Source organism: Tachypleus tridentatus, chromosome 13 (genome assembly GCF_004210375.1).
Source record: "Tachypleus tridentatus isolate NWPU-2018 chromosome 13, ASM421037v1, whole genome shotgun sequence".
NCBI lineage: Eukaryota > Metazoa > Arthropoda > Merostomata > Xiphosura > Limulidae > Tachypleus > Tachypleus tridentatus.
The window spans coordinates 50,857,840-50,979,870 of record NC_134837.1 but is presented as its reverse complement, the minus strand read 5'-3'; the positions used below and the strand labels follow the sequence as shown (position 1 = coordinate 50,979,870).

Sequence of the window (122,031 nt, the reverse complement as noted above, 5' to 3'; positions counted from 1 at the left end):
AAAGCTACACGTGATCACATACGATTATATGCACAAACCCGTCCTGAGTTTCGAAGTCAAAAGGAAGCCAGCCATTCAACACCATCTAAAGTAATTTCTTGGATTATTATTTGCTGATTTAATAGCTGGATTTGACTGTCACTCTTATAATCTACCCACTGTTCCAAGGTGCTAAAAATGCTTTAATCTTTCTAATAATTGCTTGCTATTAAACACACAGCTACACACTGGACTATCTATTTTATGTCCATCGTGAGCATCGAAACTAGATATTTAGTGCTATAAGGTCTTAGACGTGCTGCCAAGCCACCAAGGCCGGGAGGCAATTATTTAAATAACCTATGAACAAACATTTTTGTTATCAATGAAAACGTACATGTCAGCTTCATGTAGTTATGGTAAATCACTGCAGTTTGTACACAATTTTTAATTACTATTTTTGGTATTTATTTCAAGACCTTCTTGTATTCCAAGTGCTGCGCAGTTACATTATCGACATTTTGACAATCAAAAATGTCACCGGGAGTTTTACTGAATCGTTTAACAATGTTCATTATGCCAGTCAAGTTTCGCATCTCAGATATTTTTTGATGGTGATAAGAAGGAATGCCAACAACAATATAATTTTAAAATAAGTTACAAAATAAAATTAAATGTAACGTCAAATAATATAGAGGTCAAAAGAAAGTAAAGGCCAAATTATTTCAAACCTTCACACAATTTCCAGATTTTTCGAGGGCTAAACAAATAGGCGGTTGAGCTGAAAATCATGACTAGGTGTCAACTAATAATAATAATATTTCAATTCATAAAATAACATAATTTATGTTGAAAAGAAATATAAATTCTGACAACGAGACCGGTAGATAGTTTTGCTTTAACCAAAACAATTATTAAGGTATAAAGTACTTCAATTAAAAACATCTGTTATTACACTCGTGAAGGAAGTAACACAAGTAAACATGTTTTGAATTTAAATTATTAAAAGTTTCCTTCCACGTTTTTTGTTTTTTTTACAAACATTTTGCCACTGCTAAACTGCATGGTTTTTGATCAACAAGTGAATTTTAATCCACAGATGGAACGTGGTGCATCAACAGCGTAGCCTAGAAATAATAGTGTATGGCAGATGTTTTTTTTTTTTCAACAGTTAGACAACAGTCACGTGGTCATATGTTTCGTGTTCTATTCGGTAGGGGCGACCTTATGGTAAATGACAAAACCATGAAGGATATATTATTGTTTCGTGTACATTGGGTTGGGCCCGTTTTTGCACAAGGTTTCTCGCAAAGACGATAATTAACTCTTGTTTTTCGTATCGTATCCGTCGATTCTGTGACCTCAGCTTCCATATTGTTTTTAAGAGGTCTGGTCGTCATGTAGCCAAGGATTTATGTAAATGTGTACTGATTTTCAAATGGAATTTCAAATAAGAAAGAGACTGAGTGTGATTCTTCCAACTTGCTTTTCTTGGAAGTTTTTCTTTTTTTAATATATAACTTCAAATATATTGTCAATCACATTTAATAACCTATCAATATAACAGGACTTTAACAGAGTTTAGTAGAAAATTATAACAGCATTCTATGGGAGTTAGCGTATATAGTAGCAGTCTACAAGTGTGTGTTTTTTTTTCTTATAGCAAAGCCACATCGGGCTATCTGCTGAGTCCAACGAGGGGAATCGAACCCGTAAATTATTACATTGTTATAATAGTTGTATAAGATAATCGTTCCACAGTTGAAACAATAATATAGAGAAAATGTTGTTTTTACACTTGTCTACGGAATTCATTTTTGTTTAGTAACTTACCTGTCGTATCAACAATCTATGAAGATTAATCTACAGTCACTGTTAATTTATAACGACCATTGTTACCAGTATGTGAAGATTGTGTGACCAGAAGTCTAGGGTATTGAGTTTTACTTGATATATTACGAAGTATTTATTCTGAATATTCAGTAAAAATTATAACTTTATAAAATACAATTATTTGAATGTTAGGTAACTAGTTTTATTTATTTTTAAAAATTCTAATTCGTATTTTATGATTATAGCAGATCGGGGCTGTGCATTGTAGTGACCCATCCTTTATGCTCTACAATTCTTCTTAAGGAGTAACTTTTTATATTAAAATGTGCTATGTGTTATCTACTTGCTATCTAAAAATAACGCTTAACGGTATATACTGTCGTTATTAGTACATCTAATCTTAGAATCGTTAATTTGTTTGAGTTATCCTAAAAATAAATCTATTGCTAACATTGTAAAAAAAAACGTGATGGAAAATCCATTCAAATTCAGTTTAGAAATGCTGAAAAATTCTATATTAAATGTTCCAAAATATGTTATGCACACATATTTTGAGTGAATATAAACATTTAGACATATTACATATTATCTCTTTTAATGTTGTTACTTGTCTTTTTTATTTTGATTTCTCAGTTTTGGCATTATTTACAATATTATAATGTTCAAAAACAGAACTGTTAAGACTTGAAATCAAACAAAATAATATTTTATTTAAATCTTTAACATGCTAGTAGGAGTTTTTGCTCTAGATAAAGTAAATAGTTTAGACTTCTTACACTTTAATGACTACGTTGAAACAGATAAAATTACAATTATTATACAATGTCAAACAAAAAAGCAGTTAATAATATTTAAATCGACAGCAAGGCAAATATTTGTTTAGTATATGTGTTTTGTTATAGCAAAGCTACATCTGGCTATCTGCTGAGTCCACCGAGGGGAATCCAACCCCTTATTTCAGGGTTGCAAATCCGAAGAGTTACCTCTGTCCCAACAGATGACACAGATGATTAAAAACAGTCACTTTAATTTTTCTGATGTTTAAATCAATGGGAAAAACAATATGCTTGTTAGACAAGAGAAGTCATTTGTTTTTACCATTCTCACAACAATAAGATAGTGTGTTGTCTGTCTGTCAGTCAGTAGACACTAAAATAACGTCACGTAAGGGACGTTTAACGTTGCAATTTGCGCTGTCATGAAGTGCAACTTGCGCATGACACGAATCACAAGAAGAATTATGCACTCTGCATGCTGCAACACAGCATGATATATGTACTTTAAAAGCAAGAAATAAAAATATTTATTATTTTAATTTTGGTTTTATTTATTTCTGAAACAGAACACATTAGGGGACACTGCGTATATATATATAACTGCGTGGCTGTATTTTGCGAGCGCAGTTTTCTGTTCATTTAACACGCTTTACATCTAAGTCAGAAGTATAAATGCATTTCAGGTTTTAAGATCAAAGTGGTACTTATTTTAGCATCTCTGATTCACGTCTGAAATGCTAGTGTATTTTTGAAACAGAAATAATTTATAAACGACACTTTTTTGTACAATTTCATTTCGAAGTGATAAAAGGGACCAAAGACAAAGAATGAAGTTCACTCTGTTAAATGTTAGAACTGAGGTTTTCCCAGTCATCTTTTTTTATTCATGAATCTCTTTTTCAGAATAACACCTGATTAAGTTGAGCAGTTTTAGTTGTTAAGTGTTTATTTGGGTATTTTCTATACTTTCTCGATGTGTCTTGTTTATTTTGCCTTATTCTGTAAGAACCACGATCTGGTGGCTAGGACACCCGACTAATTCTTTGGATCGCGGGTTTGAATACTGTAACAAAACATGTTCTCTCTTTCAACCGTGAGGTCGTTATAAGTGACGGGCAATCTAATTATTCGTTGGTAAATGCTGGATGGTGTTGACTAGCTTTCTAGAGTATTACTTCAAACTTAAAAACTTCTAGCGTTTATAGCAGTCGAATAGTGTCCCTCCAGTGACACAGTGGGGTGTGCGGACTCACATCACCAGAAATCAAGTTTCGATACCCGTGGTGGAGAGAGCACAGACATTGTACTTAATTTTAAACATCACCTTTGAGAAGTTTTATGCGAAAATTGATAAATAAAACCTATAAGCTTACATATTTTAATTTGTAATTAAGCTCCACAGTGGGGTAAAGGTAACTTCACGGAATTACAAGACTGAAAATGAAGGGTCCAATTCTCGTGGCGGGCAGAGTGCAGGTAATCTATTGTACAAATTTGTACACAGCCAAAAAAAAATTGTTTTCATGTTAGTTATTTTCGAATATTCGCGCAAAATTAAGGGTTGCCTGCACTAATTGTCCCTAACTTTGTATTCTCAAGATGGCTGGTATAGGTATTAAAACTTTAATTAAAATAAAATACAAAACAACGTTTCGACCTGAAGATGATCTAAGAAGACCAAAACTTTATTCTGTAGTTTGTTTTAATTAAAGTTTTAATACCCATACCAGCTGTCTTGAGAATACGTTTCTACTTCAAGTGGGTTTGTCGTTATCACGAATTACTGTCCCTAAATTGAAATTATGGGATAAAAGAAAATCAGTTAATCAACAGCATCCACTGCAACTCTTGAGCAACTCTCATCTGATTGAATGTGGAGTGAAATTTATATTAAATATTTTGCAGGAAAATGACGTGAAATGTGAACTCGCAGATTCGCAGTCGGGCAGGCTAACCATTGGGCCACGTTCAATCTAATTATTTTGAATTTAAAACTAAATGAGTGATCATACTGAGGTGTGAAAAGTATCGTTTTAAATTCACATTGCCATATAACGTTAAATATTAACTTCACTGCTTTACCAGCAGAAATAGGGCGGAATTATTAAGAATATGAAGTTTTCATTTCATTTGTGTTTTAAAGTGCAAAACTGCCCAACGACAGTATGCTGTGACCGATGCAAGGATCGAACTCCAATTTTCTGTGTTATAATTCCTCCAGCTATTACCTGTTAATTGTTAAGCTTTACGAGACTTATGTTAAGAAAATGGGGGTGACAGCACCCCGCTAGTACAGCGGTATGTCTACGGATTTACAACACTAAAATTAGGGGTTAGATTCCCCTCGGTGGGCTCAGCGGATAGCCCAACGTGGCTTTGCTATAAGAAAACACACGCAGGCGACATTATTTTTAAAGAGTTTATATAAATGTAATAGTGCTTATTTGTTGTATGTCTAATTTTATAATTATATAAACTTTGTAGTTTATATAAATGTAATAGTGCTTATTTGTTGTATGTCTAATTAATCTATTCGCAGTGTGAATAGATATTCCTCAAATTTATTATGGACGTTTATTGAGTCTCTGCTGAGGTATAAACAAACTTTCAATTTTGCGTTTTACTGTGTTTTCGTTTTTATTACCACTACTACGGAGTTCTGTTGGATTCATGCAGATATACCTGCAAATTTGCGTTTCACATTTTTGGGTTTTGCAGTTTTTATGGGTTATTTTACGTTTAATATCATTACTTTGTCTCTGTTGATAGATCGTCTCCAAATTTGGCATAATGGTTTGGTGTGTTCATGCAAAGATACTTGCAGATTTGCGGTTTACATGTTGTTTGTTTTTTTGACAATTACATATAAGGGGACCATCTTTTCATATCCTAAGATAACCTTTCATGAATTATAAATCTGCATAACTTTCGTCCAGTTTAACGGTACGCCACCTATTCTTTGATAGATTGTTTAGGCAAAGTATTCATGATGAAACTTTGTAGAATGGACGGCAACTGCCTGTTGTAGAGAAATAAGTGTAGGGGACGATATTTAGAAAGACAGAAGGCTTTGGAAACATTGTCTTCTGCACTCGTTTTTCCACAACAGTTGCCGTCCATTCTACAAAGGTACGCCACCTAGTTGTTAATAAAGAATGTAGCAAGTATACAAACAACATATTGAATATATTTCGGTTTTTACTTTATTAGTAATTGTTATACACTCTTATTGTATCAATTTTTCTTTCAATTTAGAGAATATTAATTAATGGTTTTTAAAAATGTACATTTTTAAACCACGACTCACAAACGTTTTTGGATAAATGCAAAATGTACAAATAATTCATTTGTTTGTTTTTGGAATTTCGCTGAAAGCTACACGAGGGTTATCTGCGCAAGCCGTCCCTAATTTAGCAATGTAAGACTAGAGGGAAGGCAGCTAGTCATCACACCCACCACCAACTGTGGGGCTACTTTTTTACAAAATAGTGAGATTGACACTCACATTATAACGTCTCTACGGCTGAAAGAGCGAAAATGTTTGGTGTGACGGGGATCCGAAAGTTCATTTGAATACTGACTCGTTTCCAAGATATTCATCACCAACGAAGCATCATTTTTCCAAAACTATGTGCATGAAAGTAATTTACCTGTGTTCATTTATATAACTTAAAGGTAAAGGTTTAGATTTCACTGTTCATTACCAGATGGTTAGGGCGTTTAACTCATAATCTGAGAGTCGCGGGTTCGCATCCCGGTCGCGCCAAACATGCTCGCCCTTTCAGCCGTGGGGGCGTTATAATGTTACGGTCAATCCCACTATTCGTTGGTAAAAGAGTAGCCCAAGAGTTGGCGGTGGGTGGTGATGACTAGCTGCCTTCCCTCTAGTCTTACATTACTAAATTAGGGAGGGCTAGCACTGATGATGTAGATGCTGAAAAAAAACAAAAAACAAACTAGATTAACAGAAACTGTTTTAGCAAAACAACGAAATCTTTGAACAAAATGTTACAGATGTCTAATCTTTGATTAAAAATATTCTGTAATAATTTCCATTTCATCAAAGCTAACCAAGCAACGGGTGTTAATAACCATTATCACAGTAATTAAATTGATTCTTTTTGTCTCCAAATAATAGATCAGTCCGATACTAATTCACTTTACACAATTATATTGCCGTTCTTGAAATAAATTCAGTTATACCAAATAGTTGTAATTGGATTGCTGATTAACCACAATGTAACGTGTAAAATAACATTTGCGAGTTTTAAGTTATTGAAATTAATTACCTGAACGTACTTAAAAAAAACAAAAAAACAGACACTACAGGGAAACCATCCAGTCAGCAGGGCCCGCTACTGACAGTGTTTTTTATGTGTGTTTGAAAATAATAACTGTATTCACACTCCCACAGTATGGAGCTTGTTTAGTGGAATTTTCAAACTTAGATCTTTCGATTTCACATCTCGTGACACTAACGTTTAGGCCATGACAGACTCACAATGTATTACATAAACTATAAGGATATTTAAAATTATCTTACCGATTTTATGTGTCAGACTTCTGTCAATCAAATTCTTCCGCTTCGTAATATCGGTAACTTTACTTGCTCTGGGTTTCATTATAAGTATCTCTGCTGTTTGAACAAGGGAATACCCACCGTTGTACCACAGGTTTCTTTTTGTATTCAGGAAGGTAACTATATATTCTTGTAGTTGACTGTTTATTGGTACAACAGTGGCTGATTGAGTTGTAGAAATACTAAATTGCAAAATATTTTTCATGTTTTCTACTTCAGTATAGCTGCACTCTAATTCAGAGTGCGTTGTATAGAAAGCTGAAACGTGATGATTTGATTTCTCACAACCGTACGATTCTTCGACTTGATGGATTTCAGCTTTTGTTTCAAATGTAAATGATCTTTCATAAATTGAAGAGACACTGTTACGCCACAAGCTTTTTAAATAAAAGTAGAATTCTGTTGTCATAGTAATACCGAATTGTAATACTGTTACAACAATATCTTACAGTGACGCTTAAACAAACCCTTAACAATGTTGTTTATTTAGTAACGGATAATCGAATGCACATATTTAAAAACTTTAAACAATACTTTCTTCTTGGTGTACGTAGTATCTTCATCTGGGTAGATTTAAGTAAGAATTATATCTTTCACGTGCTACAATATCACAATGATGTAACTGAAATCAACAATATTTAAGTGAGAAGAGCAAAAATAAGAATAAATATAAACACACACTTGCATATTTGTTAATGTAAGGTTTTTGTTTTTTGATAAAGATTGTTTATTTTTTTGAATTTCGCACAAAGCTACTCGAGGGCTGGGTATCTGCGCTAGCCGTCCATAATTTAGTAATGTAAGATTAGAGGGAAGGCAGCTAGTTATCACCACCCACCGCCAACTCTTTTACCAACGAATAGTGGGATTGATCGCACATTATAACGCCCCCACGGCTGAAAGGGCGAGCATGTTTGGCGCGCCGGAGATGCGAACCCGCGACCATCAGATTACGAGTCGCACGCCTTAACACGCTTAGTCTTGCCGGGCCTTTTTGATAAAGAAAATTTTATACGATTTATATTGTTTTGCCAGTTATTTCTACTCTATGAGGGCCCGGCATGGCCAAGCGAGTTAAGGCGTGCGACTCGCATCCCCGTCGCGCCAAACATGCTCGCCCTTTCAGCGTGGGGGCGTTATAATGTGACGGTCAATCCCACTATTCGTTGGCAAAAGAGTAGTCCAAGAGTTGGCGGTGGGTGGTGATGACTAGCTGCCTTCCCTCTAGTCTTACACTGGTAAATTAGGGACGGCTAGTGCAGATAGCCCTCGAGTAGCTTTGCGCGAAATAAGAAAAACAAACAAACAAACAATCTACTCTGAAAAATCAAAGAAGTGATTATGCTTAACCATGTGTTCAACTTATGTGAAAGAGCTTTGAAATGTTCTTTCAGTATTGTTGGAAAACGTCTGTTAGTTTCTCTGACACAAAATGTATTATTCTTTATATCGAATTTGTTAAACCGATCCAGCATTTTTGACGAGCACGCTATATCTGGTGTATTAGATAATCTACGCTTGTCATTAAACTGCATAGATTGGAAAACTCTAGTCATCAGTATTAGTTAGGCCTGTTGTAGTTTATAATACTATATTCTTTATTTAGTCCACCAGAGCTAACAAAAAATATGAAGTGTTTGATAGCATTTCAACCATTTGTTGTCCGTCACATCCATTGCCGACGGCAGATTTCTTGCTAAAAAGAACTTACTTATCAGAGCGGCCCGGCATGACTAGGTGGGTTAAGGCGTTTGACTCGTAATCCGTGGGTTGCGGGTTCGAATCCCGGTCGCACCGAACATGCTCGCCCTTTCAGCCATGGGGGCATTATAATGTGACGGTCAATCCCACTATTCGCTGGTAAAAGAGTTGGCGGTGGGTGGTAATGACTAGCTGCCTTTCCTCTAGTCTTACACTACTAAATTAGGGACGGCTAGCGCAGATATCCCTCGAGTAGCTTTGTGCGAAATACAAAACAAACATACAATTCGATGTCGTTTAGGCATATGAAGATACAGTGAAGGGAAACCTTACAATAACCAAATATTTTCTACATTGGCTAAGAATGTTGAAAACTACCATATCCTTTAAGTTCCATTAATGTAATATTAGATCTTCACGATTCTAATAACACAATATATCGAACCAGCTTTACTGCGTTATTCTTACATTATAGGAGTTGGAAAGTTATACTTCTTATTACAATTCTACCTTTCTCACCTTGGCCCGGCATGGCCAAGTGGATTAAGGCGTTCGATTAATAATCCGATTAATAAATTGTTTTTGAATTTCGCGCAAAGCTACTCGAGGGCTCTCTACGCTAGCCGTCCCTAATTTAGCAGTGTAAGATTAGAGGGAAGGAAACTAATCATCACCTCCCACCGCCAACTCTTGGGCTACTCTTTTACCAACGAATAAGGGGATTGACCGTCACATTATAACGCCCCCACGGCTGAAAAAGCGAGCATGTTTGGTACGACGGGGATGCGAACCCGCGACCCTCAGATTAGGAATTGCACTCCTTAATTCACCTAGCCATGCCGGGCTTCTAGGATTAGTACGCACATCTAACCCTATAACGCTATTACTCTAGTGAAGGGAGAGAGGGGGGGGACATCTACAACCTTCGAGACGATGGAGACGGCTACAGAAACGAAAAGTTGGCGATGATATAACTGACTAGCTGTTTCTTGTCTAGTCTACCCCTGGTAACTCAGCGATAAGTCAGTGAGCTTACAACGCTAACATAGGATTTCGATACCCGCAATAGGCAAAATACGGATAGCTCATTATGTAACTTTGTGCTTTGCAAACTCTCTAGTCTATCAGTTAAAAAACATAAAAGTCTAAGCGCAGATAGCTGTATAGCTTCGCGTAAAAATTATGAAGTGAACAAATACTGCACAATTTTGTAACTCAAGTTTACAGATAGGCGAATAGGAAATTAAGAGTAGTTCGAGTTACCCTTGACTTAAGTTTGTATTGTGTAAGAAACAAAACATGTATTTCATCACAGCAAAAACAACTATTTTCATAATAGCTGGTAATTAACATTAGATAATAATTATAAGAGATCGAGATATCTCCATAGAGTAACAACGAGTGTTAAAAATTTCTAGGTTGAATACATCTTTCTAAACACTGTTAAAATAGTGTTGTAAATTGTTTATTACCAAGATGAAGTTATTTCAATATTGTAGTTTTTGTATTCAGTAGAGTTTATCAGCCAGACTCTAATAGTATTGACTCAAATGCTATTATTAAAATAACATATTTTTATTATATTTGTTGTAGTTTTTGTTCTTAATTAATTTTTTTTACTATTATCATTACAATTTATTTTATCTTTTAGCATAACAATTATAATATTTCTTGCAATGTTTCTTGACCTTATAATATCATTTTTATTTTAACTTATTAGACTTCGAGTTTCTTTTTGTAAAGAAACTTAAGGAGTGTGTTCCTTTTTTTTTCGTTGTGGTTTATTAAACGTCTCACCTTTAGAAGGTTAAGGTAAGAGACGAAAGTTTGTGGATTAATTTAAAAACAAAAAACGTAATGATAGTCCAAATAAATTATTTAGTACAAACACGTTATATAGTGCTGATTATGTTACATTACAACTATTTTGAATATGCAAATCAAGTCATATGACAACCACAACCGAAATAATGTCCTTGTGGAACGGAATGTATCAGGACTACATTTTGACATTGTTTAGTGTTTCATAGGAAGTGTGACCCCAACAAAAACTGATCACTTTGACTCTCTATAACACTCTATGGTATTAATACACTTAGGTAACAAATGTGCTTTCAGATCGTAAGAGATTTAAAATTTCCGATACTCCTTTACTTAAAAGCATTGGAGAAAATAGGAATATGGATCAACCAGGGATTATCCAGAAAAAGACCTGCAACAAGTTGTACTGTAACCATGGTAATCAAAGTGCGATGTCATATAATAGGTAAAATCCATGAACATAAAGGTCAGCGTCAAAAGCCATTCATTTGTATGTAACCTACGCAAGATGAATCTCCGTCCGGGAAAACGATATAAGTGTGAACAAAAGATACTTCTATGACACATCCGTTCAATCGTCACAGATAGCTGTAGAATGAAACCAGTATCATGTTACATGACACATCCGTTCAATCGTCACAGATAGCTGTAGAATGAAACCAGTATCATGTTACATGACACATCCGTTCAATCGTCACAGATAGCTGTAGAATGAAACCAGTATCATGTTACATGACACATCCGTTCAATCGTCACAGATAGCTGTAGAATGAAACCAGTATCATGTTACTACATGTAAAGGTATACCGGTAAAGCCTCTGGTCTTAAAATATATGGATTTCTGTACGATCAGACTATTGAAATGAACGCTAGGTAACCGACATCCTTGCACAGTGGGTGGATTACGGAAAACAAGTATGAAGGGTCTGTGTTTTTTTGATGTGACATTCTTTCGAGGGAGTATTTTACAATACAAACTATGCTGTATGGCTGTTGTCAACCAACACTAGCATCAGATAGGTTGTGATCGTACGTGGCGACATGAATTATAACGATAAATCCTTTTCATATAACATGTCCGTCCTTCTCTATAGCTTTTAACTTATCATATCTGTAACATTCATTCAAGTGTTTTCCTTAAACGTTGTTAATGATGCTTCCACAACAAGAGCCATGCAAGTTTTTTCATTAATGTTCAATTGAACATAATATTTTGCAAACGTTTGGTAGAAGTGCAACATAAGGCTATTGAAAGTTGTTGGTGTTCTAGTTCAATGCTTCACAATGAACTACATTCACTCTCTTCACCACCGGCAAGCGATCCCTGGATTTAGGAGTCAGAAGTCCGTAAACTTACCGCTGACCAAAGCTTAATATCTGTTTTGTTTGCTTTGAATTTCGAGCAAAGCTACACGAGAGATATCTGTATAATTTGCAAAAGATGAAATAATTTATACATTGGGCAAACAGGCCGACGATTCGGTAACTGAGCACGAGAACATATAAATCATATTAAACTGTAGAACCAAGATACACCTATAGGTAAACATTTCACCATCAATAACCACTCAGTTGAGGACTTTTCGATTCTTTGACATATGAGTGCTCCAACAAACACTCACTAAAGAGAACGACTCGAAAGATGATTAATCTGTAAGCTGGGGACGCGACAACCATCTGATTTAAATTAACGCTTTTCTATTTTTCATTCTTTGTTAAAATTTTAATTGCTATAAACGTGTTTTTTTTTTTGTAAGGGTGTTACTACCCATACTAGTCGTTCTGAGATACAAAATTTTCAATGGTTCCCTATTAAAACCATAGGCCCTAGCAGGGGCGTTGCCAAGGGGGTTACCCCTCATGGACCTAAACTTTTTAGACAATTCAGTTGCCTTCTGTGAAGTTTCATAAAGATCCATGATTGCATGGCAGATAATTTCACACACAACAAATGGTCAAATGCAAATTTCTGATTGAACACTCTTTTAATACAACAAGTTTTGTCAGAACTAGAGAAATACAATCGAATATCTATGAAAGGTTCAAAGGCCTGTTCGTTCTTGCCAGGACATAGACAACACAGTTTAGTTTAACTTTAATATCACGGTGAATTCAATCGATCTTCAGTGGTGGTATTTCTCAAATACGTTTTGAGTCTTCTGAGAATTGAAAACGAACGCTCCACCGAGCTCGTTGACACAGGCAGTGTGGCAAATACTTTTAACAATCTAGAAATGACTGAGAACATTTCTGAATTGCACATTGCATATGCATCTATGACATTTTTTGGTCTGTTGTTTGCAAGTGATTTGTACCAAACCCTAAGTTCACCTACTGCAGCTAGTGAAGTGCTGTCAATGTCAGTCTTATATATATTGACCAACTCTTTAATTTGGTCACATTGTTCTGACCGTTCTGTGGTAGATCCTGATGGTAGTAGACACATGAAGTTTGTAAGGAGAGTTTAGTGACTGGACAGACGGTCACATATTTGTGAAAGAAAGTGATCAACAAATGGTACAAATACAACAATACAAAAGTACTCCTCAGAGCTAGTGGTTTGTGGGTTAGCAAGGCACATCTGTCTTTTAGCCTGCCTTGGCATTATAATGTCAATTTGAAGCTCACTACACAGAGTTTGGGCCTCACAGAAAATGTTGTTAAATTCATTCACAGTATTATTTCTAAGTAAACGGATTAAATATTCCACTATTTCTGCATGATGCATCGCAGCACCTAAATCAATGTTCTGTTGCTGCAGTAAGTTGCACAGAGGTAAACTAAAGGAAAACAATTTAGCAATGGTAAGTAGAGTGATGATGAATTCTGGCTGTGTTATAGAACACAACAGTTGATTAGCTAACGCGACAGAATCTCTGTCTTGCCAACCTGATATGGTCTCAAGGGCATCTGCAACTGCATGGATTAATTCTAGAAAGACAATGACTGAGTCATGCCTCTCAACCCACCGGGTGGGGCAGAGACCTTTCAAACTTTTTTTTTTTTTCAATTCAGTTGCTTTATTCTCCACATAAAGAGCCAAAACGTGCTTTCGTTTGGGTGTATTAAGAAAGTTTTCAGTGCTAGAAATTACTTCCATGCAATTTCGCACAGGAACTTCTTCACAAACATCAGAAGTTTAGGGAATGGGCACTGCAGTGTACATAGGGTGCAAGTTGGAATTTATCAGTTATGTGTCTCTGGACACCATTGAATTTCCCACTCATAGAGGCAGCACCGTCGTAACCTTGTCCTCGCAGGTAAGTCATGTCAATACCATATTTTGTCAAATTGGTTATGTTAACATCAGCCAAGTTTCTGCCTGTCACATCATAAACAGGTATAAATTGCAAAAAATCTTCCTTCATTGCAACAGAGTTGTCATTGGCATGCAAATATCTAACACACAGTGAAAACTGTTCAATGCCTGAAATATCTGTTGTTTCATCAGCTAATATTGAGAAACACTTTGCAGCATTAACCCTGTTGACCAAAGCATCAAGAACATGAGTATTACAGGCTTTGATGATTTCATTTTGAATTTGACAACTCAGATACGTAGCATTCCTCTTTGTACTCTTAAGGCTTGCTGAAAGCTTGATATCACCCTTTGCCTTGCAGCGCAAAATTGTTCGAAAATTCCCGTCATTATTGATGGGCTCCTCATCAGTTTCACCAACAAAAAAAAAAGAACCAGAATCATATTTTCTCCTCAAAGCTAAACCTTGTCTCCCACACAGCAATACAGTATCAATAATAGGCATTATATATTGCCGATTGTGTTCAATTTCTTGCTTGTAAGTTGCACCAAGCTGCAAGTGCACAGATGAACTTGTGTTTACGACCTGTAGAAAATTGTTCGCTTTTATTTGCTGTCTTGGTGGTGTTGTTTCAATTCATGTGCCTTGAAGTCAACAGCCTTCTTCCAGTTTGTGTATGGAAATTTCACTAGTTGCCCCAAATCCTAACTTCCAACACCAGCACCATCAGGAGCAAAAGGACAGCAGTACTTGCAGAATGCACCCTTTGCATGTTGACTGTAGAGTAGCCATCTCCACTGTGAAAGCCAACGATGTTGAAAACGCAGCTTTCTTGGACCACACTGGGGGAAAATATAATCACTCCCTGGCTTCCAAGCATTCTCAAGGAGGCATATTTTGGTTTCAGCGTTTATCTAAAAGAGACAGAAAGACATAGTTCTAATTAAGTTACTTTGCAAAAAGGAAAGTTTGTTATGAGAGTACAATAACTTCGAAGAGAAAGGCTTAGAATTGTACTTTACAGAGCAAGCCTAACATCCTGTGGCTGTTGGCCTACAATCACTAGCAGCAATGAATATTCAGTCTAAAACTCATCAGAGTGTTTGCATGATTTTCAATACAAAATTAATATAATGAGGAGTCGACTTACCTGTTTACCAATGCTGACATCATCTCAGATATGTAATTTCCAATGTACCAGACTGAACCTGAAATGGTAGTGGTAGCACTGGTAGAAGGCCACGGTGATGACTCTGACCATTCTGATTCAACCTGATTGGCTGCAGCAGATTGATCAGGTTCAGCCTCATGAATGGGTTTAAAGAATCCATGCAGTGTCCTTTGCTTTTTCAGGCTTGACATAGTGAATGATTGTATATTGCAACTTCTGTTTGTCAACGTCACATTCACAGTACCATTGGCGCCATCTATAGTGAAGCATTCACTATAGATGGCGCCAATGGTACAAGGTTAGTGCCATGGTGCTGCCAGCCTGTCACGGTGCCACCCACTGTTTATTTGTGAAGTTAATTCTTGAAATCCAGGGAATCTGAATATACACTGTCAATGATATTTGAATACAGATTATAGACACTATACATATATTTTGCACTCTCCTGAGTGACTCTATATTTTATATATTGATGACAGGACTGTAAGCCTACTTTGCTGGGCCTGATAGCTTTAAGTTATATATTATATATATAGGCCTATATGTTTATGTATGATTAAAAAATAAGACAAACACCTCAGTGTGCCATTCTGATATCTGTCAAAAAGGTGGTCTCAAAATGCATAATTCAGGATTTCTTTTATGTTTTTATTAAAACAATTTCCCGCGGGTCATGCCTCCGCACATCCCTAGCATGGCTTCGCGCCTGCGGCGCTTGCATCAAGCACTCAAACTAAACCCCCTCTAATGGTCATTTCTGACTACGCTCCCTGGGCCCTAGGGCTGAGCCCCCTTTAGCTCCTACCTAAACACGCCACTGCTTTTCATGACTTCTAACGTTTATGTAATAGATGTAATTTTGCCTATGAATTACACCGTCAACATTCCAAATACTACGCACGCAAGTTCTTTGAATTCTGTGCATGCGCCATTATTGTAAACTGTACGATCTGACGAAGAGTGCTAGCTCAAAACGTCATCCTTCTTTCAATAACAATACATATATATAATTGGCGACTTTTCAACCTGTTACTTTATTTTAATATATTTTTGTCAGTTATGCAGTTTTAATTATATTTGTCTTGCAAAGGGATCGCACCAATAGATAAGTCTATTCGTAGTCCTCACAATCGTTTACAACAGAATTAAACTTTCTCTAACAATTTAGGCTACTTAAACGTCTTGATCTAAGTTGTGATCTTAGACTTCGAATCTTTGGATGTATTTATTATGGTGTGCTTGCTTAGCATTCTTGCTTTGTTCTTTTTCCGACTGTTCGAAAAGGTGTTCTCTGTTTTATTAGTAAAAGTGTTAATACCCACACCAGCTGCCCTGAGATACAAATTGTTATTATATCCATGATGGAAGTTGTGAAAGCGGTTAATGTATTGTTTGTTTGTTTGTTTTTAAATTTCGCGCAAAGCTACAAGAGGTCTAACTGCGTTAGCCGTCCCTAAATAGCACTGTAAGACTAGAGGGAAAGCAGCTAGTCATCACCACCTACCGCCAACTCTTGGGCTACTCTTTTATCAACGAGTAGTTGGATTGGTTGTCACTATATAACGCCCACATGACTGAAAGGGCGAGCCTTTTTAGTGTGACAAGAATTCGAACATGCGACCTTCAGATTACGAGTCAAGTGTCTCGTGGCCATACCGATTGTTGAAAGTTGAACGTTTTTCTGTAAAACTGAATATGTTTTTTGTTTTTTGTCCTCTTTTGTAAAAACTGTGTTTGCTGACCTATCATTTGCTTCTTCCCTCTGGTTGGTGTTTATGTTTGCTTTTAATAAACAGTGTTTCACACATGTATAGTTAAACCTATACATGTAAAAGGACAGTCGCAACAACAACTTCATTTTAGTTAAACTGAACGACAAACTACATTTTGTTTGTTAGAAAAAAACATAATAAAATGTCAGCTAACTTTGAGGTAATTCAATGAACATAAAGCTACCAGATGTTGTTCTCATTAATGCTGAGTCTAACACAAAAGCTATCTCTGATTGAATAGTGAGTGTGTTTTTTATAACAAAGCCACATCGGGCTATCTGCTGAGCCCACCGAGGGGAATTGAATCCCTGATTTTAGTGTTGTAAATCAGTAGACATACCGCTGTACTAGCGGGAGGCCTTGAATGGTGAGACTTGGCAGTCACTGTTAACACGCATTCACAGCCACAAAATGCAGAACATGTTCTACAACCAAGGAACGGCGAACATAAATTAATACTCGCTAAAACAAGTTTAAAACACAACATCTTGTCTTACAGCATACACAAATATTATACATTATATAGATAAGGAACTAAAACCTTCCATTTCAGCCTCCCAGCGTTTAAAGTATTTTCTAATAAAAATAATCTTTGTTACAAACTTTAAATGTAAATAATCTGTAAATGTAGTTTTAAAAATTAAACTTTTATTCAAACTTAAAGTTTTCTCAACTATATATGATTTTAAATATACGTATTTAAATTGTTTAACATTTTTCTCCCATTACCCCTTTAATAATATCGTAGTTATACTAATGCTATGACCAAAATCTTGCTGTAGCTACGACAGTAGAAATCAGTATGAGTAGGCCTAACCGCTGCGAATGAATGTAGCTTGTTTATTGTTTTAACATTTTCGTTTGTGGAATATTCAGTATGCAGAATGATGTTGTGAGATATTTTGTTTATATTTCCTAGAGTAATAGTGTTTTGAACGTCTTAAACCGGTCCAAAATTAAGAGAGCAAGGGATAAAGGGAAGGACATGTTAACTTAACCTTTCACCTGCTAGTCTTGCTCACACTCTCAGTCGAGCCCGTTACAATTACTAATAAAATTGTCTTCAAGTCAAAGCGAAACCGTACAGAGCATGTCAGTGTTAAGTGTAAAAACAAAATGGTAGATTGTTCAGTCGATTCCCTAAAAAAGTTGTCAAAAATTGGTTGTGTGTGCATAATTTAAAAAAAAATGTAGTGAGAAAGAAAGAGACAGGTCAAAATATTTTCCAACTAATCCAGAAATATCACAGATGGGCACACGTGTAAAATATGATAAATACTGAAATATTGAAAACTGGCCTGGTTGTTTCGGAGTTTGATAGTGTTCATAACACACTTTGAAGCTATGTTTAAAGTATCCTCAAGGTGAGTTGAACAGTGCTACAAGTCACACTTCAGCTGACCAATGAAATGAGCGAAACGATTATTCATTACCTGGCTGTATTTATATTACCTTTTGATCATTTGATCACATTACCGTGAAACTTACATATTTTTATTCTCTAAATGGTTACTTTCAACTGTATACTTCTTTTAATGTTCACCTATGAACGTATAAATCTCAATCCAGATTGTAATGTTATAAAACATCTTATTCATTTGAAGTCAATTTATGAATTGAAAATATGGTTATTCTAAAAGTTGTGCTAATGACGTCTATTCATTGATCACAGCTCTAGCATAAAAAAGAAACTAATCAGAAGAACAGGTCAAAATTTAAGCGCGAAAATTCTCTTCTTAACTTATATGCGGAGTAGTCTGTGTTACTTTTACTGTAATTCACTTTGTGATGTAGCTTTTTATTTTATTTTCGTGTTACTTTTATGGGTGTTTTTTTTATTTCACGCAAAGCTACCGGAGGGCTATCTGCGCTAGCCGTCCGTAATTTAGCATTGTAAGACTAGAAGGAAGGCAGCTAGTCATCACCACCCACCGCCAACTCTTGGGTTGCTCTTTTACCAACGAATAGTGGGATTGATCGTCATATTATAACACCCTCACGGCTGAAAGGGGCGAGCATGTTTGGTGTAACGGGAATTCGAACCCACGACCCTCAGCTTACGAGTCGAGCACCTTAACCGCCGGGCCCTACTTTTATGGTTTATGTATATTTTTCTTTCTTTTATTTAGTTCCGTTATATTTGCATTTACTTTAAAAACACTGCCTTGCCTGCCTCCGAAAATATAACATGTATTAAATGAATCATTGTTATGTTGAAAAACCAACTCAAGATTCACCTAGTAGTGAAAGATGAATAATATGTTCATGTACAATTATACAAAATTAATTGTAAGTTGTAAGTTATGTGTTACCTACTCTTGTGACCTGGCAAAGAAATAAAATGCTTGTGATCTAGAGTTGAACGAGAGAAGTTAGATAAGAAATTCGTAAAATATAATTAATAAAGGAAAGGGCTTTTTGCAGATCCTCATAATACTTATGGGTAGTGATTAATATTGCTTTTCTCGTATTAATTTACGAATTTCCTTATTATTTTGTGTGATCTGATATTTACAGTCTTGTTATCTCTTCTTTGATCGTTTGAATTTTGCGCAAAGATACACAGGGAATATCTGCCGTAACCGTCCTTAATTTAACAGTAAATGCAGCTATTTATCATCCAGCCACCACTACCTTGTTTACCAATAAATAACGGGAGTCACTATCACGTTATAACATGGTTGATTGATACGTTAAAATAACAATAAATAAATAAACTAGGTTGATAAAATAACGCTCGACTTAACTTGCTGTGGCATTTCTCAAAATTATATTTAGACGAAATGACTAAAAAAATATATAACTAAAAGTGACTCAAACTTATAAGTGTCACATCCTGTTTTTAGTAAGAGTTTTAGATACTGGAGTGACATAATTGAGATGTTTTAATGAATAAGCTAATTTGAAAATACCAGTACGAAAATGTTTCAGTTTGAAGTAATTTGTAGTATCTGAAATAAAACCTAAGTGATTTTATTACAGAGAAGTACACTTGAAAGTGAGAAAAACGGTTTAGATGCATTATCTCATATTGATGCATTCTTTAATCTTGAGGGTACCCAATTGATAATAAATTATTTCTTGACATTTTCTAACTGTATAAATTTAAAACATAATTTTTTTCTAGTCTGAACTGTTTCCATTAATACAAGTGTTATTTTAACTCTTTGGTGTGATCCATATTGTCCGACATGGCCAGGTAGTTAAAGCACTCCACTCGTAATCCCACAGTTGCGGGTTCGAATACCCGCCACACCAAACATGCTAGCCCTTTCAGCCGTGGAGGCGTTATAATGTACGCCCAATCCCACTATTTGTTGGTAAAAGAGTAGCCCAAGATTTGGCGGTGGATGGTGATGACTAGCTGCCTTCCCTCTAGTCTTACATTGCTAAATTAGGGACGGCTAGCGTAGGTAGCCCTCGAGTAGCTTTGCGCGAAATTCAAAACAAACTCTCTAGTCTTAAATTGCTAAATTAGGGACGGCTAGCACAGATAACCCTCGTATAGCTTTGTTCGAATATTTAAAATAAACAAACAAAACATTTAAAAATTAATAAAACACTGAAAATTCACCTTCTAAAATTAGAATAAATACACATTTTATTTCAAGCTTAAATAATAGAATGATATTGAACAAACAACTAAATTGCCCTTAAAGTGTTAGATTCTGTAAGATACATATACTTATTATGGGTAACAATTAGATAAACTTGTTATTTTACTAAATGTTACTGGCGCAGATAGCCCTCGTGTAGCTTTGCGCGAAATTCAAAACAAACCAAACCAAACCAACCTGATCTATATAATTAACGTACGTTTCATCCAAAAGTTTTTATTAGTATATATCAAAAAATAAATAAAATGCGGACACAAGAAAGTAGGATTTGAACTTATTAATAAATCTTCAATCATTGTTTAAGTTTCAGAAATATGTGTACTTTAGAGCATATATGAAGGAAATAGTAGAAATACAAATAATATATTAGTCAGCGGTAAAAATCGCCAATCGTTGGATGTTTTGAAATGTTTTTGTTTTCCTTATTTATTTGGTTTTTAACTGAGTCAACAGATGGCACAGCAAACTAATGAGCGCATGCTCTAACTGTGAAGAACTTAACTGTATAAGTTTCTTTAAATAACTTTGAAAAAAGATGTAATTATTGTGCTTCTAAACTATCGTAATTAAATAAAATTTAAGTTACCGTAAGATCTCTTGTTCTGATTTAAGAATAATTCCCACAACTTGGAGCAATTTTCCCTACAAATGTATATAAGACTCTGTGAGAAACTGTAGGTAATTTCTTGTGTGTGGGGTAGATTTGCGCCCTCATCTGAATTCGCAGCAAAGCTTGTTGGGATTTATTTACTTTTTATTGTCTTGCAGTTAATATATTCATGAAATGGGTAAATTTTCTAGTCGGAGTAAGGTGAAATGCGAATTTTATGGTGTTCTAAGATTAAAGTATTCAATATGTATTGTTTCATAACATAAAATATTTGAAAGGTAATTGCTTCCGTGAGTGAATATTGAAGTTTCTAAATGAATTAATCGTATATTATTTTAAGTCATTAATTTCGTAAAGGTAAGTGTAAGATTTACGTTTCACTGTTACAGTAATTCTGGCGCTGTTTGTAGTGTTACTTAAGTTACGGTGATAGGGTTACCTGGCGTTTGTTTGTCCTATTGTCTAATTTTGAATTGTCCACGAATGTTTACTGTCTAAACAACGAGGCCTGTTTCTGGAGCACAGTTTCATTGTACAATGTTGGTAATGCCCTGTTTATCTCGTTCTGTATTTATGTTGTTGTTGTTTTTATAACGCTTCCAGCTGGTTTAAACGTTATTATTATCATCAGGAAAGTTAGTAACAATTTTGTAATATAAGATTACCAATTAAAATTTATGATAATTTTAACGTTACAGATTTAATATTAAACAGTATACTCAGTGACAGTGAAAATGATATTGTGATTCTTAGGTGATTTAACATTAAAGCATATAATCGGCAAATTAAAATTGAGAGGCTTACGTTTATGATTTATAGTTATTCTTAAATTTTAATTTTAGGCCTATCGTCTTGAACTTGCCATGTCTAATACCGATTATCTTGTGCGTATAAAAGAAGAGCCAAGTACTTCGAGGTCATCTGTATGTTTTGTGTGTGGTAAAGATGGAGTTGAGCATAGTCTTTATTCTAAACCAAGACAACAAGGACCTTTTTTCCCATTTCTTGAACACCATCCCCCTCCTCAAGGAGCCAGTCCAGTTGGACCTGATGGTATTGTGTCTGCTTGTTTGTTGTGTTATTCTTTTTTGACACAGCAGTGGGAAGCCTATGAAACAAATAGAATTTCAAATAGTAGAAGAATGTATTGGCTTAAAAGATTTGATAATGAACCATTTGCTGGTTTGGAACAAGACAAGCATGTAGAATATGCTGTAAACATTTTTGACCTTGGCTCAAAAACCCCACCCACAAATAGTTTGAAACTTGATCTTGCAGAACAGTTACCCAATATTATGTCTAATGTGACAGACAGTGTAACTGACAATAAAGTAAAAAGATCTGAAATAGATCATGGAATTATCTCGGAAGATAACAAAGCACTTGATCTCAGTGTCTCGGTTCAATCTTCCAGAAACTCTGAAGTCAGACTGTCAGCAGAAAATAGTAATGTTAATGTGTGTTTTGTCTGTGGAGATTGTTGTTCTAAGGGTAGTTTAATTGACATTTTTACTAAACCTATTTCAAATTGCCCATTTTTTCCTAGCTTAGCACAGCATAGAGCACCCTTGGGTGCAAAACCAGTAGATTCATCAGGAAAAATTGAAGTATGTAAAGTTTGTCACCAACACTTACTTCAACAGTGGGACTTGTATCAACGTTATAATGTTAATCATACTGAACAAAATCTCAAAGTAAAGGAAGCTACATTTTCTGGTAGTCGTGCTGTTTTACAGAAACCTGTTACTTCAAGAGATTCCTCTAATTCTTCTATGGACCAGCAAGAATTTACTTGCTTTCTTTGTGGTTTTCGTAATATATCAGAAGAGATTCAAGTTGTATTCTCATGTCCAACCAATAACAAAGAACCATATTTCACATTTCTTAGGAAGATCAGACCCGCTCTTGGTGCTTCTCCATTATCAAGTGATGGAGCAGCTCTTATTTGTTCCTGTTGTTACAGAAAGCTGTACTGTCAGTTTCAAGGCTATGAAAGGTCCAGAGTTCCAGAAGAGAAACGACTGTACAAGATTACGAGTGATGCTCCAGTCGAGTTGACTAGTGTTTTAAAACTTCATTTAACAGGAGCTTTTAAATCTGTTTCTATACCTTCTGTCTCAGGTTGTTATTTATGTGGAAAATCTATGCAAGCAGATAAACTAATATTTCTGAACACTAATCCTCAAAATGGAGCAATGTTTTTTTCATTTATTAAAGATTTGCCCAGACCAATTACAGCAAAACCTCTTGACTATGAAGGGAGAATTCTTGTGTGTGTTGAATGCCAAACTTTAATGAAAACCCAGTGGGAAACATTTGAAGCTGTTAGAATGCCAAATGAAAAAAGACAGTATAAAATACCTTTTACGAAAGCTGTAAAACTTGAAAGTTCATTAACATCATGTGGTTCACTTCATGATGCTTCACCACAGGTCTCTGTTCCCCAACTTCAGATTTCTCACTTGGATAAGCATGCCTGCAATAGAAATGCAAATGCAACCCAAAATGAAGTGTTGCTAACTACATTTAATCCTGTATCCACAACTCGCACACTACCACAGTTAACATATCAAGATGCAGGTTTTGGACCAAGTACCAGCTCTTTCATAAATAAGTCAAAATACAAGTTAGAGGATGCAGCAACATCAGATAAAACTCAACTGAGCAGAAGAATTGCTGACCCTTTAGAAGGTGGTTTTACTAAACATCCCCTTCACTTTGCTGCAGTGTGTTTTGTATGTGGAGAATATTCTTCAGCAACTCAAACCTATTCATTATGGGCACATCCAAATCAAGAAGAAACAGCTTTCTTCCCGTTTCTGTTCAAGCATATGCCTCCTAATGGAAGTGAGCCTCTTAAAGAAGATAGCAGCTGTTTTGTGTGTACTTTTTGTTACCACTCGTTGACAGCTCAGTGGATTGCTTATGAAACTTCACCTTATCCTGAAGATAGCAACCCCTGGCAACGTCAGTACAATACTTACCATTACGTGTGTTTTATATGTGGAATCACAACTTACAGGAAGCGCACACGCTCCATATCTGTGGAAGATTTCCCTTTTCTCATCGAGCATCCCAGACCAGCTGGTTCTCTAGCAATAAATAGAGGGGAGAGTGTTATCACCTGTCTGACATGCTTTGAGTCTTTAATGTTCCAGTGGAAAGACTTTGAACGCATGAAGGTCCCTGTTGAGCTTCGGAAGTATAATTGGATTGTTCTTCCTCCACCACCCGATGATGATATCTTCCAAGCTAGTCAAGAGACAGTAAGTTTTTCTGTATTAAAGATTAGAATATAATGTAGATTTAAATGTTTTTACCAGACTGATTTTGGTGTAGATGTGGATGACCATAGTTGAATAGCCTTTTGTTAATATTAGTAAGAATAAGTTAGTGGAATGTTGTTTGGTTCATTGATGATATCCAGCAGTCACCAAAGCAACAAAATTTTTTTTTAGAAGCAAGGTTTAACTAGAAAAGGCTGGAATAAAGTAGAAATGCTTCTTCAACAGTGCTTGCCTGCTGATTTGAAGATAATCTTTTTGAACTATCATCGTATGTCATCACAGTGCTTGACCTAGGCTAGTAAGTTCAAAATGTTTTCTATAACTTAACAGGCAAATACAGCTCATAAATATGATAAATCCAGCCAACTGAAATATCAAATGTCATGTTGATAATTAAGTTCCAATCAGAGAAAGTTACTGACTTTGAGCTAAACAAAAAGTTATCCTGGTAAGGATATAGCTTAAATGCTTAAAACAACCAAAACTAATTGCACATACCTGCTATTAAGCAAACCATTTCCAAATTTATTACTCTAACATAAAAAAGTCATTTTTGCAGCATGATCTGCTGCTAGGCTCTCATAGCTTGAACCTATTACTATGTAAATTAAAGCTTATACTTCCAGCCATTTCATTCCATCTTTAAACAGATTACCATAACATCATTAAATCTATAATAATTTTAATTACATAAATCATGCTCTACATATATCTAATCCTCCTATGTTCTTGTGGAAACAAGTCCACAATTTGGAGTCTCTCTTTTTGATAGGTTTTTCCTCCCTTTTCTTAGAAGACCAAAGTTTTAAGTGAAGTGTCAACAGAGCTTTAACCATTTTGCTGTTAAATTTATAACTACTGCTCATTTTGTTTGTTTTTATGACACTTCACAAGGAAATTACAGAGATTTGGATCTTGTATCACTCGGTGCCTAGGACACCAAATTTTACCATTATGGCTTTTTTTATTTTTTTATATTGTGTATTCTGCTGCTGAAAATTAGATTTGTAGGAAGATGTGCAAATTCTTGGAAATTCAGAACTGCAGGTATTTGGCATGTACCAGTCAATGAAAAATGTGCATCAGATCAAAACTATATATATTTAATTCACAAATCTTTAGTAATTCTCATGGAAACAAACATTTAAATTAATGCAAAACTATTATTACTTTTATCTACAGTTTGATTTTAAACTCTAGAAAGGATATACAAGTTGATAAGAAATACAAAAGTTTTAAATTGTTAAATATGTATGTTAAATGCCACTTTAGTTACATGGCAGAAATAAGGTAAACCATGATTTCTTTTATTAGTTTATTAGGTTCACATGAAAAACTTGGATGCAAAATATGGTATCATCTATTACCCAAAAACATATATCTGCCAACAGAATTTTAATAATTGTACTTGCTGTTAAAAATTACATTCTAGTTGTTTTGTGGAATGCAGAATGAATGTGTAGATTTTTTATTTTGGTCTTTGGGCAAGGTGTTTTTGTTTTTTATTCAAATTATAAACTCCTTCATTAAGGCATATCTCTAGAAATCATATCTGGCATTAGCACACAGGTAAGAAACTTATCTTTGGAAGAATAAAGCTAAATATTTTAGGGTGATTAAATTGTTTGTGTATATGTACAGTACTCTACAATTTGTAAATTATGTTTACATGCATACTACAATATAAGATAATATAATAGTATGAATACATGGGCATTGTTATTATTACTGATTAAAATTTTTACAAGGACAGTATCTTTTATTTTTATTGTAATTATCCAGAACAAGTATCATTTATATATTGGAAACACCAAAAAGCAGTACATAATTGTGGTAATTTTCAAAAACTAACTTTTTCCTCTTGTAATTATCAAAAATCCAGTACCTTTCTTTCTGTTTGAGATATCAAAAACTAGTGCATAACCTTCTGTTGGAACTGTCAAGATCCTTTCTTTCTTTTGGAGTTATTTGAAAGTGGTGAAAGGCATTTTCTCATGAGTAAGCCTGATCAGAAACCCTCAAATCATATTAAAACTCTGATGTTCTATCTACAGAGCTATACATACAGGAGTTTTTTTAGCCCAAGCTGACAACTCTATACCTTACTTATTATACCATATTTAAATACTAATGTAAAGCTACTTTGTGTTCAATAATCATGATAAATTAATTACCACTCTACTTCCCTTTTCATGATATATCAAAAAAGGAAGATATCTTCATGTTTGGAGGTGACATTTGTTCTCTTTGCAACATTTTAAATTACCAAGTATTTTTTGTGTACAGATGTATAGATTTTAAATGCTCTAAGTAAGACTATGTGTATGTGGGGATTGATTTGGTTTAGGGTGGTTATATTTAAAACACTAACCATCTTTGTGGACACATTCTTTTTTTTTTTCCTGTTTAATTTATTTCTATTAATGTTAAGCTGTACAGAAAAGTTTACAGTGGCAGCCTGGTGACTATATAATTGTTGCAATATATTATGTGGAGATGTTTTATTTCTTTAACATTCCTGTGTTAATACAAATTATAACTCAACATTTTTAATAAGCAGTCTTTGAACAGTGCAGTTGGCTAGTGGAATGTCTCTTCTGCTGGTAGATTTCTCTAGCACTAGCTCAACTAACCACTTCCTGGAAAAGTTAAAATAAACCCCTGCTTAAAAGTTAAAAATTTAAAGAAAACAAGAAAGAGTATAGTCAAGACAGATGTTTTTTGTTCTGTTAAAAAGACAATTGGTTTATGTAATGAGTTGCTATCAGTAGTAGTATTGGTTAGCACTTTACATATACATACATATAATTTAAGGGCAACATATGACTTGTTGGTTCATCTAGGCCATCAGATCTGCTAAACTCTAAGGTAAAAGTAAAACACTCAAAGCTAGTCTTTATCACTTTTCAAACCTTCCCTTAAACACATGTAAATTAACTGCATTTACATCTGAAGGCAACTCCCTTTTAAAAGCCAACAACCCTGTTAGAAAAATAAAACTGTATTAGCTGAACATCACTCCTATTTTGCCAAAATATGTTTTATATTCCCTGGTCTCTTTAATTATCAAATATGGAAAAAGATGATGCATCAACATTTAATTCTGTTTACAATCTTGAACACTCGAATTAGATCTCCTCTAAATTGTCTTTCCTCAAAAGAAAATTTCAATGATTTTAACCTGTTCTTATAGGACAACAGTTTCATCCAAGGTATCATCATACTAGTCCTTCTTTGAACCTTTTCCAGTAATTCAGTGTCCTCTCTATATTAAGGAACTTTAAACTAAACATTACTCCAGATGTGATCTCACTTATGCACCTGCACAATGGCATTATAACCTCTTTTGGCATGTATTCAATATTTCTGTAGGTAAAGCATGATATCCTATTTTCCCTATCACTAGTGACAGTATACTACTTGGATTGCTTGAGAGACTGGTTAATCTAAACATCAAAATCTTTTTCTGCTGCAACACAGTTGAGGCTATTCCCATCAAAATTATATACACTGATAATTCAGATTGTCAAAGCCCAAATACATTACCTTGCATTTATTATAATTAAAAGCCACCTGCCATCTATTCACTCAACTTATCAAATAAGCCAAATCATTTTCTAAAGCAACAGCAGTATTCTTGTTATAGCCAGTAGCACACCTTATTGAAGCTAAACACCACTTTGACCAGTATTCTTCTTATAACCAGTAGCACACCTTATTGAAGCTGAACACCACTTTGACAAGTATTCTTCTTATAGCCAGTAGCACACTTTATTGAAGCTAAACACCACTTTGACCAGTATTTTTCTTATAGCCAGTAGCACACCTTATTGAAGCTAAACACCACTTTGACCAATATTCTTCTTATAACCAGTAGCACACCTTATTGAAGCTAAACACCACTTTGACCATTATTCTTCTTATAGCCAGTAGCACACCTTATTGAAGCTAAACACCACTTTGACCAGTATTCTTCTTATAGCCAGTAGCACACCTTATTGAAGCTAAACACCACTTTGACCAGTATTCTTCTTATAGCCAGTAGCACACCTTATTGAAGCTAAACACCACTTTGACCAGTATTCTTCTTATAGACAGTAGCACACTTATTGATTGAAGCTAAACACCACTTTGACCAGTATTCTTCTTATAACCAGTAGCACACCTTATTGAAGCTAAACACCACTTTGACAAGTATTCTTCTTATAGACAGTAGCACACCTTATTGAAGCTAAACACCACTTTGACAAGTATTCTTCTTATAACCAGTAGCACACCTTATTGAAGCTAAACACCACTTTGACAAGTATTCTTCTTATAGCCAGTAGCACACTTTATTGAAGCTAAACACCACTTTGACCAATATTCTTCTTATAGCCAGTAGCACACCTTATTGAAGCTAAACACCACTTTGACCAGTATTCTTCTTATAGCCAGTAGCACACCTTATTGAAGCTAAACACCACTTTGACCAGTATTCTTCTTATAGCCAGTAGCACACCTTATTGAAGCTAAACACCACTTTGACCAATATTCTTCTTATAACCAGTAGCACACCTTATTGAAGCTAAACACCACTTTGACCAATATTCTTCTTATAGCCAGTAGCACACCTTATTGAAGCTAAACACCACTTTGACCAGTATTTTTCTTATAGCCAGTAGCACACCTTATTGAAGCTAAACACCACTTTGACCAATATTCTTCTTATAACCAGTAGCACACCTTATTGAAGCTAAACACCACTTTGATCAGGGAAAAAAAATAGCAAATTCTTGCATATCTGTGAAAAAGATTTAAAAAATATTAATAGCCTGGAAGTTTTAGAAATATATAGAAGTATCAAAAACAAATCCAGAAAAAGTTATAAATGACCAAACCAACTTAAGCTCCTCACCACTTGTCTCAAGGTGAATTTGAAGGCTATTTCCTGTTCTTTGGTTAAAATATATAAACCTGTTTACAAACCTTTTCAGTCTGAACCTGATGGTGAAACCATGGTCATTAATGAATAGAGTATTTGTGAAACATAGTTTTTTTTTTTCTCCTCAGTTCTTTAAGGCAGGGGGGCCCAGCATGCCAGCTGGTTAAAGCACTTGACTCGTAATCTGAGGGTCGTGGGTTTGAATCCACATCACACCAAACATGCTCGCCCTTTCAGCCATGGGGCATTATAAGTAACAGTTAATCTCACTATTTGTTGATAAAAGAGTAGTCTAAGAATTGGCAGTGTGTGGTGATGACTAGTTGCCTTTCCTCTAGTCTTATACTGCTAAATTAGGGATGGGTAGCACAAATAGCCCTTGTGTAGCTTTGTGTGAAATTCAAACAAACCTTTAAGGCCGTATATTCCCTTAATAAACCATGCTGATTTTCTTCAACAAAATTGTAAGCTCTATTAAATGACTCTGCAAGTAATCTCTTATCAAATTTGAAACAAATGTTCCTACTACTGATATAAGAATAATAGGTCTTTAATTACAGGGACAGTTTTCACTTCCTTTGAAAAGAGGAGTAATATTAGCTAACTTCTAATCTTTTGACACCTGCCTACTTTATGAGGAGTTAGAAAATAAAATAGTTCCACATGGTTTGCATAACCAATCCTTAAGCTCCTTCAACACCCTTGGGCAAATATTATTTGGCTCAGGTGATTTATTCTTTAAACTTCTCAATTTGTTGTGTTTTGTTTTTCACAACCTCAGAATTAATGTGATCATCTTGTTCATTTTTGTTTTCATCTAAAAGTTGTTCAGGATAAGGAACACTGCTTAAATCTTCATCAATGAAATTTGAAGAAAAAATAGAATCCAGGAACATAGCCATCCCATAACCATTGTTATCGTTTTGGTATTAGCCCTCATGGGTCCTATTCTTATTTTGACATTTTGTTTATCTTTAAGGTATTTAAAGAAATCTATGCTATTAATTTTCAAGTTTTCACCCAACCTTTTTTTCCATAGTTATTTTCATAATTTTCCATTTGACAACAATTCTCTTGATCTTTTTTTTAATTCTCTGAATCTCTCATTGTTCCAGTAAATTTAAGTTTCTTATTTTATCTTTTATAAAATTTACAAGTCATTCTGATTTGTTGATTGCAGCTCCATTTTTTATGAGAACATTCGTATATTGAATATTTAATAATTTTTTAATTATTAAATCAGCATCTCCAATTAATTTATTTTTACCCTATTCATAGCAGACAACTTTTGTCTAATCCCTTCAAAGTGTTTGAGAGAGCAGTTAATGCCCAATAGTGTGTAAGGCTTTTAAGGGTCAAGTGGTCTGTTTTTGTTTGTACATTATGTACTTAAACATACTGGATTTTATGTCATGAAGGGACCTTTAACACCAAAAATAGCAATGTACATTAGAACTGCCATTCCTGGTGCTACTGAAAAACTAAGATTAATAGGCACAAACAAATATTTTCATTTCTCAACCAGATATTATTTTGCAGAATAATAGTATTAATTTGAATTTAAATAGTCATTCTGGTAGTACAGGAATCATGATGTACAAGACATCTGTGAAAGTTGAGCTGCTTTACTAGTCCAGTCAACAAATAGCTAGAGCTTAGCAGTACTTAAGTTATAAGGGGAATTTCTCTTGTAAGCAAAAAGAATAAATGTGAAAATGTGTGATGATGAGAAACCCCCTTGAAATAAAAATGTATTTCAGGATGGCTGGTATGGGTATTAACATTTTAAAATAAAGTACAGAACAGCATTTTTGTTAACCTGAAGATGACCTAGGAAGATTGAAATATTGTTCTGTACTTTATTTTAATTACAGTTTTGATATCCATATCAGCTGTCTTGAGAATACTGTTTTCTGTGTTTACTATTAATTTTTGTATTGTGTAATAATTTCCAGTAACACTTTGTTTTTACAGTTTACTGTAAATGTTTGATTGTCATCAGTTTCCAATAACAGTTTTGTATGATAATAACCAATTTTCCATTAGTATGTTTTCCTGGTCTAATATATTAAAATTTATCAGTCATAAGCACAATCTAAGTCATGCAGTCATTTTATAGAATAGGAATGGAAAAACAGTTGATTAATTCAGCAACCTACTGTTATGTAACATTTCTTTTCTGCTACACTTGTGCAAAATTCATGGTATGGTAAATATATAAAAAAAAAAAAAAAACTTGCAGATGTTTATGTACCTAAACAATCAAGGCACACCATTTTCAAATTTATTTGAAATTGTCAGTTCTGAGAGAAAATTGTGTTTGGACTGTCTAGCTTTTGAGTTAACTCAGTCATTGAAATAATTTATTGTTTGAGTTTTTATCTGAAATAAGAAATGAAGCAAGAATAATGAGGAGTCTATAACATCACATGTTGAGAAACCTTTGTTACCATTATACTATAGATCAGGTTCCATTTTCCAAGGTAATTTTCCATATAAACCTTAATAAAAGATTCTCTTTCTCTCTCTCTCTTGTTTTTCTTATGTCAACTTAATCTGAAATTTTTCTGATCTTTTTAAAACCTCTTCCTCTTGTAGCTGAAATTTAAATAATGTGTATTTGAAGTATCAGGAATGTCTACAATATCCACAATGTTTAAAAACTTTCACTTCCTATTAATGTTCTCTATTAATCCTTAATAGCTTTTTAACTTTTCTTTACGTCTACATGTAATGTATATGCAATTACATGTATACTAGTAAACTTACTGTAAATGAATAAAATGCACTTTTGGTTGTATTTGTCAGCATAAGTAATATAGACCTTGGAGAGTGTCTCTATAGTAAATAGGAAGCATCTACAGAGATTTTACAATGAGTCAAATATATAATTTTTAACTTTAGATAAAAATCCATCTTCATGGTGAACCTGTTCTTTCTTTTTCTCCAGGAACATTTAATCAATGAACCATACAGGTTATCACTCACTATATGTCTATCCAAATAAAATATAAAAGGCTGCAAAATAAATCATGTGAATACATCATTAGTCAAATCCTTACATAACTTTATTCGAAGATAACTGAACAAAACAGTACCAACCAAAAAATTAAAGTACATTGTATATTATTGGTCCTTGAAGCTTTTAATCAGTTACTCTAATATTCAGTTTAATATTTTTAACTTATTATGTATTACAAGAGATGATCCAAAGACAGTCTATCCAAATCATTGTCAGTTAAACATCTGAATCGTTTATATTCCAGGAAAAAAAACAACTCGGAAAATCTGTCCAAATTATAGTCAGTTAAACATATGAATATTTTGTATTCCAAGAAACTAACAAAATCTGTGGAGATCCTTAACAGATGAGCATCTGAATCAATTTTATTCCAAAAACACCCCCTTGTTCCAAATAAAAGTTAAAATCTCTTTGTTCTTTTGTTATTAATTTACTCAAAAAGATAAACATTTTTAAAATTTATTTATAAAAACTATTCATTGTGCACAGTGCTAAAACGTTGTTAATAGTGATTAGCTACCTTTTGAAATATCACATTGAGGTATTTGTAAATGTATAGTATTAAGGCATTTATATATGTAGAATAGATTTCAGTTCTGCATGCTTATAAAAGTTAAATTCTTGTGTTTGTAAATCAGTCATTCACAAAATACAAAAATGAACTTATTTTTTGTTGAAAAGTAATTCCATTATGAAAGATATAGTTTAATTTTGAGACATTTTCGTGTTTGTATTTACAAAAAAAAAGTTTGAATATAATTTCATTTCATAAATTGATGTCCTGTAATAAACTGTTATTTTGTGTAACGAATAGTGAATTGAAAGAACATAATATACTAGTTTTGAAATGTGTGTTTATCGGATAAAAAGGTTATTGCACGTGACCGTGGAAGTGTCCCACATGGTCAAGGTTTGAAAATATTCCATGACGTCATTTAGGAATTGCGAATTTTCCGTGAGCTGTACTATGGTGTGAGGTAGAAATAAATATATTGTAGATAGTGAAAATATATTTAAAAAGCCCTGAAACAAAATAAAATTAGGCTTAACAAAGCAATGTACAATATAGCAATATAAAAATATCACGAGTGGGTAAATGCTGAAATTACATATGCATTGCGTATACAGTTAATTTTCACTCGGGAGCAAAGAACTGTATTTAATATATAGTGATGAAAACATGCATGTGACTTTACGATAGGCACTACATGATGTAACCACGTGTCGGCAGTACATATATTTATTTATTTATTTATTCAGACTTAATTTTTTTGCTGAACATACTGTTGTATTGTATCGTGGCTATATATTTTTTCATGGAAATATTTATGTAGTAAATAATTATTTTAAGATGTGAAGTAAAACTGTTTTAAGTATCAATCGCACGAAATACTGTATCTAATGGTTTTATGTGACCAATGTAATTATAATTTGACCAACGCTTTTTTTTTTTCTACATATTCTCACGGACAATGTTTTATATTGTGTAAGTTATGGAATTTTAACTGGATTTTTTAGTATTTTCAGGTAACTGAAAATAGAAGATTGACAAATCGCACTTTGTAAGTTTCAAAGTTCAGCAAAATCTTGCTGAAATAGTAACTTTCCCGGGAGTTGAAATATTTCAAATTAATCATAATTTCAGTTGTTTATTATACGATATGGAATGTTTCTTAATTTTAAAATCACTCAACATATCAGTGTTTTAGTTTTAAGGCATAAAAGCTGTTTTAATGTCGATTATTTTTATAGTCAACATAATATGTCTGTTTTTGTTTTATTTTTTATAGATGTAAGGTCATTAAAATGTCTTAGTTGAAGTCGTTCGTTTATTCATTGTGTATATATACTGTTATGCGTGTTCAAAATACTTTATTAATCTGGTGAAATGCCACGCGTTATCATTATTTCATGTTAATGTTTTGGTATAGTAGACGTAAAAAAACAGCATCGTTAATAAAGTATACATACTTTAGATAACTAAGAAACTCGCGAAGTCTGACTTACTACAATCTTAACATCACCCTAAAACACACACGTCTAACAGTTTAATCTGTCCCAATGTCACTCGTTTTTGGTTATATTTAACGTTCCAGGTATCTCATGACTGACTTGTGAAACTCAGTCAAAATCGGTTTAAAAGTAATATTTTATAGAATAACACAACGTACACAATGATATGTTTGTTTGTTCAGTTTTGTGTAAAGTTGCCCAAGGGCTATCTATGCTAGCCGCCCCTAATTTAGCAGTGATAAGACTAGAGGGAAAGTAGCTAGTCCGCACCACACCTCAAAAGCTCTTGGCCTACATTTTTCTTTTTTTAAAATTTTCGACTCGCATGTTAAGAATGAAGAGCGCTAACCACCAGACCATGCCAGATCATATACAGCGGTATGAACAACATGCAAACTGTACAACAGTATGAACAACACTCCAAAATAATGAATGGTAAAGCCGAGGTTGTCCTAGTTATTAGCGTGCGCGAACTATTTGTTAGGATTCCTGGTTTACATCCCAATTCTAAAGAACATATTCCACATTCTATGATAATGGAGAATACTATCTGGCGATCATACAAAAGTCCGATATTTGGCGTTGGGTGCTGTTGACTAGCTGTCTTCCCTTCAGTTTGTTATCTTCAAATCGAGGAAGTCTATGTGCGATAGTTGTTTCTATTTTTACATAGAATTATGGAACAAACACGAGAATGACGCACAAGTACTAAACGTCCATAACTTGGAGAATTTTGTCCATACTGTGATGATAAATGCTCGTTATTTAAGCATTGGCCTTTAAGCCCATCAGTTACGAAGGATAAAGACACATGATTTCACGTGTCCACCGATGAGAGTAGTGACCTCGGATAACCTTTCCCTGCTCGTCTTTTGTGTTCTGTGCCCAAGAAATCTGAGAACTCGAGAGATGTACTTACGGATATCACAGTTGAAGGAGCATAGAGTGACCTTACAGTTGTAAATTTGAACGCATTATAAATTTAAAAATACAGTGCTCACTTCAGTATAGTAGAGCCAACTTAACAATATTAGAAGAAAAACTATCGAAAGTGCCCATCACATGGTGCATCTTGAGTTGAACATAAACAAAGAATATATATATAATTTATGTAATTTAGGAGAAGATCATGTCTCTTGACCGTCAATCTGTACGAGTTCGATGTGACAGAAGGTGCACGTGCAACAGGGCGTGTCACACACAGCATGTTTCCCTTCTCTCCCCCTAATCATAAGTGTTAATCACCACATTGCCCTATTTCACTTGTGTTAAATAGTTTACATTGGACAGGTTGATTAAAGATCAAATTATCGACTTGTGTAAATAACAAAACACATCGATAAACACGTAAAAATAATTGAGAGATTGATCAACATCGTATAAATATCATATGACGTATTGATAAACGCTATTGTATGAAAATATGTAAAGTATTAATAAATACTTGTATAAGTAGTAAAAATAAATAAACAATTTTAAAATAAATTAGGAACCATTTGGTATTTTGGATAGCATTATGATCCATATAGCTAAATGAAGCAGTCTAAATCACAATACCATCCAAAGTATAGACTGAAAATCGTTTTAAAATATATCCAAGTCGTATCACTTTACTTATTACTATACTTTTTATTATGACATTTAATTTGTTTTGAATAGTTTTTACAGTAACTTTACCAATAACCAATGATACCTATTTTCCGTTAACTTTTAATTTTTTCCCATATATTTCAGTTTTTATGTCTATGCAACGAACACGATATAAATAAACTTTCAGAATAGCCATATCCACGATAGCTATAACTTTTACAATAATTAAAATCACAATCAGAACTATATACAATTTAATACTTACTTTGACCAGTAGATAAGTGTATAAAACTGTCACAGTAGGGATTAAGGTTTATAAATTTTGATTCTTATTTCCTTACTTTTGTAGCACGATCTCTACTGAACTTAAAATATATATATTCATAATATTCTTGCTTGTTTCCTTTTTATCTTCCAGGTGGGTTAAGGCGTTCGACTCGTAATCCGAGAGACGCGTGTTCGAATCCCTGTTGCGCTAAACATGCTCCCCCTTTCCCCCATGGGGGCGTTATAATGTGATGGTCAATCCCACTATACGTTGCTAAAAGAGTAGCTCAAGAGTTAGCGATGGGTGGTGATGACTAGCTGCCTTCCCTCTAATCTTACACTACTAAATTAGGGACGGCTAGTTCAGATAGCCCTCATGTAGCTTTGCGCGAAATTAAAAAAACAAACAAACCTTTTTGTTATTCTTGTATAAAGTATATACTTTACCTATAGAAATTGTATCTATCCACCGGTTCGTAGTGCCATCTGTTGGTTTAAATCGGGTTGAAAAGATATTTATGTATGTTCATGATATGCTAACTATTAATAAAATTTCTGTATATATTTATAGGAATATTAAAAGTAGATACCCACAGACCAGTCAAGTAAGCTGGATAAATCTTGTAACAATAGTCCAAACCCTCTGTCCCCAGTGGCTCAGCGGTATGTCTGCGAATTTAAACGCTAAAAACCGGGTTTCGATACCCGTGGTAGGCAGAGTACAGGTAGCCCATTGTGTAGCTTTGTGCTTAATTCAAAACAAGAACAAAAACAACCAAGCCCTTTAGGGGCGAGTTTCGTTGACATGATCGGGTAGGAAGTAGACGAAACACTGGTGTACCGTAAACCTTAGCGACCTTTTTATCTTATTATTAGTATATATGTATGACAGGTTTTCACTTAGGAATTCAATAGGATGGTTTTTCGGCGCATGAATTATTTGAAAACCTTGTCAGTCCCTTCTATTACTGTACTTAATAATAAATAAATGTACTGCCAAACTCTTAAAAAATAAATATTGTTAAACACTTGTATAAATCATCTTACTATGACGGTAGTAGCGCGTATGTCAGTATCTATGTATATAACCAAAACTCATGCGCTATATATTGAACGACACCACAAACAAAAATTCATACATTTTAAACTTTGGGTATTCAGAACTTAGACAATTAGAAAAGTAACTGTAGTATGTGTAACAACCATTTCTGTATAAGATAACACAGTTTTAAATAAAAAGTACTCGCCTTACAATGAAAACAGGCATGGAATGGATAGGTGGTTAAGGCACTAGACTCGTAATCTGAGGGTTACGGGTTCGGATCCCCGTCACACCAAACGTGCTTGCTATTTCAGCCGTGATGGCGTTATAACATTACCGTCAATCTCACTATTCGTTGGCAAAAGAGTAGTCCAAGAGTTGGCGGTGGGTGGTGATGGCTACTGCCTTCCCTTCTACTGCTAAATTAGGGATAGTTAACGCACATAGCTCTCGTGTAGTTTTGCGCTAAATTCAAAAATAAACACAACTTTCTCTCGGATTGCACGTGAATATTTGACTATATGTTTATTGATACAATTTTTAAATGTAGTACTGAGACTTCGTAGTTCTTATAAAATATCTTTCAATAAACGGTATCACCTTTCATATATGAGACCATTGCAGTTTATATTAGTAAAATATATAAAAATATTAAGCTTTGTACATTGAATCTTTTTAATGAAGTTACATATCACTAAAGAAACAATCCGAAAACGTCCCTTCCCTTGTATTACTTCCCAGAAAAAGAATACTTTTTGTTTAGAAAATGTCCACTATAATTTTTTAATGAAGTATTACTAGTAGAAACTGCGGCCGCATGGCGACGTTTTTTCTTGTAACTTATGTTGATAAACGTTTGTACAAATAACAATGTATTGATTAAACTGTTGTACAAGTAACAAGCTATGTATTGATAAACACTATTGTATGAGTGTGCATGAAAAATTAGTTCTGTTACATTCAAATAATTAACTTCGTTAGAAATTGTAGAGATAGCGTTAAAGAACCTAAACACGGTGTATTATGGGGAGGTGGATTCCCATGTCCACTGACTATTTAGTCCAAGATGCTTTTGCACAACATTCATAGAAATTATACATGCGTAAAGGAATATAAACATGGTGGATTTTTCAGTTTTTCGGGGGGGGGGTAATATAGGCAGATTTTGCACAGTATATGATATTCAAGTAGCTTCGTGACAAAAGTCAAAATAAAAAGCGTAAAAGCGATTGTGAGAAATAAACATAACCTTCACATTTGTAAGACCTAATGTACTGATATATTAAAAAACGTAATTATCGATTTATTTTTTTTACACGCATCTAGCTTTTGCCTTTATGTTAAGTGGTCTTTGTTTTGAATTGCCTTGAAGTGCGGCGTTGCATATTGTATTAAAAAGAAATGTTTATATGTATATATATATTTAGTAACATATTTTCTGCCCTTATATATATTTTTGCATAAGTATCATGGCAACCAAGGTTTATCTAAGCAGTCTCGCGTTCTAAAGCACGTGATGGTATTTTACTTTCACGTGTTGTTGTAAAACAAGTTTTTCTTAGAATTTGTTTGTTTGTGTTTTGAATTTCGCGCAAAGCTACACAAGGTTATCTACGCTAGCCGTCCCTAATTTAGCAGTGTAAGACTACAGGCAAGGCAGCTAGTCATCACAACACAAACCACCGCCAATTCTTGGGCTACTTTTTTACCAACGAATAGTGGGATTTACCTTCACATTATAACGCACCCACGTCTGAAAGGACGATCATATTTGGTGTAACGGGGATTCAAACCCGCGACCCTCGGATTACGAGTCGAGTGCCTTACCCACCTGGCCATGCCGGGCCAGTTTTCTTAGAAGGCCGTGTTCTTGCGAAGTTGTTAAGAGATCGAGAAAATTACAATTGCCTAAGCAGCTGCCACGTAAAAGCTGGTTTGCTGTATAATATCTATATAAATATAATAGTACTGTGCTATATGTCCATATACTTACTTCGCAGGGTTTTGATGGATCTTCAAAATTGATATGGAGGCTCATTAGGTCCATGCGGAGGAATAAGTGTTCAGTTTTGCGGTTTTTACCACTACTTCGTCCCCTATAGATGGATCTTTACCAAATTTGGTAAAGGGGTTCCTTGGGTCTATGGGAAAATATTTATAAATTTCCAGTTTTGCGGATTTTGTAAGGCTTTTTTGCGTTTTTTACCACTACCTCGCCCCCTGTTTACGAATATTTACTAAGTCTGGCAAGAAGGCTTGTCAGGTTCATACAGAAATACAATCTAATATGCAGTTTCACCTTTTATGTTTTGCAGTTTTTATGGGCGTTTTTGCAATTTTTACAATCGCATATAAGGAAAACAACTTTTCATGTTGCAAGATAACCTTTCATTAATCATGAATTTACATAATTTCTACCCAGAAAACGGGTACTCTAGCAAGGCTAATAATAAATTAAGCACAATGTCATAATATTGTTCACACACCTAAACCATTTTGGACTACTATATAATGAATTATAAAGATCTCAAGTTTTATATAACTCGAGCTATGTGGAGTCAAAAGGGGTTTGGCGTTTTCGGTACTGGATCCAAGGATTTACATGATAATTAGCACAAGTATTAGGGAGGAAAAAAAGTATTACTAAATGTAAGAGCTATATAGGGCTGCCTGGTGAACTTGAAAAATGTGATCAAAAAAGATAGGGTGAGAATTGACATATCACTTGATCCGCTTAGTATTTATATAGCAGACTCGGCAGTCTTGGCTTTACATGGAAAAAAAAATCCTTATATTACTGACTTTTCCGTTTTACCTATCGAAAGCTTAATGTTTTAATTTTTTTCATCATTATACTTTCCCTATAGTTAATTTTAGAATACTATTTCTATTTTTTAATATAGTAACATTTTACAATTTCTAAGTCTTGATTCTGTTTCTTTTATACTGAGGTCGTCAGTAATATAGGGATTTTATCCTCCATGTTATGTAGAGACAGCCTTATTATTTAGCAATAAATGTTTTTCCTAACACGTGTTTACTTTTTATAAGATGGTATACATTGGTTGCTTGCATTCTAGAGCTTTATAAATTTTGCATAGAATAATAATAAAACAGCTAGTTAAAGATCGTGAAAACTATTCTCTATCGGATGATGATTAAATTATAGTTTCTTCTAAAAGTAGTTAAGCGCTAGGCCTTATGAAGAAAGATAATAATGCTACGAAAACAAGAAATCTCGTTTATGGCTGTTCGTTGGTTTCCAACTTTGGGATGATCTGGATAGTTGAAAAGCGGCATGTACACCGAAGATAGAGCCACTATACCAGTGATTCCCAACCTTTTTTATGCCCCGCACCCCTAAAAAAATTAATATGTTCTCGCACCCCTCACAGTAATTGTTTATTTAAGAATTAGGTGAAAATGGCCAAAACAAATGTTATCTCGCACCCCTGGTTGGGAGCCACTGCACTATACCATGTGGCTCTTCGTGCTTAACTTCTGATGATCTATAGAGAAAAAATCTAGATTTCTTGTATTGCTTTAATACGGGCTTTATCTCCATTTCTACATAGTGTTAGTACATTTTCCGCTAGACGCTTAAGGGACCGCGCAAATTAAGTCCCCCTCCCCAGTGACAGAGGTATGTCTGCAGACCTACATCGCTTGAAACCGGGTTTCGATACCCGTGGTGGGCAGAGTACAGATAGTCAATTGTGAAGCTTTTTGCTTTATTCGAGACAAACAAATCAACTGCGTTTAGATTTTCGTTGTGTTTGTATAGAGGGATCTCTGGTTGTACTGCATGTATTTGCATGCAGATTGAGATTAAAGTGTACTGTAACTGATAGTACCAAGAAAGGAATACAGAGTTTTCTGTTTAATTATCTCTCGTATTTTCTGTAAATAATGGTTGCTGTACTAAATTATATTTGAGCCCGTTTTTAGGGTAGGAGCAAATAATACTCAGCCTGTAGTACAGATCCAGAGTTTTTAAACTGGTCAATGAAAATTTCTCGAAGTCCATCTTAGTTATGGCTCGGCATGGCCTAGCGCGTAAGGCGTGCGACTCGTAATCCGAGGGTCGCGGGTTCGCGCCCGCGTTGCGCTAAACATGCTCGCCTTCCCAGCCGTGGGGGTGTATAATGTTACGGTCAATCCCATTATTCGTTGGTAAAAGAGTAGCCCAAGAGTTGGCGGTGGGTGGTGATGACTAGCTGCCTTCCCTCTAGTCTTACACTGCTAAATTAGGGACGGCTAGCACAGATAGCCCACGAGTAGCTTTGTGCGAAATTCCCAAACAAATCTTAGTTGTATGACGAGTTCCTCTAGTCAGTGGGTAATAACTTATATAAAACTTCTCGTTTATTGTTTGTAAATCCTTTATCAACTTCCACTAGACGTAGTGGATATAAATGTGTTTAATATGGTTTGTCTGTTATGCTGGTTTCCACAGATTAGTTTTAAATTTGATATTTATTTGAACAGTGGGTTGAATTTACTGTTACCCTTTTCAAACAGTTTGGGAATTTCGGTTGTCACTTCAGTTCTTTGAAAAGTAATTGAAATATTAAATCCCATCTTCGTTATACATGCTTTGAACAGTTAAAATAGAGATTATACTATGTTTTGTTTTTTTTAACTTGTGGAATTCGTTTGACAAGCTTCTCCTTTTTTTTTTTTTTTTTTAAGGCCAGTTTACGTAGTGTGGCGTCATCTAGCGAGGAAGATACCAAAATTATTGACAACGTCCGAGATATCTCGGCCACTGAAGGTTAGTTTTGTTTTTTCACGTACGTATTTTAAAGTTATGAATAAAATACCAAAATAACGCTGTGGCTAAGTTTTATAATATAATTTAAATAGCAAGTTCTATAATTGAGTATTTACTCTGATGCTCTAATTCAACTGTTTGAACTTTTGCTTTATATGTTGGTTACTTATACCGTGTGAAGACTTGAAGTTTTTAACTGAAGAGAATAAAGTATTAAAACGTATAGTTTCTATACTGTTTTATTTAAAAATCGATATTTTAATTTATAGTAATCATAATATAGCTTTTCTACTAATTGCTAAAAGATGGCGCCATAGAGTATTACGTGTGTGTTTTTCTTTGTATTATTGTTAGTATTTTAATCTAAAGTAAGTGTGCATCTTAATTTGTTTTCGTTTGTATTCTGAACATTTTTAAATAAAATAGTTTCATATGTTCTTTCACTGCAGTGCAGACTGAGGAAAAAAGAAATAAAACATACCACGTAATTAATATATTTGATTTATAATCATATTAATAAATACCTCAAAACTTGTTCCTTTAGAACTCTCAATTATTATTATTATTGTTTGATTATATATTATTAATCTTCTTTATAATGGTTTATGATTAGATTTTAAACTACCTTATGTTTTTTTACTAGTTGAATTAACATTTTTATGGGATCTGTATGTACAATAATCAAGAAATAAAATCAACAAATAATGGCTGATGTATTGTTAGGAAAGGGGTTGTTTCAGTTTAGACACTTAATTGAAGCTTCCCTAGTTTTGAATAAAAGTGAGCTATTTCCAAGACTGATCAACTATTTTAAAGTTTAAAGAAGGTTATAAGAAGTGAAATAATTCAATATTTTAAATACTTTTAATAATATTGTTCTTGTAACTTTAAACAAACATCTGTTTGTATATAGTGTTGTTATTTTATTTGTATTTGCTTTAATGGAGAAAATGTTTTAAAGACCTTTTGAAATAACATACATCTTTTTAATTTTATTTTTAGAACTGACTCTGTAAAATTTATTCAGATGAAGTTGATATTTTAAAATTAATCTGTACAAAAAATATAGCATAACCTGTCTTTCTAAGCACACTCAATTAATCAAACAAAAAAACCTGAATTTTCATGTGCCTTTTCTCGAATTTCAGTTGTTCATCTACATTTTTAAAATGTTTAAAGATTAACAATACTTCTGCACCTTTAATCTTATGATATAAATAACAAAGTAATTCTTAGGCATTCCATATGTGATATTATATTTGTTAAATAATAAAGTGCACTTCATATAGATCAATAAACCTGGCATAGCACTGTAACTACCTGGAAATTAACTTTGTTCAAATTGCACTGAAATGAAAGTTCTTGTAGGTTATCTGTTGAATTAAAAGTTGTGATTTATTTTATTACTTATGTAACAAAACATCAAAGGAGTAAGACTAGATAATAAACCTCTGTGAAAGAACTCTACTGCAGGAGTTTTCTTTCGGAATATTTCCTTGAGGTGGGGGTTGACTAATGCATTGTGGATAATTTGAGGGCTAAAGGTGAAGTATATGTTTAAATATTGTCTTGTAAACCCCTAAGTTAAGTAGTACAGTTTTAAGGGTATATACCTTTCTCAAACCAAATATTACTGTCTAGAAATAAAAAACAACAACATATATTTGCCAAAATATATATATATATAAAATGTAGGTGGAAAGTTGAGTTTAGGGGAAAGTGTTCCCCCAACACTTCAGGAAAAAATAAAACCCTGGTATTGTATTACTCCTGATGGTTTATTTAATTTCATAATGAACAATTATGATTATTTGATAGTGTTTTATCCATGTAAAAATGAAGTAAAAGAAATATGAACAAAGTTTTGACAAGAATTTTCACCTCTTATTCAACATTCAAATGATATTACAACCACCCATCTTGTGAATAATTTGACTGATTATGTATGAACATATAGGTTGTAAGTTACTTGTTTACTCAGAATAAATTTTTCTTAAATGAAGAGTTGCTTATGCAAAACATAAAGATCTTTATTAGTTTCTTTAAAAGTTCTGTGCAAAACTTTTAAAAGATATTTTATGCTATGACTTGTAATGGTTTAAAGTATTTCAACTGTTTTATTAGGATAATTATGATTGTGAAAAAGGTTTCTTTTTTACTTCAAGTAGAAAATGTTTAAGGTAATTTAACCACTATATGTTAATAGCCTTTAGAATTGAATGTAAAACTCTTAACAAAAAGCACAAATTCTTAGTTTGTTTTCTATTTTTGAGAAATATTGAAATGTATCTGTGAGGAATGCCTACAAGGTTTCTGTGAGTTCTATATTTTAAAACATCCATTCATGTGTTAAGAAAAGCAAGTAAAAACCAACTGTTTATGAGGATGTTTTTGTGATCGTCACTGAGAGGACTCTTCATTACATATACTTTCCTGTCTAAAGTTTTTGTTGACATTATTTTTTTAGCCTTGTGTTGGGTTCTGCTTTAGAACATGTATGAACTGTATGTTGAGTTCTGGTTTCGAACATGTATGAACTGTACGTTGAGTTCTGGTTTCGAACATGTATGAACTGTACGTTGAGTTCTGGTTTTGAACATGTATGAACTGTACATTGAGTTCTGGTTTTGAACATGTATGAACTGTATGTTGAGTTCTGGTTTAGAACATGAGTGAATTGTGTGCTGGGTTCTGCTTTAGAACATGTATGAACTGTATGTTGAGTTCTGGTTTCGAACATGAGTGAATTGTGTGCTGGGTTCTGCTTTAGAACATGTATGAACTGTATGTTGAGTTCTTGTTTAGAACATGAGTGAATTGTGTGCTGGCTGCTTTAGAACATGTATGAACTGTATGTTGAGTTCTTGTTTTGATTGTTCTGGCTGCTTTAGAACATGTATGAACTGTATGTTGAGTTCTTGTTTAGAACATGTATGAACTGTATGTTGAGTTCTTGTTTAGAACATGAGTGAATTGTGTGCTGGCTGCTTTAGAACATGTATGAACTGTATGTTGAATTCTTGTTTAGAACATGAGTGAATTGTGTGCTGGGTTTTGCTTTAGAACATGTATGTATGAACTGTATGTTGAGTTCTTGTTTAGAACATGTATGAACTGTATGTTGAGTTCTTGTTTAGAACATGAGTGAATTGTGTGCTGGCTGCTTTAGAACATGTATGAACTGTATGTTGAATTCTTGTTTAGAACATGAGTGAATTGTGTGCTGAGTTCTGCTTTAGAACATGTATGAATTGTGTACTGTGTTTTCTTTTATAACGTGTCAATTCTGTGTTGGTTTATTCTTTAGAACACCAGTTGTTAAAAACAAATTCTCTCTGGGTATGTTTTTACTAAGCAAATATTTTCTATGCATTTGAGAAGTGTGTGCTGCTTCGTAGGTGATGCAAATATATGATGTGATAAGAAATGGATTATTAATTGTCATGCTGTATTTGTGGTTATATTAATTATCCACACACAGTCTTGTATGTATTCATTACTAATCAACTCGCTTATTGTGTACCACACAAATGATGACAGTTACAATACAGATCAAGATGATATTTTGCCTTCTATTTTCTCATTCTGTTTATTCTGTAGTAATGTGAACCAGTGTCATCAATGTAAAAACCAAGTTCAGGAATTACTTTGAAGTGGTATGCTGCGTATATGTGAAATTGTTTCACAATCATTTATGACAAGTGAGCTTTTCTGCTATAAGTCTTCCAAACAGTATATTCTGTATATTGAGCTTTTTTTTTGCTTTTTTCTTGTTTTTCTTGCTGAATATTTTCATTATAGCATAATGTATGTATTATAAAACCCTCTCCTTGAGAATGCTGTAAAGTATAATAACTTTTCAGGATGAAATCTGTATTATGAGTAACAAAATTAGCCAATAACTTTATTAAATAATTTCATTCTCATTTATAGCTGTATTCAAACTTACGTATATTATATACCTGCTGTTACATTATAAACTGTTGTTTCAAACTTTTTATACACGCTACTTTTGGTAACATGAACATTGGTGGTTTTTAATTCCGTAGAATGTTCCTTACTTTTAAGTCTGTTTAGTTTGACGCTTGCACATCGACTTTTCTTACATGACTTACTTGTATCACACGAAAGCACTGCTGAAAATAAACGTGGCGTTTAAAGCTGCATTATTTTGTACACACTTTCAAGATTTCTGTGAATCATCATATAGGTTTTGGTCGTATTTTCTTGCATTTCTATGTAAATAAAGTGATTGCAAACAATAAACGCATAACCCATTCTAAACGAACTTTATCACAACACTGTTCTGTTTTGTTACTCTTAACCTTGTAAGGTTTTCGTTATTCGACGTATCTAACAACAAGATATTTACTGTTTTCCAAAATATGAGTATTGTTAATTCATACTGTAGTCCTGTTCTCTTATATTATTACAAAAAAAAAAAAAAAACAACTCGTACATCAGCAGTTTGTGGCCCAGCATGGCCATGAGTGTTAAGACATTCGACTCGTAATGTTAAGGTCGCAGGTTTGCATCCCGGTCGCGCCAAACATGCTCGCCCTTTCAGCTGTGGGGGCGTTATAATGTGACGGTCAATCCCACTATTCGTTGGTAAAAGAGTAGCCCAAGAGTTGGCGGTGGGTGGTGATGACTAACTGCCTTCCCTCTAATCTTACACTGCTAAATTAGGGACGGCTAGCGCAGATAGTCTTTGTGTAGCTTTGCGCGAAATTAGAAAAAACAAACAGTAGTTTGTATAATAATCCTGCGTTTACATTGTTAAAAAGAAACCTCGTATAGCGGCAGCTCCTACAATAGTCCTGTTTTCTTGTGTTGTTACAAAAACCTATCGCATAAGATAGACTCCTGAACACAGTTATGACTTATTGTAAGTTACAGCTTTTACAGTAAATAGAGTAAATAAAAATATCATCCTCAAGCACACAGGTGATCGAAACGTCGTGACTGTTTTAAAACACAATATTCTTCCTAAGTGTAAAAGCTGTAACTTCTGATAAAATCATGACGTATCTTGTACGTGCACAAATATTGGATGTTATGGAAAGGTTTTGTTATTGAATGTTTATAGTTGGAAAAATATGAGCGTGAAGTTGTGTACATAACGCTGTTATCTGCAGGCAACACACCTGTTAAGCCATATATTATAAATGTGTGTTGTGTACTGTCAAAGCCACTCCCCTTATCACTTGTGTTTTACTGTTCTTTTAATGTAAATTATATGTAGTAAGTATGGGTACTGTATTCGTTTAGTCAGTGACAGCAGTGCTTAATGTTGCCTGTTTTAAAGCTTAGAGGCCACTCAGCACTGCTAAAGGTATTGTGAACGTTTCGTAAAATGAATTATACGCTGTAATTTCTTTAACAGTGGATGTATACTTGTCATTCCTTCAATAGCGGAAGTTTTTACTTATTGCTATAGTGAGTGATTACTAGCGACTCTACTTGCGCTTCAAATATTAGCAGTACTATCTGGTTGTGGATTTGGTCGGTTCACGTCAAAACGTTCTGGTACACATTGTTAACATGACAGTAACCAAGATAGCAATAATGGCTCGGAGGAAACCTCATCTCATCTGTTATGGGAGAACAAACTGAATAAAATGCGTCACGTGTGCATCTCCCGATCCAGGACAAACACGCAGAACATCTGAAGTGTTTTTGACGTGCGCGAGTTAACTACACAGCATGGCTGGGAAAACCGACATCTGGCTGTTTGCAGTGGGCAAGCTGAAACTATTCTCCAGTCCCTGACTCTTGTCAGTTCGCGTGCGAGGACGCCAGCAATATTGCTTGTGGCAGAGAATTAATGACAAAAATCAGCGAGTGTACTGACATGCACTGAGTTGTCGGTGGACTCGAGGGTTCGGCGTTGTTCTACCTTCGAGTGTCAGATCCTCACCCCCACATTCTTTCATCAACTCGCCTGCCTCATTGATTGTGGCTCGACGGCATTTATCATCACGGTGGTATAAGACAAACCATTGCTACAGTCTGCTAGCATTCACGGGCGTGTTGCTTTTAATTCTACACACAAAGCCAGTACTAATAGCAACCTTCCAGCTCTTAACTCGGGTGTGGCTTTCTTGTTGAGGGAGGGTTTGTTTGGTGAATGTTAAGAGCACCGCAGGTAAATGGCCCAGCTGGGGCTAGTGTTACCAATGGATGACGAATAACATCTTGTGTTCTGTGATTGACTTTGGTAAAGTTTACCACTGTGATATGTTATAGAGAAGAAATAACATTTACGTTGAGCTGGAAGTGGTTTGTGTGGTGTATATCAGCCATAAATACATTAGTATTTTCTACTTAGAAATATTTCCGTTACGTTGAGTTTCGAATCAGTTTCATTCTACAAGAAAACTTTATTTTCTTTTTGCTACTGTTGGAACGTGGGTTGTCCACAATTAAAACGACTAAAATATTTGTACCTGTGAGATTTATAAAAAGAGTTTTGTGGAGATAAAACGCCCCTGTGTGTCCACATGATGTCCCTCAATCTGAACTCTAGCTTCTTTAGTCGACGCTCGAATGGTTCTTTCTTCGTTCATCCTCTCGTGTTCTCCGACTACACGAGTTTTACAGGTAAGAATTGACGTGGTCTTGTGTTAGATCTAAGATATGGAAAACCACGTGGTAAAAGATTCCACTAGGTGAAGGAACAGCTTGGTTCACAGCTGTGAAACGTGTACCTAAAGAAAGTTAAATGTGAATTTCATGTGTCGAATTATTGTAATTTGTCATCATTGTTTCCATTAGAATTTAATTTAGGCGTAAAGCACACAGTAACTATTAACTACAGTATTTGTAGATCGTGAGTTTGGTTTTAAAATAACACGTATTCGGGGTATAAATTGACACGAAAAGTGCTTCTCGTACCTTTCTGTCTTGGCTTATAGATCACTTGTTTTTTTACAAAGAAAGAGACATGTGTCTATTAGTGTTTATACAAATTAAAAATGGAGAGAAATAATTAAAACGTGTAAAAATGGAGCTCCCCTCTTTCTAAATGTTAGCTTCATCACTGAGCACATTTTAAACTTTCAACTTAAATTGTACAATTGTTTGAGCTTGTTGTGAAAAGTGTAATCGAACATATTCGTCATTGAGGGCTTCGCAGTTCTATGTGATTGTGGTGATACAGGAATGAGGACTTCGCAGTTCTATGTGATTGTGGTGATACTTACAGGAATGAGGACTTCGCAGTTCTATGTGATTGTGGTGATACTTACAGGAATGAGGACTTCGCAGTTCTATGTGATTGTGGTGATACTTACAGGAATGAGGACTTCGAAGTTCTATGTGATTGTGGTGATACTTACAGGAACTTTTAGCCATAACACACTAACTGCAGCCTAAGTTTCTAGTGTATAAACATTTTGTTTTGCTTCACAACGCAACTCTGAATATTGCGTAGTGAAGGAAGTTCTTTGAAGCTTTAGCTGCGAACCTTAAGTCTAAAACACCAGTTACCATGAAATTGATGTATGCAGATCTTGAGTGTTTATTGGCCATTCGTTACTTTCCCAGTATGTTGAATAGCTTATGTGTAGAAATAACCGAAAAATTGCATGTTTCATCTTACAAGTTGGGTCTTCTGACAGAGAATCTCAAAGTTCGTTTGGTTGGAATACTTAAATCTGTTCATGAAATATATATATGCATGTTAATATGAAAGCCTTCGATTAGAAATTGGTTGTTACATATAATAGAAACTGATGAGCCAGGTTTAAGACTAATCTCGTAGCTCTATTTACTAAAAGTAAACCTAATCTTCGAATTAATGTGGTTGAAATTACAGGACGGCTCTTCTAACAGACAGTACTTACAGTGTACAGTATATTATCTGATAACCAGTGCTGTCAGAGTTGTAATTTGGTGTTTCTTATAATCAAGTACTCGTGTGGTCCTTGTACTACTGTACATAGCATGTTCAGCCATATGTTACATAATGTTTGTAGAGGTTTCATAGTACTATTGGAAAACAATCAACGGTCAATAGTTGTTAACCTGTAACCACAAACTTTTTTTAAATATATTAACAACATCTACATCAGGCTGTGATTACATGATTGAAGGCTGTTAATTAATTTTTAGGTTAATTCGCATCACATGAATACATTTCATTTAAATATTTTTGAACAATTAAGCTACGTCGTATTATCCGGATGTTTTTACAAGTTTGTTCTTTTTCTCTATCATCTTTACTGGATTCATTCCATACGAGTTAACATATATTATTGGAACATCATTTAAAGACATTTTCAAACAATTTTTGTTCAAAGTTAATAAGTTTTGTTATTCTAAAAGTCCTAATTTGTTTGGGTTTTAGTTTCAGTCATAGGCCTACATCAGGTATCAGTTAATTGAACTAAACTAGTGATTGTTAAAAATCTTAATTTGCGAGGGTCTTTTAGCAGTAAAGTTTATTCACTTTAAAGAAAGTTGTATGAAAACATCATCTGAAAATATTAGTCTACAGTTAGTCAAATAATATTGTTTAATTATTTATCGTAGGACTTTTTTTCTTCTGCTATTTCTAACTGTTCGATTGATGACAGTATTGTGTTTATTCTGAAAATAGAAAATACGTACTTGTGGTTCATAGTGCGCAAACTTTTGTATTTTTTTACAACGAAACGCTAAAACGTTACGTATTGTTGTACATCATCAAATGTGGTGAGTTAGTAATTCATTACGAACCTGTCATCATTGGACATGAACGTCACTGGAAGTACTTAACCTTTGCTAATGTCATGTAAACAACGTGTATTTGAATCAGTGCTGAAAGCAAGCTTCTCAGCTGATATGTGACGTCAGTACTAGTGAACGTACGCAACATTTTATGTAAGTTTTGAAACGAATTTTGTGATGTACAGTGTATATGAGGCAATAATGAACGTCGATCTGAGAAGGTTATTGGTTGTATTGATTAATTTCGTATAAACTTGTATAAAATAACTCGGATTTGACTTTTGATTTGCTATCGTTCCTGTAGTTTTGTTAAATCACATTTGGGTTACTCTTTGAACATTCCGTCACCAAACATGTTCATCTTTTCAGCCGTCTACCGTTGTAACGTGACGGTCAATCCCATTATTCGTTCATGAAAGAGTAGCTCAAGAGCTGCGGTGAGCAGTATTGAACCACTGCCTTCTTTCTAGTCTGTTATTTTAAAGTTAAGGACGGTTAGTGCAGATAGCCCTCTAGTATCTAGCTTTGGGCAAAATTCAGTAAACAAATTATCTGAATACTGATTTCATACGTTGTAAGAGTCACAAATATTTTATTATTTTCTACAAGAGCAAGTAAATACCCTTTCACCCCTTGATCGGTACATGTGGAAAGTAGTTTTTAAAACTCCATACTCACTTCATCTTGGACACCAACGCCCCTGTTGTTCGCATACTTATGTGCCTGTTTGTGGTAAGTTTCTCTCAAGTCCCGTATATGTGTGTACACTACTGTAAGTTTTTATATACTGCCTTGTGAATTATATGTAAATTAGCTTACGATAATTAGTCGATTATCGTGCCAACTTTTGTTCATATCGTTTTTCTATCTGCACTATCTAATCACACTGAATATTGTAAGTAACAGAAGAGATTAACCTTTGTTTAATGAGATGTGGTTTAGCGCATATATGTTTACCGTTTAACATCCGTCACTTACCTAGCTTTTAATTCTTAACTTTTGAGTCAGTATGTTTTAATGAGCTCACGTGTGAGTGTTTATATTGTAAAACATATTCAGTAAAATAGATAGGTGTTGTATACAAAACATCCTTTTGTAATAACCTGTACATTTTTTTGTTAGTTTTAATATACAAGCAACAGAAGGAATGGTTGTGTAAAAAATGCAGTATTTTTGTTGTTTTATTTTTCAAGAAGTGTTAGTATATCAGCATAGATATGTAGGTGGTGTAAGGACCATACCGTTTTTGGTTAGTAACGAAGTAGTTTCGTGTGTCTGTTCTTTTTTACATCAAGACTTTAGAAGGTATACAGACAACATCTCCTCGCAACATTCTTGTCCATAAAGTTTCATTATTGTTATTATTATTTACTATAAACAAGGAATACAAAAATTTGAAGCTGAATTTATGAACAAGGATAAGCTTATGTAAGATAAGTTATAAAAGTGGTTATTTCTATGTAACAATGTTCAAATTCCTTTTCTTGGCGGACAGCAAATACTGACTGAAATATTTATCAGCCTTGATACTTCTGATACTGTAATTCACAAAATAGGTAGGCATGTTGGGTTTTATTAGAGCTTGTAGATCAAAACGGGGACCATTGATTTTTCTTTCTGTGCTCATTATGTTCCTGTGTTTATTGTGCTCAACTGATTCTATTTCTGGCTGTAGCATCATCGTTTCTCAGAACATCACATCCATGGTAAATAACTTCTTAAAACCTTTATTTTATTTTTTGCATTTCTTGATGTTATGGAGGTGCTTGATTACCTTACAATAGATCATAGAGCAAGACAATCAATACATGAAGTATCATGTTTATTTTTTACAAGAGAGCGTTTAGAAAAAGAAACACTCCGCACGAGGGGTGTTCTTAGACTTTAAGGTTTTTTGTTATATGCGTGCTGTACTAGTAGATGCACCATGGACGCTTTCATGAATAAATTTTGATAGCCACTTGAAATACAGTGGTTTGAGTATTCTTATGATGTTGGGTAATACACTGTGAACGAGAACATCAACAGATTTTGATACACCAAACTAAGATATATTTCCCGGTATTGCTGTGGTGTTTCGTAAAAACAGTGTAGACGTTCTCATCAATAGGTTTTGCTACACAAAATCAGTTTCATTTATGAACTTGTGATTAGAGTAACCGCACAATGAATCCATGTACATATGGTTCGCGAACTGTCTCCCCCAAAAAGTGCTCCGCTCTTGGAGCCATTGGTTTTACTCCAAGATTCCATGATTAACAGTAAAATGTCTATATTCGATCAGACAGGAGTGGCCCAAAAGTTGGGTGTGGGTAAAGTTGTTTACTATTAGCTCAAACTTATTGACGGCTGTGTGCTGTTAGCCCTGATAGAAACTCGGTAACATTTCAACTATTGATAAACATCCATTAAAGGCGATTTCATTGTTTAGTCTGCTTGTAGTTCACACACACAATAAAACCAACTACTTTAACTTCAACATACTCTGGTCTGTTCGCGCTTTTACTTTCTTAATTTTCCAACATAGATGAGAATAGCAGTACTTTAATTTAAAATGCACACTACTAGATTGTCTGGTGCAGATTTTATTAACTTCGTGCGTGTCTTGTGGTTAAGTGTCACATTCATTACACATTGCTGACAGATTTACTGGTTTCAAAGGCAAAGTGACTGTAAATATTGATTTGTATATTCAACCATTATGTTTCCCGTGTGCGAAAAACGCAAAGAGCGCGTATGTATTCGTTAACGCCTGCGCTACAACTAGCTTAGTCTTTTGTAACTTTTGAAAGGATCGTTTGCGTGTTGGTGCTGTTTGTTTGTGATACATCAGGTATGAAGTGTTAAGTGGTGGTTAGCCAAAAGAGATAAAACTTCAAAAGTAATGTCGGCTGTGTAACGGTATTGTGTTTATTAAATCAGTTAACAAACACATGATCTAAGTTAATACTCGTGGAACAAGTTGGTCAACCTCAGCAAATGTGTGTTACCCATTTTTAACACAGATTTGAACAAAGTTAATATTTGGAGAAGCCAACTCAGAATTTAACAAGTTTTTGAACAGAATTCGAAGTCGAAACATCTTGACAACACTAATAACCAACAGAATAAAGTTGAAACATTTGGACAACGCTAACAAAGTATTCAAAGGTTCAGGACATGTAGACAACACTATTAAACCTTTGAACAGTGTTATACGATGTTAATAGATATGTCGATCCATTCTGACTATCCTTCTCATACGTATTCTCAGTGTTAACATCAATATTGAATTAACCGTATTAAAAGGCCTCGCTTAGAGTATGTTGAAACGAGATGAGCGTTTCTCTTACAATGAATGAAAAATATTACTTGCTCCATATATGATGCACGTGTAGGGTTACACGTGAGTTACATTCTGAACTCAGTTCAAGTGTAAAAGATTTAATACGTGATGTTCTTCGGTAATACTGTTAGGTATTTTATATACGTGTGTAAACGCACATACACGTGTGTGTGAGTGTAGTAAGTGGCTGGTTGTATGCAACAAAGGAATATGACAAGTCGCGTGCCATGTATGAACAGTAAACCAGTTGTGTCGTCACGTGAGAATAAAGTGAACATCTTAACGATACATGTATTTTGTGCAGCAAATATAGAAGTTTGGTTTGTAGCCTTATTTGTTCTCTTTCTGGTCTGTAATCTCACTTGGGATATTTCCCATATTGACCTCTGTATTAATGAACTAATAGTATCACTTTCATAATATATTTTGTACTTTTAAATCCTGTAGTAGGTGGATAGTATTTGTGTGTTTGTATACACAACTAACTATCAACAATAATCTATTAACTCGCATCTAACCCGGCATGGCCATGTGGTTAAGGCCCTTGACTCGTAGTCTTAGGGTCGCGTGTTCGAATCCCCGTCAGGTCAAACATGCTCGCCCTTTCAGCCGTGGGCACGGTATAATATATTACCACCGATCCCACTATTCATTGTTAAGAGTAGCTCAGGAATTGGCGGCGGGTGGTGATGACTAGTTGCCTTCCCTCTGGTCTTACATTGCTGAGTCAGGAACGGCTAGAGCAGGTTGTCCTCATGTAGCTTTGCGCGAAATTCTAAAATAAACAAACCACCTCATCATCGGTGTTTATAACGAAACAGAAAATATGTAGTGAATGGTGGTTAGTTATGCAATTGAAACTTAAATATTCTGCGAGATCCACTCTTTATAATTTTACAAGATTCTGCGTTATGTATTAAGCTGGGCCCGGCATGGCCAAGCGTGTTAAGGCGTGCGACTCGTAATCTGAGGGTCGCGGGTTCGCATCCCCGTCGCGCCAAACATGTTCGCCCTTTCAGCCGTGGGGGCGTTATAATGTTACGGTCAATCCCACTTCGTTGGTAAAAGAGTAGCCCAAGAGTTAGCGGTGGGTGGTGATGACAAGCTGCCTTCCCTCTAGTGTTACACTGCTAAACTAGGGACGGCTAGCACAGATAGCCCTCGAGTAGCTTTGTGCGAAATTTAAAAACAAAACAAACAAACAATGTATTAAGCCCTCTAGTGACTCTGCAATAAGCTTGAGGGTTTTCAGCACAAAAAAAATGGAGTGTTAGATACTGTAAAAGATCATTCTCTTGCAAAACAAAAATACACAGATAAATCATAAATTAATTACACCCAAACACAGACGTTTCCTATTATACTTTATTTTAGCCGCAATGAAACGTTTGGCTTGAATGGCATATATAAATGTATAACGCGAGTTTGTTATGTGTTGACTTTTTACACAACAAAGCCATTTTTAACAGCGTCGGACGTAAAAAAGGTTCCTTCTAATGTCACAGTGCTATGTCTACGGACCTATGTCTGCTAGAAACTGGGTTTCGATACTCGTGGAGGGAATAGCATAGATAACTCTTTGTGCACAATACCAAAACAAATATAAAAATATACATAAATTAGAGTACAAACTTGCGTGTGAGATAGCTACAGAATATAATCCAAATAGTTGTAGGTATACACACAAAAACAAGACTTAATCTATGTTCGTAAGCCTGACGCGTGAAAAACAACAAACTATACATATATTATAACTATTATAAAACTGAAGTGTGTCACCAAGCACCGAGACCGGAAAGTAAACTTTCTTGAAGATACTTCAGGCCCTATAACGCTCACATAGCTGTATGAACACCGTAAAGAAACGTAATAACTTGGTAGCTAAGTTATCGAGCACAATTATGAATATACGAGAGAGAGAGAGAGAAAGGTATTAAACCCATTATCACTTCAATCTCAACAAATGCGTAGAACATTTCCGCCAGAGAATTGCGTCATTTCCTTTTGACCCATCGTTATTTTTTATTTCATGATTTGTTAATGTGAAAAATGCGGCGACACTTTGTTTTGAAACCGGAATATTTACTATTTAAGTAGAAAAACTGCATATCGTTACTAACTTGTGATGATGTATATTGAATAGTTTGTGTGTATGTAGTGGTGAAAAAAAGAAAATTTGGAAGTTAGTTGCTTGGAAACTAGATTCTCCCCTGCGTCATGAGCCACACTTCTTACTCAGTGTACGTAAAAATAGGTATGTATTATTTTCACTGGAAAACGGTTTGGCTTCAGTTTCTCAGTACTGTTGGTGAATGCTGATAACCATTCTTCAACTAGCTGGCACGTGATCATCATAACACTGTATCCGGCGTGTTTCTTCGAGGTTGTTACTTTTAAACGAGCAAGGCTTAGATTAAAATGTAATGAGCTGAATGGAGTTCTAAGATCGTGATTAATTTTCTGTTGTGAAAACGCTTTTCGTTTCGTCAGAAACTCACTAAACTTATTGTTCTAATCTATTTCGGTATAAATTAGTTATAAAATACTGGGAACTGCAGTGGGGCTTCACTTCGTTCCAACAAGGTTTCATGACTGTTTTCATCTGTGTGTTAGTTCTTAACAACTGTATCTTACCATTTCAAACCATCAAATTATTAACAACTAACTAGAGTAGGTGCCACCTGGCGGAAGTTATGTAAATTCGTGTTTAATGAAAGGTTGGTTTTCTTATAACATGAAAAGTTGTTTGCCCTTATATGTAATTTTTAAAAACGTTCATGAAAACCGCAAAATGCAAAGTTGAAAATTTGTGTGTAGCCATGGACCTGACAAGCCTTCATACCATCCATCAACAGGGGGCGAAGTAGTGGTAAAAAAAAAAGGCGAAAATGCCTATAAAAAAAAACAACCCGCAAAACGCAAATCTGAAAATTTGTGCATTTCCCCATGGGCCCAATGAACCTCCATACCAAATTTGGTGAAGATCCATCTACATCCTGTGAAGTAATTACATGGATATACAACAAACGGTAGTATTATATTTATATAGATTGTATGAAAAGCTGCACTTGTCTGTAACATTACTCTGTATGGATGCAGACTTTACACATACATATTTTACGCTGTTATTTCCACTGTACATTAGCAACAAATTTCGCATTGTTACATTATTGCTTATCTTTCCACCACCATGTGGTATTTTTAGGAAAACTAAAGCTAAGAGTTTTATTACTATTTTAGTCGACACTAAATTCGATTGTAAGCTTAGGATTAAAGTGATAACAATACCCAATAATTTTTTTCTTTAAACAACCTAATTTTGTTGAACTTGTGTTGTTTTAATCTAAAAAAAACTATCTCTGATCCAGTGGGTGCCAGCGACTAATGTTAATTAGTTTTGGAACATACGCCTTTATTAACAGCGATCATAGGCCAGATGTTACCGAAGACTACAGAAAGCGTTCGGTTTTCTTCATTATATAACCGAAATCATGACTAACCAAGACAACAGTAAATATAAATATAAAACCTCTGACAGTACTTAGCGAAGAAAAGAGAAGTGAAAGTACTCTTTGAATCTTAAACCCACAGTAATAGCTAACGGCCGAAAGAAAACGTAAAGTACCTGTGAAACCCCATTCCACCAAACGTGATCGTCCTTTCAGCCGTGGGACGTTATATGTGATGGACGATCCCAATATTCGTTGGTTAAAGAGTAATCCAACAGTTGGCGGTGGGTGGTGATGAGATTTTGTTGTTGTTTTAATTTCGCGCCAAGCTATACGAGGGCTATCTCCGCAGATGATGATATATTCGGTATTAATAAATGTTTTTAATGTTTTCTAGGGTACTAGAAGAGTAAATATCATGAAAGGTTCGTAAGTAAAACATTGCAAATAGACAGTAAGATGTCTTACAGTGTTGACTGTGTATACTGTTGTTGAAGTTACTAGATCTCTTGGAAAGGTGTTTTATTTAATATGTATCTCTTGTAAAACGGCGTTGTTAACATAAGGTAACCCACTAAACAGCTTGTAATATAGTTTGTTTGGGGTTTCTTGGAGTAATTGAAGAATATAATGTTCATTTAATAGCAAATCTGAGAAATGTGAGACGTAATTTACCTTTCTGTTAGGCCTGACATGGGTCAGGGGTTAGGGCGCTCGATTTGCAACCTGCGGATCGCAGGCTCGAATCACCATCACTGAACATGCTCACTCTCAGTCGTGAGAACCTTATAATGTATTGGTTAATCACATTATCCTTTTTTAAAAGATAGCCTAAGATAGCGTAGTTGGACTTCGAGAAGCTTTGCGCTAAATTCAATATAAACAAACAAACCTATTTATTGTGATAGCTGCAGGCTTTAGGCTATTGCAACTGTTTTATAAAAATGGCTTTCCTTTTCACATTATAAGAGAATCAGCAATTGTACTTTAATTCATGTTATATAAGAAAATCTGAAGAAAGAGACTTTGGTTTCGCACATTTCAGTTTCTTAAGCTGACTAACTGTTTCATGTCAGCAAAGAAACGTAGTATAAACAGCGTTCGTTATGGAAACGTCATTAAACCTCGATTAAAATAAGTTATAGAAAAGTATAAGAAAGAACAACGTGTTCAAAGATTTGTTGGAATATGGTCTAAGTAAAAGGGCACATTTCCATTTTCCTGTAATTGGATATAGTGCAAGCGTATGAGTTTAGGAAAATAGTCAAATTCGTTTTACTTAGAATTTTTTGTACAAGTTTTATTAAACATAATAATAGTTTATATGTGTAAAGCGTTTACAGAGAGACGAAAAGTAAGCATTATCTCCATCAGTGAATATTGTAGCTTGAATTGTTATTCTGAAAATGTAGTGTACTCAGTGTGATGATGTTTAAGTTGACGATTCCTGTAAAAAGTACTTAGTGTCAACAAGTATTTTTAGAATCAGTATTTACAAGATGTTTTCTAAGAGTAAATAAAACCAAAATTATGAGTAACAAATAATTTTATTTCTTGCATTTAAAGTTCATATGTCATGCTGTGTTCTAGTCTATAGAGGGTATAATGATTCTTGTAAATCGTGACAGGTGTATGTTTTATTGGCGTCACGACAGTACAGATTACAGCGTTAGACGTCCATTATGAAACGGCCCGGCATGGCCAGGTGGTTAAGGCATTCGACTCCTAATCCGAGTGTCGCGGGTTCGAATCCTCGTCACACCAAACATGTTCGCCCTTTCAGCCGTGAGCGCGTTACATTGTGACGGTCAATTCCACTATTCGTTGGTAAAAGAGTAGCCCAAGAGTTGGCGGTGGGTAGTGATGACTAGTTGCCTTTCCTCTGGTTTTACACTGCTAAATTAGGACGACTAGCACAGATAGCCCTCGAGTAACTTTGCGCGAAATTCAAAACAAGCAAACAAACAGGAAACAAAACTAGGAATTGACCATATTTATCTTTGCAGTCTTTTTTAATTTTTTATATACAACCCACGTTACCAGAATAATTTATCAAAATTCTAAATGAATTTCATTTTCTAAATAAATTTACGTTGTATGACGTAATTAGATCGAGTAGAATATTCATAGAATTGTATAGTTGTATGCATGAACTGATTAAAAGAGTTTTAACTTTAGAGAAAGTCGCCCATACGTCAGACAAAATTGGGGGTTTTATGTAATTAACCTGCTCTGTTCATTATTTTCTGTCGCTTTAATTGGGCATCATACTAATTATGACATCTCTAGTGAATTAATTTGAGGTAGGTGATCAGGCGTTTTTGAAGGGCTGTCAGATGAATATATAATGACGTGTTCATTGTAGGATATTTTGTTAGTTATAACATTCTACTCAAGTCTGCGACAGCAGAGAACTGAATGGCTTTAATATTATCTTGGGTCAAAATAAAACTGACTAACATTGGAGCAAACTTAATTGTATGATGTTTTGAAGTACCGATTACAAGACCATGTTTTTGATTAATAACTAGGCATAAGATTGATAGTCGCCTTATAATTGCAGCTGTCTTCAGGTCTTTTAAACCCCTACTCTCACCTATCGCATTCTCGAATTTCCAGATAGCATCCAGCTACGCATGCGCGCCAGATGTTCGCTCATGGCCAACGCTAATCTTGCAACTAATCCACCTGTAGGCTGTTCAGTTACACTATTGATTTTTGTGGACCTGAAAAAAGGGCTTGTGACTCTCAATTTTTTTCCATGGTTTCTGATACTCTGGATCGTATTATATTAGAGATCGCCCTATAATCGGTCCACTACGGTAGTTGTAGCTTCCAACATTTATGGTGTATATTTTGTTTTTATTACAGTTTATAGTTGTACTATATACAGTAAAATTTAGTAATGTTCACATGTTTTTTCAACTGTAATACGTGTATAGTACAGTAAAATGATGAGTAACAGTAAAATTCCATAATTTAGCCTGTGTATTTTATTACATAGTCGTTCTGGAGATGTAAATTATATTCTGTCTTTTGCATTGTTATCTGTTCTATGTTTTTAAGATATAATTTTCTTATGTATGTAACAAATCATATTTAAGAATGTGGTCTTAATCATATTTGTGGTATTTCCAAGACAATCTAATGCTGAAAAATTTTCAAATTACTTATTAGGTTGGAACTGAATTAGAGATTGAAAGTAGCAAGTGTTCTATATATAAGAATCAAAAAACACAATGCACTTCCTGATTTCCGTGAAACTCGCGTTTTCTTTCGAGACAGCGTAATTGGAAATAAAACGTACTTTTGCGTTGAACAGTGAAAAATTCTTTTCATGTAGGTGTGTAACACTTCATCTGTTAGACCGTGATATGTATGATAAAGTCACTATTAGAAGTAGCGGCATTGAAAGGAAAGATATTTGCCTCATTAGACTTTCGAGTTCATCGTTCGGCTATCACAGCAATCATTTGTGGTAACAAGAGAGAGTCATAATGACCTACACATCGCGTGCTTCGTTCAACTTTGTAAAACCCACATTCTAGTGTGTGCACGTGCGTGCGTATGGTGCGTGGAAATTCTTGCGTCACTAACCGCTTTTATCGTGTCTTTGGCGCTTGTGTAATTTGCAGCAAGAGATGCGTGATCGGAAATGAAGAAAGTGAAACGGACACAATGTTAGTCAGTGCTTGAATCCTGATCGACCTGGTTCTTTCTGCAATCATACCAGATGGTTTAAGAGATTAATGGAAAATACCGTGATTAATAAGTGTTGTGTGACATGAATTCTCACTTTCTGGTAAAGTAGCTTAAAATATGTTATTTGTAACCTATATTTTATAATGCTCAACCTTACTGGTAGTTGCAGCAAATGTTTGAATTGTGTGGTTAATGCTTCTGAACTACACCGTTTCGTGTTTCAATAATCTGGGACGTGATATGATTGTAGTTAATGTATGGAAACGTTTAATTTGGTTTACAATTCCCGGTTTGATGTATGGTTCATGTATGGAAACGTTTAATTTTGGTTTACAATTCCCGGTTTGATGTATGGTTCATGTATGGAAACGTTTAATTTTGGTTTACAATTCCCGGTTTGATGTATGGTTCATGTATGGAAACGTTTGGTTTACAATTCCCGGTTTGGTATGGTTCATGTATGGAAACGTTTAATTTTGGTTTACAATTCCCGGTTTGATGTATATGGTTCATGTATGGAAACGTTTAATTTTGGTTTACAACGTTTGATGTATATGGTTCATTTGGAAACGTTTAATTTTGGTTTACAATTCCCGGTTTGATGTATATGGTTCATGTATGGAAACGTTTAATTTTGGTTTACAATTCCCGGTTTGATGTATATGGCTCATGTATGGAAACGTTTAATTTTGGTTTACAATTCCCGGTTTGATGTATATGGTTCATGTATGGAAACGTTTAATTTTGGTTTACATTTCCCGGTTTGATGTATATGGTTCATGTATGGAAACATTTACATTTCCCAGTTTGGTTAGTATGGTAACTGAGTAGAAGATTCTGTATTGTTCTCTCCACCTCGCAAATTAAACATCAGAGGTTAAAAAAGAGTCATGTTATAGTCGTGGAAATATTAAGTTACGATATTCAATAACGTGTTAGCTTTTGTTTATAGTATTATTTGTGGGATGATATAAAATAGACACTAGTTCCACCTTCCTTTCATCTTCCTCTGGTAGGTCCACCATAGCATTATTCTGCTCGACTGATATTCTGCTTAGCTGATACCTGTAATTTTTCACATGTTCATATAGAAATTAAAATGAAGCAGCACTAGCTGGAAAATGGAAAGATCGTTTGGCAAACAACAGCGTATATCACAGATACCGTTGTCATGGTGATACATTCTAGTACTAGGCGGTCATGATTACAGAATGTTTGTTAAAGAAGCGCCTTACCGTAAGTGGAGGTTTAGATGTATTGTCACGTATGCGCCCGAGCGTATATGACCCATACTTGTATGAAACTTAACGACAACTATAATTTTACGAATAAATGGTCTTTTTTGTTTGCTTGATAAAATCATTTCCACAGTCAAGCAAACAAAGATATTTAAAAAAAATCTGTTATTCATATCGTACCTACTGGCTGTCTCCTACATTTGTTTGAACAGATTGAAAAGACACAAAATGGTGAAAGTCATGTTTGTTGTGTAAAACCGTAGCATACATTCACAGAACTCAGAATATCAATAAAGCTCTTCCCATTAAGTAAGTTTACGGATATACAACGCTGAAATCTGTGGTTCGATTCCTCGCTGTAGACACAGAAAATAGCCCTATTTGGCTTTGCTTTAAAACCAAACAAACCAAATATTTTAAAGTAGTGAACGACATGATTCCAGAGAAATAAAGTATTTGAACTTTACTGAACAAGCCCAACACAATTTGTATTTTAGTTATTATTTAGGTGGGTTTTGGTTAGAGCACTCGACCACCAATATATATATATATGAGTCGCGGGAACAAAATTTGGCGCCAATCACGCTTACTCCTTCAGCCGTGTATATGTTACAATGTTACGGTCATTCCATAGTTCGTTGGCAAAGAGTACCTCAAGAGTTAGTGGTATGTGCTACCGGCTGTTTGCCTTCTATATAGTCGGCATTTCAAAATTATAAATGGCTGCAGGTTTCCGTATCAGCTTCGTCATAAATAAAGTTAAGATAATTTATTCTATTCTCTTGTAAACAGCATTCGTTATTTAAATGTGTAGAATTCAACGATGTTTAAAGAGTGTCGTTAAAAATTTGAAGCAACATCTCAATACGAATTAACATGAAATGTCTTCTTTGGTCGGACTTAACAACATAACTTCTCAATGCAAATTAACATGAAATGTCTTCTTTGGTCGGACTTAACAACATAACTTCTCAATGCGAATTAACATGAAACGTCTTCTTTGGTCGGACTTAACAACATAACTTCTCAATGCGAATTAACATGAAATGTCTTCTTTGGTCGGACTTAACAACATATTCAATTTGATAAAGAAATTAGACGTTTAGAGAAAAATCTCCCTTAAAAACTACGATTGTAATATGGTTACGTTTCGAGCAAATGTTGTCACGTAAATAAGATACTACCATAGTTCTTAATGGTGATTTTTCTCTAAATATCTAATTTCTTTATTCTATCACCTTCGCATTTGACTACTTATTTATCCAGTTTTATATACAAGTAAACTATGTAATAAGGGTTAGTAATTTATGCAATACGAAGAACATCGTTAAACTTAAAAGGTATGTAAAATATACAGTGAGTATAGATTGCTGTAATTCGACAGTTGAATACCCTCGTTATTAATGGTGTTTTCGGCTACAATTGAATAAGATCTCACGAGGTTGGTCACCTCAACGGATTTATGTTAAGCCTAAATATGTAAATCTTGTATATAGAGATAATTCGAGATGTTTTGTGAGTCATCGATTTTTTTAGAGAAGTTTAAATGTTCGTAGCATGTAATATTGTGTAACTAATTTGGTTAAAGTGACAAACTTGAAGAGTGACCGTGTGCTAAGAAACACGAGAAGCTTGTTCTTGCTAGTGGTCACTATTCTCGGACTGTATTAATGATCCTTTGTTACAAAACATGCGCCGCACTTTGTGACCGTGTTTGCGCTCTAAGACTTATAGTCAGAACTCACCATTCGGTCAGACAGAGGTGGCCCAATAATTAGCGGTGGGTGCTGTTGACCAGCTCAATGCCTTCCCTCTGTTTTCTAAGTTGAAAATTAAAGCCAGTTGCGGGAGGACATGTAACTTGTGGCGAAATTCTGAAACAAACAAGGGACTCCCCCCCTCCATCTGTAATTCAAAATTTTTAGGCGGTATGTGACAAAACAAAACAAAGTTTGTCATAATTATCTTTAGTCCTAGAAAGCTTGTATCTCTTCCAACAGCCTAATAGTAGTGGTGGTATTAAAGTAAGTGAACTGGTTCTCTGAAGTCTTGAAGTCGCTGAGACTAACAAGTTGATAAGAAATTTCTAATACTTGCCTCTCGTACAACGTGGATTCAGGTTTTACATAGATGCTTTACTGAGCCCACCAGTCTGTGGACTTGTACTGCTGAAAACCAGGTGTCAATACCCGTGGTGGTCAGAGTACAGGTAGCTTTTTGTGTAGCTTTATGCGTAACAACAACAACAATAATACTTTCCTGGATGTGAACGCAGTGACACCTATTGATTAAACTTTTGTATTTCTGACAGTAAGAACTGTGTGTGTATTCAGGAACGTTTCTTTCTCTCTCCCTTTTTTGTTTTTACTTTGCAACTGCTCATAATGTATGTGTGTAAGCCATATTTTGCTTACATATAACTGCATGTGTCTCACATGTACAATCTAGATATCTAGTTTCAATAAAATTCGTGATGTGTGTGTGTGTGTGTGTGTAAATATAAGTGTGTACATACATGTGTATATTAGTGTTTCACTTGGATATTACTCTGTATTTTATAATTTATATATGTATAAAAGACACTCATATTCCGTGTTTTAATAACGTACACACACGCTGCAGTATAAATAATATATATAGCCGTTCCCTGGAATAACAACGATTAGATATTGATTTTCACTAAGATTCATTGTATATTTTGTTAGAAGACAAGATCAGCCCATTTCTCTATGGGTTTGTGGATGATTTCTCGGTTTATGTAACTATAATTGGTCACAGTTAGAAAGACCCAGACGTAGGCACTTATGTTGTACATCTTACCCGGGAATGTAGAAATTATCGTCAGCTTACGTGAACGTGTTTGTTTAAATAATAATGTATGTGGAAACGACCATCGTATCAAAAGTTGAGTTTTATAAACTAGTTTTTGTTTGTTTGTTTCTCTCTCTCTCTTTTTATTCCACAATTTTCCACTAGACAAATGATTTTCAATGCTATATTTGTTTTAATATTTGCGAAAACATATGCAATAGTTTTTAGTCCTTACAGTTTTAAAAACAAAACAGAAAAAAAAATCTTGTAGCGTATATTCTGCCATTATGATTTAATTTTATATTTTTTTTAATCCATGATTTTCTGCTAGACGGAGTGTTTTGAAATATTTATTTTGTATTCATCTCTCCAGGTGGGTACTTGCAATGATCGGTTGTTCTTGCAGATAGGGTCCAGCATAGTCAGATGGTTAAGGCACTCGACTCGTAATCCGAGGGTCACGGGTTTGAATCCTCGTCACACCAAACATGCTTGCCCTTTCAGCTGTGGGTACATTATAATGTAACGGTCAATCCCACTGTTCGTTGGCGGTGATAACTAGCTTTCTTTCCTCCAGTCTTACACTGCCAAATTAGGGACAACTAGTGGAGATAGCCCTCGTGCAGCTTTGTGCGAAATTAAAACAAACCTTGCAGATAGAAAAATTAAAATGTATTTTTACCATTACGGTCTTGTATGTTTGTTTGTTTTTTTAATTTGGTATCTTACACAGCACAGAGGATTTGTTAAAAGTTGTATTCTCTATTAAAATCCTGGGACAATACTTGTAGCGATTATTTGTTCAAATATACTTAGAATAATTAAAAGTTTATTAAGGCGTGTGTTTTTCCATTACTGTCTTGTTTAACAGAGAGTTTAAGATGTATCATATTTGAGTCATTTATATTTTGATTTTTAAAAACCTGCCAATGCTACTGCTTTGTCTTCGGTGAACTTAGATTTTGTACAACTTCCTTAAAGTGCTGTATGATGTAATTATAAAATTTTGGTGTAATTAAAAGGTTGCACTAGTGAATAAATGCGCAAGACATTTTAGTGGTTGAATGAAGTGTAACCGCAAGCGTAGGTGCTTTGTTTACATGATTTGGCGTAATTTGATTTTTGTCAATGAGTATAGGTGTTTACGTATGGAATTATAAGCACATAATGCTGAAACTGCGTATTTAAAAGATGTGAGTAAATGCTTACAATGTGTGTGTAACGTTAAGCACACAGTGTGTGAAGGTGCTTAATTCACAAGGCTGTATGTAACAGCGATGGTATTGTGAAGATGGTTGATTCATAAGACCCTATATAAGTTGATGATTGTAGCGGTATATTTGTTATTGTTTTTTGTTGTGGAAATATAAGCCCAGTGTCTGAAAGATGCTTGATTCACAAGGCCGTGTGTAAAGTAACTTAGTCTTCACAGCGATGTAGGTGTGTGTGTTTTTCTTATAACAAAGCCACATCGGGCTGTCTTATGTGTCCATTGAGGGGAATCGAACCCCTTATTTCACCATTGTAAATCCACAGACTTACCGTTATCTCAGCAGAGGACGTGTTTGTTTTTTTTGTAAGTAAACACGGAGTCTGACGGTGCTTGATTCACTTGTATTTACAACGATATAGGTGTGTGTGTGTGTGTGTGACTTTAAAACACACGAAGACGCTTCGTTTACAAAATTGTGTGTACATGTTTCGTAGCTCCACAACCACTAAATCACTTCTTTACGTGTTAATGCACGTTGTTTAAATGCCAAGTAGTGAAATAATCAGCCGGTCGTATCGAACCGGTACAGCAAACACCTATAGAAATCTATACGAACATCAACTCCTCGTTCTTGGTCCGCACTACTATAATCACCCTTAATGTTATTTTAATTGTTGACTGACGAATGAAATAATATGGACCACACACTCCGAGAACCTAACCGTTTTCTACATGCAGGTCACCCTCGTAGAGATGTATATGGAATATGCTATTTTACGGTGTAATTGAACATGTCTTGCATCACGTGTCAGTTTGTATAACTGTACTACGTATCAAATATTTATAGAATTTTTTTTCTCTCTCTCACTCTCTCTTGGAAGAATAACCATGGTGTCAGGTTCAATGTGTTGGATGAAACGTATACAGTGTTATCTTTCTAATCCTAATAACCGCGAAACAAAACGAAGATAGCAATCAGTCTCGAGAACTGATCATGTTGTAAAACTGAGATGTTCATTGTCTTTCTTGGTGATTCCCTAGGAGTGAGATTAGCTTTATTTTTGTTTGTTTCACTTATCGTCAGGTGCGGAGTGTACCATTGGTACTGAATGTGCTTTTATAATTCATTTTATTTTTTGCCATTTTCTTGTCATGCCCTCCAGTGGCTCAGCGGTATGTCTGCGGACTTACAACGCTAAAAAGCGGGTTTCGATACCCGTGGTGGGCAGAGAACAGATGGCCCATTGAGTAGCTTTGTGCTTAATTCAAAAACAACAACTTGTCGTTATATTCTAATTTCTAAGAATCACTTGTATGTTTTTTGGATGTAAATAAATCTTGGTGGTCAAATATCAAATTCATTTCATACAGTCACTGTAAATTTTGGTGGTCAAATATCAAAATCGTGTCATACAGTCGCCGTGAATCTTGATGGTTAGATATCAAAATCGTGTCATACAGTCGCCGTGAATCTTGATGGTTAGATATTAAAATCGTGTCATACAGTCGCCGTGAATCTTGATGGTTAGATATTAAAATCGTGTCATACAGTCACCGTGAATCTTGATGGTTAGATACTAAAATCGTATCATACAGTCACAGTGAATCTTGATGGTCACATATCAAAATCATGTCGTCACATCGACGCAATAACACATCGTGATGAAACAAAAGAATAATGTCAGCATTGTCGAATATTTTGCTTTTAATATGTGCGTTTACATATTTCTTTAACACGATTTTTACGTTTACATTTTAGTATCTCATCATCTGTCATATTACCCATTTTCTGCCATATACGAGCTTAAGAATTTTTTATTTAACATAAAAAGGGAAATTGGGATGATTTATTTTGTTTTATCCGCTCGTGAGTTTTGTGTTTGTCTGTTGTCCACTTCTAAGTAGCGTTTTGTTATTAAGAAACCAAAGTGTGGGTTTATGTTTGTTTTTCTATTTTTCTTGCAGTTACTCTAATGTGTTCCATATTGTATAAAGTAGTAGAAAGTTCCAAGTGTATAAACTCGAAAAACTTACAGTTCAGTAGTGACGTTTTTGTACTAGTGAGTAGTTTTGATATTAAAATTATTCATATATCTTTATAACTGCTGTATGAAAATAGAGAGGATGGCCATGGAGTTTCTGATGTTAGGATTTGCCGCTGAGAAGTCATACTTTCAGTTGAATAATTAAAATACGAAGAAGTAAATCGTGTAGCACTAGGCTCGTGTTTAGGTCTTGATTTAGTAAATTGTTTCATGTATCATTATGTTTCTTTTATTTGTTTTGTTTTATTTAGTGTAAAGTTACACAAGGACTATCTGCGCAAGCAGTCTCTGATTTAGCAGTGGTAGACTAGAGGGGAGGCAGCTAATCAACGCTACCCACCGCCAACTCTTGAGCTACTCTTTTGCCAAAGAATAGTGGGACTGACCGTAACATTATAATGCCTCCACAGCTGAAAGGGTGAGCATGCTTAGTTACAGAGATTCGAGCTCTCGGACTGCAGATTGAGAATCGAGCGCCCTAACAACCAACCCTTTCCAGACCGTGTTATTATGGGGGAGAGATTTCTTTTTGCAAGATTTTAAAACATCTATAATATTGAATAAGGTGTTAGGTAAATATATAACACTGTATGAAGTAAGCTATATAAATGATAAATCTACTATTGCAAAACACTAAATTTATATAGATACTTGTATGGAAAGGCCTGGCATGGTCAAGTGGTTAGTACACTCCGACTTGTAATCTGAGGTTCGCGGGCTTGAATCCCCGTCACACCAAAGATGCTTGCCCTTTCAGCTGTGGAAGCATTATTATGTTACGATCAATCCCATTATTCATTAGTAAAAGAGTAGCCTAATTGTTGGCAATGAGTGGTGTTGACTAGCTGCCTTTCCTGTAGTTTTACACTGCTAAATTAGGGACGGCTTGCGCAGATAGCTTTCGTGTAGCTTTGCGCGAAATAAATAACAAACGAACAAACTTGTACGGACAGTTTCACGTGTACTCTTCAGTCCAACGTAGAAGAGAAAGTATTTTTAATGTAATTTCTTTATGTATGAGCGCATACCATTGTACAGGATGTCGCCATGGATATAATTTTATGTAACGCATTTTCTCTACAGTCTTTAAAAAAAAGGCGGATGAATTCAGTTCCACATCTCTTTGAGCACGCAATTCTGCAATAACTCTCCTTCCCCCCTCTTTTATCTATGATACTGGCTAGACCCGCCCTTTAAGTCTGTTTTTGTTTTGGAAGGGGTACTCTCTCCGGAAATAACAGCAGTGTAGTGTTTTCGAATAGTAACTGTATGTATCAGTTATGCATGCGTTGTGCAGTTCACGTGCACATTTGTAATCTCGACACAAGCCGAATTACTTCTATACCCTCAAATCGTTGAAATTACGACTTTTCGGTTTTGTTTTGTTTTTTATCCTTTTAACCGAGTTGTGGTTAACGGTGACATCAATGGCAAGGGCACATTCATTTATGAATTTACATGGTCGAGCTTATTCATCGATAAGGGCTGCTCTCGACAGTTTAATTCGGTTAAGGAATCCGTTCCTTGATCAACATCTGTACCACGAAACCTATGGAATGTGCGTAGTATTGCGAATTCATTGTATGAACAAATGTAACTATAAAAACATCAGTACACTATTACATGTACACAGCAGCACTATATATCAGGTCATCCCTTGAGGAATGAATGTCCGAATTTAGGTTCAGAAAAATAGAAAGGATTTCAAACGCTTTTAATGTTATATAATCATTAACGTATGTTCCATTATTGTTAATTACTTCCTGCCAACGATTCAGAAGCTTCTGAATGCCACTTCTATAAAATTCTTGGGGTTTGGAGGAAGAGAATTAGAGAGGATAGTTTTGATATCTTCATGTATTCCAAGCTCTTTTCCATCAAGATAGTTCTGCAAACTTCAAAATAGACGATAATCGGATGGGGTTAGGGTCTGGAGAATAAAGAGTATGTGGAAGTTTTTCCCAGTCTAGCTCTTCAATTTTACAGATGTAATCATTGCTGTATGGGGCCATGCATTATGCTGGTGTAATACAACAACTTTATAATAGTAAAAGCAAGCCTCTTTACTTTCAGTGCAACATTCAAGTGCTCTAAGTGCTGACAGTAGAAGTCTGATGTAATCATTATATTGAGTGACAGCAACTTAAAGTGGATCACACCAACAATATCCACCAAAGGCTTAACAAGACTTTCCTAGGGTGGAGGTCCATTCTGGGCTGTTCTTTAGCCAGTTTACCTTCGCTTAACATTTTTATAAAATATCCATTTTTTATCTCCAGTCACTAACTTGTCCAAAAAAGGTGTTACGTTCACGAGATGCAAAGAAGTGCAAATGTCCACTCTTGCTCTAAGGTTGGCTTGTGTCTAATCATGGGAGACCCATTTTCCAAGTTTTGACACCTTTCAAAGCTGTTGCAGATGATGGTGAACTGTTGAATTAAGCTTCTGTGCTAGTTCTTCAACTGTTACAGCACAATCTTCATCAAGTGCATCCAGCAGCAAGTCATCATTAAACTCAACAGGATGACCTGAACATGGCGCATCACTTAAGCTGTAGTCATCTGATCTGAACTTCTGAAACCACTTTTGACATTTACTTTAATTGAGAGACTCTGCATCATAAACACCTTGAATGTTTCATGTAGTTTCTACTGCACTGTTGTCTTTTTTAAACTCGTAAAGCATTATATACCTTGTGTGCTCCTCAGACACATGCATCTTCATAAGGGTTTATTTGATTAATGATTTGAATAGGTGGAGTTAGGTTAGCATCTTTTATTTTTCTGAACGTTTTTATACGTGCCCTGCTACTATGTAGCATTATTTAGTCATTAATGCCTTTTAGAAAGACAGAAACGAATGCACTTTCTGTATTAAATTTTCGGACTTAACTTCTGGGATGACCTGATATTCCAGATATCATGTGTGAGAGAGAATTAGAGATAGAGACAAAACTGAGACTAATTATACTCTGACATTCTCACAAATGCAAGCCATTAGACAGCTCATCTTTATACTGTTTTATTACATATTTCAGTTACAGTGTTTACCTTTGTGAAATTTATACATTTAGTACGAGGAAGTCGGTCACGATGCTCTTGCCGTGTCAGTTTGCTGTATTTTACAATTTAATTACATTATTTTTTAACTTTGTCCAAGATAAATGTACTGCTTTGTTGTGTAACACCAGTCCTTGTGTGTTTAAGGAAACCTTGACACTTTTCTAATTGTTAAGTGACCCTAACAAAGACCTCAGAGTTACTTTGTTTTAACGCGTGTGTGTTTATCTCAAAAGAATATCGCGCGTAAAGTTGTCGGTAATATGTTCAGTAGATGTACTGTGTTTTTCCGATAATAAGATCTACCCATAAACTAAGACCTAGTGTGATTTTTGGGGATAGTTTTAATATAAGCCCTACCCTTAAAATAAGCCCTAGTTAAGAGTGGCAGGAAGAGGAAAGAAATAAAAAATAATAATTTATTAATTAGTTTAATAGTTAGTTAATTAGTTTGTTTAAGTATTAATCAGTTAGTTTAATAGTTTAATAATAGTTTATTTTAAATGGTTAGTTTAATAGTTCGCAACATTAAATAGAATATAATTTTTTTAGTCATTTTCACTCCAGCCCGGGTGTGAAATGTCTTTGCAAGACATTCCAGAGGATGATGATATGATTGTTTTTGAATAAATTCCTGTTAATGAGTTTCTGAATGTTTTTCGTAATTTCTATTTATTTAGAGGTCTTATAATTTTTACTTTGTAACTTCATTTTTTTAATATATCAAAATAAGACATCCCCCGAAAATAAGCCCTAGTGTCATATTTTGGAGTGAAAATTAATATAAGCCCTGTCTTATTTTCGGAGAAACACGGTAGCTGCATTACAGACGTTGTGTGAACCTCTTTCAGTAATGTTGAACATTGTTTGTGTCGCGTGTTATCGCTATGCTAGGACTTGTTTTGTTTCGACTTTTATTTTTAAATTTAGTGAAAGCAGAAGAGAAAGTTTTGCGAGATTCTGTACATACTATTATAAACACGGTTTAACGGTTGACTGTTTGTGACGCACACATTGTGTTCTTTCAGTGTGTACAGAAGCACGTAATCCTTTATTTCTCTTAATAATAAATCATTTTATTAGATATAATTTCTTAAGCCTTAGAGCTACAGATGTGAAGTTCTTGTTTTGAAAACAAATTTTATGGGTTGCTTATGGATTCTTCTTACAAACATACAAGTCACGCAGAAAGATATTAATAAAAATAACATTAATGTTGCTACTTAAGTCGCTCATTAATGCTAGAATAGCCTTTTTATTTTACGTAGAAAATGAATGACATTAACCAGTTTTTCTTGGTCCTGTTTTGTATACCAAATTTTGTAACAGACGGAAATATAGAAATTCTCGATAAATATAATACGTGTTAAAGTTGAATTTCTCTTGTAGGAAAAGTGTAAAACGAGTTGATGATTTAAGGATTAATCTAAGTGGGATTTTTTTTGTTAATTTTCGTTTTAATTCATTTTTTCTCTTATTGAATTTAGAATGTGTGTGTATTTCAACTGTATATAAAAATAGTAATAATTTGTCAGACTCGGTGGCCTGACCTATTAGCATTGTTGAAACAGCAGAGAAAAAAACCCTGCACACACATATTACCTGTAAGACGGAACACCGACTGCTAAGTTCATATGTCTTTAATGTCTCTCAACCTGTTGTAATTATTTAATTACAGAGTTGAGGATTTTGGATTCGATCGAGAAGTCGTTGTATTAATTCAATTTTTCTGGTTAAGAGTAACCGTCCCAGGAAGCGGTTTTCTTGCTCCATTGTCTTCCCGCTGGTACGCAGTTTAAAATTAAGAATGATTTTACCTGAATTATAGGTACAACATTAACATTAGAGTGTTAATGTAATGCTGACATTAGAAAATTATTGTATTGCTAGGCTGACAATAAAAAGCAGCTGTATTGTTGTGCCGACAGTGTAAAACTACTATATTGTTAGACTGACAGTAAGAAAGTTACTGTATTGTTAACTGACAAAAATGTGTGTATAAAATGTCATTCAAGTGAAGTAAAATACAATTTTTGTGGTCAACCTTATCTAGCCAGACACCTGTGTCTTTGTGTGTGTAGTACTTGTAGTAATAATAAACATGCAAAATAATATATAAACATATATTAACAAACATTTAATAATTGTACATTTCGGAATGTACATATTTCATCTTCAGCAAGCTATATATATATATATATATATATATAGGGTGATATAAATGTGGGTCGTTGTGGGCTTGAGCACCCACATCTCGCTCTTCTAATTTCTAATCTTCTTTTGTCAGACGAGCGAATTGGAGGCTAAGACTGATAGATGGTGTCCCCACGCAGTGTGGGTCCTATTTCCTAAGTCACCTCCAAAGCTTGGGTTACAATTTATTACCCACGTTGTAGCTTGCACCCTTTCATGTTAATGTGTTTTGTTTATGGCTTTAAAAAATTATGGTTGTAATTCCTCATGATTATGTTTATTCGTTTGGCTTCATAGATGTAATTATTTAATTTCCCTACTATATATATTCCGAAGTGTTTGATTAAGCTTCGATTCCCGTCGAATGAATCTGTTACTAAATATACATATCAAGCGAAAATATCAAATCTTAAAATGTACTACAAATCCAGACAAATAAAAAAAAAAACAAAAAAAAACATACAGGATTTACATAGTAGCATTGAAACAAAATTGAACATAGGCCATTTCTTCGATCATTTACGAACTCGAGTGGGAATCTGCTGTGCAATAACAGATGAACACTAGAGGGCTACATTCAGGCCCCTGCACCTATGTCCTGAATCAAATTGCACATTCACTTTCCGTAGCCAATTATGGAAAAGTAGTTGCATAGTAATAAAGTCAAAGAAAGAATAACACCTCATCCAGGTATTAAATAGTTCAGAATAAAAATAGCCGAATAAAGGATACAAGAAGTAAATAAAATTATATAAAATAACCACTTTGGTGTACAATTCAAGAAATAGACTATCTTAAAAATATCTTGAATGCTGGTAAGCAGTTATATACCACTAACAGCTTTATGATATTCTTTAACATTTGTTTTATTTCTGTGTGTTTTGTCTGTGCGTATTTCTTTTCCATTTTCAGATTTTGTACGTAGTATAAAATATTTATTGTTCTGTGTTTGATTATTTCAATGTTTAACACTCCTACGAAAAGTGGGGCCTAATAGGCCCCAGAGCAACTTGAAAGGTTATTAATATTAGGCTAATAATTTTGTATTTAAATGAAATTGCCATTTAAATCCATTAATGAATGGATTAACGAGATTCCCACTGTCCCTATCTACTATCTAGCGAAACCACAGCCAGGGGAACAGGCTTGGAGAAATCAGGACTAGAAACCTCTTTTCGTAGGAGTGTTAAGAAAGAGGGTGAACGTTAATAACTTTGTTTGATTATCATGGTTTATTCTTAAGTTCAGTTTCGGCGAAGAAAAGTATCACAGGATGAAACCTAAGAGTAAGAGGTCTAAAATTTCGTTAGCTGAAAAAAACAACAACCAAAAACGTTAACGTGCAGACATGCCAAGTTCTTCTGTTTTACATGATTCAGAAGTTTTACGGAGTTCTGTGAGGTACGTATCGGGCATGATATTACTGCTAGCATGCTCAATGTGAATCCGAAGATTCCATGTTCGCGATTGTTTGCCATAAAATCTCCCCCCATATTTTTTCTGGAAGTATGGACGTTATAGGAGAAACGGTAAAATTCTACAACTTGATTATAAGAGCATGTTACGTATTACGATTTCAAACAACCAGAACTGGGTTAAATTGTAGTTTAAATTTAAAAGTTAATTAAATGTCAATAATATATCAAATTTATAATATTTACCAATAAGATTGATACCCAGCTTTCTTTCTTAATACAAATATATTTAAATACACAAATAATTTGCATACAAAGGGTTTACAAAATTACAAATAATATTAAATCTTCTTTACGGTCTGGAACTTCCTTGATATCCTATTGAGGGCTCACGATGAGCCAATTCTGAGTTAACGTAGATACAGTTCACTTAACAGGAAGTTATCTAGTTCTGTATTCTTCGCTGATCTCACGCCGTTTACAAGCTAACCTTTCACCGCTGAAGTTATGTAATGTTTTCGTAAAAATATTGATGTTCGATGTGAATTCGCTGAAGTCGGATGTTTTTTAGCGTTCGAAATACATTATCGTTCTTGGTCAATATCTGTAGTTTTTCTATTAATAAACGTTTATCATGTTTATAGCTTCTGTGGTTTATAGTACGCTAACTGTATACAGCAAACCAGTAACAATATTCTGTCTCTTCACGTGTTGCTATGGCTACCTTTAATAATATTAAGCGAATTCTCGAAATTTCAATTTGCAACAACACTGGAAATCACTAATGTTTACATACACACATCCTACATTGTTGATTCGTACACTCGAGAATCTCCTACAGATTTAGAGAATAAACGGGAATTTCGTGATACACACTTAACAGTATAAGTTACACGCATTTCTAAATATATATTTAACTCAAAAACATCGATATTAAAATAAATATATAATACTAAATCCAGTTACAAGCTCAAAAACTGAAGGTGGTTGCTGTTGATTTAGCTGCCTTCCTTTTGGTCTATTAGTTAAAAATTAAGGAAGGCTACTACAAATAGTTCATGTGTAGCTTTGCTGACGTGTTAATCCAGAACTTTTACTGGGTTATATGTAATACATTAATCCAAACGTTTTACAGAGTTATATAAGACAAATTATTCAAAAAAAAAAGTACTGAGGTTTTATGAAGCAAATTAATCCATCATTTTTACCTAGTTACATATTACACAATAAATGTGTTTACATAGTTCTTCGATGCACATTAGTCTAATTTAATTTTATGTAACACATTAACCCAACCGTTTTACTACGTTCTTTTTAACACATTAATTCTGCAATTTTAGTAAATTGCTAGACTGACATTAGAAATGTACTACATTATTAGGCCGACAGTAGAAAATTACTATATTGTTTGGCTAACATTAAAATGTTACTATTATTTGGCTAACATTAAAACGTCACTATTGTTTTGCTATCAGTAAAATATTACTGTCTTGCTGACATTCGAAAAATTCCCGTATTGCTAGGCCGACACTATAAAACTTCTATATTGTTAGATTAACAGTATAAAGTTACTGTGTTGCTAGACTTACATTAGAAAAGGGGTCACCAACGTTTTTCACAGGGGGCCAGATTACTTGGAGAATGAGAAGCGCGGGCCATATGATCATTATGTTCAATACTCATAAGCTAGAACGAAAGCTTTCTGTAAAAGACTTAACACTAAGTTTAGGATGCCACATTAGCCACGTGGGAGTAGCATGCAATACACACATAATAAAAAACAAACAGAAATACAACCAGTATTTTTAGTTACCAAAAGGTTATCAAAGAAGGTGACATTAGCAAAAACAATTGTCACATCGCACATAGTGAGTACATATCTGAATTTCACTAAGCCGCAAAAAAATTAGTGAGATTTATGAAATTGGTTTGGCTTTCAAAATATCTTCAATTGCTGCATCCAATCATTAGAATTGCTTTCAAATGTTCATCAGTCAACTTTGATCGATGTACCGACTTCACATACTTCATTTTTGAAAATGCTTGTTCACAGACATAAGTTGTTCCGAACACTGATGCCATACCAGATGCGAACTGCTTCAGCTTTGGAAAATCATCTTCAGGTATGCAGCTGTAAAATTCAATAAGTTGCCCCTCTCTGTGTTTTGTTTTCAACAAGTCATTTCCTTGCAAATCGATGACCTCCAGCTGAAGTTCCACTGGCACGTCATCAATGACACAGTCAAAAGGATTCTGAAAAAGAAGAATGCCACTTTCGATTCTGTCGAGATCCGAAAATCTCTCTAAAAATGCTTATTTAAATCACCAATAATCTTTTTTCTGAAACTCCAGGTTGACATCTTCTGTGATTCCAGCATGAAACTTATTGAAACACTGAAAATGAGAGAGGTTTCCTCCTTCCAAATGTGCTTCAAACAATGACAGCTTTTTCCGAAATCCTTTAATGATTCTATAGAAATCACAGACAAGGTTATTCTTCCCCTGAAGTTTCAAGTTCAATTCATTCATGTGGGATGTGATGTCAACCAAAAATGACAACCAGGTTGGATCCGACAGAAGTGGATCGGCTCTATATTTCTCGATAAGAAATATATCTATTTCTCTTCTCAGCTTATGAAAACGAGACAAGACTTTACCGCAGCTGAACCACCTCACCGCCGTGTGATAAGTCAAGTCACAGAAATCCGAATCAATTTCTTCAAGAAACACCTTGAACTGGCGATGATTAAGTGCATGACCCCGAATGAAGTTCACTGCAGAAATGACTGGTTTCAGTACGCAAGAAATATCTAAGTCTTTTCCACAGAGTGCTTGCTGATGTATGATGCAGTGTATGAACAAAGCGCTTGGGAGTTGAAGATCTTCCAACTGTTTCCTGATCAGACCATTCTTTACTCCAGCCATGTTTTTTTCCTCCATCAACTGTTACACCTCTAAGCTGATTCCACTGAAGGTTATAGTCTTGCAAAGTTTCATGCACTTCCATGAAAATGTCTTCTTCAGTTGTTCTTCCGTGCATGCTGCAAACTTATGCCAACTCTTCCGTGATCTCAAAGTCCGAATTAACTCCACGAAAGAACACGAGAAGTTGTGACGTACTCGGGAGATCAGTAGACTCATCCAGTACCAGGGAATACCATAGGAAGTTTCTAGCTTTTTGGCGTATCTGTAATGCGATGTTCTCTCCAAGTTCTTCTGCTCTCTGTACAACTGAAGTTGCTGAAAGGCTGATACTTTCAAAGAAATTGGCTTTTTCAGGACACAGTTCATTTGCTGCTTCCATCATACACTCTTTGATAAAGTTGCCGTCAGTAAAAGGCTTTCCTCGCTCTGCCATCCTATTCACTATTTTGTAACTTGTACGAGTGACAGATTCATTTTCAGCAAACTTTCTCGTGAAGAGATTCTTTTGAGATTCAAAACACGTTTCATGGATTCCAATTTCTCAGAACGGAACTTTCCTGAAAATTTCAAATATGTTAATAGATGTTTTGTTTCATATTGACGCCGAAGATTGTACTGTTTCAAAACAGCAACACTTTCGGTGCATATCACACAAGTAGCTTTCTGGTTTTTTGTTTCCACAAAGAAGTACTTTTCTCCACATTCTTCATTGAAAGCACGACACTCAGAGTCCACTTTTCTTCTTTTAAAAGCAGCCATAACGATGGGTGAAAAAAAAAAAAACAGGATCAGAAAATGAAAAACATAGAACGCTGTGAGAAAAGTATTGTACTGGTCCATGAACGCACAAACAAAATATATTGAAACGTACGTTTGCCACGACACTTACCTAAGAACGAGTTACGAAAAGCGCATAACCCGACTACTAAGAGAAATGAGTTTGCTGAAGCGGTAACCCTACTGCTGAATTTACAAGACGAGTCGATAGGACGAGGGTTAAGTCTGTACTTGTTTTCGAAATCCTAATGCTTTCATAGATACGTGCCTCCATATGAATAAACGGGCAGCAAGGACGAAAGAAGAATTTTCCTATTGGTTAAAAATGCGCGTGACAGCCTTGTTTCTTTTTATCATAACGTCTTGTGTTTGCTAGCTTAAAGCGACCATCGGTGTGATTTATTATGTTATGACAGTCGGACATTTGATGAAATGTCACTTTCTATTTCCAAGCGGCTAGCTGCTGGCGGGCCGGACAAAATGACCTCGAGGGCCGTAGTTTGGTGACCCCTGCATTAGAAAGTTATTATAAAACAAAAAGAAATTCGAAGAAACTTTTCAGCGTGTAAAATCAACTACAGCAAGATACTTTTCAAAATAATATCCATTTTTTGGTCGTAAACGGTGATTTTATATGGTCGTACAACTTAAGACGTTTAACGAAAAAATCTCTACAGGTAACATCTTAATCGTTATCAATAGTTGTATCCCGTTGTTTAGTACAATTATTCAGCTAGACGAAGTAGCCAAAGAGTTGGCTGGAGTCTGGACTCAAGAATTTGGTCTGTGTGCGTTGTTGTGAGTTCAGTAACAACACATCGTGATTTAGTCCTGAGCTACAAAAATCATGATAGTCATGTAATGTGTAACATGTACATTGATTAAGTTGAATTATCGTATCAATGTTTTTTTAAAACACTGAAGTGCTTCGTCTCTAAGGTTATTCCTTTTCACTGACCATTAAGCACAGTTTCAGTCACTATATAACATCATTGAATTTTGTTTTTAACATTTGTAGTTTACTGAATTCGAGAACTGTATATGCATACATCGTCATCCTTTTGGTTTTGGGGGCGTTATAATGTAGTCAATCCAACTACTCGATGGTAAAGAGCATCCTAAGAGTTGGCGGTGATCATTGTTGACTAGCTGCCTTCCCTCTAGTATACCGTTTTAGTATTCGGGATGGCTTGCGCCAGTGCAGCTTTACCCGACATCTAACAAACAATGTACAAACTTGTGAACATGTAGTTTCCACAAGTGATAACTGTACAACAAAAAGTTGAGGCTTTCTAGAATGTGACATCATTGCAGAACAATTAATACGTTTCCCTAGTGGTGGCACTTCTTCTCTGTTTCTCATGATTTTTTAATTTTCTATTTTTAGTACTTTTGTTGATCTCAATGCTGCATTAAAGTTTCATTAAACTTTTGTGGATTGGGGTTGTGAACGTAATGCTAACATACGTGTCACAATCATGCTGCTGAGTAAAACGTATAACAAAAAAGTATTGTGGCTGGTAGTTGGAACTCGAACCCAATGCGTAAGAAATGGGTAGCGATTAAATCAACCACACTCCACTGACACTATCAGTAACCTGTAACAATATGACCGTAATTAACCACACTCCACTGACACTTTCAATAACCTGTAACAATATGACCGTAATTAACCACACTCCACTGACATTATCAATAACCTGTAACAATATGACAGTAATTAACCACACTCCACTGACATTATCAATAACATGTAACAATATGAAATGGGTAATGATTAAATTAACTGACACTTTCAACACCTCCAATGACCGTATCAATAACCTGTAACAATATGAAATGGGTGACAGATTAACCACACTCCACTGACATTTTCAATAACATGTAACAATATGAAATGGGTAATGATTAAATTAACCACACTCCACTGACACTATCAATAACCTGTAACAATATGACAGTAATTAACCACACTCCACTGACATTATCAATAACCTGTAACAATATGAAATGGGTAGCGATTAACCACACTCCACTGACAGTATCAATAACCTGTAACAATATGAAATGGGTAGCGATTAACCACACTCCACTGACACTTTCAATAACCTGTAACAATATGAAATGGGTAGCGAGTAAATTAACCACACTCCACTGACACTATCAATAACCTGTAACGATATGACCATAATTAACCACACTCTACCGACACTATCAGTAACGTGTAACAATATGACCATAATTAACCACACTCCACCGACACTATCAGTAACCTGTAACAATATGAAATGGGTAATGATTAAATTAACCACACTCCACTGACACTATCAATAACCTGTAACAATATGAAATGGGTAGCGATTAAATTAACCACACTCCACTGACACTATCAATAACCTGTAACAATATGAAATGGGTAGCGAGTAAATTAACCACACTCCACTGACACTATCAATAACCTGTAACGATATGACCATAATTAACCACACTCCACTGACACTATCAATAACCTGTAACGATATGACCATAATTAACCACACTCCACCGACACTATCAGTAACGTGTAACGATATGACCATAATTAACCACACTCCACTGACACTATCAGTAACGTGTAACGATATGACCATAATTAACCACACTCCACTGACACTATCAGTAACGTGTAACGATATGACCATAATTAACCACACTCCACTGACACTATCAGTAACGTGTAACGATATGACCATAATTAACCACACACCACTGACACTATCAGTAACGTGTAACGATATGACCATAATTAACCACACTCCACTGACACTATCAGTAACGTGTAACGATATGACCATAATTAACCACACACCACCGACACTATCAGTAACGTGTAACGATATGACCATAATTAACCACACACCACTGACACTATCAGTAACGTGTAACGATATGACCATAATTAACCACACTCCACTGACACTCTCAGTAACGTGTAACGATATGACCATATAATCATGCAAGTTGTATTCTGTTCTAAAGACGCCTAATATAAAAATGTATGACCTTAAAAAAGTAACAAAAAATAATGTTTTTAAAACAAACGTAACACAGACATATTTTTTTAAACGGCCTTTACGCCGTGATATGGTTTTGTTATCACTGTAATTTATTTTTTGTTAGCGGATAAAAACAATGCTAGATTGGAAATATTTAGAACTCAAGACGTCAAATTTTCAACGTAACTGGAAGAAAAAAAAAGGTGTCCATGGTTTTTAGAATTTTTTTTAGCCCAGTTGTTTAATATTTGGACAGTTTGACTACACAAATAGTAGGTCGATTATACGCATACGTTCCAAAATGTGGTGCTGTATGTCTGTAAACTTACAATGTTAGAAACCGAGTTTCGATACCCGTGGTGAGAAGAACGCAAATAGCTCATTGTGTATCTTTGTGCTTAACTTCAAGCAAACATGCTATTGAAATTAAACACATGTTATTAAGTGTCTTTCATAGGAAACTGAGTTACATCTGCAGAAATGTAAAGCTTTTTAAAATAAAAATCTGTTGCTATTAAAATATAACGTTATACGAACATGATGTACAAAACGTGAATAATATAGAACTGTGTTTCGAATACAAGTACTGAGTGAAATGTGTTGTGGATAGAAATGTGCAGACAAACACTGTCGTGGGAATAAATACTGAAACAACTAATGCTCGACTCTTAACAATTTGTATATACACACGCACACATACACACAATGTGTGGGTTTTGTATTGTCGAAGGCTGTCAAGATCATATCATGTTCGTGTAAAAATGATTAAACTGTCAAGATCGCATTAAGGTTAAAGTAAAAATAATTTGGAGGCTGTCAAGATCGCATTGAGGTTAAGTAAAAATAATTTGGAGGCTGTCAAGATCGCATTGAGGTTAAGTAAAAATAATTTGGAGGCTGTTAAGATCGCATTAAAAGTAAAAATGGTTTGAAGGTTGTCAATATTGCGTTATGTTTATGAATTAATAAATTTAACGCTTTCATTGTCATCTGGTAACTAACTTGCGTGTTTCTTTTCTCTAAAGTTACGTTTGATATTAGCCGAATGGAACCCCTAACCTCGCTAACCAAATAAATATTTTAGTCAGCCTTTTGGATTACCATAACTCGTTAATCTTACGTCATCGAAATCACTGGTTTGTGTGTGTTTTAATTCATTGCACTTCTGTGTGTAATCCTGTGTGCTAACCCTTATAAGAAGTAATCAAGGACGGTGAGTAACAAAATAAATGAACTAGAGAAGTTCTAAGTATCTGAGTGTAGTCGCGGGGTTGAGTCTTTCTTAAACTTTATGTTTCTCTTTCTACAGGGAAAATTTTAATTTCACGGTAGTGTTCCACACCTTATATTTTTATAATAATTAACTTTAGTTGATTTGATCATTTAACTCACTGTATCTTCCTTACTGCTTGGGTCTTCTTTGTTTTGTGTTTCTTCCTTCTCGACCCGTACTTCATTTTGTCTGTAAAATGAATTATGGCCTTTTTAAAGACTCGAGCTGACCAAACTTTCTTTATCACATGAAGTTATATCCATTATAGCAAAAAAGCACTTTTAGTGCCTTTATAGTCACGAAGAAGCGACTCAAACTGTGATACTCAGTACGTTAACATTCACGAAGGAACAACCCAAGTAAAGAACTCAAACCTTTCCCATCAAAGTGTTAACAGTCACGATAAAAAAAAAAAACACTCAAGCCACAACATTCAGAGTATTAACGGTCATGACGAAAACGATTTAAATCGTTACGTCCACTAGGCTGTCACTAACTTGTGACATTCATTGAAACCTTGACGATCAGTATCACGAATTGATAAACCATGATACACTAAGCTGATAATAACGAAGAAATTAAATCGTGAGACTCATTTCGTTGACAATAACGAAGAAACGTCTCATATTTTAACAAGTAATATGTTAACAGTTACGAAGAAACAGGTCAAACCTTGACTATTAATATATTGGTAGTCGCAAAAACAAAAAAAAACGAAAAGAGATTGAACGAAATAGAGGTAAGAGTTTCGAAGACTTTTTTCTTCTGAATAGTTTATTTTAACTCGGGACTTCTTGTGAAAGGGCGTCAGTTGTCTTCTTACCTCACTCTTGGAAACATTTCGTCTTTTTGATTCGTCATAAAATATATCTGTTGCTCCAATAAAACAACATAAAATCAGTTAATTTTGTTTAACTTATATGCAAGTCAAAAGTCAATAATGAAGAATAAAATCACTGAAGATTGTGAGCTGTATCTGGCCAACAATACAAGCTTAATGCATACATTTATAACTTAATAGATATGCAAGAGTCGATAATTTTAAATAAAACTAAACAACACAAAAGTGTTTTCTGCGTTCAATAAATAGTGTTACGCTTTGACGAACTGTTTAACATATGACAAAGTACCTTGTGCTGTTACCCATAATTCAGTTGGGAAAGTCACCGTTTAAAGCATTGTCGTGATAATGGCCGTGAAGCACCATGTGATACTGTTGGACGTGTCTTTATAGTGGTTGTACGGTTGATAGTGTCACAGAATAGTGGTTTAGGCTTTATTTTATTGAAACTGGTTTTTGAGATTAAACCTTCTAATTACATGTTTTAGGTTTTTGAGTAGAAATACGGTAATACGTAATACTATAAAGTTTCTGTACTTTTTTTATTTTAAAAAAGGACATTGGCAGTTGACAAACGAACCATGAAAATTTCGCCACGCCAAATACCATACGTTTTAGTCGTATTGGAAGAAAACTTTATTGTTAGGGTATGCTAGCTGGTTGGGATTTGGCAAGCGTGACGTAACAGTGCACACAGAACGCAAGCACTCACTCGACGTTGTCTTTCACGTCACGTTTGGAGAGCCGAGCTTGCTATCCAGCTGCCCAGCTCCCATGTATACGTAGTGGATTCTCTTCAATCGATGAACGGAACCTTAGGTCGGACCGCCACTGTTACGTAGAATGGTGTCAACAATATAGTTGGGCCTCGTGCAGTGATAGCACAGTATTTTACTGGTAGATCATTTTAACTGCGATTGTGTTAACTTTAGAAAAAATGTGCGTTTTGGGATGAACACTTTTACTGTGTATGGGCAAACATTTTTACGACTGCATGTAAGGTTCATATCGCCAAAAACCTGAGTCTCGGGAAATTTCACGTGGCCACAAGTTAAGACATCAACGACTTTTGGTGAGCACGCAAATGTGAGTGTTTGCCATCTTTTTTAGTATATTTCTTTGCCTTTGATTTAGTTAGACAATTGCTGTATGTGAATTGTTATCAAGATGATAATAGTTAAAAACTATCAGTAAAGAACGTGACATTTGAGTTTCAACTGTTTAACCTGCTTTAACTAAGAAGGTTCATTCATTATAATATTTGGCATCTCACATCCTAGAAAACACTCACTGAATACAAATTAAATTATATAGTTAATAAAAGGTTCAGTGTTTTTTGTCAGCGTGGAAAACAATATAACGTATATTGAGGAAATCAAACTTAAGTAACAGTGGTCTTATGCAGGTTGTTGTTACTTAGTGTATATCCACCCACCCAATTTAATTTTGGTAAGATGTACGGTTATTAACGATTATCTTTTAAAAGTTGAGTATCAAGCCACATGGTATTATTCCACTCCACTTTCCTTTAATATGTTAACTTTTTTTTCCTGTGCAAACTTTAAACAATAAAGTTAAATGTATTTTAAAAAATCCATGCACTGCTTCGTGAACTTGTTATCACTAACCTCTGATATTTAAGTATAGCCTTTCAAATAATAATCTGACTTATATACTGTTGTAGTTTTCTAGCTTTTATCGCTTGGTAGCCTTTTGGAAATGTCACTCGCTGTACTGGAAATCGATTAGACGAAAATCGTTTCAATTTCCATCCGGTTTTGAAAATCGACTTAAGTTTTTACTCATCTTGCCTGATGTCACGATAATAGATTTATAAATTACATTTAGGTAATTTCAGGACGATTGGAAAGAATTTGAGCGTGGCGTTCATTCACTAACTGATCGATTTTTTCTCGATACATTTTACATAAACTATATTCGTATGTAGTTTACATTCAAAGTATTGTAGTTTTAAGATCAGTATCATAAGGATTAATAATACTATCTGTTTGCTTATATGTTGATTATTTCATTTAAAAGTGTGTGTGACGAAGTCTGGTTCTTCTGAGGATATTCCGAAGGGGGGATATTTATTAAACCCTTGATATATAATGATGTATGATGGTTGTCTTTTTTTTCACATGTATATCTAAGTTGTTTCTTTACAGTTTCTGATAACTTACCGTTGTAACTGTGGCTTCAACACCCAGGTGTTACTAATTTGGAATACACTTATGAGTTTCTACTTCTACAACTGTTAAACACGCAGTTTTAAGGAAAAGGATTACTGGAGCTGTGCTTACGATATTTCATTATAGGATTTTTGTGAAAGTCTTTGTTTTAACATAAACTTCATATGGATGACTCACTTAACACACATATACTTCCAGCAGAACCGCCAAGACTTTGGGGGGAAGGTATGTGTAGGTAAACATGGCCAATTACTCAGTGCAACCGTGCTTAGCAAATAGCGAAGCGTGTGTGTTTTTTGTGTGCGCTCACTTTCCTACTGCATTCTGAACCATAATAATTATATGCAATAAATAAATAATTTTTTGAAATTAAGGTTGTGCAGAAACAAAAAGAAGTATATTTTAAAGGACATGGTGTAATTTTGGTGCAGATTGTGATGGACAACGGTTTGATGTTGCATAAAGCTGGTGATGTTATATCTAAGACTTAGATTCTAAGTGAAGTACTTTTTATTTGCTCTCGTTTCCCCTTAGAACTTGAACGAACCGAAGTGTGTAGTTGCTACGTCTGTGTATAAATTCAAAAGGTAACTGATAGTGTTTGTTTTGATTTTCTTTCTAAGAAAAAAAAAACTCATTTTAAAACTTGCTTATAAACATATCTGCGTTGAACCTGTAAACATGTTCTGTGTGCCAATATGTCGGAAAACACTGTTTAGGTTTAACCCAAGAATTATCTGTGTCGTTCAGAGGCCCCATCTGCTTATTAAATATATCTTTCTAAACTGTTTATGGACAAGACTTTCTTCTGGGTTCACTGTTTATTCGTTAAAGGACTTCTAACAGTAAACAAATGACTCAATTTCACTAGTACTGTGATTAATCCCACTATTTAAGGTTCGGCTCTCCTGCATATTTTACTGTGACAAAGAAAATGAGTGACTTAACCCTTTTGTTTTTTGGTCATTTGTTATGGTGTTTGACTCACCCATTCCCTCACGATGATGGCTCAACAGAAACTTAGGTTGCTTATAACTTTAAAATTTAAGGTTCGATCCATGCAGTAGGCATAACACAGATAGCCTGTTGTGTATATTTTTGCTCATCAAACAGAGTGATAATAGGCTGAGTGTTGATAACAGAGACGTAAAATTATTCAACGTGATGTAATATGTCGTACCTATTGGTATTAAAAGAAGTCGATGATTTTATAGCTGAGCGAAACAGTAGTGGTAAATCAGCCGTTATTCGTGTTATGTATTTTAAAACTTGAATACGCATCATGAGCGTATTCATGGGGTTTGGGTCAAACGATTGCTCTCAGCATCCTGAAATGCCTACAGTATGTTTATTGTTATTATTAGTAGTAGTAGTAGCAGTGCACTTTCGTATAAAATCACTTAAATTATTTGTGCAGAAGGAAAGGTCCACATCTTCTCGAGAAGACCTCTCCCACTGCGCAGTGCTAGCTACGCCTCAGCCTGTCCTTATATTCTTTCCTACTTTTAACACTTCGTTTGTGCAAAGATTCGTGAATTTTTACGATGGCCCATTCAAAATGTTCGCATCATCTGATGTCAACCGTAAGTCGCTTACTCCAGTACCGTTTTATATCAACCGCAGTTGAGAAAAGGGTTAAGTGATTTTCATGGTATTGCAGCTGCGGTTTTTGTAAGGCTAATCTACACAGACAAACCTTGTTTCACCTAGGCATTAATGTTTGTAGTTTCAGACAAATTATCTAATAAAATCTAAAAATCCGAACTTCTCTTTGTTCTTCAGCTTTCGATCTTTACATTTCTTTTGATTGGAGAGTCTTATGATAGTCGTAAGTTTTCTTCTGAACAGGGTGTGTTGCTGGTAGTGTTCTAGTTGTAGCGAACCAAGTATACTTTTGTTTCAGATAATCAAAACATTGTATAATTATAATAGCTGACAACGCGTACTGATTACCGATATTGATTTTACTTCTGTGTACATTGGTTTAATAATAACGTGTGTACGAATCAAAATATGTATATTATTCACCAGAATGCCCCTCCCTTTCATACAGGTGCCATATTGCACCTTACTGTACGATACAGTAAAAAAAAAATCACTTTAATGTGTACCACCTTGTTTATATATATTTATATATAATGATTAACAAAAAGGAAGTTTTTACATAGTAATAAAAACTCACGATCACTGTAAACTGTTAACTGGGCTATCGGTACAACTAATTAAATACTCGTATCTGTTGTTTGTAATGAAGCACCGAACTACAGAATCGTCTATCTGTGCTCTGTACACCACGAAATCTGGAATCTAGCGTTGCTAGTCCGCAGACATGTCGCTGTACCACTGGAAGGCAATACATTTCTAAGGTATCTACTTATGAAGATCAGAAAGCTTTCTTTTATCATTTCAGTATCCTCGGTGTTAATGGTGTTTTCTGCCGGTATACTCTTTATGAAATTCGTGAAACTTTAAAGCTATTTCTTTTCAATCGTATAGATATATATATACAGATGGTTAGTGTTTAAACGGGATGTTGGTTGGAACAATACGTTAACATTTTGAATTTCGTCAAATAAAAATATAAAGTCGTGAATGTTTTGTTATATTAAGAATTAATGTTGCATCAAAATTTTAGGTAATTGAAAAAATGAACTCGAGCCCTTTTGGAAGCTAGAATGAAGTGAGAATGAGTAGAAAGTGTATTATAGCGTGTGATAGTGATATCAGGTTTTTAAAGTGTTCTCCAAAAATGCGATTCTTGTGAAGTGTTTCTAGGTTATGAAAGTCGGTGTCGTTGTACAGAGTTACTGAATTTTTTTTATATTTTTGTTAGTGTTGTGCATTATAACTATATCTTGATAATGCCTTGTGGTTAGCGTGCTTGGACTGTGAATCCGAGGATTTGTGGTTCGTAGCCTATTCTCGTAAAAACATGGACGTGTCGAAAGAGTAACAATAAAACCCCAGACGAGAGTAAGTAACCTAAAGAATTAACAGTGGATGTTGATGATTAATTGCCTTTCGTTTAGTGTTTCGGTTCAGGGTTAGTAACGGTTAGTATTAGATCTTTGTGTAGCTTTGAATAAAAATTGTGAAGCAAGCAAACAAGACGGTGAATTCTTTTGTTTTGAACATATTAGAACTGCAGAAAATAATCCACTCCTAAAGAGAAGGCTGATATATTTCAGTTCAATACATAATTTCAAAGAGCGATAGACGATTTGATACGTTTATTAAAATGTCAGTGATAAAAAGGTTGTAAATTAACGTTATGTACACAGTTTTAAGTTTTTAACCAAGGCAATGATTGGACAATGTTTGGATTATTTTTCAAGTTCTTCTGCGTCATATTTTCGGCAAAAATACAAATTATACGATAGGAAGTAAGTAGCGGATGTGAGATGGCTGGTTAATACAGTGGAGTACAGTTAGGTATGGTTTGTTTTGTTTTGAATTTCGCGCAAAGCTACATGAGGGCTATCAGCGCTAACCGTCTTTAATTTAGCATTGTAAGACTAGAGGGAAGGTAGCTAGTCATCATCACCCACCACCAACTTTTGGACTATTTTACCAACGAATATTGTGATTGACCGTCACATAATAACGCCCCCCACGTTTGAAAGGGCGAGCATGTTTGATGTGACGGGGATTCGTACTCACGACCCTCAGATTACGAGTCGAGTGTCTTAACCCACATGGCCATACCGGACCTAATAAGGTATGTGTAAGTTGTTAACATTTTCAAACGAGATCCACCATTCGAGCGCTTTTCATACAGTTGACTATTATTATTCATCCTTAGCTCTTCAAAAGCTCTAGAGTTTTGGATCTGGTTTGAAAACATTACAACATTTGAAGGTGATCCTGCGTATTTACTTCCTAACCAGAATGTAAGATGTTATATATGACATGTTTCGCACAAAACTACTCACATCTTTTATATTCGCAGAAAACATAAACTAGGTTGCCAATTGTTTTTTGACAAATATCTGGATCGCCAATAATGGGCGTATTTGATTATTTTTAAATGACTTTCGTTCTTCATAGCTTGTACGTCGTTTGATATTCTGTATTATGGATATTATCGTGGTTTTGACTGTTTTATATGCGTCACATGTGTCACAATAACGGTATTGCTTTTTCTGGCCGAGTTCACCCCCCCCTTCCCAGTAGGACAGCGGTAAGTCTTTATGCTTACAACGCTAAAATCAGAAGCTCGATTTCCCTCGTTGGACACTGCAGATAGCCCGATGTGACTTTGCGATAAGAAAAAACACACATAAATACACAGTGTACGAGGCTTTATAGTATAATTTTTATAAAACAACATTCCATTACTGCGGTGTAATAGTGTTTTGGGCATTATTGACCTTGTATGAAACTTATGATCTTGTATATATACCCCTGAAAGCAGTTCATATAAAGTGATTTTTCTTGTCAAAATTAAGCTACAAAATCAGAAGATACATACAGAGTGTTGAGGACTTAGGTTCTGTGTTAGTTACCTTCGTGTCACAGAAGAACGTTTACTGCACACCGCACCACCTGCTGCTATCTGCCGTGCCTCGTGCGAGGCGCGTGCCTAGACCGAGCACTTTTACTACAGCGCCTGTGGCTCGAACGTGAGATAACTGCTGCGTCATAGGGCAGGTGTTAGAGCGCAACAATGACAGCTGGCTGGCGACCGTAGCGACCGACTGTCAAGGTGCGATTGGTTGTGAGACGTAGTGTTACAAAAAACTCTAATAGACCTCCAACAATGATTTACCTTTGGTGCCAGAGTTCTAACATTTTTGTGGGTGTTTCCAATTAACCCTTGTAAGTAGAACACTTTGTTTTGAATTCGTGTAAATTTATGCTAAAAAATTAAAATTCGTCATTGTTTAACCTACTTGTTGACTGGATTGTTCATATATAGGTGTATAGCGCACGTGCCTAAATTAAAAATCACATCTGTAGGGGTATGCAGAAAAGATGTAGATCATTCCTTCTTCACGTATTTAGCAAGTTCATAAGGGAACCTTACTTCTGCTTTGCTTGTATATGAACGCAACAGGTACAGAAAAAAAAAATGTTTTGAGACCTTCATTAGTTATAAATTGTTTCATAAATGGATTAAGTATATGATGTTTTATACAGAAAAAAGTACAATTGTTTATTGTTCAAATGTATAATTACCAGTGGGGGTTCTTGTCAACTTTTCATACCAAAACCACTTTTGAGTTCTTGCCTTTGTTGTTTAGAGAGACTTTACTAACTTGTACAATTTAAATGAATATAACATTAATATTGTAGTTATTCCATTAATTACTATTTGTGTCTCTTACAAACTTAATGAAGAATGTTAGTGACTGTGCATTTTTTTTCCTTGGCATATGTTTACACTGAATGTTGTAGAGAACAAAAATATAACAATACTTAGTATGATACAATATGTATGGACTCCACTGGTAAAGAACAGTTTAAGACAAATCAGTAGTTTGAGGGTTAACTTTCTTTTCACTGAGAGCTCTTTTTGTGTGATTTGAATAATGTTGAAATTACATTTTAAACCCACCTAACTTGTGGTGGAAAGGTTAACTATAAAATATATAAAACTTCATCTGATGCACAACCAAGTGTGTGAAGGAAATTAATAACATACACAAACAATAAAGGAAAATAGCACAAGTTATATATCTTGTTTTGATTATAATGGCATGGAGGGTTTCTTACTGAAAGTTAGAAATTGAAAAGACAAAATTGATAGGTGTGTCAAAACCATGTGAATGGTATTATGTGTGTGTATATATCCATAATTTCTTTGAAGCTCTTAAGTTTTATGGAGATCTTTGGAGCTAACTGCCTGAACTGATGATTGATTTTGTCTTCAGAGTTACCACATGGCTCGAAGACTCCCTCCCTAACCATGCATGCCCCTCCCAAACCTGGTGTTCACACTATGGCAGCTGTTTCCCCCCTTCATCCTGGGCAACATATTAATAACATGATTGGTCACTACAGTGGAAGTAGTAATTCTGCTTTGAATGCCACCAGAACTTCAAGTTTTGCTGCAGCTCTTCGGAAACTAGCAAAGCAAGCTGTGGATCCAGTAGCAGGTATGTGTGTGTCATGATCTGATTTGTATTTTAATGTAGAATTAAGGGAATTGATTTAATGAAAACAATTGTTTTTCAAATTGTGAAGTTCTGTACTTTGCCAGTTTGGTTATGTAGTTACATTATTTATGTAGCATATTGATTAAGAAACTGATTGTCATCACAAGTAATGCTGTGTAAATGCCACAGGTTAAAAGTTCTTTTTAATTTTTTGCGAATGTAGTAATAACTCTACTATCTTTTATCCACCATCTAGAAAAAGACCTGACATCCATTACTCCAGCATCTTCACCTGTTATCGTCTCAGCATCAGGAACACCAAAACATATGTTTTCCACATCATACCTCTCCAGTAATGATCCATCAGTGTCTTCTGCCTCACCACCAGTGATTACAATCTCCCACACTCCTAATCAACTATCCCATCCCTTAGAAACTAGAAAAGTGAGTTAGATGTGATTGTTTTTATAGTATCTTTTGAATTCCTCAAAATGTCCTCCTTGTGCATTTTTGTTGTCAGTGTATTTGCAGCAAAGCTATAGTTTATTATAACAGTAAAAGGAATAAAACTAATTAATGAATTTAAACATTTTTTCTCATAGTATACTGTATTCATTAAACTACCAATTCAGTTAATTCAGTTTTTGTGCATCTCTTATTAATTCCAATAACTGTTTAAAATTGAAAAGAGAGTGACTGTTATATATCAAGTGTCATGTTCAAGTATGTTTTTCTTCCACGAATGTTTTCATGTTATCAGTGTGACATCTTATACTGCTTTCAATGCTCACATTGTTCATCATAACCAAATATTGTGTTGTCTTTTCAATGTGGTGCAAATAGCCTATAGCTGAGTTGCTTTGCATCAATAAACATTTAACAACCAACCTTTTCAGTGTAATGAATCCTACCTAAAATGAAATGTTAGTATACTTTTTTTCTTTTTTCTTCCTCAGAGGACTGACCTAACAAACATGGCTCACTTTATTGGGAATAACAACAGTGTACATAGTGAGAAAAGGCCTGATTCTTATCTAGGAACTAAAGATAGCCGTGCCATATCTCATCTTAGGTATGCCTAGTTCTTGGTTTGTTTTATTATTATCCAAATGTTCCTTTAACATTGGTTCTTTGTATGGCTGCTACCATTTTAACTTCCACCACCACTTATCAGATCTCTTGTTTGATTTCTAACACTACACTCACATTTTGTCTATATGTATATAATATTTGCATTATATTAAAAATAATTGAAGTGCCTTCCATTATCAGTGTATTAATGGATTATCCTGAAATTATTTCTTTACCATTGGGACAAATGAAATGATTTTAGTGATGATGGTTGAAAAAAATGTAAACAAAATATAAAAAGTGTAGGTTACTGAAAACCAGGTTTACATATAATCCAAACCATAAGACTTTCTTTGTACAAGTTTCTCTTTCTTTTGCCACAGGTCAGAATCAGTTGCATCAGTCAGTAGCCATCCAGACGATGATCGTCCGTCCATTCGTGGCTTTCAGCCTTATAAAAGTAGCAGTGACGGTTCTCATTCTCATTCATCTCGTATCTCTCTGTATAATCGTCATCCACCAGCTCTTTCAGTATCTTACCCATATCATTCGGCTTTCTTACCTCCAGCATACTTTTCACACCCAGCTTATGGGTAAGTTGTGCAAAACCTGTTGTATTGTTCCTTCCATTTTTATAGAGCTATTTAATTATTGATTAATTCTTACTATCTCTCACAATGTTCTTGATCAACCACAAACTATTAAAAAATTTACTGAAGAGTGCTTAAGCATTACAACTTAATTGCATGTTGCAAATATTATTCTCAGAAATTTCTTTGCTACATAGGTTGGAGTGATATTGTTTCTTTACACAAGTCCTTGTAAAAGTTTACATTGATTCTACTGCTTCATTTAGAGGAAATTGAGAATTGCATTTGTAGATGAGATATGAAAACTGTAGCCAAGAAATTTTATTAATTGCTTTATCTATAGTTTGGTTGATACAGTTATTGGCTAATGATTATGTATATCTAATGTAAAGAAAAACACTAACTGTATTATTAAACTTTCATATCTGTAAGCATTAAAGTGTACTTGGAGTTAACTTTAAAAATTTGTGACTCTTCTGTTGCACAAATAGAAAGGCAGAGCTTAATTCTACAGTTGTCATTTACAAATGTCAGAACTGTGTATTGAGTGGACAATATTTTGGGTAGACCTAATGATGTATAAATACAGTATTACATTGTGTTTGTCAAGGAGCATTGTTATTCCCATAAAAATATATTTCAAGTTTTGTGTGTCATGTGTCAACAACTTATGACCTCTGAATATGTCCCAGTGATTAGCATACTAGATTTTTAATCTATTGATTCAGTGTTCATGTCCCATTACTTAACAAAAAAAAGGATTTACACTATGGGGCTGTAAGTGCATAACAAAGGTAATAATCAAATTTCAGTATTTGATTAGACAAGAGGTGGCAGTGGGTACTGTTGGCTAGCTGCCTTTCCCTTTAGTCTGTCAGTTCACAAGTAGGGCTGGTTAACACAGATAGCCAATGAATAGCTTTACACAATTCCAAAAACAAAATGCTTTGGTGTTGAAGTGGATAATAAATAGTAAACATCATTTTCCAGTTTCAAAGCTTTATTGGAAATAAAATTATAAACCCTGTTGCTTGCTAGGGTTTGTGATGTTGAAACTTATTGAATAGAATAGTCACAAACAACCCTGTTGTATAATTATTGAATAACTGTTGTTGAATTACTCTGGTTAATATTTTGTATTTGATTTGTATGGCTAGTACATCTTACTTGTTGATAAATATTGAATGAGTGAATGAACAAAAGCAATGATGAGAGAAATACATGAAGCTATGTTCACTCATCAGCTTTTCCCTAAATTACTCAAATCTACAGAGAGAAACATAGATATCTTATTGCCCAGTTTTAGCACATTTGTACTAATGCTAATGTTAAGTCTCCAGTTGTGTTAAGTAAAGATACCTTAAAACTGTTTTTAGAGTAGTTTTTGTTTCTTTTCATTGAAGCTCAATAAGTGGTTGTTGTAAAGGGGGTATGTATAGTTACTGTTCAACAAATCTTTAACTTGCTTGTTGTTTTTATAAGCTAGCACAAACAAACCATTATGTAAACAGTACACTGAAAATGTGATTTTTACTTTCTGAATAATAACATCTGTTCTTTCATTTTAGTTAATTTACTTATTTTTATAGCAGTAAAAATATTTGTTTGCTCGAAATGACTAACTATGATTTTAAATGAGCACTTTCTAAAATAAGATATCTCACTTGTTTAAATTCTTCTGGAATTAATAAACTTTAATAATTACAAACAAATGAATGTTAAGTTAATCAGAAATAAAAATATTACTTATGTTTAATATTCTTTAATGTTTGAGGAATGTAATGTAGCTTAAAACTTTTTGCTTGACTTTGGCAGACTTAAAGATTCACCTTATCTGGATCGTTACGGACTAATGAGAACTTCCATGATGCAACTGCCCCAAGGTCCAGGTCTGATACCCAGAACAAATGTACCTTTTGTAACTAGTAGATCTTACCCACCAGATCTTGTGGGACACTCTGTAGGATTTGTTTCTTCTGGTATTAATGCAGTAAGCCAAGAAAGGTAAATAATGTGTTACTTTAAAACCTATAACCAATAGTGAACTTGTGCCATCTTATTCTAACATGTATTCAATTTAGCTTAAATGTATTGTATTAAGTGTAATTTTTCTTCCAACTTTATTGTGGAGTATGATATTTCACTTACCTCTTTCATGAATTGTTTTATAACTGAAGCAAGTACAAAAACAGTTTTTCAAAGAGCTGTATAAAACTATGGAAATGATAGTTAAATTATTGTTCTGAGTAGCTTATTTGCAGTTTTATACCATGGACTTAAAAAATCAGTACATGAGTCTTTGTTTTCAAAACTTATTTTGAATTGATAACATGTTAAATAATAAAAACATCTAACTTCTTTTTTGTTTACCATAACATTTGGTTCAGAATAAATAAAAATGAAATTAGCATTATGATTTGTGTTCCTAAAATGTCATACAATATATTATTGAATACTTATGAGTAACTAAGTTGTAGGTAAAAAAATTAATAACTTGTTTATTTTAACTTCTTCAGTCACAACTACATTTATAGTGTATTCACCTAGCAAACAGAAGTATTTTTATAATGTATTTTATTGACAAGGAAAGTATTTAATATTAAAGGTATAGTAATCAAAATTTGGAAATTGTGTTTCCTTGCTTTCATTACATGCCATTCAGGTTTGATTGTGTGTTGAAATATAATTGTTATGTATTAGGGTTTAATGAATGTATAGTTTTACTTACTGATAATATGTGGGTTGTAAAAGTAATGCAGAATTAGATGACAAGTCAGCATTGAAAAATGTTACACTTTGTAAAAGAGGGCACCATTAATCAGTGTGGGTGAGGGCCACCAGGAACTTGCCCAATTTCCCAGTGAATCTGTTTGTTTGTCATTGTCTTGTTATTCCAACTTTTAAGTTGCGAAAAACATTTTTTTTTTTCATTTTAAGGGTTCATAAACTAGTTAAATTCTAGTTTTTACATCTTGTCGTTCTCTATGTACTATTTATAGTATCAGTATCCCTATACGTAAAATGTATAAATATTTAGACTGCATGTTTTTGTGTAGACACACACACACACACCTGTTGCAACACATATAGTTTTGATTTTTTGAAGCTGGATTTCCTATTTAAATTTATGCTATTTAAAAATTTTAGTTTCTTTTTGTGAAACCTATAAAATAAGCAATCAAACTATTTTTTAACATAATTGAATAGTAGGTAAAAGAGCCAAGTAGGAAAGCAAGTTGAATGAATTGAAAGCTTTGAGTAATACTGTCATTAGGTTTGTTTGTTTGTTTTTGAATTTCTCGCAAAGCTACTCCAGGGCTATATGCACTAGCCATCCCTAATTTAGCAACGTAAGACTAGAGGGAAGGCAGCTAGTCATCACCACTCACAACCAACTCTTAGGCTACTCTTTTACCAATGAATAGTGAGATTGACTGTCACATTATAACATTCCCAGAGCTGAAAGGGTGAGCATGTTTGGTGTGGCGGGAATTCGAACCCATGACCCTCAGATTACGAGTTGAGTGCCTTAATCACCTGGTCATGATGGGTCCATTAGGTTTGAATGATGATATTTTTCAAGCTAAGCAACTTTGTCATTTTAAGTGCAGTGAGAAGAAAAACCTTTTAGTCTTTACATCTTTTCATTCTAGTTCGTGGAGTGATATTATGATTGTTAATTATAAATGCAGTAAAGAACTGTGGTTAGCCCAGAAATTATCTATGGACCCCATTAAAATGTTTAACAATTTTCTTAACTGCTTATGTACAAAATTTCTTGTAGGCTCATAACTTTCTCTGTTTGTTAGCAAACAAATCACAAAATTAAATTAATAATATAGCTATTATTACAATTAATCTCACTACTGGAGATTCCTCTCTATATCACTTGGAAACTAAATTTTATCCAATTTTTTTTTTAAATTCTTTACACTTGGCTGATGAAAGTATAAAATGATATGTGAGAAAGTTAGTAGTTCAAAGATGAAATACAAAATCCAATATTAATCAAACTGATTAACCACAAGAAGATTTATATTTTCTGAAAAGGAAAGAAATTATCCATCTGTTCTTGATTAAAAGATTTTATGGAGTCCTTCTGGTGGTTCATTGTTAATTTGCAGGGCTTATCAAAAATTTAGGTTTTGCATCCAAAGTTGGCCCAGCATGGACAGCACATTCAGTAGCTTTGCACTTAAATTATGACAAACAAGAATACTATTTTACAGAACAAAATTATAATCACTGGACTGATATCTGATAATTGTAGGAGTTTGAAATGGATAGTAGCAGTACACTTGGCACAGTATAAAGTTGAAAGAGGTATTTTAGTAGATGTAATATAAATACCTGGTGTACAGCAGGTACATCTAATGCCATAAAGATTAAAATATACAAATTAAATTCTAGCATTGAATGAGAAGGTTATGCAGACTTTGTACACTGCTTTCACAGCTAAAATAAACTGCTTATTTGTCTTTTGAATTATAAAAGTAAATATGAAATACAGCATGAGAAAGCGAGTGAATCAAGATTATATTTAAATATCTGAACTTAATAATTCATACATGTTGTAGAGTTCTTCAAGAGGAACAACATTTACAGGAAAGAGAACAAGAATTTATCCAAGAGAGGGAACGAGATCAAGAGAGAGTCAGGGATTGGTCAAAAACAAGGGATCAAGATGTGCAAGGTCAGTGTGCTGAAAATCTAGAAGAAAGGAACCATACATCGAGAAGCCCATTAATTATGTCTGCTTTAAGGAATGAAGAGTCAAAAGGTACAAGATTTATTCCATAAGTCATTTTTACTGTGTTATTATTCTAGATTTTGACTACTTGGAAAAGGTTTTATTAACTAATATTCTAATTTTCTGATGAGAAAGGAGGCTAAATTGTTATTTCTGTGTGATGGCATCCATAAACTAAAACACATTTAACTTAATTTGTTTATATTTAATTCAAGTAGTGATCTTTGTCTAGATATAAAACTTTTATAAAATGGGTATGGCCTAGTGGTTGCACACTCGTGCTGTGAATCTGAGGGTTCATCATTCATGTCCCATTGCCACAAAATTGTACTCTACACTTAGGGGCCATGCGTTATAAGAGTAACTGTCAAATTTAACCATTTGGTTAGAATAATTCAGGAGTTGATGATGTGTGCTGTTGACTAGCTGTTATCCCTCTAGTCTGTCATCTGGAAATTGGAGACAGATATTAGTGATGGCCCTTGTGTAGAAGCATTCTTCAAATGTCTAAAACAGAAAGGTTTTATAAAGGAAATGCACTTCTTTCAAACATGAGCCTTGAGCATAAACTTAGAATTAAGTTTTTATTAAAGTGGTCCTTATATCTCAAATAATCTTAATTTCAGTTATATCAAACATATTACTTGAAAGCTAAGTACTGAAAATCATAAAATTATTATCTTAGGAAAGTATGGTTCAATTACTCAGGGAACACCTCGTGACATAGTCATTAAAAGACCATTTCAGGTCACTGTTCCATCGTCAACTCCTCTGAACTTGACGACGTATTTGCCTGGGTCAAGAGAAACATTAACACATCATGAACAAGACCTTCAAACCCTACCTGAAGGATTGGCGTATAAACATCCATTGTTTCTTTACCAGGTGAGTCTTACAGTGATTTTAATTTCAACTATATTTTTGTAAAAATTAAAAGTACTGAAGGTTTTTATTCATAGTGATTGTGTTTTAAAATATTTCTTTCCTTATTTATATATGTTCAGCTGTATTAAAATACAAAACTTAATTTTTATTTATGATTTTAACTGTAAGTAGAAAAAAATATTCAATTTTGTATTTGAATTGAATAAAAGAATTAATCAGGGCCAAATTTAAAGTTACAAGAAATATTACTTTCACTTATTTCTGACATTTTTTCCTCAAAAGTATAAATTATTATTAGGTTTGCCCTGAGAAATATCACATTCACAAACCCACTGTTATAAATGATTATTGATTAATTAAATTGTGATGTAATAACCTATGAACATTATATTATATAATGTTGAGTGTTCATTTTATGATGTCAAATATTTAATAACCTCATTATGCTTCAAAAACCTATTAATCATTATATTATTCAAGTAAAAAGGTACCTATATTAATAAATAACTACTGCTTATCCAGGAAGAAAAAGTTATACATTTTACAGAGGCAACTCTTTCCTTTTAATCCTCCAACTTAGATTTCAGGAGCATTTTCCAAACAGGGGTTTGATTCCCCTTGCTGGAGTCAGCAGATAGTCCAATGTGGCTTTGCTATAAGAAAACAAACAAACACATTCTCCAAAAGTTGTTAATAAGAAATTTTGAAATGTGTTGAAAAATATTCTTCAGTAATGACAAGAAAGTTGACCAAAATGATTCATTAAAAAGCCAAATGTATTTCAAAAGTATGAAATTATATGTATAAAATGTTATTTGTAACAACATTTACTTACATAGGATAGCTTGACGTCATGTACAAAAAATAAAAATAGTACAGTGATGAAGTTTTTATTATTAATTTTCAGTTAAGTACAATATAAAAACAAAAGCATATTTTCCACAATAAATAAACAATATGTATTAAAAGATATGTTTTTCTTACATCATACTTTTATTAACTTTAATTACATTGACAGTTATTCTTGCACTATGTTTTTGAATGTTATATTGTAAAACAAGGAATCACACACAATGAAGGTTTTTCTGGACACTCATTGAAAAAGTAAGTGTTTTTCTTCTTTTTGCAAAGTCCTTTCCATTTCTTTTTACACTGTGATGGCAAACTACAATAAACATTGCAGCTTGGTTTCTTGTCGTTATCATTGTACTGTAAAGGGAAATATCTTGCCTTTTGTCAGAACTGTAAATAAATAACTGATATATTTTAAAAAGTATGTAAAGCATGCCTTTGCCAGTAACAAGTAATTAGACAAAGCTATCGATCAACTGAAAGGTTAACTGGTTGTCAAATAATAGTGTAGGTAGTGTGGATGGATCAGTTGAGTCTTGTTTACAATATCACTCAAAGATGGCAGCACATAGGAATGTTTGGCAATCATTTCAAGACCTGGAGAGATGTATTGATCATCATAGTGAAGAGAAACATGTTTTGTCTGTTATGGAGAAAAGTATTTCTAAATTAACAGTGATAAAGATTCAATTGATTTTAGCTGATTTATTGCAGTAAAAAGGTTAAGAAAAAAGAGTAAATATACACTCATGAACTAATAAAAAGTTCCATTCAATAGTTAATTTGTATAAATTTTCTACTTGACGTATATATGTTATGGAGTGTGCAATTTTAATTTGATAAGTAATATGTCCCACTTTTAAAAATATTCAATCATTTATTGCATTCAGTAGAAAAAATGGCAAAGTTTTATGTATACTAGTTTTGGTTAAACTAAAGAACTTTTCATGTGTCTCAGTGAGTAGGTTAAACTTCAGAATTTTGTTAGATACTTTCTCATTGTATTAATTATAATTTCGTTTTTATTATACAGATATAAGTATAAAAATGAAGGCAGCTTTAGAAAAATGCAAATTTGGATGTTTTTCCTCTTTTTAAATGTCATAAGTAAGCATATCAAACTTCAGTCTAAATTAAAGTTAACATAACTTTGATAGATTATTGTATTTACAAGCTAAGTGTTGTATAGTGGCATTGATGTAACTGTTTAGTCTCCATATCTGCATCAGATAAGTCAATGTAACAGACCTAAGCACAAACGTGAATCATGTAGACACCTGTCTTCTGTTTTGTCATTTTAAGCAGCATATAAAAGTAATTTTAAATTATTTTATATAGGCTAGAATTTTCATCTAAAATAAGTAATATTTATAGTTTTAAGCCTGACAGTGTACACATGATTATTTTTATTGGTCCTTTTTTCAGGAAAATTGGTTTCTCAAGGTGCTATCTCTTATATCACTGGTAATTACATTCTGATAATAGCTTACTTCAGAAGTTGAATTACGGAAAGCAACTAAACACACGTCATCTACTTAAAATGGCTAAAATATATATTTTAAATAATAGAAATTTGTATTCTACCATAATTTGAGAGATGTTTATCCTGTATCTTCCCCCTTTTTTTTTTTTTTTTGCATTTTGACGTGTCTAATATGGTTTAATCAGAAAAGATTCAGGATGTGTGATGAAGTTAGTTTGCTTTTAAAATATATAAATTTCATATCTCCAGTAACAGCTAAATATATATCAGAAAGTGGGTGTAGCCATTAGGAGTACAGGATGGATATCTCCAATTTCCTCTTTAATTACAATGAGACATTCATGAAGTGTAATTACTTTCAATTATTACTGAGATACTTAGAAAAAAATTGGAAATGGTATTTATATTCATAACTGGTAAAACATTAATTAAATATTAATTCTATTATTATATATCACTTTCAACAACTGTCTGTCGTTTGTGGCATATCTTTTTCAAGTATTGCATGTACGTACTTTCTCGCTTATAGTATGTGAGATTTTGTTAAGTTATATGTTATTTTTTGCTTTTTGGTTTAAAAATGTAAATAAACAAGCCCAGTGTACATAAATAATTTTATTCGTATGTATTTTCAGTCTTTATATTGGCACTGACATATTTCACATAAAGCATTTTTATATTCATAACTGTTAAACATTCTGTATGTGAGTCTCATCACTAGTATTCATTGATATAAACACCTCATAACAATACCTATCAACAGTGTGTGCTTCATTGTATAAGACATTAAATGTGCACATTATTTTTTTTTGTATTTTTCACATCTATCAGAGTGTCATCATGCCAAAATATTATATAAGAGAGACAGGGCAATTAAAAGAAAAAAAAAAGATTTTAAGTACATGTATAGCCACAGGCCCCATTAAAGATGTAGCCATCATAGGTAAAACAAACAATGACCTTTCACTATAAAATCAGTAAATAAATCATATAAGTGATATGTTAATTTTGTAAACCTCTCACTGTACACTGCACAGGTACATTTGCTGGTATATTTAGTATTTGCTATTTGCTTGCAAAGGTCAACTTTTTGAGACACATGAGGAGCTTGTTATGATACTAAAGGAAAATTAATTATGTTGAGTTACATTTAAATATTTATATTGATCAGTGTTTAGAAAAACTTGTAGGGGTTCATATTAAGACCTTCAGAGATAGTAATTGTTTCCTCAAATTTTTAGTATTTCTGACAGGATACATGAAAATATAGACTTACTTTTTCTCCTTCTTTTCAGCAGAATAAACATTAACTCAAAAGTTTATCAGATGTAATAGTGTAACATGAATAGACTTGAAAAGTTGAGTTCATTGATTAAGAAAATGGCATGAGCTGCAGTAATGCTGAATAACACGTGGTGTCATGCATGTTAAAAGAATGTAATTGAGGCTGTAGGATGTTTCCCATAGAGTTTTGCATACATTTGCATCGTAGTTGCATACAGATGCAAAGTATTGTTCAAGTAATCTTAACAGCAATTATCTCTGATGCACATGACAGCGAAGCCTCATTGCAAACTTGATACTATGACTGTGTATATTATTATGAGCTGACATTGCTGACAGTAATTTTCCATTGATATTGTGTTGAATACATTCCAAAACTGTCTTGTAAGTATATGGCAAGACTCACTCTAAAGAAAATCTTGTTCATTTTAGCTGGGTGATAAGTAATTTGTTGAATTTTTTTTTAAATAATTAAATAATTCTTAGACACAGTGTTTGAAACTTTCATCACAGTTTCATGGTAATAATGGCCAAGTAAAATGACAATTACTTTTTTTCAGGACATTCATAGAAATTCACCACTGCATTCCATTCAAATTCCTAGAGAAGCTGACAGGACTTTGAAAAAAGAGCCTGAAGTGTTCAAACATGATTCAATGGTTGGGACACAGGATTTGCAATCATCAGGAATCATGCTCCTGCAGAAAACTTTACAAGATAACAAAGGTGTCAGTCCCATAAATAAAGCTAATGATTTTGAGGATAGCACTGTCCAAAACAAGTTCTCCAGTACCACAAATCAGAATGGCATAAATAAAAGAGCAATAATTGGCTTAAAAGAATCTGTTAAGCATAGAACAAGGTATTTATCTACAGCACTAAATAATAATATTAAGATGGGGGAAAATTCTAACTTCTCAGGTAATGATAAAAGAAATATTTTTTCAGATGAAAGTCATAAATCTGGTGGCCTAAAGCAACTTAATACCTCTAATTATAACCACTACTTGCCACCCATTCCACTCAGTTCAGTTTCTCAAAGCTCAAAGAGTGAAAGGATGTGTGGAGTCATTATTGATAACAGTAGCAGTTCTTCTCATGGGTCATTAGAACATGCTGGGACTGAAACAACAGACATTGTTTGCAGTACCCTTTCTAAAGTGGTAAGCAAATTAGATATTGAAGAAGAAAGGTTGAAGAAAGCAAGACTCAGTGAAAATTATTGCAGTGATGATTGTGATTCTGATGCAGAGGAAGAGAATCAAAGTAGACTTAGATATGATCTTGTAATTAAAAGTGGGCCTCCACTCAAATTGGATTTAGACCCTAGAGTGAGTAGTTTTTAATCACTAAATTTAAAAAGTTGATAGTTTTGTGTAGAGCAGTAAAGAAGAACAGAGATATAAATACTTTTCATAATGTCTTCATGATAAAGCAATTAAATACACCTTAAAAGAGAAAAATTGTTTAGATTCAATTGATGACCTCAAATTTTATTTTTACTGCTCATTAATCAAATAACACAGCAGAAAAATATTCCATCATGAAATAATGGTGATTATGTATTAAAAACATCAGCGACTTTCAATAATGTTTTTTTTTTCCTCCTAGAAATTAGAATTCCTAGAAACCCTTGGCCTGTGTACTCATCAGAAAAGGAAAGGTAAGAAACCAAACCAAATAATTTAAATGTTGACTTAACATTGATGATAAAACAAAAGTGATTTAAATTTTTTTGTACTTACTGCTCATTTTATGACAAGAAAACATTACTCATAATACATGAATTGACCATTTTCTTTAGATATGGTAATTAGTACACTGGCTTGTGGATCAGAAGGTTTAAAGTTTGTGCCATGATATACTGCTGAATATGCTCTCCACCTTTAGATGTAAGAATGTTATAACAGTGAAGGTCAGTCCTGCAGTTTGGTTGATTATTTTGCACAGGAGATGGCTGTTGCTGGCTAGTACCATTCATCTTGGGAGCAGTTTGAAATTAAGGACAGTTATGTCTGAATCTTGGGATCTTTGTTGTGGCCGTGTATCCCACTTGTTGCATAAATCTCTACTGATGTTAAGTGCAAAATTTCTAAATATATCTCTGAACAGGTCTTGTATTTAGTTCTTCATCGTAATAAATAGAATAAAAGCTTAACTGTCCTTAAGAAAAGTTAATTTCAGAGTTATGCAGAGATTACTTGTTTCATTGGACACCACAAGAAGAACTGTAATATGTATTTGTATGTGTTAGATCATAGTGGATGTCATGTTCTTACATAATAGCATCTGGCATGTCAAGGTTTCTTACTAAACATTAAACATATTTGTAAAAGAAACAGCGAATGTGGAAGATTCCCTTGTTTATCTAATAGCTATGTTGTATAAGTTGCTGTAGGTCATCTAACATTACTTGTGCCAAGCATTAAAACTAATACAAGTAAAAGGTTCAATTTCCTCCAAAACAAGTTGTCTTTGTATTTAGGTTAACTTGAAGATCACCTAAGAAGATCAAAATGTTGTTCTCTGCTTTATTTTAATAAAAGTTTTAATACCTGTACCAGCCATTATGAGATACATTTTCACTTCAAATGGATTTCTCACCATCAAGAACAGAGAGTCATGTCAAAGTTCTGGCATCTGGTCTTTGTAGATCTTTTGTAGACTAAAATTTTTTCTTTATCTTAATTTTAGTTATTACATAATTGGTATGTTTTATATTTGGCTTAATTACTAGTATTCATTTCTTTGTTTCAGAAAAAGAACTTGACAGATTTTTAAAATGTAAGAATCTTATCCATCAACACATCATCATCCCAACTTTGAAGGAGCATCAGAGATGCACTTCTCCTCTTGATGAAGTTAGATCTAGCTTTAACCCTAAGAATCTGTGCAGAGAAGATGATTACCCTCAAAAAGTAGAATTTTTAACAGTTCTTGATCTTATGCCAACAAGTTTACAGAAAATACAAGGTGAAATTTTAACTTCAATATAACTTTATTAAAAAACTGAGAAATTCAAATTAAATACAAGATCTTATGCAATGGAAAAGTTGATGTATCTAGAAAGTGTTTTTTCAACAGATTTATAAACAGACACTACTAGTATGTATATACTTGTGGAAAAGAAACAAATTAATTGTATTAAAACATCATCTTGCCATTTTCTTATGCTATTGGTTTATGGAGGTTAAACTTTTGAAAATTTGGTGTTCAAAATTAAGTTTTTATTTGTTTTTGCAGGTGAATGTTCCAATATAAACTTTGATTTCTCTTTTAATATTTAATGAAACTTAGTAACTGCACACTATATTTTCAAAGTTTTAGTTACAGAATCATTTACTGAGCCTGCTGGGTTAGATACCCTTGGCTTACATCTTTAACAAACAGTGAGTGATGCAATTTTGGTGTTTTGCTATAAAGCACCCACAGTTGCACAGACCTAGGTAATATATATATATTTGTCAACCAAAAAGGCTTAACAATTTTACTATTGTACATTATTTTTAGCTTTTCTTACTAAAAGCAGTAATAAATAAATATTTCATATGTCATTGATATGCATCTACAGCATAAGAGAATCAGTCCTCTTTTTTTTCCCATTCTCACTTGATTCTAAGTCTTCTTAATTTGCTATTTTTGTAAGTAAACATGACAAATAATAAAATGGATAGTCATGATGCTAAGATAATTTTATTTGTGAATTTCTCAGTTTAGCTGTGAAGTGAACTGTCACTTACTGATTGTTTAAAATTGTGAGCTTTTTTTTTCCAAGCAAAAGTAGGCAAAATAATTGTCTTGTTGAAATGAGAAACTGAACAATAAATAGTATATAAGATAACTTGCGCTATACAACATTAGAGCTACAACCAAATAACCAATGTACATAATTATCTATTATGTATATTTTAAGCTTTTTTCAACTTTTGTGGAATTTGTTTCACAGAAATAGAGAATACCTGGAAAGCAATTAAAAGTGAGAGAACCAAAAGGAAAAGAAAGTATTCTGAAAGAGAAGACAAGAAAAAGTATATTGCTATAGTTAGTGTCCAAGAGAGTGTAAGAACAGGTAGAGTATATTAATTCCTCTCACAGTGTAGTAACATGTTAACTCTTCTATGTTATCCACATGGAATAGTCTCATCTTTAACACGTCTGAACTTTGTACTTTAGCGCTGATCTCGCAATCTGCACATTACTTAACATGTGTAATTAATGTTCCAACATGATCTTCAATATTCTTTACACACACACACACGTGTGTGTGTGTGTGTGTGTGTGTATGTATAGTTCTCTGATTATATAATGAAAGATCTGGAAATTGTTTTTCCTGCTTGGTATTCAGTTCTATAAAACAATAAAGAGGGAGACAACACTAAGCTAAGAATTGTAGTTTCCAAAACACATTTTCATTGTTTTTAATTCTTGTTGTCTTTTTCTCCATTGTTTTATATTACGTATATTTAGTTATTTTTCCATTATGTTTTAGCTGCACCTTTAGTAATCTTATAACTAGTCAAATTTAAGTTTCATCACTGAGCCAGCTTGTGTGAAATTTTTATTTACATTATAACTGATTTGAGCAACAAATAGATTGAATAGACAGTTTTTTATTTAAAGGTTGCTCATATCTTACGTACCATCAGTATTTTTATTTTCATTTATTCTAATAATTTATCACTGGGCCCAGCATGGTCAGGTGCTTAAGGCACTCGACTTGTAATCTGAGTGTTGCGGGTTTGAATCCCTGTCACACCACACATGATCGCCCTTTCACCTGTAGTGGCATTGTAATGTGATGGTCAATCATGCTATTCATTTATAAAAGAGTAGCCCGAAAGTTGGAGGTGGGTGGTGATGCCTAGCTGCTTTCCTTCTAGTCTTGCACTGCTAAAGTAGTTATAGCTAGTGCAGATAGCCCTTTTGTATCTTTGCATGAAATTCAAAACAAACTAATTTGTCACTGTTGTTGAGAAAAGTTTTTGTAGTAATAGAAATAAAGTTTAGTGTGTATTATGCTTTTGTATGCTTTCTTTCATGATATTCAGACATTTAGGCAAACATTTTGTTATGAATCAGTAAAATAATAGACTGGTAAAATATTGTCTTTGGTTCAGAGTATATATAGTGATTAAATTTAGTAGTCTGTTGTTTTCAGTAAATGATTGATAAAGTGGATAATATTTGAGTTGCTTAACCTATCATTTGCATGCTTTATAGTATCTAATAGACTAGAAGAAGATAGAAAGCAGCCTATAAAGCTGATTTTAGAAGATCCCCCTCTCCTGTCTAAGCAACAGAATGAAGATGTTCATATTCCTTCTACTGTTTTAAATTCTCCTGATATGAAGGAAACAGAGAAAGGTAAAAAAATCTCCACACAAGAAGTAGCAAAGCTGTTTTAATATATTATGTTTATCTAATGTATGTATGTTCTTCAGTCTAGTTGTCAGATGAGCTACCTCAGGAGCTTTGTTTGAAATTCAACAAACAGCAATACTGTTATCTAAACTTTGTTACAATGGGTTTTCATTGGTAGTATTTTCTGTCTTCTGAGCTGCTAGTACTTGTTTGTTTATTTGCATTTTACATTTTTTTTTAAAATTGGAATTCAACTTGCAAAAAAAACAGATTCTATACATAATACAAATTATGAAAAAATAGGATTCCACCTATGTAATGAGTGCGTGAGCATCTATTTCTACCCTTACGTGCACTTTAGTTAAGGCAGTATTAAAAGTTATTAGTGTTTCAGAACCTTTAGATTAAAAAAAAGGAGAACCTAAAACAAGTTTTGGGTATCAGATCTGAAGGGATCTTGCAGAAAGTAATCATGGATGAAACCCTTATTGGTCTTTCTCAGCCCAAATTTTCAAAAACATGTAATTGATTGATTGTTAATTTCTTAACTATTTTCCATGCATACAAACATGTGTCCCACTAATATTGGTTTTGAATTGTCTAAAAGTAAAGTATTTGGTGTGATCAAACAATAGTCTTGAGCAGGTAAAGTAAATGAACATATTAACATAAACCCAAGTTAGTAAGTGGTAAAATCTATTGTCTGATGTTTCACTTCAAAGTAAGTTTCAAAAAGTATGTTTTTGAATTGTAACACATTTTCTTTATGCATATAAGTGTTGATACTCTTTTTTCAGTGTCTTATGAAGTTACGTTAGCTCTTTTTGGTTTTAATAAGGACACTATTTCAGGTTTTCAGAATAATGTTTTGTTTTCACTTTCTTTATTATGTAGAAGTCATTCCCAAAGCACAACAGACTAAACTTTTTTCTGTGAACCATAAAGACCAGCCTTCCAACGTACCTCTAGAAGCATCCAATAAAAGTGTACTAAATACACCAGTGTCAGTTATACCCTGGTATGAAGGAAGACGTTTAGAGAGAGACTTTGTACAAGAGTTTCATGAGTCTGTGTTTCAGACCACTGAACTCCAGTTAGGTACATTATAATTTGCTTGTCATTAGTCCTTGATTATTTTAATAAGTACTGTTGATTTCCCAAAACTGTTATTATTTATTAAGTTTGGAAAAAAATATAGCTATGTTATGAATGAGTCTTTCAAAAAGAGTTCAGCCAGTGGATTTATTATTAGTAAAACTTTCACAATGGTAATTTGTTTTTCATTCCTTTGCTGTTGCACAACATTTGGTTTACCTTTTGAGTCTTCCACATGTAATGGTGAAAAATTCATAAATTGCAGGTACAAACACTATGATAAATTATTCTTTGTAATAATAGATTATTGTTTTTTAGTTTTTAGTAGCATGGAGAGAAACATGTGTATATTACTTAATGAAAGTTAAATATGTGTGAATAAGATAAGCACAAAGTGTCAGTTTTCAGGCATTAGGCTTTTAAAAATCAAATTTGTCCATAAAATGAAAATGGGGCAAACAAATAGATGACACACAATCAATTTTAATTCTTTAATCTCATAATTCTGTTGGAATTACTTACATAATGTCTTAATAAATATCATTATACCATATGCAGTTTCCAGTGGATAATAACATAGTTTGGATTAGTTTTCAGCCAAAGAAACTTGAATATTATCAGATGCTGTCATTCTTCAATGGTTAAATCAGGATTTTCAGCCAGATGCTAGGAGCATCTACTCGGGTGTGAGGAGTTAGTGAGTTTTGCATGTGTGATGAATCTTGCATATTACCAAGAGAGCACACTCTGCACTTTCAGTTGCAAGCAAATTGCAAAAGAAACAATCAATCCAGTTATTTGGTTCAAAGATCCAGGAAAAACTTTTATAATAGTGGATACTACTAGCTGGTTAGTTACTTAGCTCCTATGCAAATAAGATGCCATTCAGGTTTAGAATTCTATTTCTGAAACAAAGCTTTTGTATAAAGGTAAAAACAATAATCTTGGATAGAACTGCTTTAACCCCATATTTACAAGCACTCTTTTATGCCTGTGTCATGAGGTTTTACTTGGTTACATTTAAAATGTAATTAGCCAATTTTGCAATTGATGTATGCCAAAAAATTGGTATTGAAATTTACGTTATGGTACAATGTTTTATATTATCCAAGTTTTAATTCCTTTATCTCAAAACAAACTTGAAAGAAAAATTCTTAAACTTCATTTCTGTATCTCAGGTTAACCTGAAGATGACCTAGGAAGGCCGAAACATTGTTCTCTGCTTATTAGTAAAAGTGCTAATACCCATACCAACTGTTTTGAGATACATTTTTATTTCAAGTGGATTTCTCGTCATCAAGAGAAACTTCATTTTTGTTGTCACATGATGCATAAATTTGTCTTAACTTTTCATATCTGTGGCTTGAGTACTTTTTCATGTACACTGTTCTTCTGTGTATAGACAGAAACTACGTTAATTGCTTCATTCATGTGTTTTTCTTTTAAGCTTCTTAAGACATGTTTGGAGAAAGGAGAAATATTTCTTGGAACTCTTGATAGTGACCACACCCACTTTCTAGGCATAGGGTTGTGATTTCTCAGCTTATTTGAGCTAGAGCCTTATTATAACCAATATAAAAACATGTTTTAAAATACAGTCTCCCATCAATTATTTTAAAATTGCCATGAACGATTCCACAGAGATCTAGACAAACTGCTCATAGCATGGTTTCTGCTTTTATTCTAACCTGCACTTTATCATTGTTAGATAGAGTTAAATGTATTTAGTTTCAATTTTATATTTTAATTAGTTATGTTTTAAGATGCATATTTGAAAGGCTTAATAATTTTTTTAGTGTAACCCAACACCACATTTTGCCAATGGCTAAAGTTTCTCTGCCCATAATACCATAACATCAACACTTGACAATAAATAACAACATTGGTAAAGGACAGAAGAGGAAAATAACATTAAAAACAAACTATGACAAAGTGTAAAAAGATATAATTAAGAATAAACCAAAAGATGATTTAAGGTTATTTGATAAAATATTAAAGGTATTTATGAGTGCTTGAAATGTTGTTGTTTTTAATTAAAAGTTGAAACATTAATTTTACAACCAAAGTTATTCAAACATTTGCAGGCTGCTCGTAGTATTCAAGTTTTGCCCACCCTTGTTTTTTTAAACATTTTCAAGATTAAAGAGGTATTAGCATCATGTGATACATGTATACGTGAAAGGTATTCTTCAGCTTTATGCTTTCAAATGGCTAGAATATTTTATACAAAATTTAGATAAACTCTGTGGAAGAAATATATATAATAGCAGAACAGATATGTTTCTTCTATTTTTGTTTCTGATGGCTGCATATGGAAATTAACTGTTTATTGCTGTAGAAGAAAATTGTAGAGAATATTTGAATATATGACCATTGTTAAGTAGACACAACAGAAATTTTGTCATATAGGTTTTATTTTTTACCAATAATATCTAACTGAGGAGTTAGCACCTGGAATAATAACATGCAATAGTTTGTAAGTTTCAGATTAATTTTTCTTATATATCTATTCTCAATTTAAGAAAAATGGTTACCATTACAGTCACTGAGAGAGAATTATTTTACTTTGTAATACCATATGTTGTTATACATATATCAGATATGATCATCATAGATGTGTTTAAATCTTTCTTCAGTATTTATCACTGCACTACTTACTAGAAACATTGGACCATACAGTAAATGTTGTATAAGTTCTGTATTTTAGGAACATGTTTGTGTTAATTTGTGTATTTTCTTAAAATTAAATCTTTATAAAATGGAGATTTCTGCTAAAGTATAGTTTGCTAATATGTGTAAAGTTGACATATAGTTTGCTTCTCTAGCACTTATGAAGATAACAGTTCTTGTCCAATCCTCAAATCTAATTGTTCTGAATGTAAAGCAATGTAAATTATATACTACTGCTTGTGTAACATGCAAAAATGTAACTAATGCCTGTTCTGAAAAGAAATGCATATGTGTATGGTACTTCATTGCTACAAGATACTGTTTAGCAAAATATGGTACAAGTAACTGTATTTCAGTACTCTCCCATTCTTAAAATTTTTATTTACTGTTTGATAATTATCTTATTATAACATCAAGTAGTTCCATAATGTAGACCAAGATGTATTTATGTACAAACACACATTTTTTTTCATATCAGAAATGTTCTATTTCATGTGTTACTATATTATTCTAAAGCTTCCATTATGGATCATAATATTTCTTTAGCAAATTTAAGAAGTAGTTATACTAAGAGTGTGAAGGTTCTATAATCTCAGTATTTTATTACTCGGTTCAGCTGATTTTAAAAACTTCAAGGCTAAATGAGTATAAGAATGTACAAACAAACCCAAAGAAGAAAGTAATATGTCAACTACTCTTTATCTGCTATCATCAGTATAGACAACACTTTTTACCCAATACCAGGCTTGTCAGCCTTTCCTGTCTGGAATGTGACAATCTCTTTACTGATTGAGTTACTATTTATATTATTAGTGCTTGAACAACAGCTGTTTGTATGTGAACTAATTTAAGTTGTTGAACCTGTTTAGTGTTTTGATAAAAGTTTCATCAGAATTAGGCTTGTGCTTTTGTACTAACACCAAGTTATTTATTTTAACACCAAATTTTTTATTATTATTATTTTTACTTGAATTAGTTTTGCTCATCATTCAGAAATACTGACAGACTAGGAACCTAATCTTTTTTGATTCTGTGACCTTAACATCCTTGTTTAATATTGAACAAAGCAGGAAAATAAAAGAGAAATGGCAAGATATGTCAATATATCAACTGAACAATCTCTTTTGTTTTACTTAATACATATTATATGGTATCTAGCCAGTTTCTTACTATCCATTATGTCAGTATTCTTTATGGTTTTGATTCACCTAAAGGTGGTATTGAACTTGGTATCAGCCCAAAAAATGCCAGCATATCCCTACTTGTTTTAATTTTTTAAACTCTGGCTTTTTATCAATAAAAAATTTTGGAGTTCTTGTCTTGATAAGTGTACAAACTCTAACTTGATTCTACAGTATTATCTTTTCTATAACTCAAGATTTTGTGTCTTTGTTTTTATTTATCCTAAATCAAAGATCACACATTTATTTACTTATGGTTTTCAGATTAGCAAAAATCAGTATAATCATGATAAATGATCTGTGTGTAATTTTTTTCTATTTTTGTTTCTTTCATTGGTACTTTGTAACATATTTGATGTTTTGCATATTTCCTAATATTTATAAATATCTGAATTTACCTTTTCTTGTTGTCTAATAAATAGATATATCAACTAAAATTAAGGTAATTTTGTATGTGTTCTCATGACTTGTAATTTGAAAGCTGTTCAGTTAGGCATAAGTCACAAATTTTTTTTTTTCCTTCAGCTGAACAAAAACCGTCCCAGGCAACAGACCAATATTCTCAGCATAATACAAGTCTAAATGAAAACTCACTTGTTACTTTTGCTAATAAAAACCTGGTTAACAGAGAAAGTAAAGTATTAGAGAGATCTAAAGTTAGAAAAAATGAAAGTTACTCCTGGCCTGGCATTGAAGCTGTATTAGAAGCTTATGAACATCATCTAGCAGGTGAGAAGTTTAACTCAATCATACTTGAGATTTTTTAGCATTATCAATATCATATAATCAATGTATTAGCATTATTAAATTTCACTTTTGTTACTTTGAGATTGTCCTGATGTCAGTACTGTATCCTGTCTTCTGCCCTAAATTCATAAAGTTCTCTGGTCATAATATATCAAGACTAGTGTTTGAGTTTCCAGGTGTCAGATGTACATGTACAGTTGTTATTTCAAAACCTTAGTAACATTAATTCTTATTGTGTCTTAATGCTTTCTTGCTGAAAACTATTTTAACATCATATGATATTTATGTAGTATATTTTACAAGGAAATTTTAAAAAATGTTTCAATGTTTACTTCTGTCTCTCTGGTGCCTTGCTTGTAAATGAAAAATATGTAAATTTGCTGTGAAACTATTTTCCGTGGAAATCGTGTTCCATAACTTGTTTTTAACAAAGTTTCTTTTTCTGTTAGTTGTTTTATTATTACTAGTACTACTACCTGTGATGGGTTGGAAGGTTATATTCATGAAGTTTCATGTCATTTAGTGAAGTATTTTAAGTATAAAGATGAAGGTATTAATTGTTTACTGTATTCACTCGACTATGTAAACTTCCCCAGCATTAATTATTTTGTATTCACCCAACTATATGAACTTCACCAGTATTAACTGTTTCTTGTATCACACCTATGTAAACTTTATCAGTATTAATTGTTTCTTGTATTCACCCAACTATGTAAAATTTCCTGGTACTAATTTATCCCTTTCTTACCCAGAGTTGGCAAAGTGTCCTGGTATTAATTATTCCTTGTCTTTCTCATTGAAAGTTTTATATGTATTTTATTATTTTCGTATTTGAGCTTTTGAAATTTGAATTATGTTTTTAAAAAAATACTTTGACACTCCTCTTTTGAATGATGTTTAATTTGTAGTCATGTAAACTAGTTTATATATCTCTAACAGAACAAAAATCAGAAAAAGAGTTTTTGCTTCAAAGATGTCAACAGCTGGGCTTGAAGAACCAGGAGCTTAATAATCAGGTGGACAGATTTCATCAGCAAGTGAATGCAAGTATCTTGTTATTTATAAAAGTGATAAGCCTTCTTTAGAACTTAATTAATTTATCAAAGTATTAGTTTGAAAATAGGTTGTTGCTGTTGGCAAATATTTTATTTAAGTAAATGAATATTTATGCAAGGAAAATGATGTATCTGTAACTGTAATAGTATGATAAATTGAAATTTTTATAATTCCACTTCAACTATTTTAATTGTTTTATACACTTAATGCTGAGTAAACATGACCATTATGAACTCTTCAGATATAGTCAGGACATTGAAAGAAGCTGGGGTTAATTGTTTGAGTACTAGTTTGGTATTGATTGAAATATTTATGATACTTTTATTAAAAGAGGAATTTCAGGTACTGTATGACAACAATTTGAAGATTTTCACAGAAGTTTTATAAGAAAAATAAAGAGCATTTGTTCTTAATGGACAGAAATTAGGTATTTTCCAATCTATTAGGCAGCAAAGTAAAGAGAGTAGGTTGCTTATTTGGTGAAAGAAGTAAAACTGTTTTAATTTTACTCTTTTAACATAATCAATTAATTCATCACAAAGCAAGAGTTTATCAGAAAGAGTAAAGCTTTTCCATCAGTATGCCATGAATGTGAAAAACTAAAATGTCAGATTTATTTAGCTGTCTGTCTGTGTGGCTGTAGCAAAAGATGGTTGTAACATTCTAAATAATATTTTGGTCATTCCATATCAAATCATCCAGGGGGGTGCAGGTGACCCCCACAGAATGCCTTGAAAAAATTCACATATGCTTTTCTACCTATATAATGAAAAATTGCCAAAGATTAGATCAATATCTCTAATAGTTTCTGATTTACAGCCCTGTAAAATTTAGTTAATTTTTTTCTATTTTTGGCAAATTCATTTTTGGGCAAGTTTGGCTGCTTAAAGCTGCAAGAGTAATGGTGATAGAAGGCTGAAATTTGCTACACTGACTGAATTAATCTCACAGAATTGAAAAATGGTCTTAAACCAAGTTTATCTCTCTTAGAATTTGCATAATGAGGCTGTAAAATCACCTGAAAACTCAAAACCGTAAAAAAACATTGGTTTATTTAATAAGCCATAGACTTAATATGATACAAAGCTGAATTTTGTTTTCTAATTTCCTATAACATATCAGTTGATATATCAGCAATTGTTGTAATTAAAAATCTGTTAGATCTCCTGTAAAAAAAATTTAGCTGCATGCAACTTTTTATGATTTAGCTAAAAATAGTCCTACTGCAGGCCACAGTTTGGCCATGTCACCAGTTATTCAGCCTTTTCAGATTTTTACCATATATTCCTACATCTCTGAATATGATCTACAAAAAAATCAGGATGGTATTCAACCTACTTTTTGTGTTATAATTTTTTAAAGTATCCTCTGACCATACATTTTTTATCTTAAAAAACTTCAATTCAGGTGTGTTACTGTGTGCAAATATATCTATATAGTTTTGAAAAATACCTGTCAGAGTTTTATGAATCCCACTGAAATATTCTAACTAGCCTTTCACAATGTTAAATAATGAAGTTGTAAGAAACAAGAAAGAATTAATTTGTTTCTGAACAAGTTTATTGGCATAACTAGTTATATCACATGGCAATGCAAATATATTGTGTATGCATTACAGTTATGCAGATATGGCTGAGTATAAGATTCGTAATATAAATACAAAGGTAAATCAGACACAGAAAGCACAGTGGTACAACAGGGGATAACTGAGAAAGATTATAGTCACACCAAACTGAAATAATTGTGACAATGAAATGTTTCAAAAACTGCTTTGGTGATAATTAGCCTTGACAACAAAAAATAAACATTGCTTCATTCAGACAGCTTGAATAAATTTCTGAAATTCGAGTTTGATTATGTTGAGATCACTTTGACTTAGAACATAGTGGCAAGCACTACTTCCTTGTATGGTAGGTGCACTTATCAGACAAAGAATATGTTGAAAAGGAATCCACTTTTCATCTTTACGTGACCTTGCAGGCCATGAGAACAGTTTGTTTCCTGATTTCTTCATAAATGACACCAACGCATCAGACTGTTCATCTGATCTATCTTTTATGTTTCCCACATACCATTCATGATCGTATATGCACACCACATATTTCCCTGGCCGATAATTGTCATTGCTATCATTAGACCCTATTTGAGCTGCTGCAGCATCACTTTCACTGCTACTACCAACAGTTACAACTGTGTACACATCATCATCTGATAGCCTTCTCATATACAATTTGTTGGTAGAATAAAGCTATGATGTGACCTAATACCTGCCACAGTTTTGTATTTTTCATAGCACTCAAGTAAATCAAACTTTACACAATTCTGTAGGACTGATTCCTGATTGACAAGAAAGAACTGAATGCCCTGAATGTGGTCCTTTGCCCAATGGTACATATCAGAAACACTTAATATTTGATAATTTATTATTTTTCACAACCTTGATGTTTTTGAAGACATATTCATAGATGTAAGAATATAAGGTAAAGGCTGATTAGAATATTTCAATGGGATTCATAAATTATTTCAAAATTGTATGGATATATTTGCACACAGTAACACACCTGAATTCAAGTTTTTTTTCAAATAAATAACGTATGGTCAGAGGATACTTTAAAAAAGTATAACTTAAAAAGTAGGTTGAACACCATCCTGATTTTTTTGTAGATCGTATTCAGAGATGTAAGAATATATGGTAAAAATCTGAAAAGGCTGAATAACTGGTGACATGGTCAAACTGTGGCCTGCAGTAGGACTATTTTTAGCTAAATCATAAAAAGTTGCATGCAACTAAATTTTTTTACAGGAGATCTAATAGACTTTTAATTACAACAATTGCTGATTTATCAACTGATATGTTATAGGAAATGAGAAAACAAAATTCAGCTTTGTATCATATTAAGTCTATGGCTTATTAAATAAACCAATGTTTTTTTACGATTTTGAGTTTTCAGGTGATTTTACAGCCTCATTATGCAAATTCTAAGAGAGATAAACTTGGTTTAAGACCATTTTTCAATTCTGTGAGATTAATTCAGTCAGTGTAGCATATTTCAGCCTTCTACAACCATCATCTTGCAGCTTTAAGCAGCCAAACTTGCCCGAAAATGAATTTGCCAAAAAGAGAAAAAATTTAACTAAATTTTACAGGGCTGTAAATCAGAAACTATTAGGGATATTGATCTAATCTTTGGTAATTTTTTCAAGGCATTCTGAGGGGGGGGGTCACCTGGAAAATTTTCCAAAATCTGGATGATTTGAGATGGAATGACCCATTTAAATACATGTTATTCTTTGTGTGTGTGTTGCTTCATATTTATTCCCAAACTAACCAAAATTACCATGCTTAAAGAATTTTTTTCCACATACTCATATAAAGGATTAGGCATCACTTCAAAAACTTTTTAGTACAGGGATGTAAACCCCCCCCCTTATGTTAAGTTGTATTGTAAATTAAACTACAAGCGATATCTGCACAAAGTTTTCTTTGTTGGCCATTCTAAAATGGCTTCAAGCATATCACTTCTGTTTTAAGAATTGCCCAAACCATCAATTTTATAACTTTCAAATTTAGTTTGTTACTTACTTAAAAGGTCTTAGGGAAAAGAAATATAAATAAAATGTATTTTAAAAGTTTTTTTTTCACTCTTTGGCAGGAACTATTTCAGCTGAAGCATCTTCTTGATGAAGACAGACAACGTTATCAGAAGGCTATAGATGAGCTGAAAATGTGCCTTTACCAGCTGAGATAAAGATTTCTGTACTTATTACAACTGTTTTTTTTAGATTTCTTAAATGATATGTTAATGGTTCCGTAATGACTTTCCATGCTAGGGGACCATCCATCTTAAACCAAGAGGCAGTGAACAGCGTCAAAGTCTTTTTTTTTTTCAATCACTGAAATGAAAATTATATAGTTTGTTCCAAAATCTATTCTATGAAGTTTGTCTTTGAAGATACCACTGTGTAAATATTTAAAAAATATCTTATTTGAAACTACAAAAGACAAAAATTGCAATGTTGGATGTGAATAATCCAATATGCCATGTTTATTTATTATTTATCATAAAATGCATGTGGCAAATGGTGTATAAGAAAATTACCAACTTTTATACAAAAGTGGAATTCATATGTATTTTGTAGCCTGCACCTAGTCAAGCTACGTATTGTTCCAAGCATTCAACTTGAGTCTCCCCATCTAAGATTTCTGTTGCTATAGTGTGTAGCAGTTTTATTACGTTTACATGATGTATATGGTCAGTTTCTTTATGACCATTTTGTCTGTAATTATGTTCTTTAGTAAATGTTTAATAGTTTGTTTTACTCACCAATTTTATTGAAATGCCAACCTTGTATTTTGAGTCATATATATACATACATACATACATATATTAAATTCTTTTTGTCTGATAACAAGAATGTTGGTATGACTTGTTGTTATTAAAGAATCTGTAATTAAAAGTAAGAATGAAATTCACATCCTCAGTTTTGGAGAAATTCTACATTGTGAAGTGTTCTAAGTAATTCACCTCTATGTAAAAAAAAACACTACAGTATAATTTTACCTCAAAAGTCTCTTAACATATAAAATAACAGTTAATTAAGTTACATGTGGTGTTAGAGTTTTTTTATTTAGTACACTGACATTTCACTACTTTGGTTCAACCAGATCCAAGTAGAAGATTGTGGAACCAAGGGTCCATGGTTTGTACCCCATTACTACTGAACAAAATTTATACCTTGGTACCATGAGTGCATTACCAGAGTGGCTGTAAAATTATAATGTTTGTTATAGTAACTCAAGAGTTAATGGTAAATATGATTGATATGTTCCTTCTTTCTAGTGTATCTGTTCAAAATTTGAGGTGGCTGGTGCATTTAGGCATTGTGTCATTTTTTGAGAATATTCACAATATTAAACTGAAATAAGAAAAGTTAAAGATAAAATGTTAAGGATCTTGCTCATTATTAGATCAATAAATTGAATCTAGAAAGATGATGATATATATCTACCCAAGTTGGTAAATTCCAAGATAAAGCTCAAGCATAGTTATCAAAATGTGGGATTGATTCTGACAATTTTAGGACATATCTGACTGTTTAATATTTGATCCATCTTTTAAAAATGTAACCGGGTTGATAAAACAGTAAAATCTTTGGATATGCTTATGAAATTCTTAAGTGATACACCACAATGGCATTATAGAACAATACGGATTTCACAAGAATTTATTGTAAAAACTAAGATTTGAAAACTAAAAGTTGATTGATTGTTTGATTTAGTGTTTTATGGCACAAAGCAGCGAGGCTATCTGCGCCGAAAACTAAAAGACTGAGAAATATTGGAAAAATCATTAAGCTTAAAAATTGTTACAAAACTTCACTGCAGATTTTTTTTATGCTTTCCTCATTCATTTTCACAACACAATTCCAAGATTTCAAATCAAAGGTGTGTTAAAAAATACAGCATTTACTTTTCTCTCACAGCTCATTGTCCAATAAGTTTTTCTTTCAATGTCAGAACTGGTCGTTTGAGCTAGATAATGAGAGTAAAAAGATACTATGAACCACTATTTAAATATATGTAACACATCAATTTTAGGCAGTTTTTCTTTTTTCCCATGCTTGTAGTTTTAGGTAATGTAGCTTGTTACTAGGTTTCAGTGCTAAGATGATGGTTCAGTTAAGAGGAATATTGAATAAAAATTTTGTACAGTATCATAATTTCATTGAAAATTAATTAACAAAGGTATATCTAGAAAAAAATATTTTATTTTTAAAAACTTTGATAAATGAATTATTCATAGATAGTTTTTATTTAATACCTTTGTTTTTTTGTGTTTGTTAATTAAATAATAACAACAATGCATATCTGTAAGAAAACATACTGCTAGTTTCATAATTAATTCATAGATTATACAAAAAAAATTAGTTAAATTGTAGGAGTGAGTATGATACAGGAGTCCAGTGGCACATACCTTGTCAGACCTTGCATCGTTTTAAGACTTAGAATCCCTTGATGTCCGCTATGCTCAAGTGGTTAAAGTACTCGACTCGTAATCCAAAGGTTGTGGGTTCGAATCCCCGTCGTATCAAACGTGCTTTCCATTTCAGTTGTGGGGCCATTATAAAGTTAGTCAATCCCACTATTCATTGGTAAAAAGACTAGCCCAAAAGTTGGGTGTGATTGGTAATGAGTAGCTGCCTTCCATTTAGTCTTACACTGCTAAATCAGGGACGGCTAGCTAAGATGGCTTTCGTGTAGCTTTATGCGAAATTCAAAACAAACAATTGATGATACAAATAGCATCTTGATTCTAGAGTTCTCCCTGCAATGTCTTTGGTATACTAGCAGGGGCGTAGATCCTGAAGGGATACATCCCCCCTTCATTTTGTATGGTGCATACAATCATCTCCTCCTACAGTTTGGTCTGTTGAATTGTTTTATTGCATCACGGGCCTACAAATTGTGTGTTTGTTCTTGTGATTCTTGTGTTCTTACCAATCGAATTACATAATTAGGCCTAGATGTAGGCTTTTTCAGTAGCCGAAATGTACATCTTTAATATAGGCGTGCTTCTAAGCTTTTCTAAGTGATAGTTCGTAAGTATCAATCAGTAGGCCTAAGTATAAATGTAAGGCTTGCAAGCACTATCACAGAATCTACC

At 33.8% G+C, this 122,031-nt stretch overlaps 1 protein-coding gene across 8 annotated transcripts; it reads left to right on the top strand.

Moving 5' to 3' along the window:
• Positions 1-20,969: 20,969 nt before the first annotated feature.
• Positions 20,970-119,782, top strand: LOC143240712 (uncharacterized). Of its 8 annotated transcripts, XM_076483620.1 has the most exons (20): positions 21,225-21,320; positions 21,962-24,385; positions 41,957-42,038; positions 92,117-92,341; positions 92,598-92,785; positions 93,298-93,413; positions 93,796-94,005; positions 95,818-96,006; positions 98,580-98,782; positions 99,438-99,637; positions 103,817-103,982; positions 104,205-104,587; positions 104,868-104,919; positions 106,014-106,229; positions 107,203-107,325; positions 108,477-108,620; positions 109,512-109,715; positions 114,089-114,292; positions 115,250-115,353; positions 119,020-119,782. In XM_076483620.1, the coding sequence occupies exons 1-20, from the start codon at positions 21,294-21,296 to the stop codon at positions 119,113-119,115; spliced, it is 5,556 nt and encodes a 1,851-aa protein (XP_076339735.1). In that variant the 5' UTR covers positions 21,225-21,293; the 3' UTR covers positions 119,116-119,782. The 8 variants fall into 8 exon arrangements, with proteins under 8 accessions (XP_076339733.1, XP_076339734.1, XP_076339731.1 ...); XM_076483618.1 differs by lacking the exon at positions 21,225-21,320 and adding an exon at positions 20,970-21,187 and having other exon boundaries at positions 103,817-104,587; XM_076483619.1 differs by lacking the exon at positions 21,225-21,320 and adding an exon at positions 20,973-21,183 and having other exon boundaries at positions 103,817-104,587.
• Positions 119,783-122,031: the final 2,249 nt, after the last annotated feature.

Coding starts and splice junctions, on each gene's coding strand:
- LOC143240712 (XM_076483613.1), top strand. CDS start 21,294: ATGGGTAAATTTTCTAGTCGGAGTAAG. Junction 94,006..95,817: donor TTTTCACACCCAGCTTATGG/GTAAGTTGTGCA, acceptor TGACTTTGGCAG/ACTTAAAGATTCACCTTATC. Junction 106,230..107,202: donor AAGTTTACAGAAAATACAAG/GTGAAATTTTAA, acceptor TTTGTTTCACAG/AAATAGAGAATACCTGGAAA.